Genomic DNA, 144179 nt, shown 5'->3' with positions numbered 1-144179 from the left:
TTTTTTTATTTTATCTTTTCTTTTTTGTAAGCCAAAGGTGCAAGGGCTCAGTGGGCTGTGCCCTGGAGGTGAACTGAGGACTCTGGTTAAACATGGCTTGGAGGAAACTCATCAGCTGACTTCAACAGAAACATCTGTGAGTTCATATTGGCCAAGTCCCTAGAGATTTTTTCACTGCTGAACATGCTACTTCCCAACTGTTCAAGATAGTGGCTCAGAGCTGTGCACATATTTTGAGATGTATTCTGCTGATTGGATTATTTTTAAAGCCTATTTCTTATCTAAAGTATTTCCTTTAATTGCTTCTTTCTGGCCTGATGCTAGGTCTCAGTGAGGTTGTTCCAAGTCTAGAATCATAAAATAATACTCTCCCAAATTGGAAGTAGCCACCCCATCACTTTCCAGATGAGGAAATTGACACCACTTGAATGAAAAGTTGCTCAAGTCTCACAGATATTTCATTTTTTCTTCCTTTCCTTCTTCCTCTGTCTCTCCTCCCCTTCCTCCCTTCCTTATTTGCTGAATAACTCCCAGATGCCATGCACTGTTTTCAGCGCTAATGATACAAAAAGGCATATCCCACAGACTGTTGAACTTCTCATCTACTGCAGCAGTAGCAGCAGCAGCGATGTAAACCACTTATTACTGTAGGCATGGTAAGGGATTGCGTAGAGGGGCACAAAAGATTTGAAGAGAACCCATAAGAGGGCCCAACTAAGTTAAACTTGGAGGGTCAGGGGTATTGACCTGAGTGGAGTCTCACAGGGTGTGTGGGATGTAAGTAGGCTGTGAGGGCAGTGAGGTATGGGAACAGAGATGAGAAATGATCTTTGAGACACAATGAAGAGTACAGGTAGTAGCATCAGATGTACATGTTATTTTCCTGAATTCATTTATTTGTGGGGAGGGCGAGGGTGAAGGCGAGGATGAGGGGGAGGGAGAGAGAGAGAGAGAGAGAGAGACTTGGAGAGAAATAATATAAAATTCCACCTGAATACTAGCTGCTCTGGCCCTTCCAATCTATGGTTGCATGCTATGCCTCTGTCTTCTGCCCAAGGGAGTCATAATGGAATCTCCCACTCATGGAGTAAGAGAACCAGCCTCACAGTCATCACAGGCCTGCGGGAGCATCTCACCAAACCAGTGAGAGCAAGAGCTGTTTTGATTATACATGATTTTATATGCTGAGTGTAGAACTGAAACCCCTATAAGATGCTCTTCCACTTATAAAGGCATTCCTACCATGTACTTATCCCTAGGGGTTTTTGTTAAGGAGGACTAGTTGCCGGGATTGGCTTTAGGAAATGCAATCCTTTCTATCGATTCAACAAAGATAAATTTTACGGCTGCCATGCACCATCTTCTCTGATCTCTTTTATTGGAGGTGGTGTTGGTGAAAGAGCTGTGAAGTCAATAAACAAAGCGAACAAAGTGCACAACTTTTACTTTCCTGGCTCCGCCTGGGAGCCCAGAGCTGTGCGATCCTGAGATACAGCCTCCCCATAGGTCATGCCCAGGGGCTTCCATTATCTCTAAGCAACACACACTCCAGAGCATCTTATTAATGATATTTAATTACACTGAAATTAATGATGTTTTTCATCTGATCTTGGGCTGATTTTACAGCTCAGAGATAAGCTGGGGCAACTTTGGCTTTTCTGTCTCTCCATCTCAGCAGTCAAGTACCCTCTTTTATCTTTGTTGACTCTCTGCTTTTTTCCAGGTGCCCATTTTCTCCACTTGCACTTCTTTCTCTGACTACCAGCCTCCCCCCGCTTTTTTTTTTTTCAGTAATAATTAGCTACCCCAAGCCACAGAAATGATCTGTTTCCACATGAGGTTTCTGATGATACAGACAATGCAGTTTTTCTCAACAGTGTTTAATTTGCATATATCCTGGCCATATCTTCATTAGGTTTTAAAACACAGAGATTGTCAAATGAGCACTATCTGATAGCTCAAACAATACAATAGTTTTAGAAGACTCTAATCTCATCATTGTCTACTTGAGTGCTCTGGGTTTTGCTGAGGAAAATCTTTTACAGAAGTGGCATGGAGTATTCAGTTCTCAGGTTCAGGAATTGTTATTATTTCCCAATGAAAATAATGGGGATTGTAGATAGGATTTACCAAACTTGAACCGTATTGATGGTTTTTGCTTTGTTTGAGCAAAAACAGGTGTTTGGGGGAATTAAACATTTCTGCTGTGAACTGTAATATAATAGCATTGAGAATGAAATGTTTAAAAACTGAGTATAGGGCATGATGATGAAAGTGAATTGGATTGCGGAAATTCTTTCAGAGTTCAAAGTCTTATGCTATTTAAAGGATTCAAAGAGTAAATTGGAAATATACTCTGTTTGGATTTTTTGTTCTTGGGAAGGGGTAAGAAATACAGTCCTCGAAGAATGCTTCATTGTATTGACAGCCCAACTATTGATTTATTAGGGCAGAAAACCAGAAGCATTACATCAAATAATTTCCCTATTTATTTCTTTCTCTACTTATCTTAAGCTGTTCTTTAACCTACTTTCTGCACCACCCTACCCCCCCCCACCACAAGCCAAAACATAATATAGAAGTAATAACAACAATAACTACAATATCTTATTGCATTCATTCAGGTTAAGTTTCAACATATCAGGTAATTGAAAATTTCCCAGTTGTCTCTGCGTCTGATCCTAGGATACATATCTTTTTCTTTTTTCATAGTCTTTTAGCTCATTCATTCATTCATTCATTCACCAAACATAAAATATAGACATCAGCTAGATAACAGATACTATGATAGGTGCTGGAAAAACAATGGTGGGCCAAACACAGTCTCTATACCTATATAAATTAGAAACCAGGAGAGGAGGGTGACATTAATCTATAAGTCATACCAATAGAAATGTAAAATTATAATCAAGTTCTAAGAAGGTGTATGGTGCTAGAAGAGCTTACAGGAGTAAGGTTTAACCCAACTTGGAGGACCAGGAAAAGGTTTTCTGTAGAAGCCGCTAGGGATTGAGATCCGAAGGAACAATAGGTATTTGTTGGTCAAGAGAATGTGGTAAGGTGAGTTTTTCCAAAACGCAAGATGCTACCTGTGCATTGACCCCATGATGAGAGGGAAAATGATGAGATAGCACTACTCAGCCTCATTCTCTTCAGACAAGGCTGTCTTTCTCCTTTCCTTTGTGGGTGATGACACCCTTTGTATTTCAGATTCCTAGAGGTGACATTTTTCTCCTTGAGAGCTTGGTTTCCAAAGGAGAAGAAGAAAAGGGTAGGTTCCCTCCTGATGTCAGCCCTCTATTTCTCCTTTATTAGCCTTGTCAGTATTGATGAAGGAGTGCTAGTCTACAAAGGTCCTTGTCTGGGCGTGAGCAATGAGATGGTGTGTGAGGGGCTGACGTGTCCAGGTACAATTTTCTAGTTGGCAGAAAGCTCAACGAGAAGAGTCCTAGGGTTAGACTAAAAAGACTGGGCTTTGCAGGGTGAGGCACTTAACTTCTCCCAGTCTCAATTTTCCTCATCTAAAGGGGGGTTGTGAAGTTCAAATAAGATAGCAATGCCAGAGAACATAATACATTTATTTAAATATGTAAGGAACCATTTTATCGCTATTACTTATTTAAAAGTTCTGGGAAAGTTCAGCTCACTTTTCAGATAGAATCTCAAAAGGAAAATTTTATCAGTGACCAGAATATGTATTTTTGTAATGTATGTTTTCAAATTGTATAATGATATACTGTCTCATCAAAATAAGAATTGGACTAAAAGATGGCTAGATTGTGTTGTGTTTACCAGTGAAATGTATCTTTGGGGCAGTTCTCACCAACCTGACTCTTTGGAAATTCTTAGTTCAACTCAGTCACCACATGTGGACACAGCCGGTGTTTACCAAAATGGATTTAGATCACTCTCTAAAGCGATTCAGATCGTCAAACTAGTTCAACTGAAATATCAGGTAAGTGAAGCAAAGGGTCATCCATGCTTTATACAAAGAATTGATTTAAAAAAAAAGAATTGATCAAGATGGGTCTTCTGTAGATCTGACACAAACCAATGAGCTTTAAGATCTTCTGGGCCTCACTGCTCCTATCACTAAGGAGACAGGAAAGAGGACATCTAAAATTCATTCTGGCTCTAACATTCCATGCTAAAAATGTCTTTAATCACTGTCAAGAGGCATTACAGTCCAAAAGAGCTGAATTTTTTTTTTTTTAGAAGATAAAATACTCTTAGTATGGGGGGTGCCTAAATGATTCAGTTGATTAAGTGTCTGACTCTTGATTTTGGCTCAGGTCATGATCTTACCATTTGCGAGTTCCAGCCCCATGTCAGGCTCTGTGCTAACAGCATGGAGCCTGCTTGGGATTCTCTTTCTCTCTCTCTCTCTCTCTCTCTCTCTCTCTCTCTGCCCCTACCCCACTCATGTGTGCACACACACTCTCTCTCACAAATAAATAAAATAAACTTTAAAAATGTTTTAGTGTGTATATTGTTTATGAACGAAGAATAAATTTATAAGCATCTGCTGGAAATTTCAGGGAAGGGAGATCCTGAAAATTTTCCATTGAGCAAGGAAGGATGAGTAGAATTACTTCAGCAGTACTCATTATTACTAATGTGAGATTGGTGAGAGGTCATTGATAACAAATTTCTCTGCATAATGGAAACTTTATACCCTTCCACTGATGCCCCTCCCTCACTCCTCCCTGCTGCCTTTGGCAACCACAATTCCACCCTCACTCACTGTGATCAGCAGACCTGAATTCCCAAACCTGCTCTGTTATTCATCGTGTGACCTTGGGCAAGTTACCTAGCCTCTCTATGCCTGGCCCCTCTTTTGAGAAACAAAAACATAATACGTACCTCACAGAGTTTCCGTGGAGATAAATTGGTACAAAAATGAAATACATTCATGAGACTCTCATGTGCCTATTAAGCACTAAATAAATGTGTATTTCCTTTTGTTTTCTTTTTCCACTTAAGTTTGTAGAAGTATTTTTGGTCTTGTGAGCTTTTGTACTTTAACTGGCTTCATCTGAGAACTTCTTGAGTGGAATGAGGACCTGCCAAATATGTGCTCGTCAAAGCCAATAACCATTCATGACATATAAGATGCTTGAATTTCCTCAACAGCTTGAGAGAGAAATAAGTTTCCATTGCTCGCAGTTATTTCACTTATAATAATTCGGTATCTGTCTTAAGACTTGTGACACTGCTTTATGTTGAAATATAGGGAAGAAAAATACTTAAGAAGCTAAGGGGGAAATGAGGGTGAGATATTAAAAAAATGTCCTATTAATTTCAGAAGTAAACTTAGTGTTCTAGTTTTTGAAAGAAGTGCTTCTTCTGGAGAGAAAGCGAAAAAAAATCTATTAAAGGGGGAAAAGTTTCCAAAGAAGTTGAGTGGTTCTTTTTATTTTCTTAAACAAATTCTTCCTGCCAAGTATTGGCTCTTGGAAAACACGGTTAGCCAGCTATAAAGTTGTAATAGAAAATAGTAAAAGCAATGAAATGTACAATTAAGGATCACACACCCCAGATATCTTCTAGTTCATTAGTCATCCTCCTATCTCAGTGAAGGAGGTTTCTCAATCCCTGCTCTTTACTCCTTGGCTCAACCACAGTGGAACCAATGATAAGGTTCACTCTTTTTTATAGTGTTTCTTTGCACAAAGCAATGATCTCTTAAAGATGAAGTTTAATGCTCCCCCAGGAAATGCTGTCCATTTTAGACTTTTTTTCTGCTTGGTAGCATTCTCTTTTTCTCAGTGAAGGTTGTAAGCTAGATCAGTAGTCACTGGGATTTTACTGGATTCACCAGTAGAGGGAGTTCAAACCAAGTTGTGGGAGATTTGGGGGAAGGGGTGCTAGAATTTTTGAGGGTGCTCTATATCATGGACTGAATTCAGGGAACTGAGGAAAGTAGTAACCAAATATAGACCAGTTGCATTCATCGATTCTTTCAACATTCATTCAACATTCTTTCAACATTGATGCTGGATATATAGAAATCAGAGAGAATCTGTTCCTTCCTCAAAGAGTTTATAGTGTGGTAGGAAAAGGCCTATGTAGAAAAAGCACCTGTAATGCCCTGTTCTTGGTATAATTATAGAATGTGAACAAAATGAGGGAACCACTAATCCATCCAGATTGGTGGTGGCAGGTGGGAGGAAGGTCATGTGTTTGGCGTCCTAGAGTGATGTGAATTCACCCTTCTCTCTATAGAATTCTGGTGAGGCAGCAAGCTGGGGCCATGGATTCCATAAGCTTGGGAGCAAGGTATTTAGCAAAGGTCCCAGAGACCTCAGGGGGCTTCTTCATTTCAGCTACCAAATGGCTATGTGACTTTAACCAGTCACTTAATTATTTAGAGCTTTCATTTATTCAGCTATAAATGAAATGGGATTGGTGGTTAAGTACTTTAACTTCCCTTCTGCAAGGGATGCGTAGAACATGGCAACGAGAGATGGGGATAGAGGATGCGGGACCCTGGCCTGCTGTAACTTACCTGGTGGAGTCACCTCCTTCTTGCCTTTTGGTTTCCTCCCCACATTATCGTCTGGCACTGTGGAGCTCTCAAACCAAAATCTCCTCAAATTGCTCTTCTTCATTGATGGCTTGAGCTATTGAGATTGTGCTTCCTAATAGGCCCCAGTCTCATCAGATTCACTTTGTGTTTTCCACCTATGCTTACCTCCGGTGCAAGAAATGGAACTGTGTATTGTAATGGATTAGTTGTCCTGCCAGCTTTTTGAAGAGAGGAGGAAGTCTTAATAATCTCTCCATCCCAGTGCTCAGCACTAGAGCTAGGAATGTAGTAAATGCTTAATGAATGTTTGCTGGTTGACTGCATGAATGAATGAATCAATGAGTGAATGAATTCACATTTTGCTGAAAGTCTGATGGTTATAGGCGGTCTCCAATTTCACCCAGGCTATAATAATATTGAGTGCCCAGTTAAGCTGCAGGGATAGCTGTGATCTTTATTTCAAGCACAAAGAGCCTTCACTTTATAGAATTTTGTAGAAAAGTTTAGTATCATAAAGATCTTCTCCAGAGATTGATCTGTCCCTTAAATCTGTATCTGTGTCAAAATGCCACAAACAAAGTTCAGCAGAAAATGCAGTAAAATTATTCAACGTGGGCAATGAGAAAGCATTAAAGCAAATCTTTCAGGATGGCTAGGAAATGTGAGGTCTAATGACCTTTGTTGTAATGCTAGATGAATTGACTCTTAGTTGGAGAGGTAGATCTTACCTCTTTCAGTAAGATCCTTTCTCCTTGCCCATTATGAATAGTTTTTCCTGCCTTTTCTCCACTTCTAATCCTTTCTTTAAAAAAGTGTTTTTTAAACGTTTATTTATTATTGAGAGACAGTGAGAGATAGAGCGTGAGCATGGGAGATGCAGACAGAGGAGGAGACACAAAATCTGAAGCAGGTTCCAGGCTCTGAGCTGTCAGCACAGAGCCAGATGCAGGGCTTGAACCCACAAACTGTGAGACCATGACCTGAGCTGAAGTCGGATGCTTAACCCACTGAGCCTCCCAGGTGCCCCGACTTCTAATCCTTTCTAACTTGCACCATGGTCTAAGAGTTGGGGCGTGCAGTCATTGACTTGCAGCAACATTTATTCGGTTGTGTTTACACATATAACTTTAACACCAGCAATGATAATAACTGATATATTTGAATGCCAGGCTATGTGCTTTCATATATGTTATCACACTGAAGTTCTATATTCTTGTAAAGAAAACATTATTATTCCTATTTTTTAAATATTAGAAATTTAGAAGGTGAAAAACTTGCTCAAGATTTTGCAGTGGGTGTCAGAATTAGAACTCACACCAAAGTATAACTTCAGCTACTGTATTCTTTCAATTATTTCATGTCATCTCTCATGATATTAACATCTTAAGAAATGGAATAGATTAGTCTAGTAATGAGAAAATCCAGTGAAATAAAAAGCCAATTGTAAGTGGTCAGTACACAGAAATGTGAAATAGTTGCCTGCATTTTTGGCTTATGAAAATTCTGTGAGGTGCTATGATAAATCTCCAGGTATTAGGTTTTCCCATAAAAAATTAGAGATTCAAGTAATTATGGAATTTATGTATTCAGAGGATCCTTACTGAGCACATACTGTGTGCTAACTTTTTGAGCTTGGGGCACAAACAGAACAAAATCATTGCTCTCAGGAACCTTGGGGTATATTAATGAACAATGTGGACAAAATCCATGTATTCATGGAACTCTCTTTCCCATTATTGTCTCAGTTTACAATTCAGGTGGAAGCAAATTATCCCAAATTATGTGGATAATTGCCTCTATTCCATTTCACTGCTGCTCTGTACTTGACCAATCTTAAACATCCATTGGGACCTCATATAAACATTCCTTTGAAAAATAATTAAAATTGGAGAATGGAAGATAAAGCAAAATATTTTAAATTATTTTTTTGGTCCCAGCTCTGTTTCTCAGTGGACAATTTTGAAGCAACACAATTCCTGCTTTGGTAAAATGGTAATGAGACTTTATGTTCTAATATCATATAAGAGTTAGGAGGTTGTTGACAATAATTATGCCCCCAAAGTTTATGAATTATTTAATCAACTAAAGATTTGCTTCATCAGTTCACCCACACTCCACAGGTATGAACAACACCCCCAAGATCATCAATGTACATACGCTGAGCCCCCGTGGACATGGTAGGTCAATAACTCACCAAGACATGACACGATCTTCATTCCCAAATAGCTTTTTTCAAAGGGAAAATGGGCTCTTCCACATCCTGCATCCATCCGCTAATTGCTTCTTCTCCTTTACATGCCTCTAGGTGCTAGCAGGTAAATTAGTTCAAGGAGAGCGCAACTTTTTATCTAAGAATGGCCCCCTTTATCACTCAGCATCATTTGGTGGAAAGGATACTTACATAGCTCCAGTTATTGGTAGTGACAGCGTATTTTAGGTATGTAGCCCATTACCTGCAACCTTTGGGATTATTGAGATTTAAAATTTGTGGCTTTGACTTGTTGGGGTGATCTTGGACATCCCTGGGGTGTAGCATTAGCTTAATTTTGTTCGGGTGTGAATTCAAATCAGCTGCCATTGAAGGCAGATGTGTAGGGTAATTAAGCACTAATGGCAGATGATTTACATTTACTGTGCACGCGTATCACCAGAGGACCTTACAAAAACTCATATCCTGGCTCCCTAGGTCCAGGGAGGGGCATGAGATTCTGCATTTTATTTTGGGGGTGCCGATGAAACTGGCCTTGAGAACACACTTCAAGTGGCGAGGTTGGCAAGTGAAACTGACAGGCAATCCATGAATCAGAGCTCAAGGCAGCTCTGTTGCTTTCCCTTTATTGTTGCATGCCCAGTAATTTTAACTAAGGCTTTAAAGAAGCAACATACAAATTTATAGTTGTAAATGAATGCATGTTAGGAAGAAACTATATGCTACAGTGATGTTCACAATTTGGGATTAAGGAGCTCTCACTTGTGATATAACCCTCATCGATGTCAGTGGTGCATTGCGTACATATGGAGAGCTGCTTTATACACGTTATCTTCTTTGGACTTTTCCACGTGTGTGAGGCAGGCTAGCCCAATGTTTTGCTAACCCACTTTTATAGATAATTCAAGTGAGAAACACAACAGCAAGTGGCACCCCCCAAGATCACGCAGAGCATTGTGACAGAGCAGGAGTCTCAACCCAGGGACTCCTCTTCTGGTGGCAGATCCATCTAACAAAATGATCTTCATTTCATCCTAAAATCCTGGAGATTTACTGCCTTGCTTCACATAATGTTATGTGAAAACTGAAATTATTACATACGCTTATAATATACTTGCCTATTACCAATGTCATTACCATTATCACCCATGATAAACAATAGCAGTGTTTCTCATAAGCATTTGCTATGTTTAAGGAATACTTTGTGTGTGCAAACTGGACATACAAAGGAATATAGGAAGCAAAGCCTACCTCTCAAATACCATACAAATGATTTTAATAGTACAACAGAGGAGATAAGAAATTTCAAATTATAAAAATGTAATTAAAGGAGTTAATGCAATTTTGTTAGATACTTAGTAGCTGGTGAACACAAATAATGTTACTATCAAACAGGTGTCTTAATAATAAATAATATAGAATACTGAAGTGGTTAGTGGTCAAGGAAAGCTCAATGTATGAGACAAGATTTTTAGTGGCTCTTGGAAAGGAGTAAATTCACAGTGGTCAAAATCTATGGCCTGGAGTTTGGCTGCCTTGATTTGCATTCCGGCCCAACCACTCCCATGCTGTGTGAATTTGGTTAAATAACTTGAGTCAGTTACTCTGAGAAATAACTCTGAGCTTAGTTGCCTCATCAGTAAACTGTTGGGAAAACAATAGGTTCTACCTCAAAAGGTATAGAGAGAATTAAGTAAGACATGCAAAACACTGAGGGTCCTGCCTGGTACACAGTAAATGCTCTATATTCAGAGCCAGTCTTATTCAACATTTACCTTTAAAGATAAGGCTACTGAGGTCCAGAGAGATTCAGTGACTTGCCTCATTTTGGGAATTGTGAAAACTGTGATGCAAACCCAGGCATTTAGCTCCAAACCTGTGTTCTTTACTAAAACAAGACCAACTGTACACATGCCAGTTCTACTATTGTAATGACTACCCCCACTGCTACCACTCCGGTGACCATGACCATGCCTGCTACCACGACTCCAACCATGACTATGGCTACTGTGATTACTGCAACAACTACTGTCACTACAGCTATGATGGCTACTGTGACTAATACGACGAGGACAACAACTATTGCTACGACAACGATGACTGTGACTGCTGTGGTTGTACTACGCCTGTGACTATTTCACGATGACTACTACGACTACCGCTGCTGCTTCGACTACGATGACCATGGCAGCTACTACTGTAACTACAACTACTCTGCTGCTATGACGACTACTACAACTACCGTGACTGCTATACGATGACGACGACGACTACTGCTACTACAGCGACTGCTGCTATGGCTACTACTATAACTACTACGACTACTCTACTATAATTACTGCTGACTATCACAACGACTGTGACTGCTACTTCAACTACTACGACTACTCTGCTATGACTACTATACTATATGACTGCTACTATGGCCGTTACTACAACTACTCTACTTTGAGTACTCTTACGACTACAACAACATGTACGACTGCTGCTATGGCTACTTCTACAATTACTACAAGTGCTCTACTCTGACTACTACGACAACGATGACTACGACTGCTAGTATATTGCTGCCACAACAATGACCCTGACGACGACTGCTACAGCTACTACTGCCGTTACTACTGTGACGACGATGACGGCAACTACGGCTACTACAACTATGACTATGACGGCTGCTATGATTACTACGACTACTATCACAACTACTACTATTTTTGTTTTGTTATTGTGGTTGTAATTCCTATCTCGGGCCATTAGAGCTTCAGGAAAGCTGACAAAAATAAGATGAAGAGGGGGGAGTACTTGTGTGAGGACAGACAGAACGGTTGGAGATCCATGTGACTTGAGAGAAAGCCCTGACCGAGGCGGAGGGCCATGGGGAGAGGAAGTAGGAAACCAGGTTGGTGAGAGAGGTGGGCATCAGGCCGCAGGAGATCTTTGGCATCACAGTGTTAAGACATGAGGATTTTGATCTTTGGGGTAAGAGAATAACTAACTTGTGTCACTATTTCAAGTAAATTAAAGTAGGGGAGGGAAGCAAGGAGACCAGTTAGACATTTATAAGTACATTGCTGCATTCATTCATTTGTTCATTCATTTGCAGATTACCATTCATGTGCTCCACCCACTCTATTGTGCATTAGGTGTACAACTAAAAAGGCCTGAGCTGTGTTTAGGACAACGGATATAACCACACACACACAAACACTTAACTCTGTACACTAAGAAATGCACAAATAAAATGTGGCTATAAAGTAATGAGGCTAATTGCACAAAGCTATTGTGGAATCTAACTTATTACTTGATAGCCTTGGCTTATATTTAAGAAATATAACATAAACTAAAACCCGAGGAATCAATCACACTCTTTAGAAGTTCTTCTACGTGACTCATTTAGTAGGTATGTGATGGAAGGAACTTTTATGGTAGGGAAATTCCTATCAGTCACAGCTTTTATAACTGCCTATTGATGATATACACAGCTCCATAATGGCAGTGCTAAAATTGGCTTTTACTTCCTTAAACCATCATTGTATTGAACCATGTAACCAGAAAATCACAATGTGGTGATCTTTCTCTACACTAATCCTTCCATGAGCACTTAATGACTTGTCTGTTCATCTTGGAGATAATAAACCCTGCATTGAAGCAATAGCTGTCTTGGTGACTTTGCATAAATCATTATTTGTAAAAGTGAAGGAAAACCTATAGATAGGAGCCAAGGACTGGGATTGCTCAACTTTCAAGAATTAGCTCTGATAATTGCCGTGACTGCATTAGGAATGCACTGAACAAATAGATGCAGACCAAAAAGTAAATATTATCTCTCAAAGTGATCAATATAACAACTTCTGGCACAGGAAAGGCAATTATTAAATATCCTACCAAAGTCTGTCTGAGCAAAACAACATTGTAATGAAGGCTGATAGGGTAGAAAATGGGAAGCAGGCAAAGCACCATGGAAACATGGGGAGACTACTAACCCACAGGCAAAAACCAAGGTGACGTGTTGTAAGAAAGTGTAGGTGGGAAAGAGTAATGTTATTAATACAGAACAACCTACAATTTTAAGACTGTTTATTTCCAATAATTTGAAAAAATAGTTTCAATTAAGATAGTTTTATTGAGGCAGGAGACCTACTGGTTTCCCCAAATGAGATTTGTAGTCTCCTGTTTTCAGGCTCTTCCTTCACACCTTGAGTCCCTCCTGAATCATTCCATTTCTCAGCGTCCTACCAAGCTGAGAGAACACAAACATTTTCTTGAAGCAAATATATATAGATTTTTTTTCCCAAACACAGATTCACAAGAAAACAAGGCAAAGAGAAACAGAAGAGAGAAGTAAAATGTCCCATTATACCGAGGCCAGTTGTCTGGTTTCCATTACACTTATCCTAATTTCTTTTAGGCTCATGTCTCAAGGCCTGATATTGTTCAAAAAGCAGACAAGCCTATGGTCAGGTAGTTTAGCCAGGATAAAATACCCTCAGATTGATCAAAAGGAAGCCAGAAACAGAAGAGTAAACAGTACACTGCTGAATTGGATGGGATAGCAAATGATTCAGAGTCTGCACAGGGAGACCATCTCCCCATCAGCCACCCCTGATTTCATTGTTTCTCCTTTTTACACTCTTTTCTGCTGTCTTCTTCATGCCTGCCCCCATACTCTTCCCTCCCTCCCTTTCTCCTTCCTCTCCTCCTTCCTTCCTTCCTTCCTTCCTTCCTTCCTTGCTTCCTACCTTCCTTCCTTCCCTCCTTTCTTCCTCCATCTTTCCTTTCACTCCTCCTACCTGGATTGTTGCAATGGCCTTGTAATTGGTTTCCCTGATTCTACCTTTGCCCCTACAGTTTGTGTTCCACACCATAGCCAGAGAGATCATTTTAGGACATAGATCAGCTCATACCCTCTCTCTGTAAAGTGCCCTGCCTTGGCTTCCTCTTTCTTCTAAGTCAAACTAATGCCCATAGAGAGGCTGTAAGGTCCTCCACGATACAGCCCTCTGTTCACTTACTGAGCTCACCTCTTCCTTCTCTCCTCCACACAAGTCAAGGCCACTTCCAACCTGTGGTTTTTAATTTTTTTCCTCCCCAATATCTGAATGATTGACTCTCTGCTCAAACCTCACCTTCTCAATGACCACTGACCACTCTGTTTAAAACTGAAATCAGCTCTCGTTCTCTCCCTCAACCATGGCATTGTTGATTTCCTTTACCCCATTCTTTCTAACATATTACACTACTTACTTATTTATCATGTTTATTGTTTTTCATCTTTCACTGGAATGTAAACTCCATTAGAAAGGAATCTTTGCCTGTACATTGATTTATTCCCTAGCCTAGAAAAGTGCCTGAGAATTGTAGGCTCAACAAATAAATATATTTGTTGAGTAAATGGAAGTAACTTATCTTCAAGGAGGGAGACAGACAATGCAAGGAAACACAATACAGCTGATAAGTGTACTGATGGAGGTCTGTAGTTATTTTAAAGGCAAGAATAGAAGTTTCCCTTCTCTGTTGGCATGGGGTGGAGACAAACTTGAGGGAATGTTCAGAGAAATGGTAACATTAATGTAGGACTTGGAAGCATGATTAAAAGTTCACCAGGCAAAATATCAAGAGGGAATACCAAGGATGAGAGAGGACATTCCAGATAGAAAGAACAACACATGTCAAGGTACTGATGTGTGAAAGAACAAGCCGATTTGTGCACACCTTGAGAATGAGGGTACAAACAACTCGCCTAGGTATATTACAGGGAGCCTATGGAGTAGAGGTTGGGAATGAAGTTGTACAGCTAGAGCAACAGAGAAGGGCCAGGTGATGATGTGTCTCACTTGCAAAGCTAAAGAGGTTGGATTTATCCTGAAGACAATAGCAACTCATTGAAGGACTTTAAGCAGAGAAGAAATTACCAGATTTGAATTTTTAAATATAATGATAGCATAGGATGGATTAGAGAAGGGTGTCTCTAGAGTCTTAGAAGCCATTTGCAGGATACTGGCTTCATTGAAGGCAATGGAGTCCGAGAGCTGAGGAGCCACGTCTATGAAAGATTTAGAAGGGGAATCCTTGAGTGATTCAGTGGCTGGTAGCATCTGAGGTGAAAAGAACAAGGAGGGTCTAAGATAATTCTGACATGTTTAGTCTGAGTGACCAGTTGGATTATGATGCTATTAGCTGTAAGTGAAAAATTAAGAGATGAACAGGCTTAGAGAAATAATGTGGGTTTGTTTGTTTTTTTAACGGCATGTTGGGTTTGTGGTGTTAGAGAACTCCTGAGAGGAGTTATGTGGTAATTAAAAATAAGTAAGTTAAGTGGGTGGAACTTGAGATAGAAGTTTAGGAGGATAGTGATAGAGATTTGGACAGTGATAGTTAATGACAATTAAATCACAATAATTAGTGTCACGGTCCTACCAGAATCTGCAGAGTGATAAGAGAGCCAAGGTTTGTGCTCTGGGGAAAGTTACTATTTATTTGTCAGAGAGAGAAAATTCTTCACTACCCGTGAATGGGATATTGCACAACTGGTCAAAGAATCAGGAAGATAAGGAGGAGGTAGTGGTGCCATGGAAACCAAGAAAGGAAGGAATAGCCACCGTGATCAGGCACTGTACAGAGGCCCTGGAAGATAAGGAATGGAACACCCAGGGATTTGCCCGAATTACTAAGGAAATTTTTCAGAGGAGCTTTGGGAATGTAAACCAAACTACAGTATATTGAGAAGTCTAAGGGATTGAGAAGTCTGATGGGTAGATTATAATTACAAATGAGTCTTTAAGACACAAATGATGAAAGGAAGCATAGGAATAAGTCAGAGATTGGTTTGATCGTAAGGTGAAGATAAGGTAATTTCTCATGCAAGAATTACTTGTTGGGCAGATAGATTTAGTGTTGAAAAAGAGTGTGAAAATGTAGGAAGGAGAGCTGTTCTTGGCCTTGCTGTAAGCAGCCCATTTTGTGTGGAAAATGGAAATGATAGGAGTTGAGATGGAGATCATTGGTAGAAGCATTAGCCCCAAAGAGGAAAAAGATTACTTGTTCTCTGGAGTTGAGAGGAGAGGACGGTTGTGTTTACAAATAAATATGTAGGGAACACTGGGGTTTTAAGGAATCCATGTATAACTCCCTTCCTCCTTATTCTGTGAATTTGAAACTAAATGGAAAATAACACAATGAAGCAGAGAGATGAAAATCAATGTGGAGGCTTTATAAATGATAGGTTGACTGGAAACTATAGCAATGAGGTATAGGCACGTAGGCTTGCTAATACTTTAGCCCTGAATTAGACAGACATGTAGACCGAATAGCTGGACATCTCCAAGCTTCCCCACACAGAATGGACCTCTTACTGCAGAGCCAAGAACAGTAAGATAGATGCCAATGTGCATTGTCTGCAGATAGATAGATCTCAAGGAGAGAAAGGAGTTTAAGTGAGCACGTCCAGCCCGTTCTCCCATACTAGCAATCAATCAGTTAATTCTGGAAACATGATACAGGGAGTCCCTTTACAACAGGAAAATTGGTGAGATTGAGGGAATTCCCATTATCTTCATTATTTGAAGTGGAAAATGAAGTCTTTCTATGTTTGAGAGAGGAGGGAAAAGGAACGAGAGGGTTAGGGAAGCATAACAAATATCCGCAATGCCTGCTGTGAGGAATGGAAGAGTGATCCAGGCACACCTGGAAGAGTTGTTGAGGGGAATTGCCATCTAGCTGAGAACAAAGAAGACATATTTGCAGTGGCCCTTCTCCAGAAGAAGAAGACACACATTTTAATTTCTATTCCATTGAGGTCTTCCGTGGGAGTTGAAGTGGTAGCAAATACTGAAATTTTTGTCATGAAATTATATGTCATGAGGTCTAGACTTTGTTTCCGTTCTCTACTCCTGCATAACAAAAAAACTCTAAACTTACCGGCTTAACATAATAACAGTTTATTGTGTTACATAGCCAAGAAATCAGGCAAAGCTCAGCTGACCAGTTCTTCTGCTCAGATGGCATCCCTTACATCACTCATTTGGCTGCATGCAGCTGGGTCTAGATGGGGCTGGAAGGAGTGAGATTAATTCAGGCACATGTCTGATACCTCCATGTGGTCTTGCTCTGTCTCCTACTCTCTCTGCTTCTTTTCCCTCCCTCCCCTCCCTCCATCTCTCTCTCCACATTGCATCTCTTAATTTAATAGTCCAGCAAGCTTCTTTGTAGCATAGAGGCTGGCTTCCCTCGAGAGCACAGAAATGGAAGCTGCCCAGGCTCTTCAAAGTAAGGCCTGAAACTGACACAATGTCACTTCTGCATATTCCATTAATTACAAGGCCAGGCCAGATTCAAAGAGAGTGAGTGGAATGGACTCCCCCTCCTTATGAGAGGATCATCAGCATATACAGGGAAGAGGGTAACTGATGGCCACCTTCTCTGGGGACTATGCGCCACAAAAGGGTGAGGGGAAGAAAAGACATGCGGTCAGGTTCCAGATATGCAAAAAGAAACCCTGGGTTTTCCCTTGCCCATAGAAGAGGCTAATGGCTGGAGTTTACTTTACGGGTGAAGTTCTATTACCCATAGAGGGAACTATGGTGTTTCTGCTAGAAGACAGAATATACTTCACAGTGCCATGGCATTTCTAGCAAAAGTTTGAGGGCTTAGGGGGGAAAAAAAACCCTCATGTCGTTGAAATTTCATTTTGATGTTCAGACTCAGCTCACTCTGAGGAGTAAAAGTAGTTTGGACAGGATAGTGTCATACTAAATTAGGCTCTAGTTGGCCTTTTGGGAGATGGTAAAATTAGGATTGCCAGGAAAACACGTAAGAATTTGAATCTCATAGGGCAGGCTGCTGTTCAGGAAATGTGTGAGGTTGGTATAGTAGATGTGGGATACTCTATTCCATCGGGGGCTTTATCCCCTCCATGGCCGCACTTTGCTCCCTTTTGAGTTCATGGTTATTCATTATCCAGGGCTTGTCATCCATGCTCTTACATCTCCTTTCAGGAACTCCTCTTGGATTTTCTTACCAGAGTTTGCTCTTTCTTCCATTTTCACTCTCCTTGAAGTGTCTCTGCCTATCCCTTATGGCTTTAGATTCTAGAGTGGATGTGAATCTCCATTTCCATCTATCTCTATTCTTATTCAGAGGAACAAATTTTTTTTTTCATATATTTTGACTTAAGAACATCTAAATTTCCCACTTTGAGCTCCCACCTTTTTGGCTTATGGAAAATTGAACTACATATTTTGGGGCTTACCTTCACCACTTCCCTGGGGTTGTGTCAAGGTCCTGGGGTCATCATTAAGTACCAATGCCCTGGTTCTGTGGAAAAGTGTATAACCCTAGCCTCTGTGGTCCACAGTGCATTTAAGAAATGTTTGATAAGGTGGTGAGCCCTGGGTCCTAGCATCTAGCATCCCTGGGGCACAGTGTGGTCTCTCACAGAAGTTTTGGTCCATCATCTGGTGTTACGAGGACGTGGTGGGCAGGTATCCTCAACATGCAGAACCATGTGACTTTTTTTCTCTACCAACCGTCTCTTAGCCAGGGAAATCTCTTTCACCTGTTGGATACCCCTCTTACTGCAAGCCCTACTATTTTTAACAAGCTTAGGCTTTTGACTCTAAAAGCCAGAAAGTCTTGTCACAAAATCTTTCTTGGTTTGAGCCCATTGCCTGTTTGAATGGGGCAAAGGACATGGGAAAGACAGAGAGAAAACATGAATTAATAATGCAAGAGTCTTCCTGACACATTTTCCCATCGCTCCCAATCAAACATGATTTGTCCATGTGTCTCTACCTCCCAAAGGAACCACTAGCTAGTCTGTTAAACAGTTCTACCTAAGTGACTATGATCATTCAAAAGAGTGAGAGAGGCCCTTTGAGCTCCTACAATGCTCATCCCCGGTGTGTGCATCTATTTCAGCAGTGGCCTTCTGGAGGAAATGCCTAATTTTGTTAGTCATTGAAAGAGATGACTTCATTCACAGGTATTTCAATCTAGGTAGAGTCAAAGGGGCAAGATGAGGCAGAAAAGGGTGGGCAGGGCAGTGTAGGATTATCTGATCATAATAATTAAGGATTCAGATTAGTTAGCCCATTGTAGAACGGTGTGTTGATGTGCCCACACTGGCACAAATAACAAAAAGGTTGACATTTGAATATCACTTTACAATATCCGAAGCACTGTTCTATCCATAATTTCCTTTGAACTTTGGTTCTAAAAATCATAGAATGTTCCCGTTGAAAGGAATTTGCTTACTTTCTCTTCCTATCCAGGGCAGCAATCTCATTTTGTCATTATTTTTAAAAACGTGTAATTAAATAATTAATTAATTTTGAAAGAGAGAGAGAGAGAGAGAGAGCGAGTAAGGGAGGGGCAGAGAGAGAGGGAGACAGAATTCCAAGCAGACTCCTCCCTGTCAGCATGGAGCCCAATGTGGGGCTCAAACTCAGGAACTGTGAGATCATGACCTGAGCTGAAACCAAGGGTCAGATGTTTAACCAAATGAGCCACCCAGGCGCCCCAGCAATCTCATTTTAAAAGTAATGGGCATGTCTAGCTACTTGTTCTCCAGCAATTCAGGTGACAGGAAAATCACTACTTGGTAATGCTACGAATTTTACAGGTACGGTTCTAATTGTTCAGAGGAATTTTTGTTTTCAACAGAGCCGATGGCTATTTTATCCTTTTTTTAAAAATTTTTTTAACGTTTATTTATTTTTGAGACAGGGAGAGACAGAGCATGAACGGGGGAGGAGCAGAGAGAGAGGGAGACACAGAATCTGAAACAGGCTCCAGGCTCTAAGCTGTCAGCCCAGAGCCCGACGTGGGGCTTGAACTCACGGACCTCGAGATCATGACCTAAGCCAAAGTCGGACGCTTAACCGACTGAGCCACCCAGGCGCCCCGGCTATTTTATCCTTAAATTCCATTCATTGGCTTGAGTATGGAGCTTAAAGAAACCAGCCTTGTAGTTAGGCACACATTCATCAACTTAGCCACTGACTGCGTGTGATTTGGAACAAGTGATATGAGCTTTCCAAGTATCCATTGGCTCCTCTGTAAAATGCTGGTCATCTACTGATGAAAGAAACCAGTTAAAAGAAACAGTGAACCATGAGCCTATTAAGTAGTTACTAGCTCACTCAATCCTCGCTGTGGGGAGGGCACTTGCTGATGCACATTACCTATTTCTTCATGTTGTAATACACTAGTTTTCTACTCAGGCTCTAAGCCACTGCTTTCGCTGTGTGTCTGTTTCATGCAGACTTCTTTCATGTGCTGTTGCCAACCTGCTAAAACCATGCTACCAGGTAATCTCATGCTTTACAACCCAGGCACCATCAAGAGTCAGTATGCTCTGAAGGGGAGCCTAGCCAAAGTCGGGGGGTAGCTCACGTCTGAGTTCTGAAGACAACATTTTCCTGGCTCAGGGGTCATTTTCTTATGTTTCTAAGTTCTAGTATGTTCTAGATTATTGATCATAGTAAATGCTGGATATTTTCCTCTACCATTTGTTCCTCTTCCCACACACGACATCGCCATGCATAGCACCCCCCCCCCCCATCTTCCCAATTACTCCTGCCAGAACAGGGAATCTTATCTGTCTTCACCCTTGGCTTAAATGCCACATTCAGTCAGTCACTAAGTTCTGTCAATTCTGCCTCCAAAACACATCTCAGATCTGTTTCCTTGTCTCCATTGCCTCTGTCCTCTGGTCCAGACTTTTACCATCTCTCCCTATAACTACTCTAAGACCTTCCCAAATCAATGATGTAAATTCAACCAAAGAACTTATAAAATTGAATTATAACCCAAACTCTATTCAAAGAAACAGAGGTCTATGTAATATATTTAGAAATGTCTCTATCCCACTGTCTCCTTTTTTTAAGTTTTTATTATTAAGTAGTAAGATTCAAGTTCTCTGGAAAATCCAGTTATTTCTTAACTGTGCTGAGCCAAAAGGAGAACTAATGTAGTGTATTTATTCAAGATTGATTTTTGCAAAAGATTGTTCCCATATGTAGATTGCGCTTGTGACTCATGGAGTCTCTCTTTTTGTTCTGGCTGCTTTGAAAAGCCAAGCAAAAGTTCCTTCAAGCCCAGCAGTTAATTGTCACAGTGATGCCTGTTTGATGACTCCATATTTATTTTAAGAGGAACTGCATCCCGTTGGGCCTGCCAGGATGAGTTAGCTGCGAAACGCATTCCTAAATAGCTAAATGATTCAGCGCAGGATCCCCTATATGAAATAGACTTTGTAATGTGGCTGCATGCTTCTCTGTTGGAAAGTCTGTCTATTTCGGTTCTGTGCTTTATTTTATAATTCAATATTGCATATGAATAGGTAATGGAGGGAAGCTTTCCTGCCTCACAAAACCCATGTTACAACCAATATGTCGTTAAAACTTCACCCAGGTACCTGGAAGCTTCCTCCGATGAGAACTCAGTTATATGGGGCCAATGTATCTGAAAACATTCAGAATCGCACACTGCAGTTTGCAAATAACAACTAGGATGCTCTTGAACCGAGAAACCCCCAAGAGGGCACTTACCTCCTTTGCATCAATAAAGTACAACAGCTTCTTATCAGAGGCTGACTTTTGCTTACAGCTAGAAATCTGGCTAAACCCAGTTTCGAACCACTTAGAGACTTCAAATAATTCCCAAATTATACCTTCCTTCAAAGGGAATATGCTTTAAATCAAGTGTTTAATGTTAGGAAAATAATAATTCACACACTTGCACACCTTTGCAGCCTGTTTTAATTTAGAGACAAAGAGAACAGAGCACGGCACAGATTGTGCCTTGGCCCCCGGCCTCCCTACGTCCCCCAAAAGTGCTCAGGAAATGTGCTTCTTTTTAATGAATAAGGACTTAATCAGCACTGAACTCCACAGTGGCTCAACTGGGCATTTTGCTCCGCAAACAGTATATTGAGGATAAAAATGTTGGCCTGTTTCTGAGATAGCGTGAAGCCCGGTGATGTAAGGTTGTTTGCTCCCCAGCTAAAGGCCAGAGCACCAACTTAGTTTACAGCAAATTCTCAGGGCGTGCGTCATTCAGTTTCTACCGAAGAACCCCGAGACCACAGACGGACTGTGTATTCTGTCTGGGGCTCACTGGGGCTCACTGCATGCTGGGACTCACTGCATGCTACGGACCACCTTTTAATTCAGAGAGGAGAGCAATCCTTGACGTGCATATGAGGTGTGATTTGGGTGAGATCAGATATGCAGCAAGCTGCCTAGGCCAGCCATCTCAGCTGGGGCTCCAGGAGGGAATAATATCCAGCACTCCGGGGATCCACGTATGTATGAACCTACCTACCTTCCTATGCATCTGAAATATGCCACGTCTCATCTTTGGGAAAACTGAGGAAACAGTCATTCAAATGTTTTTGAATTCTGTGGTTTAGACAAGGACCCCCAAAGGAAAAAACAGACTGATCAGGCGTCATGATGCTCAATTTCTAATTTTATTATGTCACAAATCTGTGAAATTGTGAGAAAGCCATTTAACTGCACCGAGCATCTTTTTCTTTATCTGTAAAATCCATAAGAGGAGCTGGTGATTTCTGAGATGTCTTATTACTCAACAAATTTCAGGTGAATGAGCAGGGTGGTATTATTCAGAGAAGTTATTTATGCTGATGACATACTCAGGAGATTTGAACCTTCATAGTCTAAAATTTTTGTGTGCATTTGTGTGTTGGAGTATTTGCCGCCCCCCCCCCCCCGCCCTGCCCAGATCAAAAGAGAGAGAAAAGAAGTATCATATAATCTAGTCCAGTCTTGCAGCCAACATTTGAATTTCTTCTAAAATACTTTTACTAAATAACCACGTATTCCACACTTGAATGCTTCTAGTTACAGAATATTCCCAATCAGCATATTTAGTCATTCCATCTTGGAAGTACTCTAACTGTTCTGCCCTACATAATGTGTTATTTCCCTAGCCCTACAATATGACTACAGAATGAGGTTATATCCTTTTTACACAAAAGTAGTCTATCCCCACATGGTCTAGTTACTGGAAACTAACTCTTCTTCAGTGCTCACACGCTGCTTTCTCCCACACTGCTTCCTATGTACCCAAAGCAACTCCCCTGCAATCTTACATACCTGCAGATTCCACTTGTTAACATGTTTTGGGGAGGGAGGCAAGTTAGTGCATAGTTTCCATTCAAGAAGTACAGGGTTGCCTAGGTGGCTCAGTCGGTTAAGCGTCAGACTCTTGATTTTGACTCAGGTCATGATCCTCACTGTCTTGAGATTGAGCCTTGCCTTGGGGCTCCATGTTGAGCATAGAACCTGCTTAAGATTCTCTCTCTCTCTCTCTCTCTCTCTCTCTCTGTCTCTTTTTCTCTCTTTCCCGCTGCCCCTCTCCCCAGCTCATATATGCTTTCTCTCTCTCTCAAAATAAAAAGAAATATAGTACTGGGGGCATACATGGTACTCCCCCCCAAAAAAAATGTTGTTTACAATTTTACTCCCTGCCACCAAGTGGGACCTAAGTCAGTTGGGGGATTTAGTTGACAGTGCCCCCAACATGGCACCCTGAATGACTAATAGGCCTTAGGGTTCCCAGTTAAGTTTGAATAATCAAGTCTAGTCATTTTTCATGGAGGAACTGCCCAAGAACAGTCAATCCAATCTGTCCTATTTGTCTACCCCGTGAGCTGTGTAAGAGCTGTAGCAATAGAGGTGGGGAGCACATCTGGAGATGCTGGCAGGTGTTTAGAGTGAAAGACACAGAGACTGGGAAATCCCTTGCTGTTTCTGATAGATTTCTCAGTAAGGTTAGGGTGATTAGTAATCAAATTGTGTTCAGAGTTGTCTTACAGAGGGTGGCAGCTTGCAATACTTTAGGAGAGCTGTACCAGGGTATCTTCCTTAATGAGAGAAGTTCTAGAGGTGGCTGTGAAAGACAAAGGATCATCAGTGCCCCTCCCTATCATGTACCTTAAAGTGTCTAAGTTACCAGGTGCTTGGGTTGTTGCTTGCTCTGCATTGCCACAAAATCAGTGTGCCCCACTTCCAGTAGCTATAACTTCACCTTTGCCCCCAGTCAGCCCCTACTCAAACACAAACCTTTTGTTTGGAAGAGTCTGTTACAAAAGGCCTAAGCAAATTTTAATAAAATGTGCAGACATCTAGTTCAGCAGGCTCTGTAACAATTCCTCAGTCCAACAGAGAGTCCAGATGGCTAAACCAGAATGCACCCTGAATCCTTTAGGCCTCTTTTTGGTCCAGCACCTTGAAAGTATATCAACTAGGTCACTCTGGGGTTTCTAGTTAAGGGGAAGAAAGAAGCATTATGCATGGGGATAGTCAGGATGGAATCCTGAATTTTCAAAAAAGGTCTATATGATACCCACCACGTTTTTTCCTGACAATTATTAGTGGAACAGATAGGAGTAGATAATCTGTTTCTGTGGACAGCAATGTTTAGTGGCAAAACTGACTTACTAAAGTGTATGGGTAGAGCCAGAAAGGTTTTGGAGTAAATTTTTGAGGAAATTGTTGCTACCTTAAACTATACCAGATGCCTGTGGATGGTAGGAGCATGAAAGGTCCATTGGATACCTTGACCATCAGGCCATTGTTGAGTGGCTTTGGTCCACTGGATACTTGACATCAGCCAATTGTTGAGTGGCTTTTGTAGTAAGGGGTGCACAGTTGTGAGATTGAAAATGGTCCAGAAGGCTGAAAACACAACCCACATTAGTTTTATAGGTCACAATAGTGTGGACAAAGTTGGTTTATTGGACTGACACAGTGACTCATAAGCTCAAAATTGGTGAGGCATCACCAATAGTCCTGAGAAGAGTCAAAGGTATGACATAATCTATAAAGAAGAAGTGAGGACCACACTCCATGCCATGTGGTCTCCTTCACCACAAGAAAACTTGGTGGACTATTGGCAGGATTTACAAATCTGGTGTGTAGTTGTAGCCTCTGTCTCAGACATAAGGAATTCTTTGTCTTGTGCCCAGTCTGTGGTGGTGGATGCACTGTTGTGCCTCATTCTATGATGGAGTCCAGGCAGCACTAGTAATCTGGGAAGTTCAGGATCATCAGGTTGATTTCACTTGGTTATCAGAGAACTGACCCTTACCATGGGCATCCACATGACTGCTTCAGAAGCTTGATCATCAGCTGTGATGTGTCCACACAATTTGTTGCTCCAAAGAGGAATATCCTCTTTTTTTAAGTTTATTTATTTATTTTTGAGAGAGAGAGAAAGAAACAGAGAGAGAGAGAGAGAGAGAGAGAGAGAGAGAGAGAGATTGAAAATCCCAAGCAGGCTCTGCCCTGACTTTGGCTCAAACTGAGGAAGTGTGAGATCATGACCTGAGCTGAAATCAAGAGTCACACTCTTAGCTCACTGAGCCACCCAGGTGCTGCCAAAGAGACACATCCTTAATCTGCAAGTATGTAGTTTTCCAAGGGGCACACCAAATAGATAGGCTATTGGCAACAAGAGCCCCAAGTTCAAGAGTTAGTAAGAGCTGAGAATAACCTTGAGTTTTGCCGACTGAGCCAAGCAACCACATCCACTTTCTGTCCTGCGTAGTTAGCACGGAGGGTGAACAATTGCAGTATCCAGCAGACACCATTGGCTTTCAGTTTTATTGATGCTTCAGTGAACCAGGCCTGGGAATTCAGAGGAATTTTGGCATATTGAGGGCCCTCTGGCTCAGCAACTTTGTGAGGTATAATGCTTCCCCCAAAAGGAATAACTGCCACTTTTTCCATATGAAGTTGAGATGCTACTGGGGCCAGATTGGTTGCAGTGTCCTATATCATTTCAACCTGACAGGTAAGTCTTGTTGACCCTCTTCTACCCTGTTAGCTATGAAGTTTGAGTTGACCCACTATAAAACTGGAGCATTAGCCTGGATGGAGAGTCACAAGGATTTCATGGGTCAGGAGTTCGTTCATGTCAGGATCTTATTAGCAATCTAGAAATTGCTCTTCAAAAGGAGTATATTATCACGATAAAATCTCTTAAGTTCTTGCCCATTTTCAACATAAGGCCTAAGGGATTTTCTGGGGGAGTGTGGTTGAATGCAAGACTTCGTCCAGGTTTCTTTGGGTGAGCTTCTCATTCTCCAGTTGGTCTCCTTTATTGGCCTATCTGGCCAATACAAGCCCTAAGATTTAGTTAATATTTCACTTTTGGTTTCTCTCAGAACTCTTTCTACCTCCTGGGAATCTCCCTGACAGGGCCAAAGTTTCTTAGAGCAGCCAGGACCCACTGCAAAAATCTCTAAGACCTTTATTCGCATTTCAGATGGGCCTTAGAAGGCAAACTGCGTCAGGTAATAAGCTGTAGTACTTCTCATCCATCACCATCCTTCTTTATCAACTGTTACACACCGCCTCCGTCCTTTCCTAACCCACCAGCCAAAGTTGTAATGATTTGTCTGTTTCCTGCCTGCCTCTCATTCCTCTCTCTCATTCTCTAGATAAGTTTATGTCTCCACAACTGTTGTCTAAAAGGGGGCAGAATCTTCTGTCGAACTAGGGCAAATCTTACTCTGGTTGTTGCAATGTTGTTACAGTTGGGTCAGCCTGAGACTGACCACCACGTTGGCCAGGAACCTACACAAGTCCCAGAGAAAAGTTGGTGACAACCAAGGCACTTTGCAGGCAGTGGTCGGGTTTTTATCACTCATTCACAGATACTTACTGTGTGTCTACTATTGCTTGGCCCCATTCTATGTGCTGGGGATTTAACAGTAAATAAAATAGAAAGCAATCTATTTGGAGAACCTGAGTACCAAGTAAGAGAATTACAACGTGTATATGAAGGTAGCAAATGCTGTGGAAAAAAAAAATAAAAAGAAGAAAAGAAAATGGGATACTAGGTCTCTAGTGTGAGGATGGGGGTGGGTGTAATGTGATGGAAGCAGGATGTTGTGTTCAGTTGTGAAGTCTGGGTAGGCTTTATTGAGCAGGTGAGAACTGAGTCAAGACCTGAAGGTTGGATAGTATTTGGGGTTCCCGCAGCCAGTTCCAAAGTGTGCATATTTGGGGGCTGTCTGAGAATGCAACTCAATTCTGGCACTATTTACCTGGAGATAGCATCAAATCCCAGAGGTTAAAGGTTCAATCCCACAAGACCAACCTCTACTCCAGACACCAGCAGCAAATCCAGGTTGTTACCTGTACTTCTGACTGATTGGCTCTTAGATCAGAGGTTTCCATGACCCCCATCCTGGGTTTGATTAGTTTGCTAGAGTGGCTCACAGAACTCATGCAACCCATTACTTACTAGATCACTGGTTTATTACAAAGGATGTTAAAGGACATGAATCAATTGCCAGATGGAGAGATACTTAGGGCAGGGCATAGAGAAAGGGCAGGAAGCTTACATGCTGTCTCTGAAAGCATCACTCTTTTCAGCCTAGAAACTCTCCAGACCCCCTTCTTCAGGATTTTTATGGAGACTTCATCACATAGGCATGATTGTGTAAATCATCGGCCTTTGGTGATTTAACTTTCATGCTCTTGCCTCTCCCTGGAGGTCAGGGGTGGGACTGAAAGTTTCAGCCCTCTAATCCTGTGGCTGATTCCCCCCCAGAAACCAACCCTATTCTCAGGTGCAGTCCCAAAGTCACCTCTTTAGCATAACAAAAGATTCTTTGGTAGCTCTCTTCACTTAGGAAATTCGGAGGGTTTTTAGGGCCTGCATGCCAGGAATGGGTCAAAAACCAAATATATATTTCTAATTATAAATCACAGTATCACAAATAGTTAGGCAAACCGATTTCAGCGGGAAAAACATGTGTTCCCTGTTGTAAGCCCACTATTTAGGACAGTGCCTGATACACAGAAGTTCAATAAAAATTTGCTGAATGAATGGAGACGTAGGCAGCATGTGATGTGTCCATTTCCTTGTTCAAAGATTGACGTGAAGATTCTAGATTTGATCTTTGCTCAATCTCCAACCCTCCTGTAGCAAATTGATGAACAAGAACCTATAAACCCAATGATCAAATAATTCTTAGTTGAAAGAAGAGCACTGAATGGTTCAACTTGGGATATTTCAACCTATTAGGCTTCCCCTAGGAACAATCAGCAGATTTTTGTCACCTGCATGACCGAAGAAGCTCATCAGAGGGACTGCTCCCTGAACAAAAGGGGGATGTGCTCCAAAGACAAATTCCATTCTCTAACTTAGAATGAAGAAATTGCTGGGAAACTCCCAAGTTGCAGTTTTCTAATTTCAAAAATGTGATTGAGACTCCATGTCGTACCTTATCACACGAAGCTAATATGTTTCCCTATATTTTACCCATCGTCCCAGTCCTACTCTTGGGGCCATAATGAGTAGAATTCCTCCTTTATACATTGATACTCAAATATTTGAGGCCACCTCATCTCCCCTGAGTTTTCTCTTCCCTTGGGTAAATAACTTCCTTTTATTTTAAGAAATGATCGTAGGACATTGGATTTTCTCACCATCTTACGCAATGTCCTCTGCGAATGTTCTAATTTGCCTTCAATTGTGGTGCTTCGGATTGGATGGGTACACAAGGCGCGTTACGAGTAGCACAGAGAAAAGAATGTTGTTGTCTCATTTGCCCAAGAAATATATTTATTAATGCAGCTTAAGATCACATTAGTTCTTCTGGGGGCAGTTCCTTGTCATCATAAGTACTCGTTGAGCCTATTGCCAACGAAAACAATTATTTTCATCTGAGCTCTGCTTTACTTATGGTCCCTCTGTGTTACTTGTGTAGTTGTTTATGGCTGGGGGACCCCAAAATAACTAAATACTTTTTTCCCCATTGAATTTTAACACACTAGATTTAATACAATGCTTCAGTCTGTCAAAATATTTTCCATTTTGGTTTCAGCACCCAGTGAATTTGCTGTTTCCCCCTTGTTTCATGTCACTCTCACATGTGATGAGTCTTTCTAATTATTACCTAAGGTAGTGGATTTAAAATTTACATAAACAGAAAGCTTTTTGAAGTCAACCGCTACACAGAATCCTTAAATATAAACATGACATTTGTCATTGTGATTTTATTTTGCAAGGTAAATTATTAATATTTATCCATTATGAAGACCTTCATATTAGCTAAATGAGGTGGTTATTGTTGAACACAAAATTTCAAATCAGTGTTTATGGAGGACAGCTGAAATCAGATCAATGCCATCATCTAACTTATTTGAATATTTTGTTTTCATTGCACAGTGTTGAGAATATTGTGATTGAAATAGAAGTAGTTGCAATCGTTTGGTTGGTTGATTGCTGAGTTTTTGCTCCATTGTCCTTATAACCTCAAGTTACAGGTAGAGTGAAATGAATCAGATGTTTAAGAGAAGCATAGTAGAAAATTTATGTTTTAAATTTTCTTTTTTTTTAACTTTTATTTATTTTTGAGAGAGAGAGAGAGAGAGCAGGGTTGCCAAAGAGAGAGAGAGGGAGACATCAAATCTAAAGCAGGCTCCAGCCTCAGAGCCTGATGCGGGGCTTGAACTCACAAACAGTGAGATCATGACCTGAGCTGAATCAGAGGCTTACCCAATTGAACCAGGTGTGTCAAAAATTTTTGTTTTAAAACGAAAGCACTGATAATATTTAACAACTGTCCTCATTCACTTATTCAGCAAGTATTTCTTGAGACACTACTGTATGAGCAGGGTTGTTTTAGATGCTGGGGATACAGAGATGTAGAAGATAAAAAAAGTAATGACTCTCAAGTTGTACATTGTAATAAGATAAGGCAAAAATAAACACACACATATGTGTACTTGTGCATATAAGTATTTCAGTGTGTATGTGTGTATGTCTGTGTACGTACTGAGATCGGAATCTGCATCCGTGTCGCTGAATGGGGCTGGAGAAAAATACTCTGTGTGCTGACTTTTCTCACTTGGTATTTGTTTCCACTAACTTGAAGGGGACTCATTGATTGCTATCTGGTGTTAATACTATACCTCCTTAGCCATTTGTTCTTCCACCTTTCTGGAAGACTATTTTACACCTCTTTTCTCTTCTCAATTCCTAACACAGTTTTCCTATCCTCACTTTTAGCCAATGACCGTTCTTCCTATTTCATTGAGAAAACAGGGGCTCTCAGAAGAGACTATTAGCAAGGCACCACCAACACGTCCACTCACCTGTCAACCTCTGTTGTCAGTACAATTTGCCTGTTTCCAAAGCTGAAGTGGCCATGCTCCTATCTAATGCCAACCTTTCTACTCATGCCCTGAATTCCATCCCTACTTGCTTATTCCAAGACCTTGCTTCCACAATTCTCCTTTCTTTCTCCTACATTTGCCCTCTACTGAGTCAATTTCTGCCATTAATCTTCCTCTTGACGTCACTTCCCCCACCAGCTACTGCCTCCTTTTTTTATTCTCCTCTAAACCAAAATTCCCCAAAGGTATTGTCTATACTAATAATCTCTAATCCTGTCCCTTCAAAACGTTTTCATTCTTACCTGATTTTTGTTTTTTATTAAGGCTTTACTTTTGTTTTTAGAGCAGCTTTAGGTCTATAACAACATTGAGAGGAAGTTAGAGATTCCCTGTATAATCTCTGCTGTCCAAATTTTTAAAATTGCTTAAAATTTAATATCTTTCTTATGACTTTAGAATTTTTTATTGTGAAATAAATGCAAAACATCACCTAAAACGTGGATGAATAGCCTAATAAATTATTATAAAGAAAGTCTCATGAAAACCACTGAGATTAAGCAAGTGAATACTGCCAGCATCTCAGAAGCATTTCATGTGCTTCTTTCCAATGACAACTCTGTCTCTTCTAATAGGTAATCACTCTTCTGATTTTTTATATCCATCTCTTCATTATATCTATCACAAGTCAAGGATGCATCCCTAAACAGTCGAGTTTAATTTTGTCTGTTTCTGAACTTTGTATAAACAGAATTATGCCAGGGGCGCCTGGGTGGCTCAGTTGGTTAAGCAGTCAACTCTTGATTTCAGCTCAGGTCATGATCTTGCCGCTAATGAGATCAAGCCCCACACAGGGCTCTGTGCTCATAGTGTGAAGCCTGGCTGGTATTGTCTCTCTCTGCCCCTTCCCCTGCTTATGCACATGCTCTCTCTCTCTCTCTCTCTCTCTCAAAATAAATAAATAAACTTAAAAAAAATGGAATTATGGCATCTTTGCATTCATGGTATTCTTCGTGTCAGGCTTCGTTCACTCCACATTATGTTTGTCAGAGGTTACCTATATGTTGCGTGTCATAGTTTGCTTGTGTTCATTACTGTGTGTTTCATGAATGTACTGCAGTTTATGTTTCCATTCTATCATTGATGGGCATCTGGTTGGCTTTTTAGATTTGAGTTATTTTGAATAGTGCTGTTGTGAACATTCTTAGTCTCTTGATTTTTGTGTGTGCACAGTTCAGAGGGATATGTAGTGGGAAGTGGAATTGCTGAGTCATAGACACACATGTTTTCAACTTTAACAAAAAACGTTACACTACATTCCATAAGGTGTTGATTTATATTCTCTCCATCTGTATGTGAGAGTTCCAATTGTTCCACATCCTTGAAAACACTTGGCATTTTTAGCCTTTTTAATTTTTGTCAGTCTAGTGGGCTTGTGGCCATAATCTATGTGTTTTTAATTTACATTTCTGTTATGACTCATAAGGATGAATACCTTTTCACATGGCTACTGGCTATTTGGATAGCCTCTTCTGTGAAGTACCCGTTAAAGTCTCTTGTCAATTTTTTTTTTCTATCCTGTTACTGTCATTTCTTACTGATTTATGGAAGTCCTTTAAAAAAATTTTTTTAATATTTATTTATTTTGGGGAGACAGAGAGACAGAGTGTAAGCAGGGGAGGGGCAGAGAGAAAGGGAGACACAGAATCTGAAGCAGGCTTCAGGCTCTGAGCTGGCTTGAACCCACGAAGCATGGGATCATGACCTGGGCTGAAGTCGGATGCTTAACCACCCAGGAGCCCCTGGGAGTCCTTTATATATTCTGGATATTAGTTTTATGTCAGTTATATATGATGAAAATATATCTTCCCAATCCAACCTTGTCTTTTTATTTTGGTCTCTTTGATGAACAAAATATTCCAGATTTATTCATATTTCCTTTATAAGTAGAACTCTTATGTCCTATTAAAATTTTTCAACCCTTGTTATGAGCTTATTCTCCATTATTTAAAAATTATTATTTATTTTAAATTTTATACTTACATCTTTACCCCATAAAAAAATTATTTTTATGATGTGAGGCATGAGTTATTTTTTTTTTTTCTTATATGAACACCCAATTATCTTCCCCTAGATATTCATCTGGCTAACTCCCTTACCTTCAAGTTTCTGCTTTCATGTGATCTCCTCCATGAGGCCAACTCTGACCATCCCAATTAAAATTATAACCTCCATTTGCCCCCAGACACAACTCCAGTCCAGAATGCTTTATTCCCTTATGATAAACCATGCAATTTATTGTTTATTGTCTGTCTCTCCTTTACAATATAAGCTCCATAAAGAATAAAATTTTTGTCCACTTTTTTTTTACCACTATATCTCAAGTTTCTAGATGGTACCTAACACAGAGTAGGTGCTTTATCAATATTTGTTCAATAAATAAATAAATAAATAAATAATGGCAGGAAATACTTTATTCAACTCAAAACTTACACTGGTTCATCTGACTATATGATCGATTGTATTGGTCATATCTAATATGTGAAATTTTAAAATACATGCATTTGAGTATGTGCGAAATTTTTACTAAAGCTTTTGATGTAATTCAAATATTTTAAGTAAATGGTTAAACTAGTACTTTACTAAAATATTTATTATAATAATAATAATAATAAAGTAAAATAGTATTTAGTAAAATATTTTAGAAATCCAGATGTTGCTGTGTGGAACTGCATTTGCTAGGTTTGTGTGGAATGTTCCTTCTTTCAACAAATACTTACAGTGTAACCACTAGGCACCAAGTACTATGTTATGCTCTGGGGAACAAGATTGAGGTAGTTGTTTCTTCAAAGAAGTTGCAGGTTACTAGGAACACACCAGGAGCACAATTCATAAAACTAAGGCATTTAAATTTAACTGTATCTTTTGCCTTTCAGGTTAGATGGCTCTAAAAATATCAGGTTAGTTCTAGAGAAGTCTTGAAGGAACCATCAATAAGTTACTTCTACCTTTATCTTTAAGAGCTGAGAGTCAAGTAGTTATTCATATGCAATGTAGTTTTAATTAGAACCGGACTTTCTTCATCCCAAGATCATTTTAAACATCAAATAACAAAGGGATTTGAAAGCATTTTCGTAACCCACAGAGTTCTCTATAAGCAGGAATTTATTATGATTATTATTATTTATTCGAAGATCAAATGGTTAACTACTACATGTAATAATATTTTCTTCTTACAATTTGCCATTCCCTCTATCATTCTTTTTTTGTTCTCTTTCTCTTTCATCCAAGAAGGGTAAAAAAAAAAAAAATCATTTATAAGGTGACATGCTGTAACCAAGCCCAAGTTATGGGAATTTGAATTTCCAAAATGGACTTCAAAAAGTAATTTAAACAGTAGCTCTCTTAGTTCACTTAAAATGCCCTTTAATGTACAAAAGTATTGGATTTGCACTTTTCTGAGAAAGAATGTATACATTTGCTTAACCCGGTGGATTGCTTACATTGAGGCCAATTTTAAAAGATGAAACAACAGATAAAAAACCTACTTTGTCTAATCTGAAAAACATCAGGCCATCATGGGCAGAATTTTGATTCCTTGATGCTACCACGTTAGAAAGGAAAAACAAAGGTGGGGGAGGGTATGCATTCTGTGCATTCGGATAAATTGCACAGTAAGTGCATGAAGTCTGGAGACCAATGGAAAGACCGTTTGACCCTTGGTGAATCATTCAGCCTCGTGAGGGTTTAGTTTCCTTATTTGTAAAATGGGGACAATCAAAGTGAACCACTTCTCAGGGTTCTCGTGAGGCTCAAGGGAGTCAAGACAAGTAAATTGCTTATAGCTGCATCTGGCGACTAGCACGTTGTTATTTCATTTCTGCTAAAAAGGAAACCTTTAATCTTAAAAAAAATCATTATTAGATTTTAAAAACCCAGTCATAGTAAATTCTTTTCTGAGTTTTGATTGTTAAATGGCATTTCTGTTGTTGGGGGATAAAAGGGAGAGAATAGTTGCCTGTGATTATCCGAAGCTGAAAAGTTAAATAGCAGCCATGAATGCAATGCCCAGTTTTGAAGAGAAGCTGAAAACAGAAGTCAGCGTCTGGACACATTTGTTAACGTGTCCTCAGCATTTCCATGTAGATCCTATTATTTCTGCAAATTCCTTCATAATATTGCACTTTTTGTCATGATGAACACAACCTCTCTTATCTCAGAAGTGGGGTTTTCCAGCTGTTGGACTGAGGAAGCTCTATTCTTCTGAGTTTCATATGGAAGCCGTGATAAGAGAGACAACACTGCTGTAGTTTAAACTAGCTGCTCTGATGAAAAGCTTCCATTGTCAGGTGGTGTAACACCAATTGTTAGTTTTAATCAAAGTGAATCTAATAGCTTAATGAAATCATTGGCCTTAGATGTTCCTGGTCCTTTAGCAAATTGCTGACCGCATTATAGGAATTTATTTTTCACGTATTAGAGTAATTACCCTGTAGAACTCAGCAAACATATTTATCAAATTTTTGTTTTGTATTAAAGAGATTCTCTGTTCCTAATGCATATGCTGTATGTAGCTGCTGGTAGGTGAGGAAAATACGACGTTTTAAGTTCTCTATTGATGTAAGTCTTTGGCAAAATCTACGGCTGTACTGTTCCATTCTTCTACCTTGAGGGGACAATATATTTTTGTTTCCTGACAGTTAGCTAATCCTGACAATTCTTGACCAAATCACCTTCCATTTCAAATGTCAATTACATAAAATTATTGATAATTGATTGATCACTCTTTTAGCTCTTGCTCTGGCATCTCACCAACCATTCTTAGGAAAGTTCCTATAACCCTGCAATGTAAATTGTCTCCCAATAAGCCAGAAACCATCTAGTAGTCAAACTATAGGAGATTTTCAAATAATAATATAGGCATTAAAGACCTTAACGTTTTAGCACAATTTAAACTAATACTTGTGTTTATTTAAAGCATTTTACCAAACTTTTGGTTATAACAAATGGTGGGCAGCCAACTTCATAGCTATTTCTTGTGCTACACAATTTAGCCTTTATCAAAAGGCCATCATGTACTGGTCTCTAAGTTAATTACTGATTTTTTTTGAGTGTCAACTGTATGGAAGGAAATGTGTTTTCTTCATTTGTGTTATCATTGTCTTTCCAATAAGATTGTCAGTCCTTTATAACCAGCAAGAGGCCATTTATTACTTGCCTTCCTTTGAAAAAACACATGCTTATTAAATACATGATGATTACATCAGTTATTTATTGTGGTGTAACAACTTATCTCAAAATTTGTAAATTAAAAGGGCTATAATTTGTTGTTGTGTCTGTGGGTCAGGAATTCAGGAATGGCTTTGCTGGTGGTCCTGGTTCAGATTTCTCATAAGGTTTCAGATGAAAGTATGCTGGGTTCCAGTGATCCTTGACTGGGACTGAATAATTTGTTTCCAAGGTGGCTCACTCACATGACTGGCAAGTTGGCACTGGCTGTTGGTTGTATGTCTCAGTTCCTCTCCATGTGAGACACTCACAGGATATTTAAATTCCTTCATGGCATGATGGCTATCTTCCCCTAAAGGGGGAGACCTAAGAGACTAAGTTGGAAGCTTTAATGTCTGAAAGATATAGTCTTGGAAATTGCACACTATCATTTCTGTGACTGGTCACAGCCAGTCCTGATTCAGTGTTGTAGAAGACTACATAAAGGCATAACTACCAAGAAGTAAAGATAATTAGGGGCCCCCTTGAGAGCTGGCTACCACACTGATTGATGGAGTTGTCTCAAAGACTCACATGTCTGATGACAACTTTTTACTTAACTCTCACTGAACATCCTTTATTACAAAACATAGATTCAGATGAAGATATCAGGAAAAAAAAGTATTATTTTTTATCGGGGATAATTGGCATCTAACCTTGTGTAAGTTTAAGGTGTACAAAGTGCTGGTTTGATGCATTTACATACTGCACTAGTTTACCACCGTAGCGTTAGCTAACACATTTATCGTGTCACATAATTATTTTTTCAGTGACAACAACACTCAGCTACTTATTTTGTTATTTGTAAGAGAAAGTTCAACCCATATTGTCTTAACCAAAGGGGAAACTGTTGGTTTACATAAAGAGAAAGACCAGGAATATGGTGGACTTATTCTAGGCACTCAACATTATTAAGGACCTACTATTTTCAGTCTTGTCCCAGTGTCTTCATCCTAAACTGGGCTTCTTTCATAGTGGCAGAATGGCTGCCCAATGCTCCTAGAATTTTCATTTGTGTCCAAGTCCATTAACATAGTAGTATTCTGAATGGACCATCACTGTGAGAAGGGGGAAGGGATTATTCCAATTGCATAGGTTATTTAAGACCTGCGTGAAGAGCAAGGCTATTACATGGTGAGGAAAGGATGGAAGAAATGTAGGAACCACAGTGCATGGTACATGGACAATATTTATTTATGTTTATTATGGTTATCAGCTCTGACCTCACTTAAACAGATACACATATTCTCCCCCAAAGAGGAACAATTTGTACCGTTCTTCTCTTCTTTCTGAAAATCCAAACAGGCCTCTACCGCATAGGAGTATCAAAGAGTTAATAAGATAATGCACATCAATCCCTAAGAGTGGATCCTCGTACATGGTAAGCTCAGTTGGTGTCAGCTATTTGCATATGGAGATTTTTGCCATCATTTCACATGAAAGATACCAGATTGTAGGTCAAGGTTCAAAGTTTTTGAAATTCTGGTTGGCCCTGGAAAGCTTCTTGGCATGATCAAGTTTTCATTGGTGGGGATTGGGTGCTGTAGAGCAGAGGGGTGGGATTTAATATAGAATATTGGCAAAGAGTAAGCACTTCGAATTCAAATAGGTTTGGTTTGGCTGTTATTGTTACCACTTCCTAGCTGTGTGATCTTGAGCAACTTAACTTCTTGTGTCGGTTATCTATTGTTGAATAACGAATTACCCCCAACTTAGTGGCTTAAAACAACATGCATTTCTTATTTCACAGTTTCTGTGGGTCAGGAGTTTTGGCATGCTTTAACTGGGCTTTTTTTCTTAGCGCTTCACAAGGCTGCAATGAAGGTTTAAGTTGGGATTGTTTTCTCATAAGAAGCTCAACTGGGAAAGGACCTAATTCTAACCTTCCTCAGATCATTTGTAGTATTTCCTGCAGGTGTAGGATTCATGGCAACTTGCTTCTTCAAAGTCACCAATAGAGTGAGTCTGTTAGCAAGATGGAGTCTTATATAATGTATTGTAATCATGGGAGTGATTCATCACCTCTGACATATCCTGTTGGTTAGAAAGCAAGTCACAGATCCTGCTCATACTGAAGAGGAAGGAATTACACAGGGCATATAGGGCACGGACACCAGGAAGCGAAGAACATGAGTTCACCTTAAAGTCTGTCCAGCACAGTCTCGAAGCTTTCATTTTTTCATCTGTGTAACGGGTATAAATAGTGCCAACCATGTGCAATAATCTATATAAGGCACTTAATGGCAGCTTATATATTGGTACCATCTACTTGTTGCTCATTTGTGAAGGTAAAAATGACTAATTAGCCAGAATGAGCTATTGAAAATTGGGGCTACTTGAATGTAATTTATCTTCATTGTCCCTGTTGCAAGATCCTTAAGTTTATTGTATTTCTCCTTCCATTCTGTGAAACTTTCCAACACCGTTGTTATTTCTGAAGCCATAAATCCATTTCTCGTGCTTCAATGGGGTGGGCTTGAATTTCATTTCCTCAGAATCAGATTTTCTGTGGTAAAAACAGATTTTGATAAATTAATTTGTGAAAAAGGGGAAAAGCCAGAGAAAAATTCTTCCCCTGTCCATTTACTACCTCTTCCCCCCAAATAGGAAGCATATTTTAATCAGTGCCTCATAATGAAATACACATTTTTCAGACGGAATTTAGCAATTCACCAAGAGCTCTAACACACTACAGATTAGGAAACTGAGCCTTTGAGAAGCTGAGTAATCTCTCTCGACTCTGAATCCAGACTCTGAATCCACTTATGCAACTATATTTCTCAGACACTCAATGGGGACTCTCAGAACTACTTCCCAAACTGCATTCTAAATGGTGTCTATTGCAGGTGCATCCCTACATTTATCGTAACATTAAAAACATTAGTCTACTGGTAATATTTTGGACCATGGAAAAAAAATATCAGGAAACTTCCTGGTAGGTGGGTAATTCAGAAGCAAGCTTTCTTGGCAAATTTAAATTTTACTTATAGGCAGAATCATTACATTGACTCCCAAGCCCAGGCTAGTTTGGGTTAAAAAGGAAGCTAATTAGTTTTATTCATAAGCATGAATAATCTGCATTGAAATTTCTTTACTTAAAAACTGTATTAAAAGCATGATGTTGTTTTAGACTAGACAGTTACACCATAATCAACCATAAACAACCATAAAGCTGGATAAAACATATGAATCATTGGGTTTGAAGCTGAGATGATGTAAACTGAGATTATGTGTCCCCAGCAGGCTGACACACTACAAAAAAAAATAGAAAGGATGTGCTTCAAGGTAAAGTAAAATGACACCGGATGGAAAGTTGGATCTGCAGATAGGAAGGAAAGAACCAAAAATAGGAAAAAATATTTTAACATCTTGTTTTCTTTCTAATGAGTTCCCTAAAAATTAATGGCTACTTAATGCAAAATTAATAGAGAAAGTAGGGTTAAATTATATGTAGAAATAAAGAAATAACAATAATGGCACAAGGAAAAGCAGAAGATTATTCCATTTGTGAAGTGGGAACTATGATGGATAAAATGGGAAGTTTGTCAGTTGTGATGTGAAAAATGGTAAGTGTGAATTATTAGGTATGAAGTGTGAGGTACATTGACTCTGAATAGACTTTGATAAGTTACAGATAGGTATTATAAATGCTAGAGCACTAATTACAAATAAAAGAAGTGTGTCTAGTAAGCCAATAGAGGGCATAAAATAGAATAATAAGATATATCCAATTAATCTAAAAGAAGGCACCCAAGAGGAAAACAGAAACAAACAATAGGTGAGACAAATAGAAAAATAATTGCAAGAATATAAACTTAAACCTAATTGTATCTATTACTACATTAAATACAAGCCGTTAAAATGTTCTAATTAAAAGTGGAGGTTTTCAGAAAGGATAAAAAATGATATAGCTGTATTCTGTCTATAAGATATGTACTTTAAGTGTAAATATATCTATATATAGATCTATATATAGATCTATATATATATATATATATATACACACACATACATACATATACACATACATAGTTTAAAAGTGACAAGATAGGAAAAAGATACACTATGGAAATACTAATCAAAAGAAAGCTATGGTGGGTGTATTAATGTTAGACAATGTAGACATAAGGACAAGAAATGTTATTATAGATAAACAGGGACATTTTGTAATGATTAAAGGGGCAATGAATCAGAAAGACGTAACAATCCTAAAGATGTATGCATCTAATAACAGAACTTTAAAATTCATGAGGCAAAAATTGGCAGAGGCAAAGGGAGAAATAAACAAATCCATAATAATAGTTGGAAATTTTAACATCCTTCTCTCATTAAGATGAAACCAGTAGGAAAAATATCAGTAAGGCTGTAGAAGATCTCACCAACACTATCAACCAAATTAATTGACATTTATAGAACACTATATTTAACAACTGCAGAAGAAACATTCATTTCAAATTAACATAGAATGTTCATCAAAATATAACACATGTTGGGCCACAAACTAAGTCAATAAATTTTAAAAGATTGAAATCTTTTGGCACTTGATGTTAGACCACAACAGAATTAAATTTAAAACCAATAAAAATAAGATCAAAAACTCCAAATATTTGGAAATTAAATGACATGTTTCTAAATAGTCCGTGGCTGGCAGAAGAAATCAGAAGGAAAATAGAAAAATATTTTCAGCTGAATACTAGTGAAAACATCAGATTTGTGGTAAGAATTTAAGCAGTTTAAGAAGGAAATTTGAAGTATTAAATATCTATATTTGAAGCAAAGAAATTTTTAAATCAATGGCCTTATTTTATACTTTGAGAAGTGAGGGTAAAAAAGGGAAAATGCAATCCATAATAAGTGGATGAAAAAATAACAGAGATCAATGAGTTAGAAGAGGCAAATAATAGAGAAGATGAACAAAGCCAAGAGTTTGTTCTTTCAAAGGATTACTACAATTGAGAAACACCTGATTAGAACCATCAAGCCAAGAAGGAATAAAATACAAATCAGCAAAACCACAAATTAAAACGGGAGTGTCACTACAGATTCTAAAGACATTAAAAGGAATTTAAGGAACAGTATGAACAATGCCAATAAACTCAATAACTTCAATGAGATGACCACTTGCCTTGAAAAATACTTTTGACCTCAAATGACACAAGAGGAAGTAGAAAAATCTGAATAACACTTTATTTAACTTTTTGAGGGACCACGGGTGGCTCAGTCAGTTAAGCATCTGACTCATGACTTCAGCTCAGGTCACCATTTCGCAGTTTGTGAGTTCCAGCCTTGCCACGGGCTCTGGGCTGACAGCTCGGAGCCTGAAGCCTGCTTTGGATTCATTGTCTCCCTCTCTCTCTGTGCCTTTCCCGCATTGGCTCTTGATCTCGCAAAATAAGTTAACATTAAAAAAATAACAATAATAAAATTTTGAATACATAATAAGAAATTTAACCCTAAGGAAAATTTGGTAAATGCTATGGTAAATGCTATGAAGCACTTCCTGAATAAATAATAACAATTTTACAAAAATTTTCAGAAAATAGTTGTGGGTTGAATCCTTTCCAATAAATTCTGTGAGACAAGCATAACCCTAATACCCAAATCTGACAACTATATTATTAAAAGAAAAGTGCATACATCCCCATCTCATTCACAAACATTCCCAATCAAATATCAAAATGAAAATAGTAATATATTTAAAAAGGGTAATACATTACAAACAAGTGGTATCCCAGGAATGTAAGGTTGGTTTAAACATTAAAAAGAAAATCATTTGTTGGGGCGCCGGGCTGACTCGGTTGAGCGACCAACTTCGGCTCAGGTTATCTCAACAGTTTGTGAGTCTGAGCCCCTGTGTTGGGCTCTGTGCTGACAGCTCAGAGCCTGGAGCCTGCTTCGGATTCTGTGTCTCCCTCTCTCTCTGCCCCTCTCCTGCCCATATGCTATCTCTCTCTCTCATAAATAAACATTAAAAAAAAAAAAAAGAAAAAAGGAAATCATTTGGGGTGCCTGGGTGGCTCAATTCGTTAAATGTGTGATTCCTGGTTTTGGCTCAGGGCATGATCTCACAATTTGTGAGATCAAGTCCCAAGTTGGGCTCTGCACTGACAGAATGAAGCTTGCTTGGGATTCTCTCTCTCCCCCTCTCTCTCTGCTCCTGCCCCATTTGTGTGCTCTTTCTCTCTCAAAATAATAAAAATTGTAAAAAAAGAAAATCAATCCGTATCATTCCCAATATTAACAGAAAAAGGAAATAATCGTATCTACACTTGCACAAATAGCAATTGATAAAATTCGACTCCTATTCATATTAAAAAAACCTCAGCCAACTAAGAATAGAAGAAAGTTTCCTGATTTGATAATGAGCACTTGTGAAATTCTAAACTGACATTATGCTTAATGATACAAACAGAATAATTTCCTCCTTAACAGTGAGAACAAGGCCAAGTCTGGTCTACCCAATTCTATTCAATATAAAACTTGAGATCCTCACCAATATAACAAGAAAAAAAAAAGGGAGTGTGCATTAACAGATTGGTAAGGAAGATGTAAATTTGCCTGGAATGGCCAGCAAACCCTGTGCCAATGAATGAAAGATTACCCCACACTTTGCTAGGAAAGAGAGGAGAAGGCATGGGGGTCAAGTTTCTAAGACAAAGAGCCCGTCGCCTCACTCGTATTCTAACGTATTGAGTGTCAGGCCAATCACAAATCTCAGTTGGCTTGTTGTGTACAGAGGGCATATAACATTGTGGGAATGCAAAACCACAGGGTGCATGACTTAAAGGTGAAAAATCACCAGAGACTAATCAAGTCAGAGATGTACAGCAAGGGTCTGTGTGTCCTATTGTTTTGCTTAACTTTATGTAAAATGTATAGATAACAGAGGTCCCCAAGGACTGCAGAAATTCCTGGGAGTGCCGCCCGCCTCAGGCACATTCTGCAGTCGGGTGGATAGGCAGGCCTCTGGCATTCCAAGAGACCCACGCCCCTCCCAAGCTTAACTGCAACCCACCAGAAATCTCTGTGTTACATTTTAGCTAGCCAACATTGTGTATAATCTCCTCATCCTCAGTAACAACCCCAAAGTAAACTTTACAGGCTATATGAAGAAAAAGAAAAATACTGGGAAATCTTAGGTAATCTACAAAGTATTGAAAAGAACAGCTTTAAATCCAAATGACAGCCCTGCCTTAGTTTAAAGCTAAAGTTCTCTTTTCTGCTTATTATGGATCTTTGATAAGAAATACAATTGCTGAGAAGTCTGTTTTGCTTGCTGTTTGCTACGAGCATGGTGAGGCCTTTCCTGAATGTAACCCGCTGTGTAGTAGAATGGGTTGTAAACCTTCCTAAATGTAGTCTGATATGTAATGGAATGAGTGATTGTACATAAACTAACCGGCATTTCTCGCTTCTGTAAATCTGCTTGCTTAGCACGTTCCTCACCTACCCTACCCCCTTCCCCCTTCCCCCTTTTTCCTCCCGCCACAAGTAACGGACAAAGCCTTCCCGCCAAAGGACAGACAAAGGACGCCCAATCAGAGAACAACAAATGTCCTTACTTTAAAATCTACCAATCAGGCACCTCATAATTTAAAACCTCCCCTGTGCTACTTGTCTCTGTCTATAAAAGCGCTGTACCAACCCTGATCGTGGCCTCTTGCGTCACCGGCGACGAGTGCACGGGGGACCAGGTTCGAACCTGCAATAAACGACCCTTGCCGCTTGGCTTTGACTTACGACTCTGGTGGACTTTTGTGGGAGGTTTTGGAACTTCGGGCATTACAGTATCTTCTGGAATTGGTGAACAAATTTAGCAAGGTTTAGAGTATAAGATTTGGGGTGCCTGGGAGGCTCAGTCGGTTAAGCTTCCGACTTTGGCTCGGGTCATGATTTCACAGCTCGTGAGTTTAAGCCCTATGTTGGGCTTTGTACTCACAGCTCAGAGCCTGGAGCAGCCTGTTTCAGATTCTGTGTCTCCCTCTATTTCTGGCTCTCCCCCACTCATGCTCTGTCTCTTCTTTCTGTCTCAAAAATAAAAACATTAAAAAAAATTTTAAAAAGAATATAAGATTTATAACAAAATCAATCATTTGTCTATTATATTTTAAAAATAAAATAACAATAAAACAGCAATAACAATAACATCAAAATACCTAGAAATGAATGTAACAAAAGGCACACAAGGGTAATACACTGAAATTCAATGAATAATAATAATTATTATTATATTATAGAATCATTCTCCATTACAGAAGGGAGAGGGTTACCATATTCATGGATTAGAAGACTATTACAGATGTCAATTCTTCCTAAATTAAACTCTAACTGTAATCCAATCCCCATAAAAATCCCATGAGCTTTCCCAATAGATATTATTAGGCTGATTCTACAATTTGTATCAAGAAGCTAAACTGTAACACTTCTAGGAGAACATCCAGAAGAGAACCTTCATAACATTGGAGTAGGCAAATATTTCTTGGATAGTTACATAAAAAGCACCAGCCATAAGACATAAATAAGGCTTAATCTATATAAAACCTGTTCTTTGAAAAGCAGTATTAAGAATAAAAATTAAGGTGTAGATTGGGGGGAAATAATCACTGTGTATAATTCTGAAGAAGGAATTTTATCAAGAATGTATAAAAACTTTAATAACTCAAGAGGCTAACAAATCAATTAAAATGAGTAAAAGACTTGAATGAACACTTCACAAAAGAAGGTGTACAAGTAGCCAATGAACTCAGGAAAAGTTCCTGAACATTATTGGGCATCAGAAAATGCAAATTGGTTTAACATTAGGAGATAGCATTTCACATCCATTAGAAAGGCTACAATTAAGAGACTCTTAAAAACTGAGAACAAACTGAGGGTTGATGGGGGGTGGGAGGCAGGGGAGGGTGGGTGATGGGTATTGAGGAGGGCACCTGTTGGGATGAGCACTGGGTGTTGTATGGAAACCAATTTGACAATAAACTTCATATATTGAAAAAAAAAAAAGGCTACAAATGCCAAAAGACAAGGATATCAAGTGTTGACAACAATGCAAAGCAAATGGAATTCTCATATTTTGTTGATGAGATTGTGAAATAGTACCGGAAAACTGGAGAACAGTTTTCCAATGTTTATAAAACAAAGAATAAGGTTATCCTGTGACCAATTCCATTCTTACATATTTCTTTAAGAGCACTGAAAGCAGATGCCTGCAAAAAGACTTATGCACACCTGTTCACAGTACTTTTATTCACAGTTGTCAAAATTGGAGATGACTCATATTCATCAACAGGTAAATGCATAAACAAATTGTCTCACAGCACAGTGAAATACTATCCAGAAGTACACAGGAATAAATTAGATGCAACGATCAACCTCAGAAGGGACATACCCCTCCTCTATCTTATTCTATTGGCCACACCAGATGACCTTGTTATATGTGAGGAAGCTACACATAGGAGGATGAAGATTGTGAATACCAGCGGGCCAGGATCATTTGGGCCTTTGGCTGCCACAGGTGTTTTCATGAAATGGGTATCTGGTGGATATCTGGTGGTGAACTAGTATATAGGGTATTTGAAGTGAGATGTATCAGTGGGACTGGAAAGAAAAGTTGTGGTCAGATTATGATAGGAAATTTGACTTGTATGTAGCAGGAATGAAACCAGTGTTGTCCAAAATAAATTGTAAGAGAAACTCATCTGAAGCAATGAGACTGTAAATAATGTTGGGTAAAACTCTTTCAAAAGGATTTAGTTTTGGAAGCAAGACTAGGAAACACACGGTCCTCTTGTGTCCAAAGGTATCCAATTGGCTTGACTCATTGCTGTATGTCTGTTGATGTTGATAGATAATTTGCAAATTGTGTTGTCAACACAACATTTAATCTGCTCTGAGCGGCTCATAAACAACACTTTGATTAATTCTTTCAGTCCGTGTCTTCTGGACAAGATTTACAGAGCTCTGCTTATTTGGATGAAAAATAGAGAGAGATACAAGCTGTCAGTATAAGGGGAAGGGGGACAGGAGGGCTTCCTTTTCTCTTTTTTGGTTGCATTTAAGAAGGGTTTTTAGTCAGGATTTTAAATGTTTGATTCCACAAGGGAAGGATTTCTCAATGGAACCCAGCAACTGGCACGAGGCAAGGTTTCACGTCAAAGTGGAGTAAGTCAGGACGGACAAAGGCAGCTTGGCAGTGGAACACTGTAGAGAGGAAAGAGTCAGTCAAGCCTAAGGCAGGAGATGACTTTCTGAGTTAGCCAATTAGTTCCAGAAACCTGTTGGACAATTACAAATCAGAGAGCTTGCCATCCACGCTCTCTGTGGAATATGGAAATATTGTATTGAATAGAATTCTGTTCAATAAGCACATTTTAAAAAAGGATTAGAATTTTAACAAAGGCTTTCAGTAACATGAAATATACATGCATGATTATTGAGCAATTCTGTGTGCATGTGGACATATGTGTGTGAGAGAAAGAGACAGAGGGAGAGAGAAATGGGAGCGATGGATTCTATTTTTGTCCTTCTCTTGTATTATTATATGCCAGCCCCCCCGCCAAGCCTCCCAAATCTGTTTAGCTGAGTGATTTCTATTAATTTTGGCTTTGAAATAATTTTCCACTGAAGCATGCCTTTTAATCAACATCTCTCTACCTTTGTTGATTTATCCCAGCCAAGAGAAGAGAATAGAGTTCTAAAACAGTTTATGGAATACTCTTACATCACTGTGAAACATGCTGATCATCCAGCAATTTAGGCAGAGAGACCTGGAAATGAAGATCATTTGGAATAAGGTCCTTTCACAGCAATTACGACACAAGATGTACAGACAGTCTGCAGCTGATAGGGAAAAAAAGATCCGAGAAAATAGCTATCTAATAATTCCAGGACTATTGGAAATGTAAATAACTTAACACCACAATTCCTCCTTGAATTTGTCCCCCTTTATGCCTGTCTCCTCTCAAAGGGATAAGTATGATTTTTATGAGCTGCATTTTGGAATGCACACATTTCTAGCGATCATGCCAAGTGTTTCTTTTGTTGTTCACATCTGCATCTTTCGATATGATGAAGAGTCAACAAGAAAGTAGATTTGGTTTTGTTCCTTTGACAAATAAAGTTCACTTTGGGACACAATTGGAAAAAGACAAACATTACATCCATGCCAGAAAACCGAAGCTGAATTTTCCATTCATGGCAGTTAGACGTTGTAAGTTGTATGCAAGGCTCTTGGAAATATTAACCCAGATTCAGAAATTAGTAATTATATTGACCTTGACATCTGTCCTCATTACCTCGTTCCCAGCTCACACAATTAGTTTAGCTGAGAATGTCATCAAAACCCTGTGTTTTAGATCTATTTCTAGTAAGGAACTCCTTCAAATCATTGCCCCATGAAAATTACAACATTAAGGACACAAAGGTATACGTGTATCTAATTGCAGTAATTGTGTTGAGAAGGAATTCACCTGAATCTCCTTTAGGGGCTTCATTCTGTTTGATGGCCTCCATGTACTCCCTTAAAACTGGAATGATTTCAAAGCATCGTCATACAAAGGATTATCAGAAATTATTATATAGGAAAAGAGAAAAGGGTGAAAGAGAACAATTTGAGAGGTTCACATTGGGAAACAAACTTCAGGCTTTTAACGGGAACATGGCAGAGGCTGACTAAAGAAAGCCCTGTAATTCTGGAATACTCTGTGTTCTCTACTCACTCCCTCTCTTACTCCCTGGACCACAATTTGTTGGAAGCATTATTGTTGTACAAGCAATATGCTGACAGATTTTAAATGTAACACTACCCTCCTGAAAAATGAGGGAGTCACGTACTCCTACAAAGAGGAAAATACCTAGTGATTTTCATCTTCTGAAAATAGCAATAGTCTATTGGGTTTATTTCATGATTATAAAAGCCTAATAATCTATGATAGCTGAAAGAAAATGTGATTTATTAAGGTCTCTCTTAGACAGAAGATAAACCCATAATGTGCAGACAAACATTTTTTTTAAAGAAGTGTGCTAAAAAGAAAATAGTCAACAGCTTGCTTACTCTGTAGCTCCAGAAAGTGATGATTTGAGGCTGTGAAATATCAGAGTTGATGAATGGTAGAAGCAAAATTATAACTGTTGTTCTATGGTGAGATAAACTTTCACCTCCGTGAAGAAAATATAGATTACTGAAACTGATTGCAAGCAATCAGCACTGTATATTCTTCTTCCCTAACTGAGCAATGTTTGAATTTGTGCCTTTCAGACAAATGCATTAATAACATTTAGCCACTAGGTATTTGTGGAGGAAATTGGAAATTGTTTTTAATTTGTTGGTTTGGTGAAGCGATAATATATTGAGCCATAAGGGAAGGGGTAAAAAAAAAATGCTATTGGTATATGACTTCTATTTGCATATGTAAATATATTAATACACACAGAGCCATGTTGTTCTCATAAACTCTGCCATACAAAGAGAAGGGTTAATAGACAGGGAGATTGAAAAAAACTGCATGACCATGTTGTGAAATATGGATTTAACACATAACTCATTGGAGGCCCCAATGAGTTATGGGCCTCATTTGCTGCATATTACAGACTTCTTTTTCCCCCATATTCCTTTTCAACAAGGCATATGGCTTAAATTAGTTTCATATTGGGTTTGCTGGGATCTTTCATGGACTGTTTTCTGCGACAAACTGTAATACTCTTGCTCTTTTAATTCTATACTCAGATGCTATTAAGTACAGTTCTTTAATTACCATGTGAGGCAATGCCTCAGGAACATATTCTGTAATAGCCACAGCGGAGGAAGAGTTTGAATCAAGAATTCATATTCAGTTGATAAACTTAAAGAAGCTGCAAATTCCTTATGGATGAAGGCAAATGGGTAAAAGACAGTGTTAGTTGGGGGTGGGGGCAGGAGCAGTTTGGGATGAAAACATTCAGACACACCTTCAGCTGAGTCGGGAAAGGAGACTCTTTGATAGGTAACAACATCCTGAAGGGTTAAGAATATTAAAGGACCCCATTTCCCATAACTTAGCTCATAAATCATATTTTCAGGTACTTTACATGATTTATGAGAGGCTGGCTGTCTGCATGATCAGTAAGTTGCATTAAAATGGCAATTGGTACTTCCAAAACAGAGCCTTATGATAAGAATCCAAATCTCAGAGAAGGCAAATCTCAGCCCACAAGTCAGCTGAGAGCGGGGGTGGAAAGCAAGTATCTATAGTTCATGCTCCATCTCTGAAATTCAAGATGTAAAATCAAAATATTAAGTGGGAAAAATGCTGGGCTAGAATAATAACACTTGGGTTTTGGGTTTTTTCTCACCACTGTAAGCTTGATTAAGTAGTTTATTTTCTTTGGGATTCGGTTGTTTAGTAAAATAAAGGATTCAGGGCCTTCCTGTCCCTCAAATACATGTTGCATTATAGATGTATAAATTACGTATTCCTATTGTATGTATATATTTACATATTATTTATTGGCCTATTTGTATTATTTATCTATATATCTATAATATATATTATGTGATATGTATGTGTATGTAAGTGTGTGCATATATATACATATATATATCAAATATATCTCTCTATATCTATACATATATACACACATATATACGAGTTTTCTACATGTGTGTATATAGGTATGGTGTTTCTTTAAAAATATGTGAAAGGAGCTGAAGCAAATATGTATATATATATATATGATATATATATATACTTCTTGATGTATACATACATATGTAAGACATATATATGTGTTTATATATATGTATGAAATAACGTACATATTAGGAAAACTGGTCACTTATGTAATATCATCAACTTAGTAGTTCTTGTTACCTAATATATCCTATAATTCTGGATATTATAAACACTGACTTCTAAAAATGTTATATTTATGAATGGGATTATAAAGTATAATAAAACAATCTATTCAATATTATAGTTGTGTAAAGGTACTATGTTTTCCTTTAGAATAAAAATTTATAGGAAATTGCTACTTGACATTTATCATGGGTAAATGGAAGGTCAAAAAAGAAGTACATAAAATGTGTCTTGCTAGTTTGTGTTTAGTGAGGATAAATTCCATTTCAAGAGTAAATTAAAATTCATAGTTTTGTTATTAGACTTTCATTCTAATGCAACTCCTCCAAATTTGGATTTTGTACTGGAGGGCTGACTGTTAAGTATTTTGAAGCTTCCTTGACAGGAGCAAATTCAGCATAGATTGATCTCTTTGCAAAAGGCCCTGCAACCAATATGATTATCTCAAAGTTGTATTTTCTTGAACATACCAGACAGGAGTAAGCCTCAACGGGTCACAGATTAACTGAGAAGTAGAAAATTTATGAGCTCAGAATTATTTGACACATTGGGTTGCCATATAATTATGAAACCTAAACTTTTTGTTATTAACAGAAATTTAGATACAGGTTTTCCCCTAATAAACTGTCTGTTGTCCTTGTATGTCAAGAAAGCTGCTGACCTCTGGTGCCCCTACTTCAAGCTCTTAATCAGCCACCCTTAGATCAGTATTCCTTCAGATTTGGTCATTTGGGCTTGAATTAGTCACTTCGTGCTGCTAAGACAAAAACACCATAGACTGGGTGGCTTAAATAATAGAAATTGTGTTTCCACAATTTTGGAGGCTAAGTCCAAGATCAACCAATAAGTTCAGTTCTTAATTTCCGGAGGGACACCTTCTCAACAATATATGTATCCTACACAGTGGAGAGGGAGAGATGGAGAGTGAGTTCTCCTTTGTCTTTTACTGGAAGGGCACTAATCTCATTCACTAGGGCTGTACCCTCATGACCTAATTCCCTCCTAATTTCCAAATATCTTTGCATTGGGGATTAGCATATGCATTTTGCAGGGACATAAACTTTCTGTCCATAGCAGGTTGCTGTCCCCTTCCTGTGGGGACACCAACTCTACTATTCAATTAGGCTCCCTCGCTTCCTTACCCTCTGCTCTCAGTTTCTGTCACTTTCAGCCAAGGGTTTTCTCATGTGCCTTGGGCTGAGGATCTTGTTGGCTGAAATGTTCATCATGTTCATGTCTTTGGCTCACGCATGCTCACCATCACTTTCTTCTATTAGAGGCCTGGGCAGCACAATTGGGAGCCAAATGTGAGTTTTCTACATGAAACCAGGAGCTATTAAATAAAAAATATGTAATTGTTTTCATACATAGAGTGCTATTTTTGGAGTAAGTAGAACTTATTGAATTCATTTAATGAAAGTTTTTTACACAGTGCATACTGTATTAAAGCATCCAGAATAAGAAATATAATAAATCAGAGGCTGACAGAACACATACAAAAAAGAGATGAGTTATAAGTCCCTCAGGTCTTCCAAGCCTTTGGTATTTTCCAAAGTCTAGTTCATCAATGGGCTAGATCTTGTGTGTGTACATGTGTGCATGTGTGTGCGTGTGTGTGTGTGTGTGTGTGTGTGTGTGTAAAGTCTGGAAGTAAAACTCCAAATGATCAATGTTTATCTGAATTGCAGAGGAAGGGTGAGAGGGGAAAGAAGTATAAAATACTACATTTGCTTTTTAACCAATATACTTTTATATTGTTGGATTTAAAAACCAAGAATGTATTTGCACATTGTGTGTTAAACTTAACAATATACATATAGAATATAGTGATATTCTGTGCAGAATAAGTGATCTGGGCAGATTATCTTATGATAAATTTTTAATTTTAATTTTATGCTGATTAATTTGTATTTAAATAGAACTGTTCTTTATGAACCCTGTGTTTAAACAATTGTAATTTGGGGAATAGATTCAAAATGTATCAATATAGATAATTGAACGTTCAAAGCTGGCTGGCTTTTCATGCTGGCTATCAGGGTTTAGCTGAGTGCTGTTTTGGAGACAAGATGTATTCATCTGACTTCCATTCAAGTCCTGTCTGGTCACGTGGAACACACAAAGAAGTTCTTTGAATCTTTAGTTTTCATAATGAGGTGGGATGGGACTTAATGCTGGTTGTGTGTGTTTTAATTTAAAAAAAGAGAAATGGGTATAAATATCATTTGTTGCAGGTGCTTTCAATGCCCTACCTATATCTTCCTGGCCCTTACCATTTGCATCAGTTACAGTTCTCTAGAGAATATATATATGTATATATTATGAATATATACAATTTATTATATACTTTATGTTATCAAAATAATTATATATTATATGTACATATGTATACGTGTATACATATATATTCCTATTTATATATTTATATATTATGAATATATACAATTTATTATATAATTTATATTATCAAAATAATTATATATTATATTCACAGATAATATGTGGTATAGTATATAATATATATATATATTTTCAGGATATATCTATTTACATATCTATGTATCTGTAGTTCTAGATCTAGATAGGAGAGAGACAGAAGTTGATTGATTTGAAGAAATTGTCTCATGCAGTTGTGAGGCATGTAAAATCCACGGGGCAGGCTGGCAGGTTGGAAACTCAGGTAGGATTTGACACTTCAGTCTTGAGGCAAAATTTCTTCTCTGGGGAGCCTCAGTTTTGGCTTCAGCTTAAGGCCTTCAACTGGTTGGATGAAGCCCAACTACATTTTCGGGAGTAATCTCTTAAAGTCAGCTGATTGTAGACTTTAGCCACATGAACAAATTACCTTCATAGCATCTAAATTAGTGCTTGGTGAAAATACTGGATACTCTAATCTAGCAAAATGGACACCTAACACCATCACAGCGTTTCAATGTCCAACTGTAAGTGTGTGCAAATCTTTTCTAAGTGCTTCTTATGACCTATAGACTGCTCTGTGTATGCGGTTAGAGTTTAAGAGAATCAGCACTCCAAGAAACCCCTCTCATTCTATGGCTGATGGGAGATGATGTATAATCAACTTATCCATGGAGAATACGTTCCAACAAGACTCCTAGTGGATGCCTGGAACTGTGAATAGTACTGAACCTTAATACATACTATATGTATTTTTATACATACATACCTATGATCAAGTTTAATTTATAAATAGGCACAGCCTGAGATTAATAATAACTAATAATAAAATAGAACAATTATAATGTATTGTAATAAAAGTTATATGAATGTAATCTCTCTCTCTCTCAAATTATCTTATACTATACTCACCCTTCTTGTGTTGATGGGAGGATGACAATACGCCCACGTGAAGAGATGAAGAGAAGTGAATGACACGGGCACTGAGAGGTAGCATTAGGCTTCTATTGACCTTCTGACTATACCTCAGAAGGAGGAACGCCTGCTTCTGGGCCATGGTTGGCCACGTGTAACTGAAACCACATAAGCAAAACTGCAGATCAGGGGAGACTACCCTCAGCTGCCTTGCATAACTCTGAGGCATATGTTTGTCCTCTGCTAGTGTTTCATAAGACCGCCTCTCAAATAAATGGCTTCCAACTCAATCTCACCAATGTCTCTTTCTGGAATAAGCAAAACTAGCACAGTGGGATCATTTTAATGGTGAGAATAGAATGGAATAATTTCTTGAAACCTAGGGTGGGGGAATTGCTAGTTAGAAAACAGATCTGTATTAATGGTTCTCTTTTTTGTTTTTTGTTTTTGTTTTTTGTTGTTGTTATCAGTAAAAAGAACTCTTTTTCACGTAAAAACTCTTCTTCAATATCTTCAAAAGAGTAGCTACATATTTTGTATTTACTGAATAAGGAAATACAAATCCACATCTAGCTTTGAGAATACTTCATAATATTTTTTTTTTTTGTTATTTTCTTTCTTTCCTAAAAAGGTTGAGGCTTCTGAGGTGTCTGGGTGGCTCAGTCAATTAAATGCCAGAATCCTGGTTTTGGCTTAGGTCATGATTTCACAGTTCGTGAGATCGAGCCCTGAGTCAGGCTCTGTGCTGACAGCGTGGATTCTCTCTTTCCCTCTCTCTCTGCCCCTCCCCCTAGGGTAGATAGGATTCCAGAATCTAACTGTACACACACACACACACACACACACTCGTATATGTGTATAATACGTTTTATAATTTTTAACAAAAATTTGTCTTAGCATTTCAAATATACAAATAGTTCTGTATAACAGCTTCTTAAAATGAATTGCTTATCAAAAGAGAATGCATTTTACACATTTGCAAAATAAGATATTGTTAAATTTCCCTCCCGAAATTCCATATATCTCAATATTGAGAATGTTCTCAACACTCTAACCAACATGGGGAATTAACAATTAAAAAAATTTTTTTATTAAAATGTTTGTTAATTGGATAAAAATATATATCTTTATTGTTCCAATTTTTGCTAGTTATTCTAGGGTTAGCCAATTTTCTCCGTTTTCTAAATCATATTTCCTGTTTTATGAATTTTTTTATTCAAATGCTTTGGGATACCTGGCTGGCTCAGTCAGTACAGCATGTGACTCTTGATCTCAGGGTTATGAGTTTAAGCCCCATGTTGGGTGTGGAATCTACTTAAAAAAATAAACAGGGGTACCTGGGTGGCTCAGTCAGTTGAGTATCCAACTCTTGATTTCAGCTCAGGTCATGATTTCTTGCTTCATGGGATCGAACCTGCTTGGGATTCCCTCTCTCCCGCACTCTCTGTGCCCCTCTCCCGCTGGTGCAAGTGCTGGTGAGCTTCCTCTCTCTCTCTTTCACTCAAGATAAATAAATAAACATTTAAAAGAATTAAAGAATGCTTTGCTTATTTTCTATTATTTGGCTTTATTTATTTTAAAGGCTTATTCTATTTTATTAATGTAAGTCCTTTGTTATATATGTTGCTAATATTTTTGTGTATGTTTTAATTTGATTCTGCTTATGCTCATCTCAATCACACAAAAAGTTTAATTAATTAATTTAACTAATTAAAATTTACCTCTTTTTTTTTCTGGTATGTGATTTTTCATCTTACAATTTTGCTATCCCAAAGCCATAATTCTCCTGTATTTTTACTTTACTAATTCTTTTCCTTTAAAAAATGTTTTAGGTTTTCATTCCTCATATTTATTTTTATAAGTAAGTTATAATTTATTCATTTTTTTAAATTGCCTAGTTAATTATATATTACTTAACTATTTATACTGTACCCATATATTGTGTAATATATTAACTTTAATGCATAGCGCATTCAGAAATGTACATGGGTCTGTTTCCACATGACTTGTCAGTTTTCCTTGGTCTACTCCTCTGTCCCCACACCAGTATCATACTGTTCTAATTCCTATAGGTATATAATGTATCATATTATCTGGTAAAACAAGACCTCATTGTTATTCTACCTTTTAATTTTTTTCTAGCACCTCTTTCATATTTTCTCTTCTAGAAATTGAATCACCTTATCAAGTTCTATGAAAAAATCTTGTTGGGATTTTGATAGTTATTTATCAGAAATCCTAGTTTAATATATGAGGAAGTAAATACCTTTACAATATTATGTTCTTCTTTCCAGAAACATGGCATGCCTTTACATGAATTCAAATATTCTTTTATGGCCTACCTGATACTTAAAGATATAGTGAAAATTTAATCCAATTTGGCTTTTGATTTATTGGAATGAAGAGTGTTTACATCCTGAGACTGCTGTTTGAAAACTGCTGGGAAAAAAACCAATGTGGAACATTTATATTCCATCATGTAGAAAACAAGCATAAACAAATTAAAAAATAAGCCAGTTGTTTCTTTAAAATGCAGTTTTCAAGGACTTCAAATGATAAGTCACCAAAAGTTTTTTTGTCTTATATTTTGATGGTATGAGACATAGTTAAATTTTAATCCACATTTTAATACCCATTAGTTCCCCAAACAGAAAACAATATGTATAATTTTTGAATTTATTTGTTGACAATTCATGCTTTTTATTACATAATTAATTTAAAGTAAATGAAACAGCATGCATCACTTGTTAAATGGGAAAAGTAAGAATTTGTCTTTATATAGTATGAATGTTATCAAAGATTATATTAGCATCTTTATAATTCAGTACTTAATAATATATGAATCCCAAACCACTTTTATCTTAAATCACTTCTCAACCCACAGAAAATGATAATTTGATACGAAATAATGAGAGGAGGCCCAGGAGGTGATATGTGGCTGGAATCAGTGGTTTGAAAGATCAGCAAGACTGGGATGTGCTTCCAGGAATTTGCTTCCTGTTTGCGAATTTGAAGTTTAGTGCCCCGTACCCTTTGTTTCTGTTCATGCCTCTCTTCTGCTTTTCATTCACGACCCTACTGCTAAGAAACTGGAGCATGGGTTGGAAAAGAGTGGAGGAACTTGGCAATCACATACCTGCTTTTCACTGAGAGAAGATTGCGATTTTTCTTTCAGAGCTTAAAGCTATCAGGCTAAACATAACAATAACTTAGGGTACTTTGCATTTCTATCTAGTGACTTAATTTGAGTGATGGTATTAATATTTTATGAAGAAATCAGCATTTTCTTTTAAATATGTACTCTTAAAGCTTTCTTGTACCTGAATATGCGATTTAGGGTTTCTTGAGGCTCAGGTATTTTCTACTAGAACAGTGTTCCCATTCTTTCACAAAGTCAGTTGGTCAATGGAATTCAAAATACAGAAGTTTCCTTTAGAGATACCTAGTGTCCCTCTTGCTCTTTGAGGAGTTCAGAAACTGATCCTCGGATGCAACTGCCTGAAAACCACTTGCCATCATGAAGTCTTCCCCATTATTTGCATTAGGGTCACAAAGAAGTCTTGCCCTGAGCCCTTTCAGGAATTTTAATATAAAACTTAAACCTTTTATTTTATATCCTACAAAAATTTGAGTTCATTTTCAAGGAAAAGTCAGAGAAAGCCTACAGGATAGCAGGCTGGAAATAATGTGACACATGAACTACTTTCTCCCATTATTTCTTCCTTTTCTTTCTCCATATTCAAGACTTGTGCTATGAAGCCCAGGAAGAAGAAGGTGGCAGGTCAGAAAAAGTAGAAGACTTCCCGGCTTTTGCTTCTAAAAGACTAAGTGCACTAAAAACCAAACAAACAAGACTCTCCCAAACAGGGATGGGCTAAAATGGAATAAGACGAAGTGCTTCCTCAGAAGCAGGAGAGAGAGAAAGAGTGCAGACCTCATTCCAGGAAATAACTTGCTGAGGCTGTGGGGAGGGCAGAGGTATATGGGTCCCAGAGTGGCACCTTGGCATTTCCCTGAGAATGTGGCATACAGGTACAGGTACTCAGTTGACATCTTAGGCCCAGGCTCCTTGTGTTCCCAAATGCTTGAGCCTCAAAAGTGCCAGGAGAGCATCTCAGTGTCAAACCTGGACAGACCTGGACATGAGCAGAGCCAATACGCATCACATTCATAACTGCAGTGGGCCAGTGGCTGAGGATTGCAGTGAACCACCCAATGCTTGTCACTGCAGTGGATCCGAGGATCTCAGCATACCCTGGGTGAAATCCTAAGAACAGCTAACGTTATTTCTGCCTTAATAGAGAGCGAATTAAAGGGAATAAGTTGGTATTTTTCAGCACATATATCTCTGCAAGCTCTATTAATCCAATAGATACTTCCCAACCTATATTACTGTACTTGTTCTCATGCAAGCATAAAATTTTGAATTTTTCTCCCATAAAACCTACCTCTCTTCCCAAATGTTACAATATTGGGTAGGTGTTTATAACCCAGAGTGGGTTAAAGATGACCTTTACCCTCACGCATTGAATAATGTGTTGCAGAGCTGTTAAAATCTGTCCCTTGGGCTGCCAGTAATGGAAATCAAGTTGAGCTACCTTAACTAATGGGGGATTCTTTATAAGGATAAAGGGGTATGGGGGGGGGCGTTGAGGGCATGAATGGAGTGGGCATTAGAAACTGTCTCTTGCATTACACTTCTCCTTGTGCATGGTGCTGACTAAAGGGATCTCAGCTCCAAAGTTTTAAGAGATAAAATTTGATGGGACAGGAGGCCTTTCCCAGTGTCTGGCTCTTATGAGTGCTCATGTTTTTCTTGTCATTACCATCCTGAGTTCTTCATGCAAACAGACCACAACCATCCAGCTTGTCACCCTTCTTGACATGGTCTAAATTGCCTGATTTAGCTGCATGTTTTTACCTAAGGCTTTCATGTAAGGCTTCTGATTCGTTATTGAGCATCATGAAATCTTTGTAGCCAAACATGAATCCATGAGAAACACATAAACGTTCATATGAAAGAAACATATAAAACAATCACGTTGATAGATTATGCCTATAGAACACAATCTCTTTTATTTCCCTTCTTTTTTCCAAATTTCTTTCTATGTAGTACCCAGTGGCATGCTTTAACTTTCTTTTTTCTTCAAAAATAACGCCTAAATATATTTCTTCTGCTTCCTTCCTTAAACGCTGTACTTTTGCCCTTGCAATTTCACTTTGCAAAATCCCTGCAACGTATTATTCCAACATGGCGATGTAATGAAGTTTGACATGATTTCCTGTCCACCTTGAACCTCTACCTCCCCAGCACGCTTCAGCACGCACAGAAAACTAACAGAACCTTATTTGCTAAATAATGACTTTGTTAGTCTCATTCCTTTACCCCAAATCTCATCCTCTTAACAATATAAAATGGATCCTGAGTTTTTCACTTCCGACTGATTTGCATTTTTCTTGGTTGTGTGCTGTTGAACAGCTGCTGTTTTCTCCCCAGAAGGGGGTGGGGGATGGTTTCCATGGAGATGGTGATGACTCTGCTCAGATGTGGACATCTCCAATATTCCCACTGCATTTGTAATTTCTATCATCCAGTCCATGTGGAGCTCCTAAGTAGTTTCATTTCCTTTTGGCAATAAACTCCTTGGAATTCTGACTCCAGAACTTTTTAATTGGCCCTGGTTTGTGGCCACCGATGTACTTAATTGACATCAAGATATATTTATTTGTCATTGAGTCCTTACATGGTTATGTGCTACAGAAAGCAATTAAAACAGGTACAATGCCTGTTATAAATAGGACACCTTGCCATAGTGCTTAAGCCATAGTGGGAATAAAACAAATGCTTATTGATTGATTTGTGGCAATATAAAGGAAACTTTTAATTCCATTATGTTGCTGGAGTAAAAAAAAAAGATACTAAATTAGAAACAGTTTGGGAACACTATTAGCAAATCTGTTACTTACATTCTGTTTGAGTCATATCGTTAAGTCTTACAAAATGCTGACTTTAGAGACGATCGTGCTGAACTCTATCATGAAAAATAATTTGATATCTTAGTCAAGACAGTGGTATTATAGGAATAGGTTGAATATTAGCAGCCAGACAAAATTGTTTTCTTTAGTGAAAAAATGTAGAAGCAAAGAAGAAAGATACTTAAGACCTTTATTATAATCATCCCTTTATTCATTTAACAAATGTTTATTGACGACCTACTATGTATCCGATTATGAATAAGATTGTGAGCAAAATATAGTCTTTTCTTTATGGAAATTAGAGTCTAATGGGAGATACAGATATTAAACTAATAAAAACTCATAAATTTATAATAACAAGCAGTAATAATATTTCTGAAAAAAAAAACACAGGGTGATGAAGGCAGAATCCAGACTGAGGTGTATGTGGTCAAAAGGAATCTAAAAGCTGGACAAAAGCTAACTGGACAGGGATCAGGGTAGGTTTTAAGCAGAGTTAGCACACTAAGCAGTGCTTAACAGCTGCTAATATTTGGTATTCATGTAGGATATTTGAAGCACACATCTAAGTACTTTACCATGAGCCAGGCCCTATTATTACCTCCACATACGAGAAAATGGAACACAAAGAAGTTAAATACAAGGTAAGAGAGAGGTGAAGGCAAGATTTGAACCTAAGCCACCTGAAACCAAAGCACACATACCTGATCATTACTCTATACTCTCTTGTGGGGTGAGTAATAGAATTTTTTGTTCAAGAAACTTATTGATTTTATATGACTATAGGTATGAGATCTGGGCCCAATAAAAGGCCTGATAATATTTGTTGTTTGCCACGTAGACATAAAATGGGCTGAGTCTGTTTACGCCAGTGGACCATGTCCATATTAAAGGTACCATGGAACTAGAGAAGGATGTGAAGCTCTGTCACTAGCAGTCTAAAGGAAGAGTTGATCTCGCATCATTATTTCCAAGTGTCTTAAGTCTTACTCTCCTTCTGCCCTTCCTTAATGGTTGATATGGGTAGAATAATATAGTTTAGTTATGGTCCTTTACATGTATAATATACAATCAGAAGCACATGCCAATTTTATTTTTTGTCACTAGGAAAGGACTTTTTAAGTCATCAAAAGCCAGAAAACACTAATAATTCTTTTCCCTATAAGCCAGGACAGTTGAATGGGATGTGGCAGCTTAAATTAGGGCTAATCTATGTCCAGGAGAAATATGTGATCCAGATTGAGCAGAAGGGAACCCCAATTGGATAGTGATTCTGTTTATACAATTTTGGTGAATGAGATGCAAGAAAGAAATACATTTTGGTTATAAGTAAATCAAGATACCAGTAATTAGTTTTAACAAGTCAGTAGGAATAAAATATCTATAGGCAATGCCTTGAGTATAAAGTGGTTATTACCTATGATGTATCAGCTGAGGCTTTGGCTTTCATGAAACCCCACAAAAACAAAAACAGAAGTTGAATTTATCTAGGCACGTGGAGGTAGATTAATATGTACACAGATTTCATTAAAAAGAGTCAATTTGGAAAACTCAAGTCCTCCCATCCTTTTTCTGCTCCTGTAGTTGATGTTGGAGGCCATTATGTCCTAAGTGCCTGGATGTTTGCCTGCACTCCCCACTCATTTGGCCCAAGAATAGACATAGCCTAATGTTTCTATTGGTCTCTTTTGGATACGCTAATAGTTTAATTGTATTTTAAATTGATTTTTAATGCCCAGAGTTTCCCTAAGTGAATTTTTTAAGTCTAGAAAATAAATACAGGTCTACATTATAGCAGTGAAGGGTTCCCCTTTATAACACTGCCATGTCAGAGGGCTGTTAAGAAGTCTAATCATTTAATGTTGTGTAAAGTGCTTTAAGAACATTAATTACAGGGTTCAGACTAAAAGAAACAAAAGTGACTCCTATTTTTAAATACTTTATCTTGTTTTGAATATACTGTGCCAAATATATAATCTGGTACACCTTTATGTATAAAAATGCTCTTTAAAGTAATTAAAATTGACATTTGGTAAACTGCTGACAGCTTGTTATATATTTTATACAATATAGAAATTTTCTACATTATAAAAAAATTTTTTAGCCCAATTGGAGTCTCACAATAACCCCGTGAAAAAGGCAAGATTGGTCATATTAATGTACCAGTAAGGAATTGAAGTTCACAATAGGAGAATGAATTTTGCAAAGGATGCAACTACAGTGTTGGAGGTCTTAGTACTCTTTCTCTACACAAAACAAAAAGTAGCATATATTTTGGAAAATTTTGTATTGAATGAATTCTTTACAAGGATCAATTGACTACCATTAGGAATAATCTAGGAATAAATTATTGAGTCTTCAACCAATGCTCCAAGTCAAGGAAAACCATACCTTTTGGATAATACACGAATCAATACCAAACTCCACTTTGGTGGAATTCTGTTTTATTGGTTGTAAGTGATAGAAATCCAACTCAAACCAACTTGAGCAGAAAGGGAACTGATTGACTCCTACACCTGAGAATCCCAAAGTATGGCATTGTCTTTGGTCTTAGTTGGATCCATAGCTTCAAAGGGTGCTTGCTATGAGAACTCTTTGATCCCCTTCTTTTGGTTTAGGCTTCCTCTATATTTGACTTTGTTCTCAAGATGGTTTTCTCTGTATGGCAGGCAAGGTAACAACTGGCAGATCTGAAGCTTTCATTATCTTTTCAGCTTGACATCCCAGAAGAAAGCAGCACATTTCTGGAGGACTTTGGATCATGTGCTTATCAGTTAGCCAATCACTGTGGTCAGGGAGATAGAGTGCTCTAATCCAGCAGATGTGGGACATGAGCAGAATATGGAGTCATTGCCTCATGATCTGAATGGGATTGTGAAAGACAGCCTCAACCAAAGCTGCTCCACTTCTATCTGTTTCAGTTATTCAAACTCTGGATTTGTTTGAAGAAAGGGTTCTATGGCTTCTAAAGCTTGTAAATTACTACTTAAGCAGAATTTTGATTAAAATTATGTAGGATTTAGTCCTTCTAGTTATTGGGATATAATTGAAGATATTTAGAAAATGGGGTCTGGAAGACCTAGGCTTGATTTCTGGCTTTTCCATTCATAACTGAGTGCCTGTGTGTAGAAAACCCAAGTCTCGGTTTTTTCGCCTGCCAAAAAATAAAACTAGTTAGAATGCGACGAAACGATGCGTGTGGAAGTGGTTTGTAAAGGTTCATTGGTTCTGTTTTAGTTATTTATTTTATTTAAGTTGTATATTCTTCCAAATCCTGAAATAGATGGAAATTGATAGCACAGTCAAAAGGAGTAGCTGAAGACAATTTTATTAATAGAGTATTTGTAAAGATATCGGCAGGGCTAAGGGGAGAAATGCCCTGAGGCTGGCAAGCATGGGAAACCATTACCTTCCCCGAATCCAAAAGGGCAAAGAGAAGGCAGGGTTGACAGAGTTCACTGAGAACTAGAACTATAGGAAGGACTGCCAAACAGAATCTGTGGCATTATGTGAAGACCCACCGGCAAACCCAGCTCAGCGAGAAGAGATGGAAGGATAAAGACTACAACCTCTCTCTACTCTTCTACTCCAGTCTCCAGATGGTGCTTCCCATTGGCCAAACTCACCTGGAATCTAGAGGACCAGGGGTCAGCCCTTTTGGTCACAGAGCTGCGTGGGGGAGGGTACAGAGAAGGGTCTGGAGAGAGAAATGACGAATATCTGGTATAGCTCTCCTTTCCCCTTAACTGGTTTATTTTAAGAACATAGAGTCCTTTGGTGTTTCATTTAGTTTCTAGTTCATTAGAATTCAGTGATTGCTAAAAAAACACAAAACAAAACATTCAAATATGGGCACATTAAGAACTGTTGATTACTTTAATACTTCTCTTATCCTGTGATCTGTATACACGGACTTAAAGCATGTCCTAAACATCCTTCGGTGTCCTAGGAAATTCCATCTTAGGTGGTTAGGAACATCTCTCACTTTGCTTCTGAAAGCATTGCAAGGTAAGGTATGTAATTTTCCATAGTGATATTTTCAGTTGCACTTTAAAATGGACTATTTCTAATAAGGATTTAATTTAAGTTTAATGAGGGAGTTATTATATGTTAATTAAATATCAACTGATTATTATGAATATCTGTTGGGGCATAACAACTTTTTTTATTAAGATGAATATCTCTTAAACAATCAAGGCTTGGTAAATATGCTACTAATAATTATTTTTAAACTAAAATTCAATAAAAAAATACAACTAAAGGCACTACCTTGAGTATAATGTGGTTATTATCTATTAAATATCAATGGATTATTGAGAATATGGTTATTGAGTTTTGACTCATTGATCTTAATAAACTGCTAGTTGCACCTAAATAAACCTCCATAACTCAGCTAGTATTTAATTAGGAGAAGTATTTATAGCATAGCATTTACATTAGCATATTTATAATCAAATAAATAATATAATAACTCTTTTATTAAATCTAAATTAAATCCTTGCCAGAGGCATTTAAAGAGCAGTGAAACTACATTGGCTATGTGGTCCTTAATATTTAATTCATTACATCATTTTTAAACTTTACTAATATATTAAACAATGCATTAATACACTATATGTATTCTAGGGATGTTATGAAATTGCACCTAATCTATTTAGGTTAAATTGGACAAAGTTTTCTAAGCCTTTTATTTTGGTCCATTATAACTAGGCACAAATATGAGGTGTGAGTAAAATATGTCATTTTAATTGGCTATACTATTGTTGCTAAAGAGATTTAACCAATACGCATAGTGATTGTGGCATGCGAGGTGTCCACACAAGCTTCTGGAAGCAAGAGTTTGGATGCCAAGTTGCCCACAAGAAGAGAAGCCCTGAGCAGGCCCTGTATACAGTTACTTAAATGTTCATAAAAATAACACTCTGCAGATGAATTGGCAGTTGTCTTGCACAGTTAAAAATGGAGCGTAATTTCCTCTCAAGAGTGAGGAATAAAATCCAAACTAATTTTATTTCAATATTGAAATATCATAATTAAGTTTCCTTTTCACACAAAGCAGATGAGGATGCAAAGAGAGTATTTGAGTCAGGCTCATCTCATCTGGAGTCTGGTTAGTTCTTCCTGATCCTTGCTCCAGGTGAAGGGCTTGCTTCAGGAAAACTGTACATTTCATTTTCTCCTGGAAAAGTCTTTGACTCTGCAGACATTTATTTCAACAGCAACACTGGATAACGATTCTGTGAAGATGTTAGCAATGTGACATTGATTTGTGGATTTGTGTTTATATCAGCCAAAGAAATCAAGGAAAGTCTACTAAGGGTCCAACGTATGAATGGAGACTTCCATATTTGGTGCTGTTGACACCCCCACTGGCCCATGCTTCTTGTCCTTAGGTTGTTGTGAAGTAGAGGAGAGAGACATAGATGGTGAGGGTGATGGTGATGGTGATGGCAAAGAAGAAGGAGGAGGAGGAAGGGAGGAAGAGGTCATAGTGATCATGTATGGGATTACATGACTTTGTCTGCTAGGTCATGTTCTAATTGTCTTTATGTGGACTATCTTATTTAATAACTGGGTTTCCTTTGTAGGATATTAAGGTATCTCTTCTTTCTCTCAGTGATGCCTTCCTCCATGATCAATGGCCATCAGGCGATCCTTTGCAAATAAGCATGGTTTTCCCAATTAGTGTCCAAGTCATTTTACAAGGACAAGGTGCACAGAAAGGCAGGAGGATGAATTAGGAAAATCCCAGGTTTAGAAATCAGTTGTCTTGATTTCTATTCTCACCTTTGCAGTTAACTGGCTGTATAACTCAGCAGATTCTTCATATGTGAAATAAGGGGTTTAAATCTCAGAATCTCAAAATCTAGTCTAGTGCTAAACTTTCATCCTTAAGGATGTTAGGGTTTCAGTTGGGTCAACAGTTATTAGAATTTGGAATACAAAATACCTTTAGAAACATTAGTCCAACAATGTGTTGCTATTGGTGTGATGGAAGCTGGCTATATATAGTCTTATTTTTCTATAACATTAAAAATTATTCTTGGGGTGCCTGGGTGGCTCCGTCAGTTGAGCGTCCGACTTCGGCTCAGGTCATGATCTCACAGTCCGTGGGTTCGAGCCCTGCATCAGGGACACCTCAGAGCCTGGAGCCTGCTTCAGATTCTGTGTCTCCCTCTCTCTCTGGCCCTCCCCTGCTCATGCTCTGTCTCTCTCTGTCTCATAATAAATAAAGACATTAAAAAAATTTATTCTTTATACATGTCTTGAACAAAGAAGTAAAGATGATTATTATTGGATCTGTATACTGACGGTCTCAGAGGGTTTTAATTACTTTCCATTCCATGGATACTGAAGGAAAGCTATTAGGATAATGAAGGCTCAGCATTCTGAAGGACGCTGCAATGTAGCAATCATGCTATTCTACTTTTATATATCATATTTCTAAGGTCTATTGATAGAATCTTTCAAAATTTAGCTCCTGCAGAAATAGGGATTTTTGATTCTGTGGTCCAGCATTACAGATATTAAGTTTTTCACTTAACTTTGTTCCTGCTAATGATTTGCTGAAACAGGGTTCTTTAAGAAGGTAGGTAACCAAGGGTACTTTCCTAGGTGGTTACACCACTTGGATCAGGTTTCCCAGTGTCAGAATTGGCTTCTCACTGTAGAAGGGACAAGGTAACTAAGTGGATAGAAAGCCCTGAGATCCTTATATCCAGAAACTGGAAGTTTTCATTCCAGAGTACATAATGAAGGGGATTCGAGAGGACAGAGACAGCTTAGATGGTTCTTATCAGGAAACAAAGAAAGCAGGCTGGAATCAAAGTTTCTACCTTGAAACCTGGCTTTTGCATTTTTATTTCTTTCCTTATCCTATTAAATAACTTCTCTAAGGGACTCAGCATCACTGTACTTTGAATTATGGCTTCATGTTGTGGTACACAAATAACACTACCAATGTAGATATGTGATTCAGAAGTCAGATTAGGGATCTACCATACATTAATTACACTAGTATTTCTCTTTGGTTACTTCTTTTTCTGCAATGGATTAGGGGTGGTTCTTCAAAATTACAAACCATGGATGGGGTTGATTTTGTCATTTGATATCCCATTTTATAGCATGCTGCTTTCTCTAAGTTTAAGATGAGCTTTTCCTTGAACAAAGAAATCCAGTCTATAATTTAATCTTAAAACGTACATGCAAATGTAAGTTTTCTATAGCTTCTGTTTCAGTTACAAAAAACACCTAAAATTAACCTGCTGTTTTTAATTTCTAAAAAACGTTTATTTATTTTTGAGAGAGAGACAGAGTGTGAGCGGTGGTGGGGGGGCGGGGAGGGGCAGAAAGAGAGGGAGACACAGAATCCAAAGCAGGCTCCGGGCTCAGAGCTGTCAGCACAAAGCCCAACACAGGTCTTGAACCTGCAAGCCATGAGATCATGTACTCAGCCAAAGTCAGTTGCTTAACTGACTGAGCCACCCAGGTGCCCCAACCTGCTGTTTTTTAAAAAAATTACTTGCCTTGAGTCTGTTTGTAGCTATCATGGCTTAAATGTACATGCAGATTTTGCATATGTCATTCTGTGGTGTAAGCGTTTGTTTTTGCGGATTGCACGGAATCTGCTGGAGTCCTCTCAGAAGTAGAACATAACAATAGGTGTAAAAATCACCCTCTCATATATAACTCCCAAAGAAAATAGGACATTGCTTTTTCGTAGAGGTCAGTCAACAACTACGTATTCCTTTCTGTTGTAAAACTCTGCTTGATCTCAACAAGTCATATAGCCTATATCTCAAATATGTGATATTAAATGACTTGATCAAACAGCTTGTCTAGCAAAATGTAGATAAACCTCTCTCTAAGTGGCGAAGATGAACCCACTTTGAAAATACATTTAGAAATCAACTCACAAGATCAAGGTTATTCCAATGTAGCTCGAGTATAGGAAACAGATAAAGAGAGACTTGAGGAAGGGAGACAAGAACGCTCTTGGAGTGATTGAGAAGAAAATTAAAACACCCAAAGTAAAGTACAATCTTGTGTTACATGACTTTGCCTTTGTTATAAAGGCCTTTTCTTAAAACCGTTGCATCCAGATTTCCGTATTTTTCCTAACATGCTATTTCCAGGATGCATGTTTTTTGTTTTTGTTTTTTTTTTTTCCTTTTACCCATACCTTTTGTATTTCTCCTGAGGCTATCAATTATTCTACACTTCTCCGTCTTTTCTGGAGTGAGAACACATTTTGATTAACCTCTCTTAACCCATTCAGATCTTGTCTCTTCTGTTTGTCTTACCATGATTTAATTCTTCTTGCCTACGTCCATCTGGATTATGGATACTTTCTTCCATTTGCTATAAGCCAGCCCTTACATTCTACATCTATGAATCATTCACATGCAAGGTTGAGAAGAGGTTTTTAAGATCTAAATATAATAATTCAAAAGGTGTACTGCTATCAAATATCTGATTTTCAAGTGAATAACAAACAAGTTCACCCCATTATAAAATAAAACAAGATAAATGTAGCTTTAATCTTGACTTTAAGCCCATTATTTTGTTGTCAACTTCACTGTTATTTTAAGGTTAGTTCAGTGGTCTTTGGGGTTTAGAGAGGGCATTTGGGTGTCTTATATTTACATCAATATTTGAATTTAATTATAGAATATTTCAAATGTATAGGATTTGTTTATTCTACAAAGATAAATGAGGTCAGCCTCAGTCTCAATTCCTTCACACAATTCTTTCCTAATACATTTCAGCAGAATACAAACTGTTCAGTATCCCACGTATTGTGGGGCTAACTATTCAGACACTCATCCAGAAAAGACCAAGTTTCAGGCGACCCCTACAAGGATGCCATTCCCATTCCATCCTCATTCTTCAGGCTACGTCCCTGGATGGTCACTTATGTGTTCTTCCTTTTCTCCATACCCATTGCCAGATTTAGCCTAAATCACCATCATGTGAACTAGGGTTACATTTTTTTTTTCACTCGTTTGTTGTCAAACCCAATAACTCAAATGTTAACTTTAAGGTTTCCAAGACCTGGTATGTCTTCGTTTCCCACTGTATCCCCAATGCCTAGAACGATAAATGACCTATGTTAGGCACAAGATAAATTGAATGGATTAAAAAAAATGTTGGATTTCCCCTTTTGAAAGCTCATTAAAAATATCATATACAGTCTCCCAAATTTTACCCACTTCAGACTTCTAAATTCTGTCATTCTGTTTTTTCTAGACTTTCACTTCCTTAAATGCTGAAGTTGTATCTTACATCTGGACCAACATCTTTGCTCTTTTTTCTTTCTGCAACACTCTTCTTCATCCTCTTTCCATCTTGTTTGTCAACTTTTACTCATTGTTTAGGTTTTAGTTTGGCATTACTTTTTCTCATCCCACTACTGAGGTAGACATTCCTTAAATGCTTACCCTCTGGAATCCCATTGCTGTCTGTTGTTATATTTGGTATATTTCTCTCTTGGACTTCAGTGCATGTTTCTGTAGGACAGAGACTATATCTTGTTCTCTGGTACATTCCCAAACCCTAGTAGATGCTCAATAAATATTCACAGAAGGCTGCATAAATGTTGTCCAATTCACCTCACACCATCCATCATGTTGGCCCAGTGTATTGAACCAAGTTTTTGCCTTAATTCTTGCTTCTAGATTTGGGGTTGCACTATTTTGTATTTAGGAGTCTTTCTTACAGGAACAAAAGCTTTATTTCACACCTAGTAGAGTGATTGGGCTTCTGTTCCCTCAGGGTATATCTTTAGGATAAGGAAAATATACCTGCTTGACCTCCATGCTAAATCCACTTACTCAGAAATCCCCATGGCTAACTCATTTTGGAATTGTGCCCGAGGCTAACATGACTCCTATTCTTCTAAAGCAGATCTTGTGGCTATAACTAAACCATGGTGGTGCTTGCTCAAGTCCCAAGTAACAAATACACAGAGCAGGAAGGAATCTTTCTCAGAGAACTCATTAGTTCTCCAACATAGCCGTGCATTTGAATCAATTGAGAAGGCTGAAAATGTACAAATTCTGGTTCTACTACAGACCCAATGAATTAGAGTTTTTCAAGAGTAGAGCTTAGGAATTCAATTTTTAAAATGTCCCCTGGAGATTTTCATAGACAGCCAGGTTTAGAAATCACCGACTTTTTTTTTTTTTTCAACCTGAAGGACCACTCCTCTGAATCCTGAACTAGAATGATATAATTACATTTCCCCATGGTTTAAGGAAACATATTAAAATAAGGCCTATTTTTTCTTGAGAAAGAGAGATAAAAAGTATGTTAGAGATAAAAATCAATCAAGATATCCTAGGAAATGAACCAAAGGGACAAGGGTACCCTCCACTTTTTTCCCCTAAAGATATAAACCAAAGTTTCTCTGTTTTACCTCATTTGTTCATTCATTTACTAGCAATTATTTATTGAGTGCCTACTACCGACCAGGCACTATTCTAGGTGTTAGGAACATGGGAATGAGCAAAAATTGACACAGTTCCTGCTCTTACAGAGCTTAATTTTTAGGGGAGGCAAAGGGGCAATAAATAAAGAAACACATAAATGATGACTTTATCTCAGAATATTAAGTTCTATGAAGAAGAATAGAGCGAGGTGAAGGGATAGAGTGATGCTCTTTTATTTGGGTGATAGAAGGGAAGTCTTCTCTCAGAAAGTGGCATTTGAGCAGAGACACCTGGATGGGTGAAGAAAGTTATGTGAGAAATAGCTGAGAGAAGTAATCTCAGAGAAACTGAGGCAGCAGTATGCTGGGTACTGTCATGGAAATGCAACATTAGGTAAGTCATTTAGCCTTCTGAGCATCAGTGTTTTTTTCATTTGTCAAATGAGAATGATAATTTTGCTCTGCCAATCTTTAAGAGGAGTGCTGTGTGTATTGGATTAAGCAGAGTACATAAAGCTGCTTTGTCAAATCGAAAGCAGCATGCAAAGGAAATTTATCAAGTATTAATAATCTGATGCTGATCAATGATGCCTTTACCCAGAATAAGAAGCACGATTTTAGATATCTTAGAGCTGGAAGGAACTTCAGGAAATCTTCTTACTTTCTCTAGGCTTTAAAGTTAGTGTGGTGTTATTAACCCATTTTTCAGGTCACATGATTTCATCCATGAAAGATTAAGTGATTCACCCAAGGTGACAGAGCTAGATAGACTAGAAGAGGGCTGAGAATTCAGTTTTCTGATTTCTAAGCAATGCTGTTTCTACTATATCTTTTTGGAAATAATTTTACTTAGTCATATTGACTATGTACTTTCTAATGTGTTTAAACATCAGATTCTGGTGAATAAAATGCTGTCCACTCTTTCCACAGGCACTGTCTAGACTCACAAGGGGGGACTGGAGCCTTCTGGTCCCATTGTTAAGGTCATAAATATCGCTCTTGCTGAATTAGCATTGGGACTGCAATCCTTGACTCCGGAAAATGGCTTCTGCAGCCGGGCCTTCCATCACTATGAAGTGACATATATCATCATCTGAAATGGATTGGCCAACATAAAAAAAAGCTCTATGTGCACAAATTTTGAGACATTTTACTGAGAAATGGAGCTTGAGAAATTGCCCAATGTCATCCTTCTTCTAGCCCCTCCCCAAGGAATGGATATACATGACTTAGTCTGACCAAGTCATGGTTTAGGAAAATTCCATTGGCCTGGAACTAGGAGAGCTGACTGCATGATTTCAGGGGGATTGAACTTGGCATTGAAATCCCCACAGGGAAAGGTCCTAGAGGGCAGACATCTACATTGGTTTATCCTGCATAGAGCTTCGTTGAACAAATCACATAGAAAGGGTAGCATAATAATGCAATCTCTTTGTGCAAGAACTGGTCAATTTGGAAAGCTGTCTTAACTCATGCTGGCCACTTTGGGACCTTTGAGTAAATTATTGCTTCACTGGGAGAAGCTGGCTCATTAGGCTGCCACATATACAGCAAGGATAGCTTTATATTTCCATTCCCAGGAATGTTTGATAGATATTAATGGACTCTATTAAAAACTGGAGGCAGGAAGGATGTCTATTAGAAAGATAGTCCTCTGTTTTATTTCTACTTGCTGTGCTTGCAATCCCTCAACTGTGCAGGAAGAGCGAACACATTCACTGAAGGCCTACTATGTGCTGGCCACTTTGCATAGAGTTTTTCTCACTCAATTTGACTGATAATCTCTCTTTTATAAATTAGTGCATTGGGGCTTTGTATTAGTCAGAGCTATCCAGAGACACAGAACCAATGGAATGTATATAAAATATATACATGTAGAAATCTGTATGTATATAATATATGTATATTTATTATAAGGAATGGGCTTACCCAATTATGGGGGAGATTGAGAGAGCGGTCAGTATAGTTCCAGTCTGAGTCTGAAGGTGTGAGAGCTGGGAGAGCTGATAGTGGAAGTTCCAGTCTGAAAGTGACCAGGCTTGAGACCCAAGAAGAGCCAAGAAGAGCCAATGTTTCAATCAGAGCCCAAAGGTCCGAAAAGACCAGTGCCCCAGCTTGACAGTCACATACAAACAGTTCCTTCTTACATATTTTTTGTTCTATTCAGGTCTTTCTTGACTGGATGGGTCCTACCCACACTGGAGTGGGTGGACAGGGAATCTCTTTTACTCAGTCTACCCATTCAAATGTTAATCTCATCCAAATACATAGACACACCCAGAATGATGTTAGACCAAATGTCTGGGCACTCTGTGACTCCGTCACGTTGACACAGAAAATTAATCATCACTGGCTGAGGGGGTAAAAAACTTGCTAAAAGGCACATAGAGGTGAATGAACGTATTTCAATGTCTCAAAGCTTGAATCTTTCCCTTGCACCTCATTGGCCCTTATGATTTCCTAAGTTGTCCTTCTGTGTGGAACAGTATATATTTTAATAATGTGATTTCTTTTTTTTCCTAAAGACTTTAGGAGTTACCCAGCAACTTTATTTCTTGCTATTCCCCAGTGTGCAAATTCCGACTCATTTAAGCTTATGTCATTGTCTGTTACGTATTTATGATCAATTGTATACCCATGACTATGACTCATATTACTTTAACATGCTATGGAAACCTCTACCCTGCTTTTAGATCTGTCATCCATCTGTGATCACCTGAACTTTTTTAAAGCACTGACCAAATGTTGGAAACTGGCAAATACTGATAAAATAGAGGTAATAATAATAACCATAATAGTTAATATTTATTGGACATTACTGTGTGCCAAATATGTTCTAAATATTTATGTGTATTAATTCATGCTGGCCCTTCCAGATCTATCATTCTGCTTTCTGTACCTGGAGACTGACCTGCATAGACTACATCATCAAGACTGCCCTCTGACTTCTGGCTGCATAAGGACATTAGGAAGACTTGGCAGAAATTAGAAGGAAAGAAGAGTGTCAGATCTGAGAGTTAATTCCCTGGCTTCATCAAAGGACACTGGTCTTCGTGAGAAGGCAGACTCTCCATGATTCTCCTTTTGGGTTCCAATAAATACTCCCCTCTTCTATCTGTTAGGCTTAGGGGTTATAAGAACTCAGCAGCTAAGATTTCCAAGTTCTTTGTGGCTCCTCCATATTCATATCTTTGATGATAGGCCCTTTGTAAATAAATTCTTCTTGAATTTCCCTAGGGTGAATGGGTTACCATTTCTCTTGGAACCCTGGCTGATACATCATGGAATCTTCAAAAAAATCCTATCAAAAATATACCATTATTGCCCCATTTTAAAAATGAAGACAGTAGATGGGCTTCAGGAGTTTGCTGAAAATCACTCCTCTTGTGAGTAGAGTAGCTGGGATTAGAACCCTGGAAGTCCAGCTTTTGAAATAATGCCCTTAATCACCACATTAAATACCTTAATGAACAATCCTTGTTCTGGATGAATCCCCTACCTACAACAACCTAGTTCAAGTCCCTTTTCCACAGAAACCTTCCCATTTTGTTTGACCACGATTGTTTTATGATTCCTAACTCTCAAATTGAGAATCATCCTCAAATCTTATGTATATACACTTGTTCTATGGTCCCAGAAAGAGCTTATTTGTTGTGAGGGGGTAGAGACCACTGGTTCCCTTTTTCACTTCTGACCAAGTAGCTCAATCCTAGGAACAGGGCACATTCTTTATTTTTTATTTTTAAAAAATGTTTATTTATTTTTGAAGGGGAGAGAGATAGAATGTGAGTGGGGGAGGGGCAAAGAGAGAGGGAGACACAGAATCCGAAACGGGCTCCAGGCTCTGAGCTGTCAGCACAGAGCTTGATGCAGGGCTCAAACTCATGAGCCATGAGATCATGACCTGAGCCAAAGGGGGTGACTTAACCAACTGAGCCACCCAGGCACTCCAGAACATGGCACATTCTTAATAAATATTTGCTGATTGATTCAAAAGTTTATTTACACTCTATAAATAACACAACAAGGAATATTTTCTTGAATGTGTCAGAATATGGAAAGAAGTAGGCCGATAAAGTGAGTGGCAAAATCATGGGTCTGGAGGCTCTTCCAACTCTTCTTCTTTTCCAGCAATGTGACTTCGAAGGAGCCATTTAACTTTTTTGGGCCTATTTCTGTGAAGGCAACTACCATGTTGTGTTTCCTGTGTCTAACATGAATCTTGGCATCAATTAGACACTTGGAAAATATGTTTTAAATGAATGAATAAATGTGTATTTTTTAAAGTAAACCTTACCCCATGGTTTCCATATTCCCCATACCCAGTTTCCCCTATTATTAACATCTTCCTTTAGCATGGCACATTTGTTATAATTAATGATTAATTATTTATTATTAATGATTAATAATTCACTATGTTATGAACTAACATTTAAGCGTTATTAAAATTTCCTTCATTTTTACTTAATGTCCTTTTTGTTGTCATTGTTCCAGGTGCCTGTCAGGATACTACATTACATTTCATTGTCATGACTCAGACTTTTTTTTGTTCTTGAAGACCTTGACTGTTTGGAGTGGTATTGGTCAGGTGTTTTGTAGGATGTTGCTCTTTTGGGATTTGTCTGATGTTTTTCTCATGATTATACTGGGGTTGTGGGTATTTTCATCACATTGCGTCAATGCCACATACCATCAACCTGACTTATCACGTTGTTATTGACCCTGATCATTGTTGCTGAGGTAATGTTTGTCAGGTTTCTTCACTGTAAAGTTTTCTTCCTTTCTATACTGTTGAAGAAAGTCACCATGCTCAACTCATAGTTAGGGAATGGGGAGTTATAGTCTACCTTCCTGAAGCAAAGTATCTACATAAGTTATATGGAATTCTTCCACATTATTTGTCTCTTATTCCCCATTAATTCAATCCGTTATTGTTATCAGTGTGGATTCCTGAATATTTATTTTATACTTTGGGTGATAATCCAATACTACTGTATTTTATCACTCATATTGTTCCAGCTTTGACCATTCAGAGCTCTTTTGATTAGCTCTTGGATCTCTTTGACATATCCCCATCATTGTGGTTTGATTTTTTTCCCCCAGAATTCCCATACTTTCTGGAAATTTATGATGCTCTAAGCTCATTTTATGTATTTCCTGTTTCAATCTTAGAATCAACCATTTCTCCAAGGAGCCCTGTTTCCTTTCATTGGAAATGGTATTAGAAACCAAGATTTGAGCACAGGGTATACTCAATGAGAGTAAGGAATGGAAGAAGGGATAGCAAATGTTTCCCAAATAAGGGTCCCATGCCCCCAAAAAACCCAAAATGATTTGTGGTGCCTCGAAGGTGCTGTCCACTGGATGACATGGAGAAGGTGTTTATACCTTTACACCTTTATACCTTCTTACCTTTACTTTCTTGTAATCTTTATGTTCAAAGAGAAAATTTTCATTTGATCCTGGCAACATCAGATTTGGGAATTTACTTTTCTAACAAAGTGAGTAGACCTTAGACATTGAACTTCAAGCAAGCAAAAACATCTAACCAGAATATAACAATATTATTTTGTCTTGCTTGTGTTCATTTATATTATCATCTTCAATTTATGGAAAAATTCAACTAGTCCATTTCTAATAGCAGTGTATATTTTTTTCTCTTAAAAGATGCTAAGTAAAAAATGTAAATAAATTTATAGAAAAAAGTAGCATGTCAGTGGTTGATATAATGTGGAGGAAATGGAGAGTAAATAATTTGAGTTTGGAAACAATTTAGAAGGAATAATCTTGAGAATCTCTTACAGCTCTAGAATTTGGTATCTGTGTCAGCCAGCATTTGTGATCTCACACCCATAGCCGTGTGCAATTTGTGAGAGAGGGAATATTTTGAATCTGAATCACAGAAGGAAAGAGAGGACACTGTTGAGAACATTGAAATGCATACAGTCATTTTCTTGCAGTTGTTCTTAGCCCTGGATCTATCAGCCCTAACAACCAGGCGCTGGCAGAGGGTCAGGTGAGAAATGCTGGGTAGTACCTCAAGGGAGCTGAGACCTTGAGATCAGAGAACTACAAACCAACGGGAAAGTTGATTCTAATAGCATCAATGGATATCCTCAAAATGCTCATGAAAAATGAAAATATAAAGCAAATAATTGTGACAAGCATATTGTCTAATTAAGATGAATGGGACATGCTTCTTATGCATTTTTAATCTGTTAAATAAACAGCATATTAATAAGGCTTAATTATAGCACCACATACTTAAAGTGACTTTCTAAAATAAAGTTTGTTTTGATTTAACATATGCTTTTTTGTGTGTTTTCTCAGCACTTTTACAAGCCTCATACACAAATAACATCTTGAAATAAATCTCTTGGATGTGATCACCATCTTGATCAAAATTTCTTTCTTTGAACTTCTTGGATAATTCAGGACTGATAAAGTAACTTCCTACTTTTAAGATAAGCATCCTTTCAGTGCTTACGTGTAAGCATTGCAGAAATGACCCTTTCTTCTTTGATCATGTTTTTCCATGCTTCCATTCTTTCCTTCCCCTTCCACATTTAGGTGGTCAGCATATGCTGTTGACATGTTATGTCAGAAATAGCTCCTCAATCTGCCTCCCACCCTTTACATATTTGGAGGTTGGCCACAGATGCTTTGGCTGTCTCCCCCTCAAGAGGTAGGGTGAATTTCCTCTCTTTGAATCTGGGCTAGCTGCTATCTCTTTTGACCAAAGGAGTGTAATGGACGCATGGTCTTCATAAAACCAGCAGCTTTTGCCTCAGCCTCTTGGAGCCCTGAGACATCAATAAGAGAAACCACATGGTGAAGCTCTGAGGTTGCTGAGAGAGGGACAGAAGCCCAGCTGAGCCTAACCTTGTAACCATTCCCAGCTATGTGATTCCTGGCAAGTGAATAAGCCACTTGGATATTCCAAACTAGCCCTGTCTGACTACTTGAGATTCATGAGTATAATAAGTGATTGTTGCTATTTGGAGGCACTATTTCTAGAGATAAGTTATGTGGTAGAGAACTAGGGTGATAATTATTTTTTCAAACATTGTTTGTCTCCCCCTGCCTTTCCCTGAGAATCATAGCTCCCCACCCAGCTGAGGTTCGGTTTTGCAACCTGATTTGTGGAACTCCTCCCTTTGCAGGGATTATAACTCCTCATCTCACTGACATCAGACTTGGCCACGTGATTTGCTTTTTTGGCCAGTAAAATATGAGCAGAAATGACAGGTCACTTCTATCCTCAGGGATAGAAGTTTTAAGAGTCATCATATCATTCTATCCTCTCCCTTTCTGTCAAGAGAATAGGAATGTCCCAAATGAGGGATGTTCCTTTGGTCCGAGTGCCAGAATGAAAAGCACATGGAACAAAGAGGTACAGCTGACCCACAACCAACATGTGATACGGGTAGGAAATATCCCTTTGTTAGAAGTCATTGAGATTTTAGGGTTCTAGATGGAGCCACTAGGGTAATCATCCTGAAACATAAGCACTATGATGTCACTCACCTACATTAAAGACACCGTGGTCCGTGTGGTCTTCCACGATTTTGTTTCATCTTACGCCTTCAGTCTTGCCATGCACATAGCCCACGATTCAGCAGGGCTTGCCTTGATTTTTCACCTTTGGAGGTGTAGGTCATTCTGTTTGGCATATATTTTCCCATTTTTCTACCTGGAATATCCCCTTTAAGTCCCATTTACTTTATAAAGTCTTTCCTCTTTCTCCTGGACATTAGCCCCTCCCATTTTAGTGTTTCCATAGTGATAATGGCGATGATGATGATGATGATGATGATAGTGAAGGGAATGGTGATAACATAACTCTCGTTATGTGCCAGGAATTGTCTTCAGTATTTTACAATTTTCAATTCATTTAATCCTTGGTATAACCTCAGGAAGCAATCCTAGCATTTCCATTTTAAGTGGGAAGCTGAGGCAAAGAGAGGTTACACAAATCACTCGAGGTCACACAAGCGTTAAATGCACTAGCCAGAATTTAAACCCTGGGGTGTCTAGCTCCTGGATCAGTGCTCTGTATTGCCACAATGCACTGCATTTACAGTTCAAATTTCCATGATAGCATTTATAAATTATAACAGAGTTATCTGTTTTCATGTATTTGTTGGGTAGACTGTGAGTTTTTGCAGGTAAGGGACTATGGTAGTCAGTTTTATACCTTTAACACGAAGTTAGGCACACAGAAATTCAACGCATAATTTTTTTGCTAAAGCAGGGTTTGAATTTAGTTCCTAGAATTTTGAGTCCAATTTTTTTTCCTCCCTCACATTAGTCACCTTCATTTTGTGTTGCTTTTCATCTTACCATTATAAATGAATTCTGGAAATGCATCTGTTCTATTAGTTGAAATAGTAGCTAAGACATTTATTGAAGACGACTACTAATTCATTTCAATTATTTCCTTTAATGTTACAATAATTATGATTCAAAAAGGAATGCTAATTCTATGAGAACTTGTTGTGCATGTTAAGATGGAGTCTAACCTCATAGCATCTCCTTCAAGGTCTCACATTTCTTTTCTGGATTGTTCCCCACTCCTCTGTCTCAGCTTGTTATAAATCACCTGTGACCTTTTGGTTCAGTTCTTGATTATATTGGTTATAAAGCTCTTCTTTTCACTGACAATCCCCTTTTTTTTTTCACTTAGAGGTTGTTGATCCTTTTTCTTCTTTATGATTAAATTTCTCTGGAAATATACACTCTCCTAATACCAATCCTACTCTTCCTCCCCCTCATCTTCATCATTATACAGATGTTAGCTGGGATTGGCCCCTTGCCTCTAATATCCAAAAAAGTTAGGTTCAGACCATGATCCAAAGAAAATTTAACACCTATCCTAAGGTGTGCATGCTCTAAGGATTTTCATGTTCTATAGCTGTGGCTCTGAGATTCTACTTTTACTGAATTATTTCACTTTAGAGAATATCTCATTTCTGGACTTTATTATCCATCAACTATACTACATGGACTCAGAAACAGAACTTAGCCATTTTCTATAAACTCTACTGTGAAAACCTACTGACACCAGAATTTTCTGTATGTGAAGCAGGTTTTCTAGCATATCGGTGGGTGGGATTTCCTCATGTCAAAAGTATGAATTTGTCTGAGACTTCTGATGTCCATCATGCTGTATGGCCATTTTCATTCTTCTACCTCTTCTCTTCTTTATTTCACTGGCTCCCAATACAGCATTTTGGTTCAGTCTGCTCTAGCTACCAGAATGTTGTTAATTTCTAGCTACCTTTTTTTTTGCCTTGGTTTCCCAGAATGTATGCCCCATCTTCCTTCAACAAGCAACCTCTCAATGTGATTCCTCCAGAATAGTTCCTCCAGGTAGTTTTGTTTCTACCCTAGGAGACATTGTTGTGTGAGCTATTAAGATACTTTGCTTTGCCTTTCTACAATAATTTGTTTTTCTTTTATTAGCCCTGTGAGATAGGGAAGATAAACCCAGGTATCTCACATGTGTTATTAACAGAGATTCCACATGTGCCCCAATGTTTAAAATACAAAGTTTGTATTAGAGGAGGCTTAAAGTCCACTCCATATATTTATATGTGAACAAGTCTTAAAATTGAGAGAGAATTCAGACATCATCTAGTTTTAGGAAGATATCATGATCTCTACAGATAAGATACCTGATGCCCAGAGAGTTTCAGTGGTTTGCTGAAAGTGAAACTAAATTGTGAACTGTGGCCATAAAATACATTGTCTTCTATTTCTTTAGCCAATGTCTCAGTTAAGTGATAGTCTGTGTAAAGTGTGGGATGAGGCAGCAAGGGAGGAGCTGAGCATGCATTTGATGCCCAGATGAAGGTCACTGGGGGAAAGGATTCATTGGAGAATGTTTAGAAATGATTCCAGGGAAGTGAATGGTTCCACTTAAGTGTAGATGCAGTGTAGGAAGTGTCTACGAGAATGAGGATTTGTAGAAACGCATTATTAGTGTCTTTATTCAACTTCCTGTTCTTTTACTCTATGGCCAGTATCTTTGGATGGTTAAAGTTACAACAGAAAGGAAGAGAGTTATGCTGTCCTATTAAGATATCAGCTCTTATAAAGACAGGCAGCTACATGTTTCACAATCATCTCCCTCAACATATATTTATACAATGATGTTTTTTTTTTTTTTCTGCAAAGGACTAGGTCAACAAGTTTAGTTTATCAAAAGGAATTCCATTTCCTCATTGACTTTAAACAATGAAGCCCTTGAAACATTCAGTCAATACACATCTCAGGATAGAACAAAGGAAGCATCTGAAAGGAGGATTAGTAAATTACTTGCCTTCAAAATTCAAATAAAACTGCACAAAAGCAGTTCTCTATATTCGCTGGTAATTCAACAAAGAAAGCCAAACGAAGCCCATAGATCCAGGTGATGTAGAAATGTTCAGCAAGCTGAAGGTTGCACGAAGTGGATGTTCAAATAAGGATCATTTTAATGAATACAATAGTGAGATGGGTAATATGCAAAATGAATAATTTAAAAAATATGGCAGTTAATGTATGATCTATGTATAATTACAATAACACAGAGTTTGGAATTAGAGAAATAACTGAACTGAAACTGTTGGTTGGAGTGAAGTGAAGGGAGCCCCAAACTTATTGAACACCTATTATGTTATAAATGTTCTCAGATATGTTGTTTTTTAACATAGCCAACTAGAGAGCACTGTAGATAAGGCCGTTATGACTCAGTGGCTAATTAGAGAACTTCGTGCACTGTTCTCATTCATCTTTTCTATATTTCATTTTTCACTTTATTGGCACAGGATTTAACAATAGGAAAACATAGAGATGAAAAGGAAGGATGGGAGTGGGGACGGGAAGGAGAAAAAAGCCAATTATCTCCTTTCTCCCTTTTCTTGCCCCTCTAGAGTGATGGAGACTGCCACAACAATGATCTTCGGGGATGCAACTTAAGCCAATTTAAGTAAAACAAAAATAAATATCTGATGCACAGAGGCAAACATCAATTTATAAGATAAACATCTTTATAAGAATTGTGCTAGGTTTCTGTTGAGGTAAGGGATTCTTAAGAATAAGATCCAAAAAGTTTGTGAGGAGTTGTATGGAAATAGATTTGAAGCATGAATTTTATCTTGGCATGGAAACTGAATAATGAGTAACCATGGCCAGTTGACCTTTCTCTGGCTCAGTCTCTATATTTCTTAAAAGGCAATAATAAAATCTTTCTTTGCCACCTCTCTTAGGATAAGCAGGTTTCTTGGTTACCTGATGATATATAAATCACATTTCTTTTCCTTTATTATCATTGTCTCTAGGAGTAGAAGGAGTAATGAATTGCAGGGGTTGTCGTGATCTTATTAAATATGTTAAGATATTATTAGGTTATAAACAATAGAATTGGGACAATTTATAATATGGCTTTGAAATATTAGACCTTAAGAATGAAGAAAAAGGCAGAGAGCTGCAAATTTAGCCGACAAATGCAGCCAGTAGAAGGTTGGAAGGGAAAGCCAATCTGAGGCTAGTGCTGAGTAAAGGATATTGATGAGTTGTAGGGCAAATAAGCTGGCTTGACACTGATCTGTCCACGCCAGGCATAACTAGGGGCTTGTAGGTAAGAAGACGAAATGGGTCGTGAGGGTAGCAACCTGGTTCATGTTAAGAGCACTGTTTGGGGATGGCAAGTCAACTGGCTGAAGACAGAAAAGTCAGTCCAAGTGCAAAGCACAGGCGACGTCAAGAAGCCATAGCCATGTTCCAAACTTGTATGATTACACCTGCTTATCTTCTCCAATCCTAGCAAGTAATAATGTTGCTTACATAGAAGGCACTCATATTTCTGCTGGATTCAACAGAGAATCACACTATGTTTTTAAAAGAGAAAAGATACATTAATGGTTGCTGTAAATTGGACTTACCCACTTTATAAAATAACTTGTGCCTCAGAGAAAATGATCCCACTCAACACTTCTTTCCCTGAATTGCTCTCAAAGGCTTAGTGCAGAGCAAGAAACCGTTTTTGTCTCCAAGCTGAAATGTCTCTTGAATTTGGGCATTTCCAGCCAGAGCTTTGGCTCTCATCGCCTTCCATCCACCTCATATATCCGTGGCCTCCGAATGGGCATCCCCGCTACATCTGTTGTCCATTTTGCCACTGGGGTTATCTTACACAAAAAGCACATCTAATCATGTCGTTCTCTTGTTTAGAAGCCTCCTCTTCCTTTTCTTCCGAGTTGCTCTTTGTTCAGCTTTAATATTTCTTCAGGCTCCATTCCTACCTTCCAGCATGTGTACCTGACCTTCTAGCCCTGATGAATGTTTTACCAATGCCCCCAAATGCATGATTGTGCCCTTGTAGATGCATGTATTTTCTCTCCCTTTAGTGAATAAACTCTTAATCGTATTTTAAACTCATATCCTCAAAGAAGCCCATTCTGTTTATGCTAACATCCCCTCCTGTAACACCTAGGTGATTCTGACACTTCTGTAGGCTATTGGGCTCTCTTTGGGAGACCCTATCCCATATCACAGCAACATGTAAAAAGGCACACAAAGCCTACCTTTAAAATAATATATTTGGCCTGTATAAATTTTTGTGAGTGTTTTTAAAAGGATCTCCAAAATTATTTGGCTATGCATAACTCATTGAATTCAAAGTCAGCTACCATTTCTTAGCAGTCATTGTGCATGCTCCAGAAAAATCTAACCTACAAATTGTTTTCAAGTGTAATGAAATGCTCATGAATTCTGAATATCACCATGAATGAAGTTGACATAATATGTTTATAGACATCTAATTAAATCCTTTTGATTTTGACTTGGCAGGTTTGATTCCGTATTTTAAAACCAGCAATTGAATTAAACATTTTTTTAACGTTTATTTATTTTTCAGAGACAGCGAGAGACAGAGCATGAGTGGGGGAGGGGCAGAGAGAGAGGGAGACACAGAATGTGAAGCAGGCTCCAGGCTCCGAGTTGTCAGCACAGAACCCCACGCAAGGCTTGAACCCACTAGCCGTGAGATCATGGCCTGAGCCGAAGTCGGACGCTTAACCGACTGAGCCACCAAAGCACCCTGTTTTTTTTAAATTCAAGACCCAAATACGTTCTTGGGCACTTGAAAAGCTCATTGGCCTCACCTAGTGTGTCTGTCACGTCTAATGAGTAACGCTTCCTAAGTTCATATTGCTAGTTAGTGGATGGCATTCTCTGTTCTAGTCACCTGAGTTCCTCAATGTTTGCTACTGTTACCAGCATCGGATACTGACACATAACAAGTTTGAATATATGTACATATATGTAAATAGACACCAATGACATTGGTAGACACAGATATAGACCTATGGAAAGCCACAGACCTATGAACAGACATATGTCATTGACATTTGACGTTGACTCATGCCCAAAGCCAGCCAGTCTAGTCTGTTGGTGTCTGTTAGAACGCCAGGGTTGCCGATTTCCAGTCCCAGGTTGAGAAGTCCCTTTTTCGTTTTCTCGAGAAGCTTTCATTTGCTCCCATATTGTGTAGGTTATTTACACTTTGCCAACAGAAGCTGGTTTTGATCAGTCATTTGTTGCTGTCAAATGGGGCAGTGGACTCTGTGGATTTGAATGGATTATTTTCTTTGTATACATTCTCTCTTCAAGAATTGCCTGAGAAGGCACACTTTGGTATGTTCTACTTGATGAATGATGTGTCTTATTATCTTCATACATTGGAAACATTTCCAGGAAATTCTTCTTTAGGTACCACATGAAACTGATACACAGCATACGCATTCTCAGACTGATTGCCTTACTGCAAAGTGATTCTCTATTACCGTGCTGTGGCCTTTTAGAGACGAGTGAAGTGTCAAAGCTTTTACCATTAGATGATCAGCTTACATTGCTACGATATATGGAGTTACATGTAAATTTGTCATATGTTCCCTGCTAATTATTAGCAAAGTCCGAATGACAGAGTTCATACTTTGACGTAATGTTTTGGAGTGAAAAGTAATTGCAAATTGTCTGACATAGAGACTAACTGAAGGACTCTTTGTTTTTCCTATAATTTAAATATAATGCTTATAGTTTTTATGTGGTTAACTTGTATACCTTTGTCTTTGTCTACTAACATTCAGTAGGCATGGTTTTCACAAACTTCTCTTTATTCTAATTGTGCCAGGCTAAAAAGTATTTGAAGCTGTCTTCTAACCCTGTTTTTACCTGAAAGAATTGGGTAAAAATGTGCAGGGAAGAGAGTAAAAAGTTCAGTGTGGATCTCAGTATATTTTCAGAATAGATTGTGGGCAGCCAGGTTGCAACTCTCATTAACGATACCGGGATTTGAACATCTAAATTCCTATAATCAATGATAAAATGATGTTCCGACTGCCCAGAGTATATTATTTAAGAGTTAGTAAGCAGGGCCCTTTATTTCCCAAGTTAGCCAATTATGGGGCTTTGTTGTGTTATTGACGGCTGCATTCTATCTATCAGAACACCACACCCATCAAGCACAAAGAGCAAAGGTTAAATAACATTATAGTTCTGATGCAAATGAACAAAAGAAATTTGAGATCAAAGTCAATGACGTGTCCCTTTTTGATTTATTTGCTGGTGTAGGAAGAGCGAGTAAATGAAAAGGTAGCTTGAACTAAAGGAGGAATTTCTGCTTTGACTGGGTGTGTTTGCCATGAACTGCTGTTTTTTTGTCAAGAGGGAGTTTGGCACATAAATACTATCCTTCCATTTTAAAAAGGCTTTGGACAATTCCCCATTAACACAATGTGGAGATAGGATATGGGCTGCAAGATCCATGAGGGCAGGGAATGGGGTCTGGCTTAGACACAGCTATGTTCCCAGCACCTGGTACATAGTAGACTGTCAATAAATATTGCTGGATTTTTAAATAATTCTGTGAACACACTCTTAGCCACAACTCAATGCATTACCCATATATTTGAGTATGTAATGTACATCATTAATTACTAGATGTGGGAGAAGGAGCGATGTATCTCTTCAAAAGATAAGCATTAGTTCTGTCTTCACCTAGCTTCTGATCTAGTAAGATAGGTAATCAGAAATTAAATAATCATAAACTATGTACTTATAAATTTTGAGAAGTGGACTGCCAAAAAATAATTGGGACTTTTGGAGATAATTACAAAGGGTCCTCATTTTCATGGAGGAATCAAAGTAGATTTCTTTGAGGAAGTACCATTTAAGCTCAGGTCTAAAGGATATCTAGGATTCACTCATTGCATGGTAGAGACAAGGAAATTTCAGCATAGGGAAAGACCTGTGCAAAGGTCCTGTGGTTGGGAAGAACATGGCATATTCAAGGAATTGAAAGAAAGTGAGCCAGTGTTCCTGGAGAATGCTGAGGGGGAGGGTAGCGTGAGTGGAGATGAAGGGGCATGAAGAAGTCTAGAACTTGCATGTCATGGCAAAGTTTGGGGATTTGATTCTAAGATTAATGAGTAAATATTGAATGGCCTTATGCATATGTGTAGGATTGATATGATCTTTGGATTTTATAAATATATGTTCCCACAAGAGGCTGTTTGTTCATCCGAGCAATGGGATCTAAAGACATGTTCCTTTGAGCTACAGTAGCCGACCCACAGGCACCAACATACAAAGTGAAAGACAAAGAAATGCTTTGGTAAACAGTTGAAATGGTAATGTGGCAGGTCACTGCACTAAAGCTGACTAATGGAAACAGATTATCTTTATGGCACCAGGACTCAGAATAAAAATTTTGAGCATGAAAACCCAACCTGTGTTTTATACAATCAGGAGAGGAAAAATTTACCCACAGAACAGATGCCTTTTTTTTCCTCTTTACATTATTCCAATCTTGTTCTGTTTTTTTTTTAATTCCTTCTTATTTATTTATTTATTTTCAATATATGAAATTTATTGTCAAATTGGTTTCCATACAACACCCAGTGCTCATCCCAAAAGGTGCCTTCCTCAATACCCATTCTTGTTCTGTGTTCATAAGAGTTCTTACGTATTTCATTTTTGTTCTTCTCCTGACACATTTGTTTCCTTAGCTTCTTACATAAGCTGTCTTTCCTGTGACATCAATTGTTCGTCAGTGTTACGTGGCAAAAATGTTGGAAGGATTTAGCCCTGGCTTTAAATCCTGTTCCTGCCTTTTGGTGCCAGCCGCATGACACCACGGCCAGCAGAGGGCGACACTGAGCCTGCCTCTGAGGACAGAGCAGAAAGGCATTACTCCAGACGTGTCATTACTGCTTTTGTCTCTCTCTAGAGACGACTTTGTATGTTTTGGAATCCTGGCAGAGCTTTAAGCTTTTCCCAAACTCCACTTTGCCACAATCAGCCTCATTGTAAATATTATATAAGGAGCATTTCAAAACGGTTTCTTCCTGAAATAACCTTTTAAAAGTGTATCTCTTCATCTCCGTTCTCAGCCTGCGGATCTGATCAGCCTTGGCAACAGAAAAATGTTTCAAACAGCCTATCTGTTTTCAGGACTTTCTCGGAACAGATAGGGGTAGGTAGGACATTTCCTATTTCCCTATCATCCGAGCCACCTGCTTCCATTTATTACAGCCTTCTCTGTGACGTTCTGTCTTTGAGTGTGTCTGCTGTCCGTTGTTTTCCTCAGTCCAGTTTCCTTATAAGAAATAGTGTGGCGGTGGTTTCGAGCTCTTCAGCGAGTTTGGTTCTTAAATTTAAAGTCCTTTTATTTCTTCCCAATGTAGGCTTTTGTTCTGCGGGTAAATCTTAGTCTGTCGAGTCCCTGTGTCTCCATGTTTCTTTCCCTTTTCTTCCCTGCTTTATTAGCGCTGGCGCCTTCATGGCTCATACCTGTCAATACTCCCCTGCGGTTTTTGGTGAGGTTCCCAGTGTCTCTGTACCAATGCCTCTTTCCAGGGTGAAGCAGCGTGAAGGAAGACTGTTGGGGGCAGGGGGAGCCTCATAGCAGAATTCCTGCTTTTAATTTTGAAACGACCCGTTCTCTTTCCAACAAGTCATTCTCCTTTTCTTAGTCTGTTTTCCCCTCTGCACAACGGACGAGTCCCAGGGAACGAGAAGACGGCAAATGATGTAATTTTTTGTGCTAGTGCACTTAAAAAATGTAAAGTATGAAAGTGGGTGATGGGCATTGAGGAGGGCACCTGTTGGGATGGGCACTGGGTGTTGTAAGGAAACCAACTTGACAATAAATTTCATACTGAAAAAATTTAAAAAACTTGAAGTACGGCTATGAAGGCTGTATATTGACTCCATTAATGACAGATTGTCTACTTGAGAGATTTCTTTTTCCCCTTCATGGGAAAATGATCTGATGCTTTGTGTTTTTTCCCTTTGGCCTGTTTAAGAAGGACTTGAATTCTACGTTCCTCTTGCTTACGTGAATTCGGCTATACTCCTTCAGCAGGGACAGGCACGAGGAAAGAGAGATGACACAGGGACGGATACATCTCCTCCATCAGGAGAAGCAACAGTAATGTATTTCAATGCTTGAATGTTGTATTTGCTGGAAGATGATATGTCAGCAACTTGCGAAAGGAAAGTCAAGGGTAGTTTTTAGCTTCACGAGATTTTTACCTGCTGTTTTAGCCCATTTAGGCTACTATAACAAAATACCACAGACTGAGCAGCTTATAAACAACAGAAATTTATTTTGCAAAGTTCTGGAGGCTGGAAGAACAAGATCAGGCTGTCAGCATGGTGGGGGTAAGGGTTCCCCTCCTGGCTGCAGATTTCTGGTTGGACCCTCACACGGTAGAAGGAGCAAGGTTGCTCACTGGTGTTTCCTCTATAAGAGTATGAAACCCACTCATGAGGGCTCCACTCTCATGACCTAATCACCTCCCCAAGGCTCCACCTAAAAATACAAACTTTGGGGTGGGGGTTAGGATTTTAACGTGGAATTTGGGAGGACACAGACTTTCGGGCCATAGCACCTGCTTAGCATCAGTGTCAACTCTCTGTAGGATGTAGGTCCTCTGCACTTCATCCAGCACCCGTAGAAGAGCCTTGGGAATGTATGTTTCTTCACTCAGACTCCCCATGATGTGATTTACAAGGATAGTGACCATTTTTTTTCATTGTCTACTGAGCCCCACACACTTTACATATATGCATATATCATCGCTCCCTCTGTAATGTAAATTCTATTAGTTCCATTTTCCCCTAACAAATAGAAACTTCTCTAACCTTACACAAATCAAATGCAGTAGGTGTTATGATTAACTGTATTTTACAGATGAGGATGATTAAATGATACACACAGGGTCAATCACTAGTATATGTGGGAATGAAAATTTAAACCAAGAAATATGATCCAAAAGTCCACATTCTTAGCTACTTTTCGTGGCTGCCTCTAAATGAATTTAAAGAGCAGAGGGAAGGAAAGAAGGAGGAAAGAAAGAGACAAAAAGAAAATGCCTGGAAACCCAGAGTAGAGTCTTGGTTGACATAACCTGAGTCCTTATGGAATTGTCTTCACTAACTTGGGAATTTATGTTAAATTCGTGTCTTTTCGCAAAAGTCACTATAAAAAATAGCCATGTGGAATATAGTTTTCCATTTGCTGTAAAAGTTATTTGTGAGCATTGCCAGTTATATCATTCATTTCTTGTGCATAATACCCAACACAAGAAAAAATTTTCAGTTTGTTTCTGCTAAAACCTTAGCGTCCCTTGAGACACTAACCTGTTTCTTTCTATCTGATCATTAAAGTTATGTGACTAGCTTTGCATTGACTGCTGGAAACTTAGAAGCAGACTTTATGCTTTGTCACAGAAATTGTATTGACCCTCTGATGGGAATGTTTGCTTTTCTCCTTTGACCATCTTTCCATCCTAAACTTTTATTTCTATATAATTAAATGTACTATATTTATTTCTTCTTCTAGCTGGCTTTTTAAAAATTTTTATTTATTTGAGAGAGAGGGAGAGGGAGTTAAGGAGGGTCAGAGAGAGAGGGAGAGAGAGAGAGAGAGAATCCCAAGCAGGATCTGCTCTGTTAGCCCAGAGCTCAATGCAGGGCTCAAACTCATGAACTGTGAGATCATTACCTGAGCCAAAACCTAGGGCCAGACTCTTAACCAACTGAGCCACCCAGGTGCCCTGGCTTTTTTCTTCCTTCCTTCCTTTCTTCCTTTCTTCCTTTCTTCCTTCCTTCCTTCATTCCTTCCTTCCTCCCTCTCTTTCTTTTTAAAGAAATAAGTGCTGTTATTAAATACATTGGGGTAAATATCTGTATGGATGATGATTTCCACTCTATCTTGTATGGCTTTATGTCATGGTGAGCAGTAATACAGCATACAATATAGTTTCTGTATCTATCTTAATGACATTTTAATGATAATAATCTTCGGTAGATAGGGTTCAGAGAATTTCAGGACTTTGCCCCAAATCACAAAACTAATTAATAAGTTTAAGAGTCCAGGGACAAACTGAGAACTTTCAATCCTATGCCGCTACAGTATTTCCATGGTGGCCAGGAGTCCTAATCTCTTGATGGCAGTGTGGAAGTAGGTGACTATGTTTCTTACAACACGTTAAAAAGTCACTGTTAGAGATGGAGTGCTAAGTTCAATGGAACAATATTATGACTTAGTATTGTGAGTTTTTTTTTAAAGATTATTTATTTACTTTAATGGGGGAGAGGGGCAGAGAAAGAGAAGGAGAGAGAATCCCAAGCAGGCTCCATGCTGCCAGTACAGAGCCCAATGTCAGGCTCAGTCCCACAAACACAAGATCATGACCTGAGATGAAATCAAGAGTTGGATGCTTAACTGCTTAACCAACTGAGCCACCCAGACGCCCTAGTATTGTGAGATTTAAGCTCTTATGTAATATAAATATATTAGTTATCTCATTTAATTCTTCCTTTTAGGTTTTTTAAAGTTATTTTTTAAGTATATTGAGATACAATTGACACATAACATTGTATAAGTTTGAGGTGTACAAGGTTCTAGTGTGATACATCTATAGATTGCAATATGTTTCTGCTTTCGTCTTTTAAAAATAAATTTATATTTTAGGAATACCCATTATACTACTCAGAGTAAAACACTGACATTTAACATTTTTGTTATTTCCAATGTGTAATTATTTTTGAAGCTTTTGGTAGTTGTGATCATACTATTTTCTAGTCTCATTTCTTACTTAAGGTACCATAGATATCTCCCACGTTATTATTGGCACTTTGCACTAGAATTTTAAATAGCTGCAAACTAAGTAGAAAAGTAATTCATGATCATTCCTTTAACTTTTCCTCTAGTGTTGTGCCTTGTGCTTGTCTTTAATATTATTCATAGTTGTGGTAACTGTCTTGGTACATGTAACCTTTTTGTATTCAAGTTATTGTATTAGATTGAGAAGATCTAATCACTTAAACAAAAGTTAGGAAATGAGCAATGGTGGACAGAGTATTGGTTTGGTGCTAGAGAGACATGGATTGGAATCCTGTTTCTGCTTTCCACTGGCTTTGTGGCTTTGACAAATTACTTAACTCACAGATCCTTTGGGCTTTCATTTATAAAATGGGGATACTCCTATCTGCTTCCTAGAGTTGTCGTAAGTATTAAACAAAATAATGTACATAAAGCTCTTCAATAGAAGCTAGGGTTTTAATGCCTATTGTTGAATTCTTCTCTAGATGCTTGGTTGCTCCAAGTTATATTCTCACAAGTAGTTATATTCCCATGTCAGTACAACCTTTTTACCATTTTTTAAATGATGATTTGATAGATAAGAGGAGTGTCATGTTATTTTTCAAGTCCCAATGTTCTGCTTCTTTGAGAGAGCAAGTATGTCCCCATAGGCTGGTTCTCATGTTGATTGGAGTCACTTACTGACTTAGGAGATTTTTTTTTTCTTCTTCAGGAAAGAAATTTTATGTATGCAAGTATTGTTACTCCTGGCTTACCTTTTCTTTTATTGTGAAGTTTAAAATGTCTATTCCTTAACAGACTCTGTAGTTTTTCTTCATGTCTTCCCATAAAGCCTTGTGATTACAGGATAACTCAAACAGCGGTTCTTTTCTACCTATGAGACATTTCATGTTCATGCTTCGTGGGACCTACAGGTGGGATATATTGAAATCTTGCCTGCCTGAGGCCAGTCTTTCTGGTTTACTGAGAGTAATTCACTATCTGCAAGATATTCTCACTAATACTCTGTGTGAGTCTGTAAGTGTGGTTCTTTTATTATGTTTATTTCAGTTTGGCAAATACGCATTGAATGTATATTACTTACCAGCCATTGTATTAGGCTGTAGGTGAGTTCCATGGACCCCAAACACCGTGGATAGAAACTAATGTGACTTGTGAACTTGTTCAGGAAAAAAAAAATCTATCCTTTTTCCACCATCTCTTACTAACTCATCACTAATTCTCTTAATTTCGAATATAAAGCAGCAAATTCCAGCAGTGTTAGCAGTACCTTTGATTTGTGTCCCCATTAGAGATCACAAATATTTTCTTATCAAATTACAGCTACTGTTGTCATCTAGAAATGTCACCTTTGTTACTATGTCAAAATTGTGTTAGTTGTTAGAACTACTATTAGATTTTATTTTGTCAGGTACTACTTAAATAAGAACACACATTACACGATCACATTTTTTTCTTTAACTATTTCTATGACTGGTTTTTATATAAATAGGCAAATACATCCATAATTGTTTTCAATTATAACTCTAGGAATTTTATTTATGCATGTAAAAACTTTATTCTGAGTGTGTGATTTTCCACGTTTCATCAGCTTGACAAAGGCATGGCATACAAATGGTTAAAAACTCATGATCTGGTGAAAAAAATATTCATAAAAATGTCATCACAATACTTAAATTTTTTGCATTTTCCACAGATTTTCTGGATCTAATATAGATTTTCTATTAGGGAGTGGCACTCCTTGGGTATCCTTTACTCTTTCTACCATGACTTTAAAATTATAAATGTATGTTGAACCCTTACCCTTTGTGTCAGATACTTCACTCTACCCCCATTATCTCATTTAATTCTTCAGAATGTGCTATGAGATGGGTGCTATTGCTTCCCTTATTTAGCAGGTGGTGAAGCGGAGGCTCAGAGAAATTAAGTCCCTTGCTTATTCACAGTGCTGTTGAATGTAGGAAAGTGGTTGGGCAGGTTCCAAGGTCCGTGATCTTAAATGTGGCCTCATTAAGCCAAGAGTCACTTGACATAATTAATTTTAATCAAAATCCACCGAATAACATCACCCCTATCCTATTACCATGAGAATCCCAATAATTAATAGGAGGATGACATACTTCCTTCAGTATGTAGAGGAATTTCTGTGCTGGTCATTCTCCATTTTCTTTCTAGATCGCTTTTTTGCCCTTCTCTTCCTCACAGTCTGCCCCAAAATATGACCTCAAGAATGACATCACTTGGGGGCGCCTGGGTGGCTCAATCGGTTAGGCGTCTGACTTCGGCTCAGGTCATGATCTCACGGTCTGTGAGTTTGAGCCCCTCATTGGGCTCTGTGCTGACAGTTCACTTCTCATTCTGGGTCTCCCTCTCTCTGCCCCTCCCCTCCCTCAAAAAGTAAATAAACATTTTAAAAAGTTGTTTTTAAATAACTGTTACTTATTTAGTTTGAAAGAAAGAGAGAGAGACAGAGAGCGGGGTGGGGAGGGGCAGAGAGAGAGGAGAGAGAGGATACCAAGAGCACACAGCTCTACGTGGAGCTAGATCTCACACACAATGAGAACATGCTCTGAGCCGAAATCAAGAGTTGGATGCTCAACTGACTGAGCCACCCTGGTGCCCCTCTAGGGATCTGTTTTATTCAGTCTTGTTCCTCCAGTGCTAGCAGATGTCCTGGCTGATGTTAGTTGCCCAATAAATATGTCAAGAAATATTCGCTAAGTGCCTAAGAAGTTTTGCCTAGACTCTCTTGCCAAAAAACACTGAAAAATAAATAAACACATGCATGCAAAATGAACTACTGAAATAAGAGGGCCCTTGACTCATTCTGACCAGGCAGGAGGGAAGACGTGAAAGAACAAGGGGAAACGACAAATGACAAGTGAGCTGGCATGACTCTAACATAGGGTGATGATGACAGCTGCTAGAAATAATGCGAGCTCAGGCAAGGGGGCTGAGGTGGGGACTAGGAACTTAGACACAAAATAGCTTCTAGGTTAAGACGGGAAACTTGGGTTGACTAAATATAAGGGAGAGACAGAAGGAATAATCAGGGATAAGTGTGAAAGTTCTGACTTGTGTATGGCATAGATGGTGACACCCAGCTGACACCAGGACAAGCTTTGAGGCTGGATGCCATAATTCGAGTTCAGATGTGTAATAAGAGGCAGTAGGACATGTAAACAGAGATGTTTAGCCAGCTTTTTTCAAATCTGGATTTAGAGACAGGTCAGGACTGCAGAAATATGATATTTTCTGAAGATGACAAAGAATGAGTCATTTTTAGGAGCTGAATTTTTTGAATAGTAGGGGTTTATTACTTTCAGCACTAAACCTTAAAAAAAATCATTTGGATGAAGATCTTTCCAAAGTTTTATTGCACATTTTCCCGCCACCTTAAATGATGCATCTGGAACCAAATTTATTTTTTTTTGTTGATGGCTCAGGGTCATCATTATAATCATCTGCTATGATAGCATGCTATAATTCAGTGATGCTGTTGGAATAATTGAGATGCATAGAGTTGTTTTCCTTTATTCAACAACTTAAGATCAGTGTTGTTCTTTTTGTTCTTAAGTTTCATTTTTATCATTTCTACGATTTCTCATTTGCTGTCAGCTGTCACTTCCTGCAGCTATCAATGTGTCACCATGAACTGATATACTGTATCCTTTCAATCACTTGCTCTTCGACTAACACTAGTCAGGAAACCAGATAATCACGCATGTGGTAGCTATAAGCAGAGCATGTGCAAACAGCTTCAGAAGGAGGAACAGAGCATATCCCCAAGAGGGAACCACGTGAGCTCTAATGGAACACATTTTGTGATGTCTTTTGACTCTTCAAAGGACTTCTGTGTTTATTATTAAGTTCCCTGCTGTGTTTCACAAAGGTAGCATGGCCAGAATTTTGAGTTTTGGATTGCTAAAATATTATTGTGGGCATACCAAAAAGGGACAAGATATAGCAATGGTTCAGGACAGTAGAGTTTAATGAATATTTTTAATTTCTCAGAATAGAATCTGCTCCAAGGGGCACCTAGGTGGCTCAGTCAGTTAAGCGTCTTGCTCTTGATTTTGGCTCAGGTCATAATCTCACAGGCCATGGGATCGAGCCCCGTGTCAGCTGCACCGACAGCACAGATCCTGCTTGGGATTCTCTCTCTCCCCATCTCTCTGCCCCTTTCCCACCTGTACTTTCTCTCAAAACAAATAAATACATATTTTTTACAAAGTTAAAAAAAAAAAGAATCTACACCGATTTTCATCAATTACATCGGGTTGAGTTTTCAGACTTTTTAAGTGCTTATTTTTGAGGGGGGTGGAGGGGCAGGGAGAGAGGGAGACAGAGGATCCAAAGCAGGCTCTGCACTGACAGCAGAGAGCCTGATGTGGGGCTCAAACTCAGGAACCATGAGATCATGACCTGAGCCAAAGTTGGGCGATTAACTGACAGAGCCACCCAGGTGCTCCAGACTATTTTGTAAAAGTACATTTACTACTAGAAAAAACAAACAAACAAACAAACAAAGAGGATCTTTGGTGGTACCTAATGTCATGCAAGGTCAGTATTTTAAATTAGAATACTTGGTTATTTTTTCAAAGTGACCGGATGGAACCTAGTCAATTGACTGCTCCAGCATTTCTGCAGATTGTGTCTTCAGTTTTGGTCCATGTTCACTTGAATTGTTTCCTAGATAGGTTTTATTGGCGCACTGTCTCCATGTGCCCCTTTTCTAACACGCTGGAGTGAGAGGCAGTCTCTTTTTCTAGTTGAAGTCGCACTTCATCATTTGTCACCGTTTGTCACCACAAATGATGCTTCGAAGCTCTTTTTTCTCTCCCACGTGCACATTTGTTAGCAGTTTCTTGGTAGTGTCTACAGGGTTATTTGTCTCCGAGGAATATCATTTTTGGTTTATTTTCTCTGATATTCATTTAACGACTTGTCACTTCAGCTCAAGCTATAATTTCCTGTCAATTATCTTGTAAATTTTTCATGTATCCGTCAGCCAGGTCTCTTGACTTTCCTCTTGTTATGTCTTGTCTGCAGAAATCGTCTTCCCTCCATGACCTTTGATTTCCTGAGAGTAGTATCTTGTCCTTTTTTGTACCTTGTGACCAGGAATCAGTTTCCTATTTTTATTTCGGGAGCTCAAAAGATAGCGCGGAATGTGCGAGCACATGAAGCAGTTCTGTCCACTCTTGTCTTGTAACTTCTTCCATCCAGACAGACAGGCACATACACAGAGAGGACACATTGCAAAGACTGGAAACCAGCTTGCCTTAACCCAGGAGCTACCAGAAGCTGGAATTGAGGCCGGGAGCAGATCCCTCCTGAGAATCTTCAGAGGGGACAATGCTTCTGCTGACACCTTGATCTTGAACCTCTGCCCTCCAGAACTGTGAGATGACATATTTCTCTTATTTAAACCTCTAAGTCTATGGTCCTCATCAGAACAGCCCTAGAAAATTAATCCAACCTTCATTATCTAACTTAAAACAAAGGCACAGATTCATTCAAAGAAAAATCTTTTGGAGAATCTGCCTTGCCCACCTCAAAAGGAAGACTCTAGGGTTTCTGTATTAACAACAAGAACCAAACAAAACAAAAGAAAACAAAGCAAAACAAACAAACAAAAAAACCCTAGGAGGGCTTTCTGTTCAGGCTCAAAGGACAACTTTCTAAGATAGTGTTTCCCAACCCTGGCCATGTCCAAAGACACTTGGGGAAACCTTTAAAAAATGAAGAGTTTAAGTTTAAATCCCTGGTGATTTGGATTCAATATGTTTGGGAAAAGGCTTGGTTATCTATTTTGAACAGTCTTTCTAGGTAATTTTTATGATTGGGTAGGTGTAGGGAGCACTGATCTAGGAGGTTGAGTAATGAAGGAGAGATTTCAATAATGGGCATATCATTCATGAAAAAAGAGATCATCTAATGAATGTTTGACTCCCTTGCCTCCACTTTCGTTGATTTTAAGATGGAATAAGCTAACCAGCAAACCTCTGCCCTGAACTTCATTCTTGTGAAGCAGAAGAGATGGGGACCTTGGGAGAGAGTGGATGTAATAAACTTCTGGGAGCTTTAACAGCCCAGGAATGGAATTTGGGGTTTAGTTGAACACTTTAGGAAATCAGATTTTATCCACTATTTATTCAACAAAAGTTATAGAGGACTTACAATGAGCCAGTTAATATAGACTTAGGTAAAGAAGAGACATGCTTCTATGACCAGAGCTTCTAAAAGGAGAGATGGTCTAAGATGTAATAATGATGGCACACTTTAAAATGTAATTCTGAAAATCTGACCTCCGGCAGCGATAGGAACCAACATGACTACACAGGGAGTTCTCTCAGGCATCCAGATTCTGAAAATCATGTGCAAAAAAGGGATGAGGAACACAGACACAAAACTACAAAAGAGGAGCATGAAGCTATGAAAACTGGCCTGCTTCAGATTCTGTGGCTTCCTCCCTCTCTGCCTCTCCCCTGCTCACCCTCTGTCTCTCAAAAATGAATAAACGCTAAAAAATTTAAAGGAAAAAAAAAAAGGAAGAAACAAACCCAGAATTGCCTCTGCACTTCATATACATAAGGACCTCCTATCCACAAAGGGAAAAGGAACACTCGTAAGTCTTCAAAAACATCTTTTTAGTGAAACTTGCCGGAAGATATATTGTAAGAGGAAAGGGATGTCAATGTACCTTTTCCTGATGCCAAAAGCCAGGACGTGTCACCATGTTTTTGTTATTTCTAAGTCAATTTTTATAACCTTCCATATTTTTTGACTCATTGTAGTGAGTTCCCTGATTTTGAAAGGGTACTTGAATATCTTTGGATCCCAGGCTTGAGGATGCAGAGATGAATCTCTTTTCATGGCAAATTTATGACATCCCCTTTATGTTCAGACAGGGTTATAACTTAGGCTTTTAAAGCCAACTCTTAGTTTAATTTTGAAGAAAATTACTGAAATCTCACTAAGTACAGCTTTTTGGCTGTCTGTGAATCCAAGTCTGGGGTTCTGAAAGACCAGGAGATAGACTTCTAAATCATTAGCTGACGACTTAATGGATGTTGGACAGGATCAAAGGGTTTGGTAATTACCTAACAATCCTTCCAACAAAACTTTGAGGTAGGTGGCTAATACCTTTGAACTCATTTTGTCAATGGAAAACTGAGGCACAGGAAGAGTGTATGTTGGTGCCTCTTATTCCTTTGTTACATGCAATTCTGAAGCAATAATAGCAACAAAAAGCCTGGTCCTGTTTTGTTTCCCACCTTCCATTTCTAGTCTGGAATAGGTTGCCTTCTAGCAGTGGTGGGAATAAGAATGAGAGAGAAAATATGAAATGGTAGAAAGCTAACACAGAACATGTTGGATTAAGCTTGAACACATAAATGGATTTTCTTTCAGAAAATCCCTCTATCATCATAGATATATTGACAAGCCTTGCCTAAAACATCAAAATTGACAGACATACCAGATTGTTGAATCAGGATCTGTTTTGGAAGGGAGAGAGAACATGGTCTGGGTACTGAGGAAAGTAGTGGGTATTCTATTCTAGTTGAGAGGAACAATGAGGCCCATGACCCATCATTGACAGAGAGTTCTGTGCACCTTTGGAAGAACTAACTGTCCAAAAGGACATCACAAACAGATCGTGGGATTTCTGGGCAAAGAACAAAGAAAGGATTTGCACAAATCCGTCTTTCTTAGGAGATCAGAGATATGATCTAGACAAAAGAGTCAAAGGGGATTCATGGGTGAGGTCAAAGAACCAGGTGTTTGTAAGGAAGCAGTAAGAGCTTGAGTCCTTAGTGTTTCACTGTATTTCCCTGCCTGCCTTAGTCACTTTCAAGGGTGTAGAAAAATGCTGTGGCAAGGTCTGATACTCACTGCCATCTATTTAAGGTTGCATGGAATCACTTAGAATCCTCTATGTAGGATCCCTTAAAGTCACGTAAACACTTCCATTATACAGATTATGAAACCAGACACAGAGAGGTGAAGTGACTTACTAAGGGTCATACAGCAGCACACTATGGGCTAGAGCAGGGATGCTTTTTATTGTCTCTATATAAAAACTATATTGTCCCCACTTTTTTTCCAATTCATTCCTTCATTCAAGAAACATTTCCTAAGTGACCACTATATTCTAGACACTTGAGAGGTGCTAGAGATTGAAGAAATAAAAGAAAGCAGTTTCTGACCTAAGACCTCACAGTCCAATGGAACAATTATGGATGTGCTAAGATACTGGAAGTAAAATGATAAATATCATGAGAGTAGCTGTGGGAACAGAGACAAGGGGTGAGTTTAGAACGGCATAGAAGTCCCTTTCTTTATGAGTTTGATTTTCCAAAATCAATTATTTATTTTGGAATTCTAATTCAGATCATTGCTCAGAAATGAGGACGTTTAAGAAAACATAAGCTTAGATTTATTTTTCTTATGAATGCAAATCAAAAGCATAATATTTTTGGAAGTACATTTTTTTTCTAGAAGTTTGATTTCTTTTTTATGCTTCTGTTCTGAGTTGGATCGTATTCCCCCAAAAAGATATGTTGACATCCTAACTCCTAATACCACAAGATGCCTCAAGATGTGACCTTATTTGGAAATAAGACCTCTACAGAGATAATTAAGTTAAAATAAGATCATCAGGATGGGCCCTACTCCAGTATGACTGGTGTCCTTATGAAATGAGGAAATTTGGACACAGAGACGTGCACAGAGGAAAGATGATGTGAAAACACGCAGGGGGAAGATGGCCGTGTGACACGAGTGACACATCTGAGAGCCAGGAAATGCCAAAGGTTCCTCCCTAGAATTTCAGACTTCTTTGATTTTGGATTTTGGAACTGTGAGTCAATACATTTTGAGCCAACATTTTTTTTTTTTTTTTTTACCTCGTTACTGCAGCCCTAGGAAACTAACATTATCTCCTTGGACAGTGATCAAAGAGCCGGGCTGTTTTCTGTCCCTAATACTTTGCTCTGAAACTTGTATACAAAATAACTGGAAGCCACAAAGCCATGTTTGAGTGTGGCAGGTGGACCCTTGACTCCAGAGCCAGCACACTGCACCCTTGCACGGGCTCCTCGGGGGGCTGCATCGGGATGTGGGGGTCATTCACATTCACTCATCTCCTCCAACTCACCAGCACTGTTCCTTCAGTCGACTCCCAGTGCTGGGTTCTTAATGTGGTCTCACAACTGTCCCAGTTTTAGGCAGCTGACTGCTCTTCACAAGAGCCCCTCGGCTCCCGGGGCTTAGAATATGCCAGGCTTTTCCCTCCGAAGTGACTACTTCCAAGTTTCCATTGAAAACCTCTAATAAAGCAAAGCAGTTGTCAACAAAGTAAGCTGATGTTTTAAAAGTGACTTTGATGACCATAACTGCAGTACAGGGCACACTGCATTTTAAAGCCATAAAATTGTGACTGCAGAGGACATTTCACAGATTTACTCTGTATTAAAAAAATTTTTAGATATTTTTGTTTATTTTGAGAGAGAGAGAGCAAGAAGGGGGGAGAGAGAGAGAGGGAGACACAGAATCCAAAGCAGGGTCCAGGCTCCAGGCACAGAGCCCGACACAGGGCTTGAACTCATAGACGGCGAGATCATGACCTGAGCCAAAGTTGGATGCTTAACCGACTGAGCCACCCAGGAGCCTCTCTACTTTTTCAACATAAAAAATAAAAAATGTATGGAAGTTATTAAGCAACATTTTTAAAAGTTTATTTATTTATTTTGAGAGAGAGAGAACATGGAAGGGGCAGAGGGAGGGAGAGACAATCCCAAGCAGGCTTCACATCACCAGCACAGAGCCCGACATGGGGTTTGAACTCACAAACTGTGAGGTCGGGGCCTGAGCCAAAATCGAGAGTCAGATGCATAAGTGACTGAGCCACCCAGGTGCCCCAGAAGCATTTTTGAGAGCCGTGTAATTCCACACAGAAGAATGTTGTAATGGTTTAAGGGCTGAGGTGCTGGAAGGTCAGATTAGGAACACCAACTGTCTTTCCCTTCTGCCAATGACCGGCTTGTGCCCCTTATCTACCACACTCACACTCTGTGGGCTGCCATTTCATGGAGCAGGAAACCCGGGTAATGATAGTTATTTACTCCCACCTTAGAGTGTGGTGAAGGTGTAGAAATTTCTGTCAGGGTTCCTTTTGGAATTCAACAAGTGGAAAAAAAAACCTTATAATTTTCAAAGCTTCCTCATACAGACTTATTTTTAACCGATAAAGGAATGCCACTACTGAATATGGACGTTTGTTCTCAAATGCCAGTTATATGGGCCTGCATGTCACAAACTTATGTTGGAAAATGCTACCAAGCAGTGAGTCACAGTGAGGTCATAAGAATGGCCTAGGACCTAAAGATATAGACAAAATTGTGCACAGCCAGTCATAGAGTTAGGAGACTCAAGTCTCTGGGCACCTGGATGGCTCAGACAGTTGAACCTCTGACTTCGGCTCAGGTCAGCCCCACATGGGGTTCTGCGCTGACCTTTCAGAGACCCTCCCCTGGTCACGCTCCGTCTCTCTCAAAAATAAATATTTTAAAAAAGAGGAGACTCAAGCCTCAGGTTGTTATTTTGTGTCACGTGATCCAGAAGTAGAATATTAGTGTTAATACAGTAGGCCACAGACAGTAATGGATACAGAGAAAACCCGAGAACGCAAGCAGACTATCACTATTGAAGTTCTTTTTGGATGTATTGCACAAGCACAGGGGACAGACCTATTAGAAAATTCTTGAAGGGCAGTTACCCATTTCTCACACACAGTGAGCAACAGAATCTTGGTTTCCACTTTCAGGTAGGGTTCATCCTTGCCAGGTATATATTTATTTATTTCTCCAGATAATAATATATAGATAGGTGTGTTAACGTGAGGCTTCATAAAGGAAAGACTTTGGTGAGAATGACTGAACCCATCTCTATGGTGGGAATTGTATACAGGTGATTCCATATACATGCAGTAAAATCGACGGGGTGTTTCCGAGTGTTCTCACGTCGGTCTCTCCTTGTCACTAACCATCTGGTGACAGTGTTTACCCCGTATAAGCAAGGATGTCATCGCTCTTTGGTTATGCTCTGGTCTACATGCTCTTGTGAGCGTCGCAAGCCACTCTTGCCCTGTGCTTTCTGCCATGGGCACTGTTCCTCACTTCAGTCCTCTTGGAACTAATCTTGGAAGCTTCTATACTTGGAGTGTTGGCTCCTGAGTCTGCCAGATGCTGCAGCTCTCTGTGTCTTTAACCAGACTGCACTGAGGCCATGTTCTCTGGGAGCACTTGAAGCTTTCCAGTAGCAACACCATTGCTCTGAGTTTAGAAACATTTTAGTGGAGCCAATTAATGTTTTATGGTAGATTCCTTTACTTTCTGATGCTATTCGGTCAATGGTACCATGCCATTCCCTGTGCAGCACTGTTATGTTTCCATCTTATACCCCCAGAAGCTCAGGCAGTGACTGCTGAAGCCCAATCCTGTGTTGCATTATAGCCGCTTTCTTTTCTTTATTTCCTTCTTCCTTTTCTTCCTTTCAATCCTCCCTTGCTCCTTCTCTTCTTCCCTTTAATCCTCGCTGAACATTCGGTACATGCTAAACACTGTGCACACAAACTCATTGCCTCTCACTCCAACCTCACAGTCTAGCGAAGAAGACATTCAAGTAAACAAAAAGCTAAAAAAGAGTTCTAAATCAGCGATCCATACAAACCAATGAGTAATGTTGGGGAATCAGGGACTTTTCATGGGGAAGGTGTTGTAGGAACTGAATCTTGAAGGGAGAGTACATTTTTCACCAGGTGGAAGGTGTCAGGTAGAGTAAGAGCACAGTTATAGGGGAATGTCTGTATGGGACGGGCTAGCCACTTTTCAGTGCGGGCCATCGTGAATCATAGTTATGGCACATGATTGTACGTTGTGTGTCAGGTTATACCTATTTCATGTCAAGAACCCTCTAAATATCCACTTTAAATTTTCTCTCCTCCAGGGTGCTCATTCCCCATGTTTTCATCTCTTTTGCATATGGCGGTTTGTGTTCCTCCTCACCCCCCAAGCTGTACAAGTACACATGCATTCTTATCCTGCTCTCTGTGAACGTGTTCATATCTGTCACCAGCCTTAGTCTGAGAACGTCTGTGAAGCCAAGAGAAGAAGACTTCCCCTCCCCAGCCCACAGAGGACACACAAGTCTTCCTCAGAAGTCTTCAGATAGATTCTGATGGGTCCTACAGGTCTGTACGTTCCCTTGTGCCAGAGTGTAGATGAATGGGTTCATGGGCTCTTACTAGAAAAAAAAAACATTGAGAGCAGAGAGAATGTACCCTACAAACCTGCTGTATCTTGTTTGCTGCTACAATGCTCTCTCTGTCTCTCCACCTCTCCAGTGTTCTCAGGCCCTTAAGTCTGGAATGCAGGGAGGGGGCCCTTGTGAAGGATCTCCTTAGTTCTCCATAATTATGGCTCCTAAATTGGTTTTAAAGTTCTTTTTGTTCAAAATAAAGTATAACAAGGTTAAATATCTCATTTTTGGTCTTGGAAGAAATTCAAGCAGGCGTCATTTGGCAAGATGCCTCAGATCATCATAGACTTTAATATAGCAACTAATTCAGTGTAATTCAACAAATACTGGAAAATCTATCATATGGATAGGTACTGTGGTTGGCTCTGAGGAAAGGAGAGGGGGAATGTAACAGTGAAAAAATCATAGTCCCTGCCTACAAGGAGCCTACAATCCAATGGCCAAAATAGATATTCACATAACAAACCATATTGCAGGTATACAAAAAGCTTCCCGTGGAAACCAAAGAGGCAAAAACATTATTACACTTACTTAGTAAGGATATACAGGCAACAATAAAATTACATGTTTGCACTGAGCACCTTCTAGGAGACTAATAACCATAGCTTCAATAGTCTGTGTATACCTGCCTACGAAAAGAGAATTTGAACCCTGACTTGACCACTTACTGTAGGACTTCACACAAATTGTTCAACTTCTCTGTGCCTTAGTTTTGTTTTACTTTTTGTCTATACTTTTAAGGTGGAAAAATAATATTAACCTCATGAGTTGTTGACAGGATTCAGTAGGATGTTGGGGGAAAGTGCTTTGCTAACCATACAGGAATCGGCAGTTTTTTAATTGTTATGATTAGCCTTTTGGATAATCTCCATAAATGAAATAAAAAGTATCTTCCTGGGTGCCTGGGTGGCTCAGTCGGTTACTAAGTGTCTGACTTTGCCTCAGGTCATGATCTCATAGTTCATGAGTTCAAACACCACCCCAGGCTCTGTGCTGACAGCTCTGAGCCTGGATCCTGCTTCAGATTCTGTGTCTCCCTCTCTCTCTCTCTGCCCCTCCTCTGCTCATGCTCTCTTTCTCTCTCAAAAATAAACATTGCAAAAATTAAAAAAAATATATCTTCCTATAAAATACTAGAAACAACATACTTAGTTGAGAGGTAGAATTCACTAGAATTGCAGTTCCAATCTGGACCAGTGCCTTCTTCATGACTTGTCCAATACTAGAGCAATGGTTAAGCCTCAATGGTGCATCTCCTGGCTATTTTAATAGAGTGATATGAAAGCAATTGGCTTTTCCATGTTTCTGGGATTTCCATGTTTCTGAATGCGGCCATGTTGTTTGGAAGGCACAAGTATGAAAGGGCAAAGTATACCCTGGTCCTAAATAAATATATTTTACATAGCATCTTCCAGAGCTTTATGAAGTGTTCCACAGTGAGAATAAATGTCATGTTCCTATTTACCAACCGAGATACTCGGCTAGTCTCTGTAAACTTCTCATTTTACTGGTTAAATCAGAGCTGTTTTAATTTTTTTCCATCATGACCACAGGAAACAAAAGCCTTTAGTAACTTCTTGAAGATTTGTGACTCTCTGAATGGCACACATATAACGGAAGCATGCTTCCCTACCAGAGGGATCCTGTGGTAGTGCTCTGGAGTCTCAATTATGTCCTCTTGCTGTAGAACAGAGATGCCAGGTAACATTTCATTGCTTTTCACCACCTCTCAAGCAAAGGAAGAACCAGCATAACGAAAAGGAACATGAAGCTTATTAATGGGCTTTGAGGGTCACCGATTGAAACACCACCTAAATCAGCCGGAGGATGAAGAGGGTGAATATAAGAAGTGAGATGACATTCCAACAAGAGTCCAATCTCTGTGAAAACAGATGATTCTGTAGGTTTCTGAACAGATGGACATTCATCTTATATTTTCCTGAGGCTATTGGCAAGTGACTCTGGCTGAACAGTTTAAAATAAAAGCGAAAAATCATTCTGGGTCAGTAAAGCCTTGGCACCAACTTTTCTTGGTCATCAGAGTATCAGTCCCTGTGGGTGTTGGACCATTGAAGATCTGGAATAATCCAGGAAGGCGTCTGATCCTAGGAAATAGTACTTACCTGTGAACACCTGCCCTGTTTTTAATTTCTTTAGCTTTAGGCTTGTGGGATTAAAATCAGCCTTGTAGAAATTTCCATTTCCAATTTCCACTGCCATTTTCCAGTGCCAGTCCAATACAGCTTTTTCTCCCCTCTACACGTGAAATGGATAGTCCTACTGAAAAGAGATAATTTGGTGCCCTCCAGTGGCTCAACCTGACAGCCTCTCTCTTGACCTCTCAAAGTTCTTTGATGCCTGTGGGAAGGGTACGGCTCAATACACCTTTGGAGGCTTCTTGGTTACTGTCATGTAACTGCCACTCTTAGGAAAGGAATCCATCATGCCCTTAATATGGTATAATTCTCAGAGCAGAAGGAATCAGAGAATAAAGACAAAATTCTCTGGCTTCTCTTTGTATAAAGACCTAAAAACAATGAAAACCGAGTATAAAAAAACCCAGTACGACCACCATTCCTTTTAATTATATGGTCTCAAAAAACCACTCACCATTTTGGCCGACATGCATCTTCTATGGAATGAAAGGGTGCAGCTAATGATCTCTTGGGGTTCCCCCAGATTCTACCACCCAGGGATTCCAAAATCCCAGGAAAGGGAGAAACATTTCCAGATGCTTCTATATTTCAATACTTGATAATGGCTTTTAACATTTTGACGACTGGATTCATGTTAAGAGCTTAGAAAAGAAGTTGCAATAAAATGTCCACATAAGTCATGCGTGGTATTAGTAAGTCTGCATCTAACATGACTAAAGATTCTCGTTGCTTCTGACCTTTAGGATAATTAGATGGTGCCTTAAAAAGTCATCAAGAGAGAGCATTCTAATTTCCTTGTTTGAAGAAGATGGAGAACATATAACGTATTTTTATAGCACTTAGTTAGTGTTTGGTAAATGAATGAACAAATGAGTGGGAAAAGAAAGGGAATATCGATCTCAACTCCTATAATGCATAAGAAGAGAAGCAGGCTATATTTATGAGAGAGGAAACAAGAAAAAAAATCCACCTATGCCTTAACTAATCCTCTTTCTTTCTTGTCCTTGTCCCTAATTCAGCTGTATCTTCATGATGAATCTTACCATTGGTGATCTATTTATCCCTTTGGGTAACAGGAGGCTACCTCCAGGGTTCCTCTTTGTGGGAGCAGTTGTCTGGGAAGAATAACACGCCTTCTGCTACTGGTAGCAGAATCTCAATAAAATATTGTTGAATAAATAAAAGGAATGTATCAAAGTATTTCTTAGGAGCACATTTCAAGAATGGATATGGAAATGAGCAGATAAGTCCCAAGAAGAAAGAGATAACGTGAGAAGAAACTAGGGGTAGAGGTGGGGGCTTGGTGGTGGGGGGTGGTGTGAAACTTCATTGAAGGCCAGCAGCTCTGTTTGGAGCGTTGATTAGTCGGGAGAATATACTTTTACTATAGACTTGTGCTGTGATCACTAATCGCATGTGACTATTGAGCACTTGAAATATGGCTAGTCTAAACTGAGATGGTAGTCCAAATGGAGATGTGCTCTTAGCATAAAAGACGTATTGGGTCCTGAAGATAGGATGTAGCAATGGTGGTTGGGTTATGAATATGTTTGAGGTTGGCATCCCACAGGGTTTGCTGACAGATTGAGTATGGGGTGTGAGAGGTAGGAGTCAAGGATGGCTCCAAGGGTGGATTCGCTATTAATTGAGACGAGGGAGTACACAGGAGGAGATATGAAGAAAGTCAGGCTTGAAGACATTAAGTGATTCACCCAAGGTCGCACTGTAAAGTCAGAGAGAAACAGAGTTACTTGAGCTGATAGAGAACTCAGAGGCCTGCTGCTGGTTCATCTTTCTTATTTTATAGATGAAGAATTTTGGGTCTGGTGAGGAGAAATGATTTGCTCAGTGTCACATAGCAAAAGAAGAACAGAACCTCTAAGATGGGTCTCCCGACTGGTACACTAATGGTTCTCTGTTGCCATTACCTTAAAGTGGTAAAAATTCAAATGAAACCAGGTTTAACTACGTCTTTAAGGAAAGACGAACCACTGGAGTTAATTTTGGGGAGAAACTTCAAAACCTCCAAGTGAAGCATATTTAGACCCTTGTCTATAAGCACTAACTAGATAAAAGGCTACCCCACTTGAATTAAGGATAAATGAATCATTCCCTCTTTAACACTTATTTGAGGCCAAGATGAGCTATGGGAACTGTCCCTGATGGGGAAAGAGTCTCCATCAAGAACCACAAATTTTATCCCCAGCCCTAAGTATTCTCATAGCTTAGGTCAAAGTAAAGGAGACAGATAAAATATAATAGATCATAAACACAGCTGTCTTAAAAAATTTTTTAAGTCAAGGATAAAAGATCTATATATTTTAAAATGATCATGTTTATTTGTGAGACCCAGATATATGATTGTTTCCTTAGTCCCTTCAATATTTTTCACAAAAAATTCAAATTAGCATGACGTTTAATAGTGTGTGTGTGTGTGTGTGTGTGTGTATGTGATGGACAGTTGGTATAAGTTAGCTATTGCTACAATAACCATGCACCCCCCTCAAAGATTCAGTGTCTTACTGTGTAATAAAAAATTTGGCTGGCCTTTGTCCCCAGTTCGTGGAAGGTAGCCTCTAAATCTTTGTAATCCCCTGAGTGGGAGGAGTGTCTTTGTTATTCATGATGGTCCTGATCAGTTATGCTAACTCAGGGTGGGGCTGGTCATATCAGAAAGACCAACCACGTGATTAGAGTGTTGGATAGAAGGGGTCATGTGATATCAGTCTGACCTCTGGGGAGAGGAGGGAGACTGGAGAGTGAGCCACATAGGTGATGATTCAGTCAACGATGACTAGGTAATGCCAATGCTTGGGTGAGCTCCCCTGGTTGGCAATATTTCTAGTATCGTCAAACGTCAGTGTACCAGGAGGTTAATGCATCTTGACTTCACGGGTAGAGAGAACAATGGAAATTTCATGTGGCAAGCCTGTCAGACCTTGCCTTACATGTCAAACCTTTAGGCTGCTTCTGATTTGAATCCTTTTGCTACCATAAAACTAATCACAAGTCTAGTGCTTTCTTGAGTTCTGTGAAGATTTTTGCTGAATTATCGAACCTGAGTGGGGAGTGAGAAGCCTCAAATTTATAGCCAGTTTGTCAGAAGCGAGGGTGTTCTGGTGACCCCCATTCTTGTGGCTGATGTCTGAGGGAGTCTTAAGAAGGATTGTGCCCTTAACCTGTGAAGCTGGCCTAACTATAGGCAATTGGTACTTATAAATGTAAACATTTTTATTTGTCGGCCATATATCTGAGGGTCAGCGGGGTTAGCTCTTCTTCAGACTGTAGATTGACAGGGCTCAGATGCAGGTGGCAGGGCTGATCCATTTGTCTCATTCTGGGTCTCAGCCTAGAGGGTGGTAGACGCCTAGAGTATGTTCTCCTCATGATGATTACAAAAGCACAAGAGAAAAAGCCAACTGCAAGCAAATTTAAAAAGTAAAATTAATGTTTATTTATTTTTTGAGAGAGAGACAGAGCATGAGTGGGGGAGGGGCAGAGAGAGAGGGAGACAAGGTATCCGAAGCAGGCTCCAGGCTCCGAGCTGTCAGCACAGAGCCCAACGTGGGGCTCAAACTCAAGAACTGTGAGATCATGACCTGAGCCGAAGTTGGACGCTTAACCAACTGAGCCACCCAGATACCCCTGCCAGCACATTTTTTAAAATTTACTTACATCAAACCTACTAACATCCCATTGGTCAAAACAACAGGCAATCTAAAAGATGTTAGGTGGAATATACACTCAAACTTACCGTGAGGCCATGGCAAAAGTGTGGCTCTACAATTCTGCTACGAGGAGAATGACTGATGGAGACCATTGTTCAATGTTGTGCACATTTACTGAGGATGTTATAGGGAGAGGGAGCTTACACTGCATACTCGGAGCAAACTGTCTCCAACACCGCTTCATCGCACAGCTCTGCTCTCAGATGTACCCCCTTCCAAGGCACTGGATGCTTAAGACTTCCTAACAGTGCTCAGTGTCTGGTTTGCCGCCCTGAGCAACTGTCTTTGCACTTCAATCATGCGTACTGGCATGCCCTGGAGACACTGCAGGTTTGGTTCCAGATTACCTCCATCAAGTGAATATCACAATAAAGCAAGTCAAATGATAGTTTCTGGTTTCCTGGTGAATCCGAAGCTTTGTTTAGATTATACTGTGGTCTATTAAGTGTGCAACAGCATTATGTCTAATACCCAATGTACATGCCTCAATTACAAAGTACTTAATTGCTACAAATTGCTAACCATCATCTGAGCTCTCAGCAAGTTGTAATCACTACTTATTGATTCGTGTAACAAACATAATAATAATGAAAAAGTTTGAAATATTGTGAGAATCGCCAAAATGTAACACCAAGACGTGGAGTGAGCACATTCTGTTGGAAAAATGGTGCCGATAGACTTGCTAGATGTGGGGTTGCCACAGCCTTCAACTGGTAAAAAACACAAACTCTGCCAAGAACAATAAAGTGAAAAACAATAAAACAAGGTGGTCTGCATTTCAAGATAACAACAAAAACCCTAAACCCTGTGCTACCAGGACCCGTTTTTCTCCAGGTACAGTCTAGCGATCATTTTGTAGTGGTTGCTGACTACCAATTGCTCTCCATGTGACCTCAAACAAGTGCATAACACTTGTGTCCCTTGGTTCTCTTATCTGCAAAATGGACAGAACATTACCTGCCTCACAGGACTGAAGTGACAATCCAAGGTGACGGTCCATTTAAACTCTTTGGATAATGACTGGAACAGAGTTGGCACTTAATAAAGAATAAAAGTAAAATTTCCAGAGAACTTATGTGTCAGACTAAGTTCTTTATATCCAGAGAGATTTAGTGGTTGGCTTAAGTCACACAGTCTGTAGGAGACACAGATGGAATTTGAGCTCAGGCAGTTAGGCACCTGTATCCATTCTCAACTTCCATACCCTTTGCTGTCCTCTCAAGAGCTCAATCAATGTTGTTGCTTTTATTGGAACATGTCCTTTGATCTTGCCCCTGCACCAAGAGACTTATAAAAGGTTTCCTTTCAAGCATATTCAATAATGTTTATAAGAATACTTTAGATAAATACAGTTATTTCCATCTCTTTACATTCATTTATTTCTACTCCATTTGGTTACAAATGAGGTTTTATGCCTTTGGATGGAAACACATACAATATGATAGGAAAAAAAAAAACCAGAACAAAGAACTCTGGCTTGGAAAAAGACTGGTTTTTTTCCATCTAGTGATAAATTCAACTAAAGTTCTTCCCTGGGCCCTCAAAAGAAGGATGTCGTGTGATGTCATCAAATATGGTGTCAATGACATAGCAGTAACAGCTACAGTGGCAAGTGGTGATTGAACATTTCTAATAGTGTCTCTCCATCCAACCCTGGGGCAGTGTCAAACAGCATTGTAAGAACAATTTCATGTGATACCAACTCAAAGTTGAGGGCTGTGATGCTCAGTAACTCAGCTTGAAGCACCAAGCAGCAATTCTCCTCAAGTTCCAAGTGTAATTATAAAGTAGTATGATTGATTTTTTAATAAGGACATCGGAAGCATACATCCAAATGAGTGCTATCATTCCAAGTCGTCACCTCGGGAGGTTGTGAATCTATGCTAATGATACCGCTGTGGCTCCAAACTGTTTTTGGAAATCTATATTCTGTGCCAGCTTAAGGAATCAGACAAAACCAATGGGCTCACCATTTTATAGTCATAAAAGGTATCACTCAGTTCTGTCAGCAGCCACCTGACCCACCACATTCATCTCACCCGAAGACTTACCAAGTATCTTTGGCTCTTTCAGAATACAAACACATCCTCAAAAAAGGTAAATTTGCTGCCAGCAAAGATTACCAAAATAATATGGTTGGAGTTTCAGGATGCCAATATATAACATGCCCATTTTTCCTTGCTGAATTTGAAAGCAATTTAAAGATGAATGTAGGAGGTACATAATTATATAGCAACTTACCATGCTTACAGTGTTCATGTTGATTGAAATATGTGACTTGAGATCTGTGGAAATGTAGCCTTGCTAATCCATCAACCCTGGAATGAGACAGACTGACCCGCTCAATTACTAAGTGCTAGAACATCAGTAGGCCTTGGGTGCAAGGGCAGGCCAGTATGCACATCTCGGGCAGGCCAGGGTTGCTGCCCTAGAATAATCGAGGGGGGAGAGAGAATAGGAAGACAGTCCCCAGGGCCTCTGGGTTTTTATTAGATTCATTACAGCCAAATGAAAGACACGGAAAAATTAACAGTCACCTAACAAACAAGGATTCCCCTGTCCTCCTTAACAGATGGGAAGGACTCTGTCCTCCTTACACTCCAGTGTAAGGAACTGGGGTTTTTCCTCTTGCCGATGCAGCCTCATGGATACATGAGGCCAAGGGAGAAAAGGGGATCCCCTGACTAACACCCCAAAGAGTCTGAATGTAGAGAGATTGTGAGAAAAGTCCCCGATTCTAGAAAAAGTATAGGTGACTCTCAAGATGAGAATTCCAAAAGGGATGCATTTATCTGGTTGGATACACTTGAGCTTTTTAGGGAAGCAATAATTGCTTGGCTTTATGGAATCTGATTACAAAATCTAACACATTGTAGACATTTACTATCTCTGTATGGAAGAAGATCATGCACAAAGCCTGTAAGTTAACTTGGGCTGCAGTTGTGCAGGATTTAAGACCATATTTCAGCAGTGACGGGTTCTGATCACGGGCAAGAGTCTCAGTTGTGCACCCTCAGACTCTTGCTGGGCCAGTCATATCAAGACACATCCCACGACTCTAGAATGTGTCAGAGACACACAGGGAGACTTTCTAGCCTGGTAAAATCAATGCTGGCAGCCCTAAAAACATTTTTTTTAATCCCCATGGACAAGGTCATTGCACATGATGCAATTATTCATAATTATTCAAAATATGATTATGAAAGTAAAGATATAAGGAGAGGAAGAAAACACGAGAAATTATAAGCAAATGTTCCATTTCTTTTGTATGAAATTTGTAATGCATCCCAAGTGGATGAATACATCTGATAACCCCTACAAATATTTATATCTACAAACAAATAGTACGGGAAAAATGTAATTCTTGAATTGGGTATTGTTTAATAAATTAAGCACATGGAATATATGTTTTAAATTAGCTTCTGGCAGTTTATTTAAGCTCTCCATTAGTGTTGCAAATATTATAGCATTTATGGGTATTTAGGTATTTGGAGGTTGACTGTGAGGTTTAAGGCTCATCTTCGAAGTATTGTCTATTCCTCTTTCTGCCCTGTTTCCTTCTCTTTCTGACCTCTTCCTGTTTTCATCTAACCCCACCTATATGCTCTCCTTTCCACTTCTAATTTGGTCATTTATGGACAGATACGGTGTTTCATCATTTAGGTTATACAAACCCAACTCAGAAACAGGAATTTTCTTGGGGTACCTGGGTGGCTCACTTGGTTGAGCGTCTGACTTTGGCTCAGGTCACATGAGTTTGAGCCCTGCATTGGGCTCTCTGCTGTCTGCACAGAGCCTGCTTTGGATCCTCTGACCCTGCCCCCACCCTTCCCCTGCTCATGCTCTCTCTCTCTCAAATATAAAGATTTAAGGGGGAAAAAAAGAAAAAGAAACAGGAATTATCTTTAATGAGATTATAACCTAGAAAGAGAGAAAATCATCAGTTACTTAAACTTAAGCAGCCTCTAGTAAACGCCACGGACAAACCCAGAAAATGTGCTATGGGAATTCAGAGATGAACACGATTGTTCCCGTCCAGCAACCTCAGGTAGGGTTCCATGAAGGAGAGACATGTGAGCTGGCTCTTGAATGAGTAGAGTTTGTGCATGAAGAACTGGGGAGAGGGAGGACGAGCAAACAGAATATACTCAGGTTTGGAAGTGGAACAGGTCAGAGCATTCCCTAATAGGGAATTATTGGGTTGCTAAGGGATATTATGAGAAATAAAATTGGAAAGAGGGTAAGGTCAGATTTTAGGTGATCTTGAATTCTTAATAAATAACCAGAAATAGGGTCACCTGGGTGGTTTAGTCATTTAAGTGGCTGACTTGGGTTCAGGTCATGATCTTGCGGTTTGTGGGTTTGAGCCCCCCATCAGGCTCTGTGCTGACAGCTCAGAGCCTGGAAACTGCTTCAGATTCTGTGTCTCCCTCTCTGCACTCCCCGCTCCCTGCTTGTGCTCTGTCTCTCTCTCTCTCAAAAATAAATAAATGTTAAAATAACTTTAATTAACCCGAAATAATAAGAACCGTTGAGCATAATCAAATAGGAGACTAGTGTGGTCAGACCAGACCTGTGGTGTAGAGCAATCAAGCATCAATCAGAAAAAAACAAACAAACAACAACAAAAAAACCTCACACACAAAAACAAACAAACAAACATGAAATTTCCAAAGACTGAAAAAGAAGGGGAGTATTTGGAAGCTGCTGCAAATGTCCATTTGGAGATGATCTTCTTCTTGGCTTTGACTGGGAGCTTTTTCCTTCTTATAGCTTGCTTTACCTTACACATGTTACCACTCAGAATTCCTTCTCTGAGGCATCTCTTGTGTCTCTCTTTCAACATAATTCAGATCTTCACTGGTTTCAGTATAATCAGCCGTCTCGTGTACTGAGATCCTCCCACCTCCAGACCTCCATCCCCACAGGACTTCCACATACTGTCTCCTTCTAGTCCTATGAATGTCTCAACAAGAAAACAGGTGACCGTTTATTTTGTTAAAACCTGATTTGTATCAGGGGCACCCGGGTGGCTCAGTCAGTTAAGTGTCTGACTTGATTTTGGCTCAGGTCATGATTTCATGGTTTGTGAGTTCAAGCCCCATGTTGGGCTCTGTGCTGAGGGTGGAGCCTGCTTGGAATTCTCTCGCTCTCCCTCTGCCCCTCCCCACCCTCTCAAAATTAATAAATAAATACTAAAAAAAAAAAAAAATACTCCAGGGGCACCTGGGTGGCTCAGTCAGTTAAGAGTTTGACTTGGGCTCAGGTCATGATCGAACAGTTCATGGGTTTGAGCCCCATGGGCTCTGTGCTTACAGCTCGGAGCCTGGAGCCTGCTTCAGATGCTGTCTCTGTCTCTCTCTCTGCCCCTCCCCTGCTCACACTCTGTCTCTCTCAGTCTCCAAAAAATGAATAAATGTTAAAAAAAAAAACACACCATGATTTGCTGCAGACCTATATTCTTCTTTGTTTTATTATTTATAAATTATAAAGTTTATCTCTCACCATATTTTTCTTGTCATATACCCCTTCCTTCCTCTGTCTTTGAAACCCATTGACACATGCAAGTTGCACAGAATGCCAAGTATTGGTCAAAAGACCTCATTATGAAAAACAAGATATGAGGGTCTGCTGTTTAATACAGGGTGGTATACACATTCAGATAACTCAGTTTTATTTTATTTTATTTTTTAGTTTAAGCAATAGGGAATGACTCTTGAATTTCTTACCTCCATTCAAGATCTGGTCGTAATCGGAGTGTCCAATTCTCAATTTCATGAAGAAAAAGTCATAACTATTCACCTTCATCTTTCCAGTGTCTAACACAGGGCCTGGTGCACAGTATGTGCCCTCCAAACACTGGTTGAATGACTGACTGAAGAGAGAGATGAATGAGTTATTGTTTCTCTGGAAATACTTTATTATAACATTATAAAAATAACGTTTGTACTTTGACCTTGGCCTCACAGTTTTTCCAGCAATCTCCGTTGCTCTGTTTTCCCCTTATTATCTTGAACCATTTATCCACTCCTTTCCTTCCCTTTTCTGTCTCTCTCAATTTTCCGCCTCCCCTTTACAGAGCATGATGAATATTAATTATGTTTTAATATACAAAAATAGCACCCTCATTACCTTCGATTTTTCTTTGACTTGTCCTCACTCTTTCCTGTGTCTCTTTTGATTTCCTATTATTTTATGTGAAGCTAAATCAATGAGCCCCTTTTCTTATTTTATGTTCTCACTTTTTCCCTTTGCAACTGCTTTTTCTTTTACTTTGCTTTAACTATTTTTTCTCATTGTCTTCAAATTGTTTATGGTCATAACTGTCGCTTTATACAGGTAGCATCTAAATGCAAATATTCTCCCAGAAAAATTACAGAGTGGCAGGGGAAAATAATGCTTTGAAATAAACACTGTATATTCAATTGGTTTTCAAATCAGCACCAGCTTCACAAATGCCTAATAGCAGTCCTTGGAGAGACGAGATTAGTATGTTTTGAAATCAGAAGTTATCTTTTTCTCCTTCTCTAACTTCCCCTTCCTTTTTTTTTCCTTTAAAAATATCATAAAGGATTCTTGCAAACAACAAAAGAGACTTTTGGCTGAAACTTTTGGCTTCTTATCACAGGGTGCATGTGTGTTGTTAGACAAACAGATACAGAAGTGGAATCTGAGAGGGGAAACATTAATTTGACTTGCAAGTAAGTCATTTCAGACCAAAGAAATGAAGATTTTTGTATGCTATCCAGTCCCTTTGTGATGTATGTGCCTTATGAAAATGTTCCTAAAAGATTCAAAACCACGAGAATAATCAGCTACACTTTATTAAGGTGAACCTCTGGGTAAGTTCATGATGGAGCACAGTGTTGAGGGAAGTTGGTCTGTCTGTGGAAAGAACACAGGCGGAGACACATCAAACAAATCTGAATTCCCATTTTGACCTTCTGATCCATGTGGGTTTGGGCAAGGTGTAACCTGTTTGAGGCCCAGTTTACTTATCTGGAAAATGAGGGTTTATAATTAAACTTCAAAGGGTTATTTAAGAGTGAAGTGAAGGACAATGAGGGGCTATCATTAACCCCCAAGGGTTGTATAAGAGTGAAGGGAAGCCTTGTCTATACAGGGCTTATAAGACTATCTAACATTTTCAGGTGCTGTAACAATTCAGACTTACTCTTACTGATAATAATATACATATAGTCTATACATATACATTCTAAATAAATACTCTCCTCGGATACACAGTGATCATTCTCACATTTTTGCCTTTGAACATACATGCTGCTTTCTTTTCCTATACTGCTCTCCCTCCAGTTCATTATTTAACATAGTGAGCTTGTATTCATCCTCCAAAATCCATCTTTTCGGACATTATGTCTTCAGAAAGTTTGCCCTGACCTTCCTCTTGAGGAGAACTGATTACTTCATTCATCGAATCATTAAACCAACCTTTACCCAGTGCTTTCTACATGCCAGGCACTATTGTAGTGACTGTGGAAATGGTTGTGAACAAAACATTTAAAACAGATCCTACCTCTTGGAGCTTACATTCCAATAGGGGATATGAACTATAATCAAAATAAATAAGCAAAATATATAGAATGAAAGGTGGTCATCAGTGCTGTCAAGAAAAGAAAGCAGGACAGGGATAACAGGACGCTAAGGCTGGGAGGGGGGAGGGGTAGTTTAAATTTAACCAGGTTGATCAGCAAAGGTATTCGAGCAAACATGCGAACGAAGGAGGAGAGTGAACCACTTGGAAACTAAGGGAAGAATGTTCCAGGCTCTCTGGAGGATCACTTTTTCTTTGTTACCTCTGTGCCATATCTACTTCTATTAATACATTTGTCAAAATATTTTATAAGTATTAAAAATTTAAATAAACTGTATTTTATATTATGTGCAGCATACATATCTTCACTTATGTATTTCAGTGTCAAAGGCTATGGAGGCAGGGACTGTGTCCTATGCGTCTCTGGATGCTTGTTATGTAGTGCAGAGTCTGGTCTTCGGCAGGTTCAAATGAATTTAACAATGATGCTAATCTTTCTGGACAGAGTGAGTGCAGAGTTTCGATTGCTGAAATAGTCCGTCAGGTCAGGAAGTTTTAGCATGGGGTGGTGTTCTGCTGTTGGTTCCTAAGCAGTGGGCATATCCCTTTCTTTTGTGTAATCGCTTCCACAGGTGTTGCTGTCTGATCCGAAGAAAGGTATCTGGGATGTTGTGGCAGCAATAGGCACCATACAATAAGCAGAAGCAATTGGTAGATTTCAGCCTTCTGTGGCAGTTCTCACTAGTTTCGTTACTTGCAGTAAGTTGGAGCCATGGCAAAAAAAAAACAGCAACAAAACAAGAACCTAAAACTAATGTAACATTGTGTATCAACTATACTTCAATTAAAAAAAGAAAGAAGAAGAGAGGCGCCTGGGTGGCTCAGTCGGTTGGGCATCCGACTTCTTCGGCTCAGGTCATGATCTTGCGGTTTGTGAGTTCGAGCCCCACCTCGGGTTCTGTGCTACAGCTCAGAGCCTGGAGCCTGTTTCAGATTCTGTGTCTCCCTCTTTCTGCTCCTCCCCTGCTCATGCTCTGTCTCTCTCTGTCTCAAAAATAAATAAAACATTAAAAAAAATTAAAAAAAAAAAAAAGAAATTGAGTCATGGCCACTGAAGGAAGAAAGGGACCTCCTAACAGCTGATGTAGGTGTTGTTATGTACACAGAGCTGGGTGGGTGACATAACAGGAATGGGGTTGTGCCTAATAGAAAGTGACGTCTTGTCTAATTATCACTAGGGTAACTCAGATGCAGCTTATTTGGTCTCCTGCTCAAATGGAAGATTGAGTGTTCTGAGACAGCTATACATCTATATGTTGTGAAAAATCTCTTGATTTTTTCAATGTTGGCTACATATTTAATTTCTTTAAACAAAAAATATGCCCAAACAAAATATGCTTGGGTCTCGAATGCAGTCATTTCGAAGACTCCTATTTAGTTGAACTCCCCCATTTCACTGGTAGAGAAAATGAGACCTAGAAAAACCCAGTGCTTTGCCCAATCACAGAACTAGGGCAGAGGCGGAGTCCGGCCTAGAAGCACCAAAAATCCAGACCATCATGGCCACGACATCATGTCCTCAAACACAGAGTGCGTCCGCTTGCTTTAAAATAAACGTGCAGCTCTGATATTCAAATGCACTCATAAACATCACATACCCTTTTGCCTTCAGTTTGTTTGAAGGCTTCGTGTAGAAACAGCTTCTGTTACATCAAAGATCAAAACATCAGGATTTGGAACATTGTGTGCTCATTAGAGTTAGTGTCAAACGTATCTCCCAGGCTCACACCTACCTGCCTTGGAAGGGAAAACGGCTCATTAACTATTTACGGAAGACCCCAGGGGCTTCCTCTTGAGAGATCCTGAGCATGTAATTTTCACGACCGCATGGCAACTGCCGCAATTCTTCCACCTCTACCTCTGCTCTCAGACAGACCTTTCATAGTCACTGGTATTAGCCTTGCTGTGGGTTTCACCCACCAAATTCCTGATTCTTAAATTGGCTCCCTTAAGTTTGCTCCAGGCCAGTGCCTTTACACTAACAGCACCCTATGGAAAAGCCCCTCCTCACACAGTCCCTGCCATGTCATTTTTTGTTAAGGTGATCCCACAGAAATCTTTGCTGCCCTCCCAATGTTCCAGAAAAATCTGTGTATATCTGTGTGCGTGTGTATGCATGTATGTGTGTGTAACAGAAAGAGAGATTTCAATTTTAATTGACAGACTGACTTGTTCTCAAAAGATATTTGATGATTTGAGAAAATAATAACGATACAATACCAAATGCTTACTGAACATTTTTCCAGTAATTTCAGTCTTCATCATTTGAAAACACTTATTAGCAGTTAATTGTTTAATTTGATACATTAATTAAAGAATGTATTTCTTGGTCCATTTTTAAAAGTTAGGTTTATTGAAATATAATTTACATTATTAAAATTTACTCTATTAGATTGAACAGTCTGATGTGTTTTGATACACACAAATAATCCTAGAACCACAATTATAAGATACAGAATGATTTTTTTCCCCAAAAGCATTCCCATAAATCCTTTTGTGGTTTTTTGCCTCTTCTCATCTCCATCCCTGGCAACTAGTGTTAATGTTTCTTATTTCTATAGTCTTGTCTTTTCTACAATGCCAGATGAATGGACTCCTATAGTGAGCAGTCTTTAAAGATCACTTTTCTCACATAGCATAATATTTTAGAGATTCACCCCCAATGTTGCATCATCCCCACTTCGCTCTTTATTTTTACTGTTGAATAGTATTCCATTGTACCAACATACCACAATTTATTTATCCATTTACAGATTAATAAAAAGTCAAGTTGTTCCCAGGCTTGTGACTCTTATGAACATCATTACTATGCACATCTGCATGAAGGCCTTTGTTTTCATCAGCCAAATGTGTTTGGCCGCTCTTGGAGTAGGATTGCTAGGTTATATGTGATAAGTGTGTGTTTATCTCATAAATTAAGTGGCTATACTTCTTTCAAAGTGGCTGTACCATTTTACATTCCCACCAACACATACTTACCCCTTTTTGATATTATTAGCTTCTTTAACTTTAGGTATTTGTAATGGTTAATTACATGTGTCATATTGATTGATTGGGCCACAGTGCCCTGACATGTGGTCAAACATTACTCTATTTTCGTGAGTGTGCTTTGAATGAGATTTACATTTCAACTGGTGGACCTTAAGTAAAACAGGTTATGTTCTGAAATGTGATTGGGCCTCATCCAATCAATTGAAAGTCAGAATAGAATGAAAGGCTGACCTCCGTTGAGCAGGAGGAAATTCTGCCTGTAGACTGTCTTAATCTGCAACATCAGGTCTTGTTTTTTTCAGCAGACCGCTTTTGAACTCAATCTGCACCTCCTTCTTGAATATCCAGCCTGTTGACCTCTCCAACAGGTTTTGGATCTGCCAAGCCTCCATAATCACCAGAGCCAATTCATCAAAATACATCTTTATGTGTGTATGCACATCCTACAAGTTCTGTTCATCTGGAGAACCCTGACTGACACAAGGTTCTAGTAGGCTGATGATGGCATCTCATTCTGCTGTTGGTCTGCAGTTCTAAGGACTTCTGGTGATGTTGAGCTTTTTAAATGTGCTCATGGTTATTTGTATATCATCTTTTGAAAGTGTCTGTTCAAATATTTACCTAGTATTTTTTTCTTTTTTTTTGGTGGAGGGCAGGATTATTTGTCTTTTCATTATTCAGTTGTAAGAATTCTTTATATTCTGGATACAAGTCCTTTATATTACATACGCCTTCCAATCATTTTCTACCTGTGACTGGCTTATATTTTCATTTTCTGAATAATGTCTTTAGAAGAGCAGAAGTTTTAAATTATGATGAGGCCCAGTATATCAATTTTCTTTCATGGCTCATATTTGGGTCCTGTTTAAGAAATTGTTATGTAACTCAAGTTAGTGAAGATCTTTCCCATTGTTCACTTCTAGGTATTTTGTAATTTCAGCTCTTACATATAAGCTTATGATTCACTTAGAGATTATTTTTGTACATGTTGTAAGGTGAGGGTTGAGATTCATTTGTGTGTACACAAATGTTATCCAATTGTTCCAACGTTATTGTTGCAAAGGCTATCTTTTCTGAATTGAATTTCCTTTTCCATTTTTTTCTTAAAAAAGCAATTAATTGTATATTTGCATTTCTATGTATGAATTTTCTATTATATTCCATTGAGCTATATTTCTACTCTTATATCACTGGCATTGAGATTTATAGTGACTCTTGAAGCCAAATAATATGACTCTTCCACTTTTGTTTCTTTTCAAAATCATTTTGGTTATGATAGTTCTTTTGTATTTCCATATGCATTTTACAATGAGCCTGCAATTTTGCAGAAACATACTATGATTATCACTTGGATTGTGCAAAATATGTGAATTAATTTGGGGAAAATTGATGCCTTAACAGTAGTAAATCTTCCAATTTATGAACTCTACATTTCTCTGTAATTCTCTAGGATTTCTTTAATATCTCTCAGCATGATTTGGAGATTTTAGTGCATAGATCATGCACATATTTTGTTAAATATATTCCTAAATACTTCATGTTTTTAAAGCTATTATAAATTGTATTTTAAAAAATTAATTTTCCTCAAATATTTGCTTCTAATGTGGAGAAATACAATTGTTTTTTGAATATTGATTCTCTATTCTGCAACCTAGCTAAACTCATCAATTAGTTTTACTAACTTTAAAATCTCTTCGTATTTTCTGTTTGTGATTTTGTTGTCTGCAAGGACGATAGTTTAAAACAATTCTTTAAATATTTAATTGATTATGTAAGTCTTTCACTTAAATATAATATATGATATAATATAATATATATTGTAACATATTATGTATAATATATAATAATAGTATATAACAAATATACTTAGATATATTGATATATGTAGACTTTGTGCTTATATTCCTTCTCAGGTCAAATACCCTTGTATTCTTAGATCGCTATTTTTATCATGATGGATGCTAGATTTTGTCAAGTGCTTTTTCTGCATTTATTAAGATGATCATATGGTTTTTCTTTTTGTCTGTTGGTATAATGGTTTACATTAATTACTTTCCAAATATTGAACCAAACTTGCGTTGTTAGGATAAACCTCACTCACTTATTCATGATGTATTATCGCTTTTTATGCATTGCTGGAATCAATTGCTAATTTTTTGTTAATGATGGTTGTGTCCATATTCATAAGATACATTGGTCTGTAGCCTTTTTTGTTGAATTACCTTGATCTGTTTTTGGTAAAAGGGTAAAATTAACTTTATAATTTTTATAAATTTATTATAAATTATTAATTTTATACAATTACTAAATTTATAATTTTTAAGTTGGAAATGTTCTATTTTTTCTGTTTGCAGGAAGAGTTTGTGCCAAATTTGTGTTATTTTTTCCTGAAATATTGGTGGATTTCACCAATGAAACCATCTAGGCTTGAAGATCCCCCACCCCCACCCTGTTTACATCTGTTTGTTTGAAAGCTCTTATTATAAATTTAACTTCTTTAATAGATACAGGGCTATTTGTGTCATCTATTTCCTCCTGAATGAACTTTGGTCATTTGTATCTTTCAAGAAATTTGTTAGCCACATCTAAGTTGTGAATGTACGACTGTCATAATATTCTTTTGTTACCCTATTAATGTCTCTAGAATCAATAGTAATGTTCTCTATTTCTGATCTCAGAAATGTGCTTTCTTTTTGTCTCTTCTTTTTTGAAAAAAAAATTATTTGTATAGCTAGAGGTTTATTAACTGTGGTAAACTTTTAAAAAACAGCTTTTGGTTTTATTGATTTTTCTCTATTATTTTTACCTTTCCTATTTCATTGTATATTAATACTCCTATCTATATTATTTCCTTCCTTCCTTTTACTTTGCATTTAATTTGCTTTGCTTTTCTTAGTTTCTTAAGGTAGGAAATTACAGTATTGATTGAAAAATGTTCTTCTTTTCTAATATAAATATAATTTCTAAATATAAAACTAATTTCATGCTGCAAAATTCTCTTTGAGCACTGTTTTAGATGCATTCCTACAAAACTTGAAAACTGTCTTCACTTTCATTTAGTTAAAAATATTTTCTAAAGTTCACTGTGATTTCTTCATTGACCCATGTGTTATTGGAAGTATGTTGTTTATTTTCCAACCATTTGAAGACTTTTCTTGTATCTTTCTGGTATTGATTTTTAGCTAATTCCATGAGGTCAGAGAACACGTCTTTAAATGATTTAAGTTCATTTATATTTATTGAGATTTGTTGTATTTTTCAGAATACGGTCTATCCGAATGTCAGTGGAATATCTATTTACAGTGGAAAAGAATGTGTATTCTCCTGTTATTGAGTGGCATGTCCCATAAATGTCAATTAGTTCAAGTAATTTCATAGTATGGTTCACATCTTTTATACCTTTACTGATGCTTTGTTTACTTGTTCTTTCAGATACTGAGAGAAGGGTGTTGAAATGACCAAACACAGTGGTTCATTTTTCTGTGTTTTCTTTCAAGTCTGTTTTGCTTTATGTATGCAAGCTCTCAATATATATTGTATTACTTATTCTTTGCAATAATTCTTTGCATAAAACCACTATAATGCGTACTATTATTATCAATGCTTTGCAGGTAAGAAAACAGATGGATGGGCAGGTTTAATAATTTGCCAAAATGGCATATAGCATATATGTCTAGGTGGAATTTGAACCTAGGCACTCTGATTCTGGAACTTATTTGTATGGTAAAGTATTAAGGAAAATTAGAAAGTTAAATAACTATGCCAAAATTGTTTACTTTTTAAAAAATGTTTATTTGTTTTTGAGAGAGAGAACATGAGCAGGGGAGGGGCAGAGAGTGAGGGAGACACAGAATATGAAGCAGGCTCCAGGATCTGAGCCGTCAGCATGGAGCCCAATGCAGGCTTGAACCCACTAACCATGAGATCATGACCTGACACTTAACCAACTGAGCCATCCAAGCGCCCCTAGGTCAAAATTGCTTAAAGAGAGCAAGAAAGAACTAGGAAGCCAGTATTATGTATCACTCTGTGATTGATTATGGGTGATTTATTTCTTTTTTTACAGTTCTGTATTTTATAAGCATTTTACAACAAGCATATATAACTGTTACAAAAAGAAAATGTAATTAAATCATTATTTTATTTGTTTTTATTCCCTAGAATCATAAACAGAAGGCAAGCCATTGTGTATGTGCATTTTTAATAGATTACCATGGCATTTATCTGCCCAATAATTTGCCTTTATCCATTTAACTATATCTTTAATTTCCTTTCTAGAATGCATCCAACTTTGTTTTTAAATAATGTGCCAAATACCATTGCATTTAATATTTTACTATATTTCCTATCATTTCCTTAGTATAAATTCCTAGACGTGTATTATTGGCTCAAATGTACAAGCAATCCTATAGGTTTTTTAAGGAATACTTTGTTGAGCCATAGCAAGGAACAGATCCACAGAATGATTTCCTATATCAAACTCCAGAAAATACATAGAATTTTTGTATTTTGAACTAAGATACCTATGTAAAGAGGAAAAGGGGGGGGGGAAGAGATTCTGAGATCTCTTTATCTCTTAAGTATTTAACTAAAAGCCATACTTTGAGAATGCGATTTTACACAATTATCTAAAATATTTTTACGACACTTGGCATCCATACTGACATAGGGTTAGATGAAATTATTTTGAAAGCAGATAAAAAAATGGCTCTGTATACATTAGTAATCACTCTTATCTCCTTGAGCTTTGAGGACAGGTAGACAAGGGCTTTTAAATATCATAAAAAGCGAGGGTATACAGCAATAATGAGCCTATGAAAGCAATATTTGAAATTCCTAAGCTCACAAGGTACTCAAAATATTCAAATCAGGGTCACTTACTGCAATGCTTCTAGTTCAATCCAATGTTTCTGAGATGTCTTCAGATTTTCCCTTTCATTTATGCAGCTTTTGTTATTAGAGAGAGACTCCTATTTCTTGTTTTACAATTTATTCTTCTTAGTAAGGAGGCTTACGTTTTTCTGTTTGTTAAAAGAATAGCTGAAGAATTAGCAAAAACCAATTTTCTAATTGTTCTGTTATCCAAACAAATGTATTCAAATTTTTCCATATTTTCTTCCATCTCCCTCCAATCCTTACCTGCCCTCCACACTCAGCCACGAGACATTTGTTTGGTTTTCACGGGGTGCTAATGCCATTTATTGGTATTTCTTTTTTTATTTCTTTTTATTTTTTTTATTTAAAAAGTTTTAATTTTTAAATATTTTTAAACATTTTTAAATTTTTAAACATTTAAAAAAATGTTTATTTATTTGTAAGAGAGAGAGGCAGAGCATGAGCACGAGAGGGACAGAGAAAGAGGGAGACACAGAATCTGAAGCAGATTACAGGCTCTGAGCTGTCAGCCCAGAGCCTGATGTGGGGCTTGAACTCATGGACCATGAGATCATGACCTGAGCTGAAGCCGGATGCTCAACTGACTGAACCTCCCAGGCACTCCCATTTATTGGTATTTCTAAACCTGATGCTAAAAGAGAGAAATTTTAAAAGTCTGCTTTTTTTATTCATTATCAATCATTTTTTAAAAAAATTAAAAAAAATTTTTAACGCTTACTCATTTTTTGAGAGAGAGAGAGAGAGAGAGAGCGGGAAGGGGCAGAGAGAGGAGACACAGATCCGAAGCAGGCTCCAGGCTTTGAACCGACAGCACAGAGCCTGACGCAGGGCTCAGAACTCACAAACTGTGAGATAAAGACTTGAGCCAAAGTCGGACACTTAACCGACTGAACCACCCAGGCGCCCTTCATTATAAATCATTCTTATGATGAAAGACAGCGAAACAAAACAAAATTCTTTTCCTATAAGCTTTTGCCAGATGGTATTGTGAAATAACAGTGCTCCTCACTGTTCTTGGAGATTCATTATTGGAGTCAATTCAGTCAAATTTATTTTATAAATTTGGACTTTGTGGTGAGTTGCTTAGCTTTTGGACCGGTGGATAGTCATACAAGAAAACCACCTTTTTATACCAAGACCTACTCACTATTGAGGTGTTAATTTTGTTCAATTTTTGGTTGGCTAATACACACATCTTAGCTCAGGCTGCCATAATAAAATAGCATAGACTCGCCAGCTCAAACAACAGACCTTTATTTCTCGCGGTTCTGGAGGGTGAGAAATCTGAGGTCAGGCTGCTAGCATGGTCAGGTTCTGGTGAGGACCCTCCTGTCGGCTCAGTTGCCTTCTTGCTGAATCCTCACCGGGTAGAGGAGAGAGAGGGTAAGCCCTCTGATCTCTTCCTATGGAAAAAAACAGTCCCATCGTGAGGACCCCACCCTCAAGATCTCTGCTAAGCCTAATTATCTCCCCAAATACCTTACCTCCACATAGCATCACGTTTGGGGTCAGGCCTTTCACATATGAATTTTGGGGGCAGACATTCAGTCCATAACACACACACACACACACACACACACCGTATATAAAGACATACGAGTGTGTGTGTGTGTGTGTGTGTGTGTGTAGAAAGATATGTATGAAGGGGTGCCTGGGTGGCTCAGTTGGTTAAGAGTCTGACTCTTGATCTCAGCTCAGGTCAGGATCTCACAGTTCATGGGTTCCAGCCCCGCATCAGGCTTTGCGCTGATGGTTTCTTGGGATTCTCTCTCTGTCCTCTCTCTCTGCCCCTACCTCGCTTGCTCTCTCTCTCTCAAAATAAATAAACTTAAAAAAATTAAAAAAAGAAAGATATATATGATGATAAATTAATAGATAGGGTGATGGATGAAAATACAAGAACTCAGGAACCATTATATACATATAGCGCATCTATCTTTATTATATGCGTATATGTGTATATCTAGAGTTTCATATACTTGTATATCATCATGTAGATGATGTGTGTATTTCTGTGGGTGTGTCAGCCAACCCAAAGCCAAAATACACACACATACACACACTCGTATGTAAATAAAAATGTGGTTTCTGAGTTCTTGTATACCTGAGCATGTATTTTTTTTTCAAGCATCAAACATGTGGTAGAAAGACTGCTTACAAAAACTCTTTTCCTCTAACTCTGTAGATGTTGCCATGCTGCCCTCAGATTGAGATAAAAAGTCTGAAGTAAATTTTTTAAATAATTAAATTTGATTTTTGTTCTCATATATAAACCTTTCTTTTTTTTTTCTCCTGGTTTGTCTTTGTAGGATATTGAAAAATTATTGTAATACAAAATATCTGCCAGGGCAGAATACAAAAATTTTGCCACGGTAAATATGTCCATTCTCTTCATTTTTCATTTGTTTTGCCAGAAACTTAGAAGCCTCTTACCCTTGCATTACTTTTCCATTGCTGCCTAATTAGTTATAAGCCTGGCGTGTTACAACAACATCCATTTATTATCTTACAGTTTCTGTGGGTCAGGAGTCTGGGCACAGCTCGACTGGGTCCAACTCTAGGGCCTCGCAAGGTTACCGACGACTATTGACCAGGCTGTGTTCTCATCTGGACATTTGCTTGTGGAAGAATCTGCTTCCAAGCTCACTGAGGTGGCTGGGGGAATCCATTTTCCTACAGCTGTGTGACTGAATGCTCAGGGTTTTTTCTGCCTGTGGGCTGGGGATTGCCCTCTGCTCCTAGAAGACGCCTGGTTTCATAGGCTCTTTCACAAGATGGCAGCTTCCTTCTTCTGAAATGTAATCATGAGAGTGACATCCCATCATCTCTGCCATGCTCTTTTGGTTACATGTGAGTAATAGTTTCTACTGGGGGAAGAGAAGAGTCACCTTAGGTGTGCCCACCACAAACCCACTCACTCTGAGTTGAGGAGCTGTTTTCTTCAAGTCTAATTGTGGGTTCCTCAAATATTTCATTTTCTTCCTTAGCAACAATGGTAATCTATAGCTTTCTTAAGGTGGAATTCTGTATTTGTGAGATGGTAGGCCAGTTTAAGCAAAACTAGCAACTTACTGGAAAGTTCCTGGGGTAGTTTAAGAACCATAGGCTAGGCAGAGTTGAAAAGAGCAATGGAAAGAGCCAGAATGTAGCAGACATAAATGGAACTGAGGAAGGTCCATTCTGCCAGTGTCCCTGTCTCATCTCTGCCCTGCTCTACGTGTGGCCATTCCTCTCTCTTGCTATATTATATACTGGCTTCCTTTGCCTCGGTGCGCACTCTGGACGCCAGAGGATTAAAGGAGTCAGCACACATAAAGTCGTTGGAACAGTGTTGGTACATGGCAAGTGTCCAGCAATGGTAAGCTCTCCTTATTGCTATTTTATTGTTACCTTTATTATTGCTGTATTTTGTGTCTTCCTATGGTGGGGGTGAGGGAGGGGAAGGCTTCTGTTGCTAAATAAGGTTGGAGATTGCTGGGGAGGTGATCTCATACCTCTTTGGTGGAATTTCATGTTTTTCTCTTTTTCAGCAAATTTTATTGTTTTGCCTTTTTCTTGACATTCTCTAAGATCTCAACTTTTCTTCCATAACACTCATTCTATTTTTTACTCTATCAACTGTACTACTTACTCATTTCAGCACACAATTGGACTCCGCAATTAACTCCATCTTTCTTTATCCTACAACTTTCTTTTCCCACCTCTTCCTCTTCTTCACACCCTACTGGTCTCTTCACGATCTATTCTCTCTTCTGGCTTTCCGCTTTGGCTGCATAGAGGCTACACTGTTTGTATCCTCCTCAGAATAGAAAACATTTCCAAAACGTTTTTTCTGGTTTTTATAGTCCATAGTTTTTCAGAGATGTGTTTTTTTTATGCTCCTAAGCTGAATTTTCCTTTTTCCTAATTTCACCCCCTCCCCCCACCCCACCTCCATGAAGCCATGATTTTATGTTGGGTTTCTGGTTATCCAAAGAAAAGAGACCTCTTCGGACCACATACATAGTCGATGCTGTCATGCCCTTCACTGCTCCGTTTCTGGACAGGCTAATAGCTTCCCTGTGGTAAGCATCTGGGATTCTATAGCTGCAAGCTTCTCTGGCATGCGTGGGTACAGGATAGAAGTGCCGGAGAGTTGGTATCCCTGGGAGTAGACATCACGGGGTAGCCCAGTAGGGAATGGGAGTTGCCCAGTTTCTTAACCCCTCAGTGGCACAGTGTCAAAGCATGTCCTGTGCTCTCTTCCAGAGGTCTGCAGTGGATTTGAGCACCGGTTTCTCACAGCAAACTTGTCAGTTAATGCACTTGCATTGGCTGCCTTCCTTCCATTTGTTACTTCCTCACATCCTGGGATGTCCCCCCATATAACCTACTTGCACTCCAGCCTTGTCCCAAAGTCTTCTTCTAGGGGCTCCCATCCCAAGTCAAGTCATTTGTCAACAAATCAGGTGAATGATTTCCTCTTAGGTTCTGATTAAATCATTGTTTTGGATTTAGAGCTAGCAAGCAAATTCACAATTGTTCACAATTTTAAACAGATTCTCATTTGGCTCTCCTTTGGCTTGAGATGGGTTCGTCTTCAGTTCACTCCCTCCTATGAACAGATAAAGGGCTGAAAGGCTGTTATCAGCAATGCACTCTGTTTTCTCGTTTTTTCCTACTCTTGCCTCACTCCCAGTCCTTCAGTTGGAGGGCGTCTAAGCTGTAGGGTGCTGTGCCATTCATCCTTATGTTGCCTTTCAGTTGCTTTCTGAAACCCTCTGTCTAGGACTAGATACAGAACAAGAGGCATTAATGACGGAAATAGCCTGAATCCAGAAAGGCAGCATCCACACAGAAGATGGTCTGAGATCCGGTTTTCTTACACATTAAGTTCTTTAATAAAAGTGCTGTATTCTGCAGATATTACGGCCAAAGAAAAAACCTAACGAACAGACTATCACCTCTGTCCTTAGTATTTCTTAACATATAGCCCATAGCCCAGCTGCATCAAAATGACTTGGAAAACAGATTCCCAGACCTACTAATCCATAATTTCAGAAACCCAGGTACTTCTATGAGTTCTAAAGTTTGTAAGTGACTGATCTAGTGGTTAGTGTAGACTTTTTATTTCTTAATTTAAGAGAAACTCAGAGAAAGAGAAGAATTGTCTTCCAAGCAAATGACTTTTTAATCCACTGTCCACTGATGTTAATTTAAGTAACTTAAATTTAGTATTTTAATTAAGAAAGAGCAATAATCTCCATTCTCACCCCAATTTCTTTGAAGAGACCATTGGGGTATTGGTTTTTCTGTTGGTGTATTTTTGCTGCAATATATTCTCATGTCTTCTAAAAATGGTGTGTGCAAAGCATGTTCTGATTCCTTGCTTGAACATATTTAATCTCTGAATTTTATAGATGATTTGGCTGGGTATAATATTCTGGGTTGAAAAAATTTTTTCCTCAGTATATTTATGGCACTATTCTATTGCCTTCTAGCCTCTGGAATTGCTGCAAAAACTCCAGTCTGAAATTGCTTATTTTTAGGTGATCAGTTTGTCTCCCTAGAAGATTTTAGGAACTTTCTCTTATCTTGGGGAGTACTAATTTTTACAGTGATGTCTGGTATGTTTCTTTTTCTTTTATTCACTGCGTTGAGACTCAGCGGGACTTTAAGTTTAGTGCCATATACTGTTTTGTGTCTCTGGGGAGCTGTCTATTCACAGCTCCAATAATTTATCTATTTTTGTCTTTCTGAGAATTTTTTATATCTATATAAATATATATCAATATATGAACAAGAACTTAATGTTAGTTTAATTTATTTTATTAATATATTAGTGTATAATTATAACACATATGATATATAATTAATATACAAAATATATGTATTTAACTAATATGTATAAATTTGATTTTTTTTAAAGCTTACTTTATTTTTTTATTTTTTTATTTTTTTTTAATTTTTTTTTTAATGTTTATTTATTTTTGAGACAGAGAGAGACAGAGCATGAACGGGGGAGGGGCAGAGAGAGAGGGAGACACAGAATCGGAAACAGGCTCCAGGCTCTGAGCCGTCAGCCCAGAGCCCGACGCGGGGCTCGAACTCACGGACCGCGAGATCGTGACCTGGCTGAAGTCAGACGCTTAACCGACTGCGCCACCCAGGCGCCCCTAAATTTGATTTTTTTAATGTTTATTTAGTTTTGAGAGAGAGAGAGAGAGAACCAGAGCATAAGTGGGGGAGGGGCAGAGACAGAGACACAGAATCCCAAGCAGGCTCCAGGGATCTGAGCTGTCAGCACAGAGCCTGACAGAGGTTTTGAACTCACGAACCGTGAGATTATGACCTAAGCCAAAGTTGGACGCTTAGCCAACTAAGCTACCCAGGCGCCCCAAGCTGACTTTAGTTTTAGATTTTGTTGTGAGAGTCTGTGATATCTCCATTTGGATATTTTCATAGGAAACTTGGAGTGTCTCCGTCAGTAGCCGCTAGTCAAATGCCAATTTAAACCAGAATTGGATCCTGTGTTTCTCAAATTAAGTTTACAAACTTGCCTCTCAAGTTCATAAACTATGTAGAAACATTGGCAGTGTATCAATTCCTCCCAACTTGTGTTAAGTACTCCCGCATTGGTAATTTCCTAGTACACATATTGGCCCTAATTGAAAAAAAAATCTGCCTAACAAATGTAATGGACTGGTACTTCTAGGCCATTATTGGCACATCTTGGGGGGTATTTTAAGGCAGCGACTTAAAGCCAAGTGGTTTTAATCACCTGAAAAGCAACTTACCCTGGGGTAATTTATTAAGTGTGTGTATGTGTGTATTTTAATCTGTTTTTGTCCACTGGAATCCTTAAATAGAAGAGAAACCATCTGAGACAGGTATTTTTCAGGCTAGAATACCATGGCGCACATCTGCCTAATAAAGTTGTTGTTGAAGCTCTTCCTGTTGACTTTTAACCTCAGGGTCTATGTAAAGCCCCTCATTCATTAAGCAGTTGATTCCATTAGCAGCAGGCTGTGTCTGGGATCCTGGGGACCTTGCACCTGGCCTGGTTTATTCCTGACAAATCATCTGATTTTATTGATAGCCACCTGGAAAATTACATGTGGGGCAGAGAGTTCAGGCACACAGCTTAGAACCCACTCCTTAAGAGGAGCAGCAAGAGACAACCCACCCTGGTCACCTCCGCAACCAGTCCGTAGAAATAGGCATTTTTAAAGGAGTGACTCAATATTACTTTGCCAAGTTCACACTGCTGTTTCTTTCTCTAAGGGGTATTTTAAATGAGGCAAGTTTCTCTTCCAGTTCGCATTGCAGAGGGGGCAAGGACAGCTCCCAGACTATCATCAAAAGCCTTCAGCAGCCCTGTTACCAGACTCTCTTATCAACTCCTCTATTATTCTGTCCCCCAGGCCTCACATGATGCTTGCGGGGTGGTACCTAGCAATTCGGGAATAGCAATGCTTCTGACCCCATAGCAAGTCTTCTTTCTGGCTGCCACGTTAGATCAAAAACTGTGTGGGATTATCCCTTCAGGAGACAGTTCTCCTTTTTCAGTTGTTAGCAGGTGTTGCTGAACAGATTCACACTCTCTGGGGAGATGGGAAGCGCGTCGGTGTCAGAGGAAGAGATTTGCTTTGGGTTAACGGTGATGATGCCACACCTACACACGCTTCACGCCGTTCCCAGAATTTCATCCAGAGCTCTGAAGCAGCAGAGGCAAAATTGGTGAAAAGTGTTTTCTTTTGGGGGAAGAAGGAGCAGAAGCCTCCTAATTACTGCAGGAAAAGGAAGAGCTTTTGTCAATTATTTTTCCAAGAAGATGGAAAGCTTGAGGGTACTCCCTGAAGTTGAGTCAGGAAACTTAGTTCGAACAGAAGAAAAAAAAGAGAGAGAGAGAGAGAAAAGATTGCACATAGTCTTAGAAATGAAACCATCTGTGACCCCATTTCTTCCGATTCAAAAAATATGGAGCTTGAGGTTTCCATGGCTTTTCTAGCAGCTTAGGTCTTACGAGCTCAAGTTCTCAAAAGAGGCATTTTCTATTGACATGTACAATTGCACATAACTGATCATCGATGATTGGAGGGGAGAGTGACGTAGTGAAAGAATAGAATGGTTAAATACCATCTAGAAATAATAGCTGTTGCAGAGATTACACAGCCCTACTGATTTCAAGAGCAAGCAATTAGTCAAACTAGACCAACTCAAGTTTTGCAAAGCAGATCTCCTTGGGAAACCTGTTTCAACACAGAACTTTAAAATCATTTGTAATTCACACGGCAATTAGCAAATATAAATGGTGTGATGATTCTTTGCATGGCACGGCCTCTTGGAAAGAGTCTGGAGTAGAGGAAATGATACTTTCGTATGGATCTGGGTTTAGGTTCCTTTCACACCATTGTGAAATTCTGAGTCATTTAGGTGCTTAAAGCCATAATGATTCATACCGTACTTTGACAAAAATGCAACTACATTTCAGGGTTGTTAATAGGGGTAAATAAAAAAAAAACATGCATCCATAATGGCTGAAAACTAAAAAAAACGTAGGTCAGACACTCATTGCACTTGGAATAAAATCTAAACGCCTTTAGGGTCCAGGAACTCCAGGACCCTACAGGCTCTGTCCCCTGCTTCCTTCTTTGTTCTTTGTCTCATCCATTCACTCTTTGCTCAGCTCCATGCCCTCCTCGGCTTGGCTGATTTTCACTATGTACATCCTTCAGACGTCAGCATCAGTGATATCTTTGTATAGATATTGAGATATTGTGATTTATAAGAAATATATATTTGGTCATATAGATGATTAAAATATATTTCTCACACATATGAGGCCTTAGTCCATAGTTTTGGGTCCACAGCACCCCAAAACCCTTGGAATTTCCTGTGTTAAGAGCTAAGTGTATCTCTTGTTATGTAAATGGAGTGACCTTTGGACCACCTAAGGATGGAAGCTGTTTGCCAGGAGAATCAACTATATGATTCGAAGTTTGGACCATTCAGTCCTGCCCCCAGAGCCTTGGGGAGACAACTGGGGTTGGAGGTAGAATCAATTGCCAGTGGCCAGCTATTTAATCATTCATGCCTATGTATAATGAAGCCTCCATAAGACGCCAAAGGAGGGAGTTCAGAGAGCTTCTGGTTGGTCAACACGTGGAGATTTGAGGAGAGAGGTGCATTCTGAGAAGCTCCACACCCTTTGCCTACCCATACCTTGCCCTACTCATCTCTTCCATCTGGCTGTGCCTGAGTTATGTCACTATAGTAAACCAGCAATCTAGTAAGTGAAATGTTTCTCTATGTCCCATGAGATGCTCTAAAAAATTAACTGAACCTGAGGCAGGGGTCCTGAGAACCTCTATTTGTAGCCAGTCAGTCAGGAGTACAGGAAACAACCTGGACTAGTGACTGGCATTTGAGGTCCAAGAAGGGGTCTGTTGGAACCTCCAATATATAGCTGGCCAGTCAGAAGCCCAGGTGATAACCTGGGTTCACAAATGAAACCTGAAGCAGGTGGGAGGCAGTCTTGTAGGACTAAACACTTACCCTGTGGGATCTGACGCCATCTTCCATAGTGTCAGAACTGAGTTGGATTGTAGAACACCCACCAGGTGTCTGAGCAATATTTATTGGTGTAGAGGAACCTCCACACACACACACACGTTGAAATCGAGGACCAGACTCCAAATTAGATATCTTCCCTTACCACCTATCTCTATGTAATATAGTGCCCACCAGCACTACTTCATTCATTCATTCATTCATTCATTCATTCAGCAATGGTTATTGAACACCTACTATGGGTCAAAAACTGTTCTTTTTTATTAAAAATTTTTTTAATGTTTATTTATTTTTGAGACAGAGAGAGACAGAGCATGAACAGGTGAGGGTCAGAGAGAGGGAGACACGGAATCTGAAACAGGCTCCAGGCTCCGAGCTGTCAGCACAGAGCCCGACGCGGGGCTTGAACTCACGGACCGTGAGATCATGACCTGAGCCAAAGTCGGCCCCTCAACCGACTGAGCCACCCAGGCGCCCTGGGTCAAGAACTGTTCTAATAGCAAAGAATAAGTACTAAATAGCCCCCAGTAGGTCCTTGCTTTCATGGAAGTCCCATTCTCATGGGGAAGACAGATCATAAGCAAGTAAAGAGCAGGATGATTTTAGGTAGTGAAAAAGATCTATTAAGAAAACAGAATGATAGGCTGGATGAGGCTGCTGTACTTGGGTAGTCAGTGTCTCCAGTGAGGAAGTGATTTTAAACTGACACCCAGGCTCAGGCCAGAACCTTGTGGCAAAAAAAGGAGGTACGTTCCTGTAAATAGAAGGGTTTCCCATCCCGCTGTATGCTAAAGGAGCAGGAGGTTTTGTGACTAAAATAAGCCTGGATAAAAATGTACTTCTGCAAAACAAACTTGAGCTGTCACATCACTCTTTCCCGCTGAGTTCCTTGACTTTAGGTGGGCAATAAAACTTTCCCAGGAAACCATCCTGACTGCTGGAAGAGAGGGCCTATAATTGGGTCCAAATTTATGAGGTGTTACTATATACCATTTCAAAAGGAGAGCTTTTGAAAACACCGAGGTGGATATGTGGCTGTTGTTCGTTATCACCATGGAGAAAATTACACTTTCCCTCTCCTCCTCTTCTTTCAGATGTCCATGTCTCCAAAACAACCCTTATGGCCAGCAGTAGGGTCCTTCTCACCGAGTGAATGGATGGACTGTCCATGAGGTTCAAGGATGATACCATTATTTTGGTTCATTAGGCATCTATTCACGTGGCACCATTGCGATTCTGACTCCTTCAGGCCAGTGGGTCTGTCCACTCTGGCCATGCCTCCCTCTTTCCCCCAGTGTCTCTCCCGCATTGCTTTAATATGTCTTCAGGGAGTTCCCGCTCTTCTCACTGTGGTGCTGGGAGAATGTTTTTCTTGAGTCCTCACTTGAAGAGAATTACGAACCTCTGAGAAGAAGCTCTTCTGTTGATTAGGCTTTTTTCCTCCATTTGGGGGAAATCAAATGGCTGAAATATAAATTTGATTTGAACAGTTCTTAAATATCTTTTTTTCAACATCGACAGGAATTTTGCCTTTGCATTTTGATTTTGTGCATTTAAAAAGTGAACCAGAAAGACTCTCAACCACTAAAAGTAGAAATTGCAAGAAGCAATCTAAATACAAACCAGCAGAAATGATTATGATAAAATGTCTTTTGCATGTCTGATCTATAAACACATTTAATGGCCCACTCAGAGGATGATGGTATTATTATTGCAAGTAGCATATTCGTGGAAAGTGAGTCCCAAATTTAATTTTTAACCATCCCAACGAATTGAAAAGACTGGCAAATATCGTTTTAAAAATCGTAACACTCACATAGAACCTGTATTATATATATATTTAGGGAAATTTGGAGAAAACAGAGACAGAGGAAGGTATTTCTACTTTTGCTAATGGGCTGGACACACATCAATGTAAAGCAATATTCACAGATTTCATAAAAAACGGAACGTGGGCTGCCCTTGATTAGTGGTGGGCTTCCAAGTTGGTCTATCCAGTCTCACATTGTCCGGGAGTAAGACAATTCTTTTTCCGTGTCATCACCCCTAAAATTCACTAAAGTCACTCAGCTTCCGAGTGGGCCATCGGATGGGTTCTTTTCCACACAAGTGAGCTCGCACGCACAGGCATAGAGCCCTGTGTAAGTGTGAAAGCAAAGAAATACCCCCCCTCCCCCCACCAAATGCGGTGATCACCAGGAGACGGACTGCCAAAAGATGGAACTATCTTGTCTTAAAGGCAACTGGAAGGATAACTAGCTGATGACTCAGAATGCAGCCAGTTCCTTTGACTCATTGTCTAATTCTCCGCAGAAAGCTCTGTTTTCCAGTGTCATCTTTTCCTGCCTGGGTGGCTTCTCCTTTCTATTCTTCTCTACCATTGCATATCTTAATATCGAGACAGTTGGAGTGAGGGAAACCAGCTCTGCCAGAATACTTGCAAATCTTTTATCTCCCTTCCACAGGCACCCACCTAACTTCATAGCAGAGTATCTGGTCTTTGTTTCTGATTCTCAACTGTGGCACTCACATTGAGCGGTTGAGGTTGAGAGGATGGAGCTAAGCAGACACAGGCCCCAGCTGAGCCTCCAGCCGAATGTAGATGTCACCGGGCACAGACCAGATCTTCTGCCACAGAGCAGAAAAAACACCCAAACGACACCTGTCTCTCAACAACTTGGGGTGGTGTGTTATTCAGAGAGAGCCAGCTGATTGATGTCTTCTCTTAGTATTTCTATGTTAGTCTACCATGCACCCAAAGACCCCCCCCCCCCAAAGTGGGATGCTTATTGCTCGATGCATCAAAGGATACTGGTACATCAAACTACAAAGTTCAAACCCAAAGGCAAAAGGAGAAAGGGAAGAATATCCTTGGAATGGCTATCACCCAACTTGAGCTTTCCTAAGAACGTGACAGTCCAATCTACAAATCTACCAATCTACAAATTTGAATGGAGACGAAATTTGGAGCTGCCTATATGAAGAATGTTCTCGTGAAGCCCATGGTGGTGGTATTTTGAGTTGGGGGACAAGTTAGAATAATTGCAAACGAGAGACTTCTTACCTATGTTGTTTATGCAAATCGTAGGCTCCCCGGTACTACTGGGTAAAAATTGCTATTCTGCGTGAAAATAGGAAGAGCCAGTTTGGGATCTATAGCCAGGGGCTCACATACAAAAGTAGTGAATTAGATTCGTTTGTCTCCATCTATTTAGCCACATTTCTGATGGTAATATTGCTATTTGATATGTCATTTCTCTTCTTTAAGGTCCTAAACTGTCACCTTTAAAACCTATTTATTATTACATTCATCCTTCAAGTCCAGAACAATCACAAAAGGAGACATATGAGGTATTCTTTTAATGCCAGGATTTATTATAAATCACAATTTCTTCTTTTCTCTGAAAAAAGAAAGGGGTGGAAAACAAAGATGATAGGGGGCCCCTGTGCTTAGTTACATATGATTTGAGACTAGAGTTAATAGCATGAAATATATTCATACAGTGAACTTCTGCAAATGTGAAATTTCTGTGCTTCACGATCGAAATTCATTACCAATGGAAAGGTTTAAAACCAGAGAAAATGAGTGGGGAAAACCGCTTGAAAACATAACAGGCTTGAAAAACAAGAGAAACACAAGATAAAGCTAAAAAGAATGATCTGGAATTAAGACCATTTAGTAAGATTTTATATGTATGTATCTATATACAGTCTTCACAGATGATCATGAATGTATGGAAGAAAATCTGATAGGGAAACTTAAAGGCTGAAATTGTACACATATTCAAACAAGATAGTAGCATTTGTGGAAGAAAAAGACTACGTGGGTTCAAATTTATGTTGCAACTAGCCACAGGACCTTTCTCCTTCTGCAAATGTCACCACACAAATAAAAAAAAATCTTGGTTCGAATTCATATCACCTCAAGTCTGACAGAGAAACTAGTAAGACAAAAAAATCTTTTGACCTTGGAGTAATTTTGCAAGTGATCTAATTAAAGAAATGAGGTCCAACTGAGAAAGGGCAATTTTGTGACTTTTAAATTCACACAGCAATGAGAGGCCGGCTAGCGTGGGTCAACCGTTGGTCCCCTTTCATTTGAAGACATCAATCAATGTGTTTGGACGGTGTCACATGCTCATTCAGACGTTTATTCTGTGTGTTCCAATCGTCTCAGTCCTTGTGGAGCAAACTAACGGAAGGGATGGGCATGCATTCGAAATTGGAATTGTCATCATACTCTCAAGAGAGGAGCGTAGCTGTGCAAGGTTTTAACAAAACTTGATTAGAGAAATCAAGGAAGGCTTCCTGGAGGAACTAGTTTCCTCCAGAAAAAGAGGAATTAATGCCAATTACTGCAGGGGAGCTGTGGGCAGTGGGATGAGTGTCTCAGGCTCCGAGAACATTGCATACAGTCATAGTATGTGATAACAGGGGGAGTTTTGCATATGACGCATTAGAAGGAGAGTGGGGCTGCCACTTGGGCGTTGATGAGGATCATAGAGTCATAAAATGTTAGGGCTGGAAGGGCACTGGTGATGCTCTAGTTCAATCTCTTCATTTTACAGGTGAAGAAACAGACTCAGAGGGGTTAAGTGACTTGGCCAAGGTGACACTGCTAATGAGTGGTGGAGCTGGGATCAGAGCCCAGGGCTCCTAATTACCCTTTTAATGCTTTTCCACCACACCATGCTGATTCTTTGTATCTGTGTTAATGAGTAGATCAAGATGCTGTGAAATTAGCATAATAATTATTTGTATATAAATACTGCATTTAAAATGCTGCTATATAACAGAGCTTATCCTTCATAACCCACATCTGCAAACTGTCAATGTATTAGTCCTAAAGAAGTAAATAATAATTGGCTTTTTTTTTTATCATAAAAGGGTGCAGATCAAAACCCAACCTCAAGACTTGTATGAGTTAACACAAATCCTATATTAAAGGATTCTCAATTAATAACATTTTGCTATGTATCGATCCATTCCTTTATCCAATAGCTATAGTGCTGGGTCCTAGGCATTGTTCTGGGACTCAAGTGGTCCCATTTAATGAATAGCACACAGTTACTTCTTTCGAGGAGTTTGCAACCCAGTGATAATATTTGTGACGGTTTTTTTGTTTGTTTGTTTTTGTTTTTAACTGAAAGCTGACATCAGTGTTGTGAAGTGAGGCCTGATACAAAAAGGATGAGATGTTTGGGCAGAAGTTTCAAAGAATATCTTCCAAAGAACATTTAGCACAGGTAACCATTCTAAGATAAAGAAGCTTCCAGCATGGGTGGAGGTGATGGGAGGACACTGCAGTTGTTGCTTAATTAGACCTTGGTGAGGTCTTCAAATGGAAATGACCAATTGTATTCCTATGATAGATTGTACTACTTTGGAGAGCTGGTGACGAAATCCAGCCGTTGAATTACACTGAACTACAAACTTCGTTTGTTCTTAGGTGCATAGTGATTTGCTGTAATAATGATCATCCATTTGCTGGACAGCTGAGATTTTTTAAAAGCTTGATAGCTTTTGGCATTGCATTATTAGTCCTGGAAGAATGCAACACATTTGTATCAATTCTCAGCTTGTACAAGTTAGAATATCCATCTTTTATAAATGCAGGGCACTTAAGACCTGTGTGTTGGGCCTCTGTTGTTTTGTTTTGTTTTTCTGGCAATTCTGTGACAGACTATGCACTTTAGTTTTTCATTAACACTGTTATGAATACACCCATCTCTAAAGCTGCAAGGGAGTTAATTTGAGCTCACTTGTGTTTTATGGACACAAGGGCCAAGTAAAGTCCCCAAGAAGGATACATGCTGTCAATTTTCTGTGGTGAACGAAAGCCTAACAATTCCAGACAAGCCCCTTCCCAAGAAATACGCTGCATATCTCGATTCAAATACTCATCTGATGAGAATCTAAAACCCCTACTGAATTACACTGGACGAGAACCTGATGATGTTGATTCTTTCAAGATCACTGAAGAAATTGACTCTCATCTCTGATTCTGATACCTTTTAGTCCATCCATCTTGAAAATGTCTATGGAGTGATTCTGTTGTACCTTCAGAAATGAAATTCATAGGCATGGATTTTCTCACACAGCAACTTTATATACAAAGATGAGAATAGCAGAAAGGTCATTTCCAAAGAAAGTGACATTTATTCTGTATTCACTGAAAAGCCAAAAGAGTTTTCTCATTCACCCATACCGACTGAGCCCCGCATCTTCCTCAGAAGACGTGAAAGAGACCTCTCCTATTTGCTCTTGCATCGAACTTCGGGCGCAAGACCTGTCCAGACAAAGTGGCTTCTTTCAAGGATGAACCTGCTGTGTTCATCAGAGGCTTTATTTTGTTTATAGTTCAGGCTTGTTTGGCAGGTTTTGTTTGTTTTGTTCAATACAACTAAGCAAATGCCCGCCTCCTTTCTGAATTAGTTTTGCATCAGTGTATCCTCCACTATTTTCTCTTTTAAGGTAAGGTGTTAGCTGTGTATATACATATATGTATGCATCTATATACAAATATACATATATACATGACATGTATATTTAGCATGTACACACACGTGTATACTTACCATGTACAGACACCCCTCCATGTATGTACATCATATGTATACATGTGTGTAAGTGTACACGTATGTGTGTATTTATGCATAGTGTATATGTGTGTATATGGATGTATATGTATTATTCAAAGTCAGTGGTTTCAAAAGAAATGCAGCCAGGCATCAATTATTGATGCTAATGGAGATCAAGACCAAGAACAGTTGAGTAAAGTCAAATCAACAAAGACTGCCTAAACCTCATGTTAACAATGGTTTTGACCTCATTTGTGACAAGATCTTTTCTCCAAGCTCTTGCTAACCAGACTACCGGCACTGAATTTGGAACAGCAAATGTTGTAGAGAAGTCATGCAGTCGCTTTACTTGAGAGACAGTTCTGGCCATTCTTTTGGTCCTGCTGAAGAGAAGGGATATAGGCGCTAGAGCAGAGAAAGGAGGGAGATGGTCAGCAGGACAGAAAGACTTCCCTGCATTCTAGTTTTCCCTGGATCAGAGCTTTATGATCATCACCCCACGTAATGAATAATTAGGACTTTCTGTCTTTTCCTCAATTGAAACTTATTTTGCCGGAAGACAGTATTGCAGAATGGCTGCGCACTACTGACTCTGAGTGTAAATCATGGCTGTGCCACCTACCAGTTGTGTAACCTTTGGTAAATTACACAGCCTCTCTGTGCTTTTGAGTCCTCATTTGTGAAGCAAATTTCGTAATAGTCCTTATCCCATTGGGTCATTGTGGAGATTAAATGAACTAATACATGTGAAGCAACTATAACAAATCTTGGCATATAGTTTGTGCTCAAAATAGTGAGCCATTAAAGAATTCCCCATCAGAGACAACTTAGGTCATTGGGAAATTGAAAAGTTTGGAAGGTGAGAGACCATGCCATTAAAATGAGGGCTAACTATAACTATAAATCTTACTGTTGAAATAATAAACAGAGTAATTATTGGAGAATTAACAGGAACTCATATACCATTACATTTAAGACTTGAACCTTGCTCGAACTACTTTTAACTTCTTTAATGTTTAAGACCTATAAATGTCAGAGCTCACTAATTTCTTTGGCTTTCAATAAATGCCAGTGACTTTGAGAATTGTTATCCCTTTAGCTTATCTGGCAAGAGCACAAGCTTAAAGGGTATCCAAGAAGACAATGATTACAGTGATGGCCCATTCTCTTCCCAGGAGAAAATGCAAGTTGCTGAGGTCAACCACCCTCTGGGGCCACAGTCCTTTGGGGACCTTTTGTGTGGAGTCACTTGAACTAGGTGCTGAATAGGATTTCCAAAGACAGAGAAGATAGACCCCCTTCTGTTAAAGAGTGCATTACTCACCAGGAAAAATACATTGACAAATATATACTAATGTGTTATTTCTCTGGAATCCTAAGGAAATAAGATAATTTTATCAAGTAAAATGTTCCAAGAAACCAAAAGCTTTTCAGATATGGGCCCCCCAAAAGTGGTTGAAATATTTCAAATGGAAATCTTTCTGATAAAAGTTGAACACAGCAGAGACTCTGGAGAAGAATTTTGCATTTACTTAATAAAGCAGGATGATCATTATGGATATCAATTATTGAACTGTGCTGAATATAAGGGGCCATTGAGGTATGAAGGACTGTTTGCCCCTGTCTTAAATGACCCCAGATGGACATACTTTTTATAGTTCTTCTGTTTCTTTCCTTATGGATAGGCAGTTAGCTTCCTTTCAATAAAATAGGCTTCTCTCTTGTAGTGGGTTCGACATCCAGAAAAAACGGATTGTCAGAATTCTGCCCCCCTGAAAGCAATTAGATCTACACTGTTTTCTTTAAAATAAAGGTAAATGCAAGGAAAACATTATCTCTTGAATACATCCTATGTGCTAAGTATTTCTGCATACATCATTATCATTTGTCCTCTTAACAATTTCACAACATAAAGGAAATTATTGGGACTTGGAGCGTTTTCTAATTTGACCTAGACCAGTGCTTCTCAAAGTTTAGTGAACATAAGAATCATAAGAAGAGCTTGGTAGAGTAATTTCATAGACCCCATCTCTATATACTCTTATTCAGCAGGTCAGGGGTAGGGCCCAAATATTTGCATTTCTAACAATTTCCCAGGTGATGCTAATGTTGACAGTCACCGAATCTGCCCTAGATGACACAGCTAGGGAGGAGATGGATAGAGTTTCAACCAAAGACCATCTATTATGAGAATGCATGATTTTCGTGAAATCACACTGTCTTGAATATGGCAATATACATTTTGACTAGTTGAAACCTACTTTTTGCATATTAATAGAGTCTAAATTATGCTTCAGATAGGTACATTTTGTAGAAAAGCCCATAGTTCCAGAGTCAGTCATATTGATTACCCAATTAGCTCCTCTGCTATCTATGCATGTATAGGTATTTATTTCATTTTTATAAATATTACAGGCCAGGTATTGCTGTAGGTGCTGATGATACAGCAGGAATTATTCTTTTCCCTCACGGAGCTTACATTCTATAAACGGGAATCAGGCATAAAAAGACCAGCAAATAACAGAATAAGATAATTTCAGAAAATAATAAATGCTATGATGAAACTAATTAGAGCTGGCCTGATAGATCATGGTGAGTATGGGAGGTTACTCTGGACTGGACAGAGAGGACGGGTCTCTCTAAGGAAGGATATTTTAGCCCATACCCTAGTGACATGAAAGAACCAAAACATTTGAAAATCTATGAGCAAATCCTTTCAGAAAAGGCGAAAGGTTTCTGATTTGGGGAATTAGCTTACTATGTTCAAGAGAGAAAAAAACATCCAGTGAGTTTGTGGTCTATGTGGAACATCCAGGGAGCAGTAGGAGACCAGGAGAGAATAAGAAAGATGCCACAACAGAGCTGGGGAACTATTCTTTGTACACGTGTTAGAGGGAAGGAAAGGAAATAAAACCATGAATATGAGCAGAGTAACAAAGACATTGAGAGAAGGGTTTTGAGAAGGGCTGGTAATGAGTGAGGACCTGAAGGTAGAGAAGGGTATACTTGGTTGATGTGGGTATGAAGGATACTGTTTGGACATCCTTTGGAGGAAAAAAAAAAAAGCTTTTATAATGGCATGAGCCAAAAATTGAAGGTATTAATTCCATTAGATATTAAAATCCGCTTGTGAACAGCACTCGTTAATTCTTAGAGGTCTGGCAAGAGATAAGGGCAAAAGGAATGGCTTGGAATTTAGTTTGGTTATATATACACATGCATGGAACCACGGGTTAACCATAACCATGAATTAGAATCGCCCGATGCTTAAAGAGACAGCTGCCTGGACCTCATTCCAGATGAATTAAATTGGAATCTGTGGAGAGTTGGGCCTAGGGTGATGTGTTTTGATGTGCATACCATCCCAGCTGAGGATCATTACCCTAGAGCAGGTGTTAGCAACCTTGACTGCACATTAGACTCACTTGGTTAAGCTTCAAAAAACAACCCATGCCCAGGCCTCACCCCGGATCAATGAAATCAGAATCTATGCAAGTTGGAGGGCATTTAATGAAAACAAAAATACAACGACAGCAACAACAACAACAACAACAACAAGATTTTCAGGTAATTCTAACTTACTGCTGCCCTCAAGGAATACTGCTGAAGGCTACAAAGGTAGAGGCAACACCATCCCTGCCCACACCATCCCTAATAGGGAAGCTGTGGATAAATGCACGGCAGGGTGCCACTCAGAGTAATATTAAAAATTCAGAGTGTAGGAAAATTAGAGAGACAGATCAATTCTGTCCGTGAGGTGTGGGCTAGGTGACCCGCTGGTCCCATACCGCTTGGATTTTTCCTGGTTTCAGCACTGAAATTCCAAATCCCTGGAAGCTCCTCAACTCCCTGCAAACTGGGATGATTGGTCATAGTAATTGGTGACAGAAGTTTCAGATGAGAGATTTGAATCAAAAGGAGCTTGCCAAGCGGGCTGCTTGGAGGCTGAGGAGGGGGCGGGAGTCCATTTCCGGCAATGAGGGCAACATGCAAAAAGGCATAGCGTGGGCTGATAGCTTGGGAGCGTGAGTTTGGCCTCACTGGTAGAAAAGCGTGACCAGATTGTGACAGATGAGTCTGAAGAGGTAGCTCTAGATCCTAAAGGGCCTGCCTCCTATGCTCAGAAGTTTTGCATTTTATCCCCAGGCATCCAGGAAGTGGTTGATAGTGTTGGTGGGAGAACCAACATAGCTGGGTTTTTTTTTTTTAATTTTTTTTTTCAACGTTTATTTATTTTTGGGACAGAGAGAGACAGAGCATGAACGGGGGAGGGGCAGAGAGAGAGGGAGACACAGAATCGGAAACAGGCTCCAGGCTCCGAACCATCAGCCCAGAGCCCGACGCGGGGCTCGAACTCCCGGACCGCGAGATCGTGACCTGGCTGAAGTCGGACGCTTAACCGACTGCGCCACCCAGGCGCCCCATAGCTGGGTTTTTAAAATTTTTTTTTTATTTTTGTGGTTTTCATTTTGGAAAGATCACTGGAGGAAGCTCTGCGGTTGTAGGCTTGTTTTCTTTGAGCACTGCTGACTCATTGAGGTACGAATTCATTTAACCCCTCTCTCCATGCAGCCTTATGAGGCAAATGCAGGTGTCACAGTTACACAGTGCAAAATTCGGATGAAAGTCGTTTTCAGTACTTCTGCGGGTTCTTCAGATGAAATACCCTAGGAAGTTGCTGAGGCTTCAGACCTTGGATGCGTGAGTTGGGTCCGGAGCCCATCGTGGTTTCGCCACACACCCCAATAAGTTCGTCACCCTGAGCCTCAAGGTAGCAGCTCCAAAGAACAGAGCTTGCCCCCTAACACAGCTAGTGCTGGGAAGGCTAATGACATTTAGTTTGAAAGGTTTCTGTACGCTTGAAGCAAATTTCCCATATAGGTGTTTCTTCTATTGTAGGAATAATAGTGGAACTGCAATAAAATAAAACATTAACTAAGTTTATAAGTCGACGTATTTCCTTGCTGGGGAAATCCACACGAGCAACAATCCCATTTTGAGATGCGAAGCATCCTGGTGCCATCAGCATTTGGTGGATGATGACATTTTGATGTCACCGTTTTACCAACAATTGCTGTGCTCGTCCTCCATACGCTGGTCCATTTAATTGGATGGGTCTCAAATAACATTTCTTGTTGACTTGCACCCATATCGCATAGCTTTCTTACCCCTAATTTAAAACAAAATAAACAAAGAAAGAGCATACCGGGCCCTTTAGTCAGCAACATCACAAATAGCGAAAACAGCAATAATCAAAATAAATAAATAAATAAATAAAATAGTAATAAACTACAAACTTGAATCCTTGAAGGTGATGTGTCTATATAAATGATTTGGTACGCCTCTGTATGGGAGATTTGTTTCTTCTCCTTATTTATTCATTTATTTACTTATTCAACCACTTATTTATATCAGAATTGACACAGGCACATTTATTTTATACTTTAAGTTATAACCCA

This window comes from Prionailurus bengalensis, chromosome B1 (genome assembly GCF_016509475.1).
Source record: "Prionailurus bengalensis isolate Pbe53 chromosome B1, Fcat_Pben_1.1_paternal_pri, whole genome shotgun sequence".
Lineage (NCBI taxonomy): Eukaryota > Metazoa > Chordata > Mammalia > Carnivora > Felidae > Prionailurus > Prionailurus bengalensis.
This window is presented reverse-complemented; position numbering follows the sequence as displayed.